The sequence below is a fragment of the Emydura macquarii genome, unplaced genomic scaffold, assembly GCF_026122565.2.
Source record: "Emydura macquarii macquarii isolate MOO-44397 ecotype Brisbane River unplaced genomic scaffold, CSIRO-AGI_Emac_v2 contig_480, whole genome shotgun sequence".
Classification (NCBI taxonomy): domain Eukaryota; kingdom Metazoa; phylum Chordata; order Testudines; family Chelidae; genus Emydura; species Emydura macquarii.
The window spans coordinates 1-130,938 of record NW_027130617.1 but is presented as its reverse complement, the minus strand read 5'-3'; the positions used below and the strand labels follow the sequence as shown (position 1 = coordinate 130,938).

At 43.7% G+C, this 130,938-nt stretch overlaps 3 protein-coding genes and 1 long non-coding RNA gene across 9 annotated transcripts; 3 read left to right on the top strand and 1 right to left on the bottom strand.

Moving 5' to 3' along the window:
• The first annotated feature begins 5,664 nt into the window (after window positions 1–5,664).
• ASPM (assembly factor for spindle microtubules) lies at window positions 5,665–50,418 on the top strand. The gene is made up of 28 exons (XM_067538286.1): window positions 5,665–6,056; window positions 6,827–6,970; window positions 8,607–9,993; window positions 12,493–12,582; window positions 13,946–14,092; window positions 14,652–14,897; window positions 15,035–15,102; window positions 15,784–15,925; window positions 16,021–16,151; window positions 16,974–17,149; window positions 17,249–17,394; window positions 17,480–17,565; window positions 19,030–19,245; window positions 20,791–20,995; window positions 21,099–21,244; window positions 21,341–21,469; window positions 22,798–22,992; window positions 24,001–28,620; window positions 30,650–30,816; window positions 31,565–31,724; window positions 33,056–33,265; window positions 33,680–33,829; window positions 46,089–46,280; window positions 46,704–46,896; window positions 47,371–47,525; window positions 48,644–48,820; window positions 49,846–50,018; window positions 50,096–50,418. Exons 1-28 carry the CDS (start codon window positions 5,754–5,756, stop codon window positions 50,199–50,201), a joined length of 10,260 nt encoding a protein of 3,419 aa, XP_067394387.1. The 5' UTR covers window positions 5,665–5,753; the 3' UTR covers window positions 50,202–50,418.
• Window positions 50,419–61,268: 10,850 nt separating this feature from the next.
• On the top strand, window positions 61,269–101,293 carry F13B (coagulation factor XIII B chain). 4 transcript variants are annotated; one of them, XM_067538282.1, is made up of 12 exons: window positions 61,269–61,399; window positions 64,770–64,970; window positions 66,129–66,314; window positions 67,924–68,100; window positions 73,592–73,768; window positions 87,635–87,814; window positions 88,247–88,432; window positions 96,781–96,963; window positions 98,104–98,310; window positions 98,664–98,846; window positions 99,335–99,431; window positions 101,110–101,293. In XM_067538282.1, exons 1-12 carry the CDS (start codon window positions 61,336–61,338, stop codon window positions 101,111–101,113), a joined length of 1,845 nt encoding a protein of 614 aa, XP_067394383.1. In that variant the 5' UTR covers window positions 61,269–61,335; the 3' UTR covers window positions 101,114–101,293. The 4 variants fall into 4 exon arrangements, with proteins under 4 accessions (XP_067394383.1, XP_067394382.1, XP_067394385.1 ...); XM_067538281.1 differs by having other exon boundaries at window positions 99,221–99,431; XM_067538284.1 differs by lacking the exon at window positions 98,664–98,846.
• Window positions 101,294–102,057: 764 nt separating this feature from the next.
• Window positions 102,058–118,296, bottom strand: LOC137146795 (complement factor H-related protein 2-like). 3 transcript variants are annotated; one of them, XM_067538279.1, is made up of 7 exons: window positions 118,105–118,296; window positions 116,580–116,732; window positions 112,779–112,931; window positions 111,109–111,285; window positions 110,188–110,376; window positions 108,601–108,783; window positions 102,058–106,527 (listed from the first exon to the last, which is right to left on the bottom strand). In XM_067538279.1, the coding sequence occupies exons 1-7, from the start codon at window positions 118,160–118,162 to the stop codon at window positions 106,334–106,336; spliced, it is 1,107 nt and encodes a 368-aa protein (XP_067394380.1). In that variant the 5' UTR covers window positions 118,163–118,296; the 3' UTR covers window positions 102,058–106,333. The 3 variants fall into 3 exon arrangements, 2 of the variants coding, with proteins under 2 accessions (XP_067394380.1, XP_067394381.1); XR_010918052.1 differs by lacking the exon at window positions 102,058–106,527 and adding an exon at window positions 109,732–109,876 and having other exon boundaries at window positions 106,537–108,783; XM_067538280.1 differs by lacking the exon at window positions 116,580–116,732.
• Window positions 116,799–125,443, top strand: LOC137146796 (uncharacterized). The gene is made up of 4 exons (XR_010918053.1): window positions 116,799–116,947; window positions 120,060–120,131; window positions 121,130–121,317; window positions 125,288–125,443. It is a non-coding gene; the product is annotated as an uncharacterized lncRNA (long non-coding RNA).
• The last annotated feature ends 5,495 nt before the right edge of the window (window positions 125,444–130,938 follow it).

The following is a 130,938-nucleotide window of genomic DNA, read 5'->3' as shown; positions in this document are numbered from 1 at the left end:
TAAAATGCTAATCACTTCCTGTGGGGTCTTGAGTGCTTGGCAGGATTGGGGCCAGAGCTGTGTGTTTTGGTCATGTATAGGATGAAAAGCTTCTAACTCATTCTCACCTAAGTGCACCAAAGATTTCTCTTAGCAGTTGAATAGTACTAGCATGCATAGAATTTAAATGTATCATTACTTAAATAAGGACTTGTCCAAAGAAGCACAACAGAAGTCCTAGACTTAAAGATCTTATCTTATAAAATTCAGCTCCTATAATAGGACTCAGTGTATTTAACTGTTTTGTGTTTTTTATATATATATATATCTATATATAAAGTAAAATTTGAGATAAATACTCTGGGAATGCTCATACTGAGATGCTGTAAATATGTCAGGTAAAAGGATGAGTACTAATTAACATTATACAACACTATTCAGGCCATTGAATGCCATCTTCTGAAAGGACACTGCTAAGTACTGTGCTTTCTGCTTGTTTTCTGCAAAAAATAAAATGATGACCACCATACTCACACTCCAGTGCTCAAAAATTATATTTAGTTTATGCTTTTCAAGTTGACAAGCACTGGAGTTTTTACCCCTCAGCATGCCCATACTATTTGTGGAACACAAACCCATGTGATTTCCAAAGTTTTTTCATAACATCAAAGATAAACACATCAGTGATGTCAGCGAAGTTCTGAAACTGTCATCCTAACTCTGCATTCTTTACTGACTTTCTTCCTCTGCTATGAGAATGGAGATGATTACGATTAAACAGTGGCGTTAAAATATTGGTAGTTCAGTTCTGTTTTTTTTTTTTAAATCGAATCAGTTGGGAAGCCACTTATTATTTAAATGATGAGGTTGAATTTGGGGCATACATTACTTAATAATCTTTTAAAGTCTGTCATGATAGTGCCTTTTTATACATTAAGTGTTCCATTCTAGTTTTTTTAATTATTAAAGAAAACATTAAAGCTAATATTTTCAAAAGTACCGAGTGACTTTGGATGGTCAACTTGATACTTTAGTGGGGCCTGACCTCCAGAAAGTGCTGAGCACCCACCATTTGAAAACCAGGCCCCTTTAAGGTATTTTAGTTGGGTAACCCAAATCACTCTCTCTTAAAATGTTGGCTTAATAGTTCTTCAGTGTAGTTTTACAGTTAGACTAGTTTGCATCTTTACCTGCTGGTCAGGCTCAGTCAGTGCCAGTTGACAGTGAAGGGGGGTGGGAAGAAGCTCATGTAGGAAAACTTACATAAAAGTGCTAGATCATAACATAGTTTATTTTTTTTATGTGATGGGGTTTCTTATGGGTATAGTGAATTTGCATGTGAGTCAAGTGAGTCTCCATGGACTGGTACTTCATTCTATAAGCATGAACAGTTGATCTTCAACCTGGTAGAGCGCTATTTCTGATGATATATCTGACCCATCTTGACAGCACAGATCAGAGCTCTGTGGCCATGGTACCTTCATAACAATAAACACATTATTTGTACTTATAGAACTAGAACATGTTCTATAAGCATTGAGAGAGTTTTCACAAGTAAGGCTGCTTTAATCTGATAGCATTGACTCAGCACTCCACTTAAAGTTGAAGGAGGAAGTGGGTCTCTCTTCAAAATGTCATTTTCTGATCAATGTCAAATGTTAAGAATTCCCCTCTCCCTCCTCTCCCCCCCCATAAAAAACTATGCTTTGGGAGGAAGAGTAGCGTCTATGCTCTTCTGTCTAAAAGGGTTTTTGTTCAATTTTCCTTAAATCTTAGGCTCTTACGTAGTTCTACACAATTTACTGCATTTATATTCTGTTTAAATATTGCATATACTTTTTTGAAAAACCTTAGATGGTACCTCGTCTTTGCTTGGTCACTGTCATTATTCCAGGATAGCATATCTTTGAATGGATTTTGTTTTTGTTTGTTTGTTTGTTTGTTTTTAAATCCCTCCTGAGCATTGCTACTTTTCTTACAGTAGTATCACTTTCCAAGGCTGTCCTTATTCTGAGCAACAGTAACAATAGTATTAGTGGTATAGCTTGGATTATATTGTGATGTACCTTGAAGATAAAATATTACTTTAATTTGGATCATTTTGTTTTTAAAGATTAATCATGTCACAAATACCCCTCAGAAACAAAAGACTTAAAGTGTAAAGAAAATTGAAACACTGTAGTCAACAATCCCCGTTGACAAACCTATTGAGAAAAGTAGTTTTTCCAGACAGGTCTTTCATTCCAGTATCCAAAAACATAATGCTTAGAGCAAGTCAATATAACCTCTTCATAATGTGTTTGACCAGGTGTAAAATTCATTATGTAGTGTAAAGCACGAAGGATTCTTTCTCCAATAATCAGGCAGCACAGACAATACTGAAGAGGTTTATTCACGATACAGGGAAGTCTGATAAATCAGCTTCCACTTAATGGTGTTACAGTGGTCAATTATATAGCTTTCTTATCAATTACATAGTACGTTTTAAATTCTTTATCTATTCTCTCACAAATACAGACATTGTCCCATCTGGAGAGAACTACAGTGATAATGGTCATTACATACATGCAGAGACACTTTAATCACTCTACTTACATCAAGGATCCTAGGGCTACATTCGGGGTAGGGTGGAGGAAGGGGGGCGGGGGGTCCTTATAGATAGATGGCATGTGAGACAGAAATTCTAAAAACAAATGTGCTATTCTCATTGGAATTAGAATTACTAAGAGGACATCTGGCTTCCTGAGCCATCGGATGTTTACACTAGCCATTGTCCTTGAGGCTCAGGTATGCTCGTTAGCCATTAAATGAGTTTCGACCTACAACTTGTTAGCTGAAAACAACCTCAAGCCTTACAGATGATAGGGAATAAATAACTTTTTTAAAGGTGGATCTTTCTTGTAATGCAGACATGAACTGTGAGAATATTGTTGCAGATCAGAGTTTAGTTTTTTTTTCTTGCAGTGGAGGGGAAAATCCATTCATGGATATCGGCATAAAAGCAACAAGCAATTCAAAATGAATTTCCATAAATTGATCTCACACTAATAATAACTTCAGGCTTCTGGAGTGAGTGAATGTGTGTGTGATTGCAGTTATAGAATCAGAATATTGTTATCCCATAACTTCCTTTCTCTATATTTTATTGTGACTGTTTTTGGTGTCAATTAAAGGTGACAATATCTTCAAATTATTTTAAGTCCCCCATAACTACCATTTTGTTCAATTCAAAATGTTCAACTTTTTATATAAAAACAAAATAAAAAAATATTTTGTCACTGTTATATGAAATACTGTTTAGTGTGGTCTGTATAGATTGATATTTTAGGTGGAAGTCCATTTTAAGTACAATTGTCTTTTAGGGAAAAATCTTTTTGCTATAAGGCATTGTAAATATAGAATAATTCAGTCCTCTGTATAATTGTTTGATATTTAAAATGTAAAGTTCCTTTGTCCTAATGTTGCTTGCATTTCAACATTTCTTGCAGGAATGGTTGTTGGTCTAAATTGAACTGATTTTAACAGAATGGAAATGCAGTATTCTGCATGTCTTTCTGTTTCAAAGACAGTGGAATATAAACTAGCAGGATCTTTTGGCAATTTGTTGCTGTCTTGTGACTTTACATTTTATTTTGTAAATTAAATGTAATTTAGGAAAAGACCTTGGTTTGGTCTGTTCATTCAATGTGGGAAGCCTTTTTAAATAATCTTAAGGTTTACCAGAACAATTGGTAGTTCATCTATCAAAGGAACTTCACTTACTGTGCAATTTAAGATAAAATGTCCAAAACTAAAACAGGAATAGATATTCATATGCCCAATTATGCCTGATCTCTTAAACCATGCTTCCATTGAAGTTATTGGCAATTTTGCTAATGTAGGATTGGACAAATAGTAATTAGTTGGCAAACCCATGTTGTCTCCCCTTGCATTAAAAACTAGGGATAAGTTGGATGGTTTGCTGTTTTAATGGTCATAGGTGAGAACCAGTACGTTAATGTCATGCAGACGCTGGCATCGATGAAGTTGACAATTACAAAAAATATATCCACTATCATAGTAAAAATTAGTATGTTCTGATGCATGGCTATATTTTCAAAATTGATCTTATTCATCAGCTCCTCAATCAAGTGGACAGATGTTTTAAATACTCAACAGCTCCTCCTGGTCTTACTAGTAACAGCTGAGTGCTTGTGGAAAGCTGGACATGTCATGTAGATGTTTTAAGAGGAGCTGAGCTTGTTTGAAAATCTGGCCTCAATTGTAGGTGGCAAATATTTCTGAAAACCTAGTCTGTACTGGAACATAATGGTCATACTGGGTTAGACTAATGGTCCATCTAGCCCAATATCATGTCTTCTGACCGTGGCCAATGCCAGGGGCTTCAGAGGGCATTAATAGAACAGGTAATCATCAAATGATCCATCCTGTCTGCTATTCTATAAGGAGAACTACACTATAGCTCTGCTTGCCAAAAATGCTTATTGTATTAGCACAGCCCAAATACACATATTGAAACTCAGCTATTTCTTTTATAAAATGGGTATCTGTGGCAGGTGCTTAGGTGAGATTGATATAAGTATTCTGAAGAGCTTGTGCTATCTTACTCAAGGACTGTCCATGGCAATGCATGTACAGACTGGCAATAGACGTTCCTTGTGTAGATGTAGAACTCTTGCAAGTATAAGACGAGCTACTGGGGAAGACAGCCTGTTGGCTACTAATCACGTGTATTATATTGCAAACTGTAGGGCAGAGATTGCACTGTGTTTATATTTTAACTTGTTCTAAGGGCTGCTATATAATAAATGTTCTGTAAATTCAGTAAGGTATAGTGTGCGATGGTATGCAGTGTTGTAGCCATGTTGGTCCTAGGAACCGGGGAGACAAAATAGGTGAGGTAATGGCGGTGGCTGGATTAACTGCTGTTGGTCAGCTTCTAAAGAGCTGCGTGTAGTTGAGAAAGCTCGTCTCCCTCACCACCAAGGGTGGGTCCATTTAAAGATATTGCCTCACGCACCTTGCCTCCGTAGTGTGCAACCGATTTGGAAATAAAGGGGAGCATACTAACAGTAGGGGACGTAGGTTTTGTCTTTTTGATCATTTTCCAACATGCTGTTTGTTAATGCATCAGTCGTACATGTTAAGGCCAGAAGGGAGCGTTTGACGGAGTCCGCCTTGCCCAGGAAACGCACGGCTCCGGCGGGGGAGCGTTCATGAGCGGTGGGGGCAACCTCTGGTCAATCAGCTTGTTGGGTGGTGGCAGCAGTGGCTTGCCTTGGGGGGCAGCTGTGCCAACTACAGACGTGTTGGGGGGCGGGGAGGGTGTGGCTCTATCCCTGACCACGTGCAGCATGTTTAGTGGGCGGAATTCTCCCAGTAACGTCTTCCCGGGGCTTCCCCCGAGCTGGGGCCTGCGGCCCAATGGGCGCCGCTTCCGCTCCACCCAGTGAGGAGCTCGCCGCCGGCCCGGGACTGTTTAAATAAAACGCCGCCTTCTGATTGGCGGAGGAACGCGAGGGTGAGACCCGTGCGCTGATTGGCATTCTGTAAAGACGCTGGGCTCTGGTTGGTGGACGGGTTGGGAGAGGGCTGCGTGGTGATTGGCAGGCCGTGAGCGCGCCTGGGGATTGGCGGTGGCGCTGGGTTTGAATGGTTGGCCCAGGCACTCAGGCGGGGAGGGGTCCGTTGTTGTTGTCCTCACCTTACCCTGCCGCCGCCGCCGGTTTTTGTCCGGCTGGCTCGTGCGGTTCTGCTGGGCTGCGCGGGGAGCCATGGCTGGACATCGGGGAGCCGCCGCTGCCTGGGAGCTGAGCCCGGCCGGGAGTGAGAGCCCCGGGCGGCGGAGGCGCCGCTGGGCGGAGGCGTCGAAGGAGGAGGAGGACCCGGCCGTGCTGACTCTCCGCCACTTCTCCCGGCCTCCCTTCCTTAGCTTCGGCAGCCTCCGGCCGGGCGCCTCCCGCACCCGCCTCCTGGCCGTAGACAACCCCAACCCGGAGGAGGCCGACGTGGCTATCGACCGTTTCCCGGCTCCCGCCACGGGCTTCAGCCTGGAGCGCCAGCGCTTCCTCATCCAGGTAGGGCTGGGGGCAGAGCCCGAGCCGCTGCTGCCTCGTGCTGCTCCGTGTCCCGCAGTGCCCGGCTCGCGGCTGGACTGCGCGGCTCGTGCGGGCGGTATCGGAGGCAGGGCAGAGCGGCTCCCTCTGCTGGGGTGCTGCCCTGCCTGGGCGACGGGTCTTTTCCCCGGGAATAACGGGCCGCCGCTGGTGGGCACCTTGTCCGCGCAGCCTCCTGGCACTCGTGCCTAATGCCCCCTCCTGTGGAGCGTTTGTTTCAAATTTTTACTTAAGTGCTGTTAATTATTCAGGGTATTTGACAGTGTTAACTCTTGTATGTCTGTAATTCACCTTCTTGCTTACAGTGCTCTATCAGATCCTCCTTTCCCCCAGCGTTACAAATGTATATGCCAAATGTGAACCTTAAGAGGATCAGTCCTGCAGCTAGCATTGCAATGAAATAGCTTTGCCAGGTTTTCCTGGCAGTGAATAATCACATTCTTGTCTTTCTTCCTACTTCTGTTCTGTCTTCTGACCTCTCTCTTGTAGATTTTTGTATTTTATCACCTGTTCTCCATTATGACAACTGTAAATTAATTTAAGAAGGCAACATTTTTTAAGTCGAGCGCTTAAATTTAGACACACAAATCCATATTTATGAACTCAGTAGCACTTTACTGTCTGCAAATGTTTTGAATTAACATTTTTTGCTCTGATTTTTCTCTTACAAATATTTTCATGTCCTTACAATGTTTTTGTTTTATGTTTTTGAATGCTTCATTCTCTCATAGTCTGGAGAAAGAATCTTTATTTCTATAACATGGACACCGTTAGAAGAAGGGAAAGTCCGAGAATTAGTAACTTTTATTGTTAATGGCATTGTAAAACATCAGGCTGTGTTGCTGGGTGTTGCTGAACAGCCTCCAAAGAAAAAGGTAAGAAGTATATTTTTAATTAACATTAACTATATTTGTCTTATTATTTGTTGTCTGCTTGCAAGTCAGAATTTTGCAATTATTTCTATTAGTGTAGACAAGGATGAATTGGGGGCTCACAGAAGATATTCAGTTCAACATTACCTTGGAATTTGTTCTCCTTTGACCTGAAATAGCCCAGTTCTGATGAACATCAGGGTACACTGCACAGTTGTTCTTTTCCCATTTGGAAATGGTGAATTATTGAAGTAGAAAAGTGTCTTTAGCTTATTATCCTGGTGTGTCTGATTATGGATTATCTTGCATTGTACTGCTATGCTTCAGCTATATTGGCATGGTTTTTTTTTTATGTGGGTTTTTTAAGTTTATAGTAAGTGCATAGAGCATGTAGCTATCCAAAATAACTCTGGAAAAAACCCATTCAAAATCAAAAGTGTGACCCATCCGTGCCTAGGTAACCACCTGAAAATGCCAAGGTCAGGGCAGGTTGTATAAAAGGAGAGCAGATTCTCCCAGCATTGGTGGATGACACTGAAGTCAGACTTCCCAACCAGCTACAAACAGTGCTTCTGATTCCCCACACTGGTTGTCAAGAAGCCAAAATAATACACAGCCCCCTTTACTGCATTTCAGTCTCTGGCTCCCAATCAGCCACTAGGTCCAGTAAAGAGATGAGTTATTTAAAACTCTATGCTCTTTACCAAAAAGGTTTCTCCTGATCCCAAAGGGTCAGCCACACAATATAAGTTTTGATCTTACCCAAAATACCATGGTGCCAGCCAATCCTTTAGTAACTAAAACTAAAGGTTTATTATAAAAGGAAAGAAACTGTAAGAGAAATGTTAAAGGATTAAAGCAATCAGACAAATACAATTGATGTGAAAGTCCATATATATCAGGTTTCTAATAGAATGGTGGAGTTTGCAGGTTTGTACAGTCCCTCTAGTGTACATCCAGTACCTGGATGGGTCTCAGTCCTTTTGTTTCATGGCATCAGTTTAGTTGTAGATGAGTTGATCCAGAGGTACGCAGAAGACAAAATGGATGTGGTGCAGCTGCCTTTTATGTCCTTTGGCCTTTGCCATGTTGCTTGTGGAAATTTACAGGAATAAGATGGGGTCCAGGGTCACATGAGTGACTGGTGACTCATCAGGTATGTCACTGGCTTCTCCCCCTGGCCCATTGTACCTGTGAGTTTCCTTAATGGGCCATTAAGCAGGCGCTTGTGCTGAAGCCATCCTGTCAGGGTGTTGCCCAGAAACACAGTACAATATGAAATATAGATACAAACATATCCATAACTTCCATTACACATATAACACATGAACAAAAACATTATCATCTTACTTAGCACATGACAGCCTTTCTAATGGTACCTGACGTGGCATATCTCACATGAATTACTATGATTTTGACATATTGATGTTAAACAACATAATAAATTGCCCCCCTACCTCGCCCTCAGTCCAGCCAGTATGACAAAAAGTATTAATGAATTAATTGATAGCTGACAGACAGACAGAAACAAAAACTATCAATGTGCAAAAATATGCATGTGTATTGTATATAAAAATAGTAAAGAGACTAGCTTGCTTGGGAGCCTTCTAATGATTTTTTTTTTGTGGTTGTTTTTCAGAAGAGTCTTTGGGATGCTATTAAAAAGAGAAACACTTCAGAAGGATCAATTTCTACAAGAGCTAAGAAGAGGCAGTCAAAAGTTAAAAATGTTAACAAAACCTTTCGTGTTTCCAAAAAAACAGATACAGTTAGAAGCCCACTCCAGTCCTGTGAAAATCTGGATGTGATAGGAGGTAGCATTTCCCCAAAAAACAGCTCGCTTATCACATTAGAAAACAAACTGCCTATATCTCCTATAAGTCCTGTATTGCAAGAACATCATGATACCATTTGTACACCTCTTTCAATGAGAAGATCTACTACATACTCAGTTCTCAGTACAGCGGTAAATGATGAATTATTGCAAGAAACACACACCTGTAACATCAAGAAATTTCATGATCCTAATGAGGAAATAAAATCCTCAAGTATACATAGGCGGTCTTCTGGATTAGTACAAGCACTCAGATCAAATACAAAAGATATAGTTATTAATTCTACGCATTCACCTACTCATACTCCGGAATGGACAGCAGCCTTTCATGCTTCTTTGAGTCAAAGGAGAATTTTAAGTCCAGATTCTTTTATAAATGACAGTTATCAGCTTAATGAAGAAGTTGTAGCAGAGCAAGTTGCTCCAATATTGTCACCCGATCAATTTGTAAAAGACAACTTTCCAGCCATAGAATCAGTGTCTCAAATCCATGTATCTGTTTCACCATCCTCTTTATCCTCCAGTGTGGAGGCTTGTGTCACAAAGAAGTCATCATCTTCAAAATGGAAAGAAAATGAAGAAATGCAGTTCATAACTGTATGTGTAGAAAATGAGTTTCCAAATGACGTCATTGATGAGACACACACAGTGAAATCTCAGTTACTTCGTTGTACCAAACCTGAACAAAATCATCTTAATTTTCCTCTTCTTGATGAGAATCTTCAGACTCTTTGTTGCTTCCAAAAGGAACAACCAAAAAAGCGTTCTGTGATTTCTGCTACTGTCATCAAAAATAAATCTGCTGCTGCTGAAAGAAAAGGAATGGAGACAACTAACCCAAAAGCTAGAAAATGTCTTAATAATGCGATAAGGGAAGGTGTAAGTATGGTTCCTAGACATTCAAAGGTAGAAATGCTTCAGTACCTTCCGATTATAGATCCAATCTCAGGTGAAACCAAATGTCACAAAGATGAAATGCGTTCATCTTCCACTGGATCTGCTTTATGCAGTCGCAAGAGAAAAAGTGAAGTATGCTTAGAAGATGTTAAGGCTACAGCTACAGAATTTGTGGAAGAAATGGAAAACAAAAGAACCTTTAGATCTTGTGTTAACAATAATAAACAAACTACTGTAAGACCGCCAGTCTCCAAGCACATAAGCAGAGAAAAAATAAATCACAGAAAGAAAGCAGGTGAGCATTTTTCATTTATGTATTCTCTAAGCAAAATAACTTTGTAAGTGTATCCATGTTTTGCCAAAAAATGTTATAAGGGGACCGCTAGAACTCCCAGCATTTCAATACCACTTTCTGCAGCAAGTATGAAGATGCTGTAGCAATTTCTGAAGTTGCCTGGCAGAGATAAAGCTATAGAAATCACTATCAGCATTCATTTAACAGAAGTCACTTAACTGGTATCTGCTAAAGAGTCTTGTAGTGTGCTAGAGGACATGCCTTAAGTTATTTAGCAACATTTGCTGGGTGAGGACTAGATTTGTCTCCTGTGGTTTTGTGGAGCAAAGCCCTGGTTCTAAGCAATTTATTTCAACGGGCAAGAAACAGGAGTAGAGGTGGTGGATGAAGGGGATTTTAAGATGGGGAGAGGAAGTGCTAGATAAGCTCTGGTAGAAAATCTAGCATGGAATGTGACATGCTGTCAAAAATACAAATATTTAGTATTCATGCATTTCAAAAAGTTTGCTTAAATGTCTCACCTGGTATTCTTTAAAAGCCTATTCACAATGTATGAATGCATTTCTGTGCCATATATTTCGGTATGTGGTTCTGTGCTCACTCTGCTTCTCGTGATTGGCTAATTTAGTAGTCTCACATTAGTATAACTCTTTGGTGTGCTATCACTTTATAAGTTGTTTAAAATATAGGTCTGCTCTGAAAAGTGACCCTTGTGATGCCGCTCCTTAAAAAAGGAGTCCAAGTTTTATCAGTCGTGTAAACTCACTCTGGGAGCTGAAACTTAGACCTTGTCTACACTTGAAAAATGTGTATAAATGATAGCGGTGGCTGATGTCCACACTGCTCTCCTTGGGTCAGTGGAGTGCATCCTCACCAGGAGCACTTCAACCCACCTAAGGGGCAGTGTGGTGGGGAGTTGAGATCCAGTGCAGCTGTAGGGACTTCTGTTCCCTGGTCATAGACGGGAGCCAGCTGCAGCCCCTGCATCCTGCCTGGTCCCTGAGTCCCAGGCTCGCAGCGGGGCAGCAACTGTCTGTATCCTGGGCGGCAACCGCCTTCATCCTGGGCTCGCAGGTAGGAGCCCCGCGGTTTACTCACAGCGGGGAGTGGGCTACCTCCCCACCCCCTTTGTCAATTTCACTGCTCTAGCAGAGCTGTGAAATTGACAAGCATGACTGCCCCTCCACCCTCTAAGGGTGACACTGCGTTGCCCTAGCTCTGCTGACAAAAGCCCTATGTGTCTCGTAGAGGTGGTTTTATTTTGTCGAAAAAGCAGGGCAGTTTTGTCGGCAGGGAGGTGTCTGTAGCATGTACACCGGCACTGTATTGTTGACAAAAGCTGACTTTTGTTGACAAAACTTTCTAGTGTAGCCAGGCCTTCGGATGGGTTTCCCTGCAGTTGTATAACGGCCTGTAAAGGTTCTTGCAGGTGGAAAGCTCCTCTATTATACATCTGTAATCTTGTCTTCAAAGTGTGTTCCCCATTATCTTCAATAGGATTATACAGATATAACAGCACACAGGTAGCATGAAGAGATAACTACAGTTTGCCCTAGCCCTAAATATAGTTACATTTCACTATTGAAATGTAACATTGAAACAATTACACCCAATTTAACTCAGTTGAGACCTAGCATTGATCTACTTGAGCAGTGTGTTCACTTATAAATGCTGAATGGTGCCTGGCTGCACAGGAGATCAAAATGAATTCATATCTTGCCTCCGTTAGTGATGAACACTAGATAAAATCTCATTTTATAATGGGGAACTGATACAGACACTAAAGGACTTGCCCAAAGTCACATAGGGAGTCTGTGTCAGAACAGGGAGTTGAACCCAGGAGGTCCTATGAACCTCAGGACACCCAGGTCTGGCCCAGGCTAGAACCATACCACCTGGACCATTCAGATAGATGCCAATGGCTTAGAATTTTGAACTTTGGAAATTAATGCCTTGTGCTGGGAATAGACTTTAAGTAGACTATTTAGGATGTGTATCTTCTGAGAACAATCACAGGTAATACTTCCTGGGGATGAAGCAAGGAATGCAGTTGTGCTTTTTTTTTTATTGATAGTTTACACTTGAATTTTTTCTTTCACTCTTTTTACAGTTGCCAAGCAAAACAATTGTCTGCATTTTTCTAGCATTCATTAGCCAGAAGACTTATGTATAATAGGCATATATAACATCATAGAGAATTTCTCCATCATAGATGACCTTGAAATATTGTTTTTTGACTTTTCCTAAAATACACTGAAGGATGGCAATTTAAAGATAAAAATAAAACCTCTAATCAACCTATGCCAGCTAGAGTTATAAAATTTTCTATAGCAGTGATCTTTCATATCCTGTTATATCCCTACCCATAACTGACAGGGTTGATAAATAATGGAGTAACAGCTATAATCCTTAATTATACCTTGCTTGTTAGTGGTAGTCTCGCCTTCAGTGATAAATGGTTTTTGTTGCTGATATCTGATATTTTATTACCATTTTTAGGTTCTTGGTCTAAAACGATCAACAAACCTACTAAACCCGTTGATGGCGTGGCACAGTCTCAGCTGACCTTTGTGAAACCATTAAAAACAGGTAAACAGGTTTTCGGTATCCATGAAGTCAGAATTTTTTTTTTTAATTGAATGTCAGAACTGAAATAGGCAAATAGTTTTTGTCAAAGTGCAATTCTCGTCAACCCAAAACTGTTTGCGAATTGATGTAGACTTTTCAAGATAGTTATGACTGAACCAAAAAATCAAAGTATTTGCTCAGATGAAAATGAAACCATTTGTTTCACCATTATTGAAATAGCTTTTTGTGTGGGGTGGGCACTGGAGCCACGAAATGAGATCGTCGTGGTGGGAGTGATTCCCTCCGTGTAACTTTTAGCCCAGTGGTTAGGGCACTGACTTGCGATGTGGGAGACTCAGGTTCAAATCCACATTCTGGAGTAGGGACTTGAACCTAGGTCTTCCATATATAAGGACAGAGCCCTGGCTATGGGGCATTTTGAAGTGGGTCTTTCTCAATCTCTCCTATTGAGGCTGTTTCACTTTGTATAAAGTATTAATAGAATCAGGGACTGGAACTTGACTCTCCCACATCCCAATGGAGTGTACTAATCACCAGACTACAGAGTCATTCTCACTTTCTGGCCCAATTAATAATGCAAAGTGGAACAGTTTGAGCAGGAGAGAGTGAGACCCACTCCAGAATACCCCCTAATCCAGTAATTAGGGCACACACCTGGCATATAGGGATCTGGATTCAAGTTCCTGTTCCAGAGTGGGAATTTGAACTTGAACCTGGGTCTCCCAGATACCAAGTGAGTGCCCTAACCACTGGGTATAACGGGGTGGTGCACCTTCATCTGTGCTATGTGAATGATGGCTAAGTCTCCATGAGACTGTAGCCTTTTATTTCCAGATTTCTTTTGCTTTTATTTAAAAATAAATAGTTAGATGCCTAAAATTTGTTGATCCCAAAATGACACTTTTTTTTAAACTGAAAGAAAACCGAAAAAAGAGTTTATTGTTCAGCTGTGCTAATAGCTTGTTTTTTGTAGACAGATGTGATTCTGAATATGCGTAAGGAGCAGATGTGTGGAATAAAATGGGTGCTGTTTTTAAGTAGGCAGAAATGTGATGATAAATCAAGCTTCAAACATTTTTCAATATACTTAAGCACTAGACTATTTAACATTACCACTAATATTGATAAAAACACTAGATAATAGCAAGAACTGTCATACAAATAACTATTGTCTTAAAGAACTTACTAGTTGAAGACAATAGCAAGTACAATAAAAGTGTCATGTGGTCTCTAAATACTTTCCTCATAATTAACTTTAGAGACTTGCACAAAAATGGAAAGTGAAGAACTGCTTATTCTACTTCATATTCTACTTTTATTTATGTAGACAAGGTTAAAAATATCTTTTTTTCCCCCCTTTAAGTCATTCCTAGGCATCCAATGCCTTTTGTTGCTAAAAACATGTTCTATGATGAGCGCTGGAAGGAAAAGCAGCAAAGAGGCTTTACCTGGTGGCTGAATTTTATACTTACCCCTGATGACTTCAGTGTAAAAACAGAGAGTTCACAAGGTAAAGTGGATAACTGGAAATAGTGCACTACTGCTAAATCATGGGAAAAGTCAATGTCAATATATAAAGCAAAACTTGCTCCAGGAAGTTTTTTAGTTAAACTCGGGTATGATGAACAAAACCACTTGCTAAAACTAGTATCACTTAAGCTTTCATTAATTTGCGGGGAGGAGAGAGGGAGTGTAACTTCAATAAGGGTAATTTTTATATTGAAAAATGGTTTGTTCTATCTTCGAGTGATTGCTCATATCCATTCTAGTATAGGTGTGTGCGCGCCCCGTGCACAGATCCCCGGAACTTTTTTCCCTTAGCTAGCCCCTAGTTTTATATATTTCTGTGTTTTTCCATGTTCTTTAACTGACAGTGTACTGTTTTGAGAAATTTGACTTTTTGGTGTGGAATCTTATTATACTAGATGTCCTCTGTGTATGCGTGTGCATTTAAACAAAAAAAAAAGTAAAATGATATAAAAATATTGAACTCTTATAAAACGGATGCTAATTGACCTCTGTTTCAGATTTATAGGCATATTTTTCTTTTTTGTTCTCTTTTCAATCAGTAAATGCAGCTGCCGTTATCTTGGGAGCAGAAAATAATCATAAAGCCAGTGTTCGTAAAGCACCAACGAAAGAAGAAATGTCCCTAAGAGCTTATACTGCTCGATGCAGGTTGAACAAACTACGACGTGCAGCTTGCCGTTTGTTTACCTCTGAAACAATGGTTAAAGCCATTAAGAGACTGGAGGTTGAGATTGAAACTAGGCGGTTGCTAGTTCGGAAAGATAGGCATCTCTGGAAAGATATTGGTAAGAATGTACAAATGTTAATTCTATTTTACCAAAAATATTAAAAATTGAGTTCACTTTTCTATCAAGTGGCTTTGAAACAATGAAAAATGTTTTAAAGGTGCTTGCTGAATTTAACATTTCACGATTCATTGCAGGAGAAAGACAGAAAGTCCTCAACTGGCTTTTATCTTACAACCCTTTGTGGCTGCGCATAGGTCTGGAAGTAAGCATATGCTTCTTATGAATACTCTATTCTTGCAGGGAGACAATACAATTCCCATAAAGCCAATGCCAAGAGTGGGTCTCAAGTTCAACTATAGCTGGCAGGCAGCTCTGATTTATTATCAGAACAGAAGAATTTCACATTTCCTTTTAATTCATGGTTGTCTTGTTACAAAAGAGAATATTTTGTCAGACTATGTAGACAATGTAGAAATGCCTTGCTGTGAGGAATACCCTGATGCTCCTTTGCTGTTGCTCAAGTAACTTTACCCCTCAGTAGTTGGTAGCAAATGGAGGCCTAGCACTATACCTCCACACTGCAGCCAGCTATTTCGGGACTTGTTAGGGAGCTCCTGATGGAAGCAGAGGATGCTTTGCAGACACTGAAGAGCCAGTAGATCACATAGATACTAACTTTCACTTTTTAGTTGGGTACTGCATTTGGGATACCTTCCGGAATAAAATTAGGAATTAAACTTTTACTGTTTTGCAGATTAATCTGTTTTTAAAGAAATGGGCTAGGTACTAGTTATTTTGGCTAATGAGAAACTCTAAAGTGCATTGCTATTTATTTTGAATAATACATCCTACTGAAATTCTAAAGAAGTAAATGATACAATTGTAAAAAAAAAAAAAAATTGAATTTTAAAGTTTCCTTTATTTTTTGTTTTTTTCTAATTAGACTGTTTATGGAGAACTGATTGCTTTGGAGAGTAATAGCGATGTTATGGGTTTGGCAATGTTTATTCTCAGTCGCCTGCTCTGGAACCCTGATATAGCAGCTGAATACAGACACCCCACTGTTCCTCACCTTTATCGGGATGGTAACTATTTCTTTTTAAAATAGACTTTTTTAGTATTTAACTTTGCATTCATAAATAATATCTTTATCTTTATCTTAATATTTTTGTACTTTTAGGTCATGAAGAAGCTTTGTCTAAATTTACACTGAAAAAATTGCTGCTGTTAGTTTGCTTTCTTGATCAGGCCAAACAGTCTAGAATCATTGACCACGACCCTTGCCTCTTTTGCAAGGATGCAGAGTTCAAGGTAAAGTATGATAAAATCATTTCTTTTAACAATGTTATTTGATGTTTGAACATATGACGGTAAGCTATATGCATATAAAGTTGCTTTTTTAATGTTAAGACTTTAGTACTATTCACTCTCAGCAAATCATCCATCAAGTCACTAGCTGTAAGACTTAGCATCAAGACTTCTGAAGTGTAAATAATCTGTAAGGAGGGCTCAAAAGACTTGCATTATAGAAGTGCTCTCCTTTTTTCTAAGACGAAATACTGCTCTGCTACAGCATTTGTCATCTGAAGTTAAACTTTCAAAATGCAAGATGATTATCTGAGGGCTGTCCTACAATATTTTGTTTCAAAACGCTAGGCTGCATGTCCCACCCCGTCTGTCATGCTAGATATTTGATTAGCTTAATTTATGTTGAACGGAAAACCATTTTTACTCTAGTCAATTGAAGTGATGTTATAAAAATCATATGCAGTCTATTACTTAGACTACAACACTGTTTAATGAGTTAAATGCATGCATAAAAAGAAAATATTATTCATGAACTTCCTGCTTCTCAGGTTGCAGAACAGGTATGATTAACCAGTATACAGCAACTTGATATTTTTTACTGTACACTTTGGAAGTTATCATTAGCCAGTTAGCTATCTGTGTTAGTGTTAGAATATAGTGGCCACACTTTAAATGTCAGGAAGACATATTTAAGTACTTGAATTTTAGTATTTTTGTATTTTGTGTGTAGTGCTAAACAGCAAATAACAAAGCTAAAGTCATTTGTGGGGGGAGGGATCAAAATTGTCTCTTGTTCTAAGTTTGTTGTTTTTTATTTCCCCTTAGAATAGTAAAGACATTCTACTGGCATTTTCACGAGACTTCCTGAGTGGTGAAGGTGACCTTTCCCGTCATCTTGGCTTCCTGGGATTACCTGTTAGTCATGTTCAGACTCCACTTGATGAATTTGACTTTGCTGTTACAAATCTAGCTGTAGATTTGCAATGTGGCATTCGTCTTGTGTAAGTTGATACAGAATGGTTTTATGACTGTCTGTATTCTTTGTCTAATCCTTCTGTAAGATGAACTAAGACACTTCAATATGAAATTTCCTTCGTTAGGAGAACAGTGGAACTTCTCACAAAAAACTGGGGTCTCTCAAAGAAACTAAGAGTTCCTGCAATAAGTCGTCTTCAGAAGATGCATAATGTTGATGTTGCCTTTCATGTCCTTAAAGAGCAAGGAATTCAGTTGAAAGATGAATGTGGTAAGAACTGAAAAGTAGATGTAGAATAACTCTGCATTTGAAAAACAGGAATGCATGTTTTTAATCACTTTCATTTAATTTTTAGGTGCTTCAGTCGAGTCTAGGGATATCGTGGATAGGCATAGAGAGAGAACTTTAGCACTGCTGTGGAAAATTGTCTTTGCTTTCCAGGTATTGCATAATTAAGTTGTGTGTAGTTGTAAAGAATTTTAAGAAATGTTATATACATGAGGAAGTGGGAATGCATTGCCTGCAACAAAGGATTTGTAGTCTTTCAAATCTTCAAGGAAACCCCAGTATGGATTGACCTGGTTGGATGACCCATGAGAATGATCTTTTGTGGATTCTATTGGTTAGACCTCATTGTGTCTTGTATGTTAAAAGTGCTTTACAACTATTAGCTACATTGACGAACTAGGCTCTAAAACATAAACATAATAAATTCAGAACTCCTTTTAATTAGGTTCTGTACACTTGTTCATAGAATTCCTTTGTTGTCATAGTATCTGACAGAGGTACAAAACGTAAAGCAAGTGATAACAATGGTCAGATAATTTGGCCACAGAAATTCATTTCTTGCTACTTGTTGAGGCGGTCTGTTAGAGTACTGAAAATAGTGTAAATAGATGGTTTGTATTTAACACAACTTCCAAACGCTTCACTTGAACATTCCCTTTGGTAGACAGTCGTAGGGAGTGAATTCCAGAGCTCTGGCTCTTCCATCTAACATATTCCATCACATGTCTCCAGGACCAAACAGGGAAAAACTGAAGAAATAAACATCTTTGGACTTAGTATGGAAGCTACTTAGTATACCTATAATTGAGTCAAGGAGTATGCATAGTCCTAAATGGAAGAAAGAAGCAGAGGGTCAGACAAAATTTAAGGTTTAAGAGGTTACTTGAACCAAATAAATCATCCTCTACTTCTTTCTTCCATTTAGGACTATGCATACTCCTTGACTCAATTATAGGTATACTATCCAGTTTAAGTGGATCCAGTAGGAAGGAACATACTTTATGGAAAGTAAAACACTAGGAGGGAATTTGGAAAAGCAAGTAGCCAGAGATATATAATAAAAAATGTAATATCTGATGCAAGAAATCTAAGAGCATACTGCTGCAAAACTACCAGAAAACTAAGAGCAATTGAAAGGTTAATAATATTGCAGAGAAAGTGAATTATTCATTTGCGTCAGTCAACAACAAGACGTTAGGGTACATACGGATTCTCTTTAATTAGTTACGTGGATGAAAACTCACAATTGCATTAGGTAGGTTTAAAAAAAGATACATAAGGGCTATAATACCTTATGTTTCAGAGTATAAATGAACCATTGTTGGGGTTAGGAAGGTAATTTCCCTATACGTTATTTTAGAAGTGTCCAAAAAAAGGATTTTTTGCGTCTTTCTCTGGAGCATATGGTACTGGGCACTATCATTGAAGATGCAGGATTGGATTAACAAATAATTTGATCCAGCATGGAAATTCTTGTATTACTAAATAGTGGGAACAGTCAATCTCTATCAATTCCTTAAGATGCTGTCTTGTAAACTATCCCCACTCCATTTAACCGCATCAAGATCACTGTAATGTTTTTTACATATCAAAGAAATCAATTTGTTTCCATTACAGGTGGATGTTTCCCTTAATGTGGAGCAGTTAGAAGAAGAAATTTCTTTTTTAAAGAATACACACAATATAAAGACACAAATGGCTTCTCTAATGTCCTGCTGTAATCAAAGTAAAGTGAGAAAAGACAGCAGTACTTACTTACCTGAAAGTTACAGCAAAAATGTGAAGCTGCTGATGGATTGGATCAATGCTGTTTGTTGGTTTTACAATACTAAGGTAAGCAGTCCTGTTTTGTGTATGTATTTTTCCAGGTTTTGTACAGGCTTCTGCAAATACATTTTTCTTGTAATGGGAAATGTTTATAATTCTTTAAATCTCTCAACACTAAATCTGTTCTATCAAATATATATTGATTGATACTGATCTGTCACAAGCATTGTAATGGATGAAGTTCTATCAGTTTTACTTGGATTGTCCTATGGGTGGGACATCAGAAACTCAGGATGTGTTTTCAGGGCCCAGCTGCATCTCTATCATTTTTAATAGATTCTCCTAGTAGAGAATTCTCACAGTGAATGTCTATACTACCTGCTTGTCTACATACCAGCCCAGGAAAATCCTCCCTCTGTTAGTGAGCAAGCAGAATAAACTCTCTAAAAGATTTCCTAGAAGGATCCCTTGGTGACTGATTCCAGTCTGCTGGAAAAGAGATGTTCTTAGTGATCCTCTTGGTCCAAAGTAAGTTGGACATATAGTAAGTTTTTCATAACCTGCAAGAACTTCAGGCACTAAGTTTGACATTAAAGCTAGTCATGCGAATATGTGTCTCTTCCTAAGTAGTTATATCATTCTTACAAGAGGTAGGGTGTTTCTTATGGACAGGGAGTAAGGAGTGAAACCCTGTTCAAGGAGACTTACTGCTCATCAGAGTGGCTGACACACCTGCACGCTTTAGGAAAGAGCAAATTCTAACTCAATTATTTAAGCTCTGGAGGCTTCAAATTCATTTCCCAGACAGTCCCATTTCTGAGTCCCTAATCAATGAATCCTTGCTGAACTTCATAAATGTCACTCTATCTCTATTTGTCTCAAGTTCATCCATGCCTACTTCTCTTTAATACTCCTGTTATGTGGAATATCATCCCTGATATTGTGTGTCACACAATCAGTCTCCATTTAAATACCTTTGGTCACAATCCCTCACGCAATCATCCTTTAACCACTATAAAGAAAAATCAAGAAACTAAGATTACAGATACTCCCAAGCAACTCCATAGCACATTGTGTATTCCTTTCTCTATCCTGCTTGTCTTGCTTTCCTAATATTGCTTCTCTACATATTCTTGCTTTCCACACTCCTTGACAGTGGTCTGTCAGTTAGTATGTTTAAGATTTTATTTTTTGGTGTGAGGTGCAACCTTATTCTGAAAATATTTAGCACATTTTTGAGACTGGATAAACATCAGTGACTTTTACTATGCTATAGAAGGTTCTTTCTGGGATCTTTCCATAGACTTCTGTGTCTGGTTTCTTTAACTATTGCTGTTCTATGGAATGCACTTTACTTTGGTAGACATCCCTTTATATTTCTAACTTTCAGTAATGGAGAGCCATAGAATGGACTCAGCAACTGAGCATTACTTTCAGATAACTTGAATTACATATATTTAATTTCCCTTTGTACACATTAAAAGAAATGTGCATAGTTGCATTCCTAACCAGTTACAGAATTCTGTTATGACAAATGGGGCATATTTATCATTTTGTATTAATTCATCAGTGTGAAAAATTTCAAGAGAATTTATATATTTTTTTAAGCAGGTAGAAAACTTCACAGTATCTTTCTCAGATGGCAGAGTATTGTGTTATTTAATTCACCACTACCATCCATGTTATGTGCCTTTGGAAGCTGTATCCCAACGTACCACTCAAACAGTAGAATGTACAAAAACTGGTACAGTAGCACTAAATTCTTCCTCTGAATCTGACACATCTCTAAATACGTTGGATGGAACCTTTGACCAAAGTGAGTCGTTCTTTAATATAAAGTTTTGAAACAGATTAAGTATTAAAAAAACCTCCTTAATCTGACTAACAAACATGATTATATTTTTCCTTCTGTTTCAAAGCTATAACTACCTCAGTCCTCTATAAGGAACTTCTGGACAATGAAAAGAAAAATTTTCAGTTGATTAATACTGCAGTTTCAGACCTAGGTGGAATACCAGCTATGATTCATCATTCAGATATGTCAAATACAATTCCTGATGAAAAGGTGAGAGAGTTTTTTTTATATTTCATATAAACTGTTATAATCTCCTGGACAGTCCTAATTTACTGTAGTGTTTTTTTTATATATATATTTCTTTAGGTTGTTATTACCTGTCTGTCGTTTCTGTGTTCACGGCTTCTAGAACTTCGAAAAGAGACTCGAGCTGCTCGGCTAATTCAGTCAACTTGGAGGAAATACAGACTGAAAGCAGAGCTAAAACTCATTCAGGTATTTTTATCAAGGACTTTCATTCTTTTGTGCAGTAGTAGCAATCGCTGTTTTTGGTTTGGGATACAAAATCAATAAAGTTGTGAATGGATAGTCTTCAGAGAATAATGCTAATATTTGTAACTACTTTTGAGGACTTCATATGTTATAACATGGTGACAAAATCTTGATTTACTAAAGCAAAATGCATCTTTTCATTCTCTCCAGAATGAGAAGTAGTCACTGTAAAGATTAGTGTTCTGCCAGGATTACATTTAATGTTAATAAGAGTGCTTCTTCCCTTTTGAGAGTCCTTGTCTCAAGTCAAGGCTAAGGTAACTTTACTGAACTTTATGAAGAATTCCACACTTACATTAAATTGTAAAAAGTAAAATTAATATGAAAAAGAATATCACTCTTGAGGTAGGCCTAGTGCCACTGTGCAACGTATAGGTTTTGACACAACTTCACCAAAGCATTTCAATTGGAATTTACAGTAATCTTGGTGTTCCATTTCTGGCTTTCTATAGGGAATTATGCTAAATTTTGTGTTTTTGTCTTGAAATCTACACGACTGTATTAAATTTGGCAAACATCTGGTCATCTGTGTCAAACTTTAACCCAGGTATTTAAAAGTGAAATGTAGCTGGGGTTCATTCAAGGCTGCAGGATTTCACCAGCCTTCATTACCAAGCATGTAGTGTAATGCGTCTTTTTTGGGGATCCTTAATATTGAAGTTAAAAGCTAGAACTACTGCTAATATCTGAAATTAGAATAGCTGAAGAAAGTGAATAAAGAGGCCAGATTGGCCAAGGGGAGAAGGCAAGAACATAGGAGGTACTAATTATAAGGATTTATCAATTGAAATCTATAAGATCTGTTTCAGAAAAGTTGCTTCCAGTAACAGGAAGAGACGAAATAACACATCTTCTCACCTAAGCTAAAGGAGTGAGGGAGGGACTGAAATATGACCACTACATATATTTTAACCAGCTTTTGTTGTTTGTGGGAAACGGTCAACCTTCGTCAAATTTCTGAAAATAACTATAAACAACACGGGAATTTTACTAATTAGCATTCATGTTTTAAAATTGGGATCATATTTTGATCCTGAAAAGCACATGAAGCTTAGTTGGAAATGTGTGTTTGAGGAAGAAATAAACATGGTTACTCAACCTAAGATACAGTCAAAAGTGTGTTCTTGTAAATATTTTTTTATTTTATTTTAATTTTAATTTACAACTGACACGCCTGTGACCACATTTTCCTTCAAGAAAGTATGGAGGCATAGCTTTTGAGTATCTACTCCTTTTTGACTAAACTTTCAATGGAAATTCACTCCTTGCAGGAAGAAGACAAAGCTTCTCGGATTATTCAATCAGCTGTAATAAATTTTCTGTCTCACCGACGCATCCAGAAAAAAATTAATGCAGCAATTTTCATTCAGAAACACTGGAGAAGATATTTAGCGGAGAGGAAAACTTTGAAATTAAAAAAGGCCAAACTGGAGGAAACTAAAAGTGAATCAGCTACAGTCATCCAGGTATGATTAGATTATCTGGAATTACCTCGCAATGAAGCCTTTTAAAAGGAGCTTCTCCCCTACTTTAAAGGTGAAGGAAAAAGCACATTCTAATGTCATAGGTTTTACTGGTGGCATCACAAAGGCTTAAAGCAGTATATTTTCTGCCTTCAGTAGCTGCGGACTTAACTACCCGGAATTCTAGATCTATTTCCTTTTAAAGAGCCAAATGTGACATTAGAAGCAATAGCAAATACCAGCATTATGTTTTCCATTGGTGCACCTAAGAGTTTAAAATAGTGGTTCCTAAATTTCTGATCACATGGTGCTGTTTCATTTCTTTTCCAGCTGCTAAATAGTACTGAACTTGAAAATTCATTAATTTCTTAATATTACTTCTTTATATAAGCAACTGCTGTAGATGCCACAGAGATGCTTCATTTTAGTGGGAGTGTAAGTAATTATCTACTTCCTCATTCCTGATTGTGCTAATACACAGGGCATTTTCTGTCTTAAGATGTGGTACATACTTTGAATAAGTATGAGAACCCTTTACTGTTGCTTTTAATTCAGAACTCTTTTATAAAAAATAATATATAAGTAAATAACCAACGATAACTTGTGGACTTCACCCCAAATGCTAGTTAAACTTTTTGTAAGAAAACTCTGGGACTTTGTGTTAATTCTCAGCTTATTGCTTAACAGTTTGAAAGGGAATCTTAACTACTTTCATAGACTCACCCTTTGGCACAGAATTGGTATGTAAAAAGAAATATCCTTAATGAATTTTGTATTTGTGCTAATGAAAAGAGTTCTGGGCCATCAGTCTGGGATAAGGTAGGAGTGAACAAATTGAAGCCCACAGACCAATAGTCCATAAACTGAGGATTAATATTGAAAGTGGCAAAGCTTTTTTTTTTTATAAATAGGAAAAGTAACTAGCTCTTGAGGTGAAACTTCTAGGCTAACTTGAATATTAATATAATCACAGTTTAATCCATAAATGTTTCACTCTGTTCTCTTCTGCAGACTTACTGGAGGAGATACTTGGCTAGAAAAAGATACCTGCAGCTAAGATACTATGCTATCCTTGTGCAATCGAGGATAAGAATGTTGATTGCTGTTGCTGCATATAAACGACTTCTTTGGGCTACTGTTACAATTCAGAGACATTTGCGTGCTTCTTTGGTGGCAAAACACGATCAGCAAAGATATGAAACTTTAAAGGCTTCGTCACTTGTCATTCAATGTGCATTTAGAAAATGGAGAAAATACAAAATTCAACAGAAAATTAAAGCTGCGGAAGTGTTGCAAACTGCTTTCCGAAAATGGCAAACCTCAAAGTTAGCTAAGAGAGAGAGAGCTGCTGTTATCATACAGTCTTGGTATAGGATGCATAAAGATTTGAAGCAGTATTTACATGTTAGACAAAGTGTTATCCAGATTCAATCCTGGTTTAGATGTGTTCAGACTAAACATGTTTATGAGGAAAAACGGGCATGCGCACTGATGATTCAAAAGTATTACAGAGCTTATAGGTTGAGAAAAATTCAAAGAGAAAACTATTTGCAAAGATGTGCAGCTGTTACAGTCCTGCAAGCTGCTTTTAGAGGCATGAAAGCTCATCTGTTATATAGACAAATAAAAGCAGTCTGTGTTGTTCAATCATTTTGGAGAATGAGACAAGAAAAGCGAAGATTTTTACTCATGAAGCAGTCTATTGTTATATTACAGTCACACGTGAGAAAATATCAACAACTAAAAAGATACAAAGAGATTAAAAATGCTGTTTGCATAATTCAAACTCGATACAGAGAATATATTGCTACTAAAAATGCTGTCACTTCTTTCCAGAAAATACGTCTGGCTGCTATCGTGCTGCAATCTGCTTACAGAAGAATGCGAGCTAGGAAAGAGGCCTGCATATTGAGATCTGTGGTGAAAATTCAGTCAAATTATCGTGCTTATGTTGCCCGGAAGAGATTTGAAAATTTAAAAGCTGCTGCAGTGAAGATTCAAGCTTTTATAAAAATGACACAAGCATGTAAACGTTATTGTGCTTTAAGGGAGGCAGCACTCTATGTTCAACGAAGATATCGTTCCCAAAAATACGTCCTTCAACTTAAAGAAGAATATAGGAAACTGAAGAGAGCTTGTGTCAGAGTTCAAGCTGTAATACGAGGATATCTGGTCAGAAAACAAGTACAAAGATGGAGAGAGGCTGCAACTTTGCTCCAGGCTTACTACAGAATGAAAAGGCATAGGCAACACTATTTAAGGGTGTATAATGCTACTGTTCTCATTCAAAATCATTATTGTGCATACCAAGAGCAAGTCTGTCAGAGGCAGAAGTTCTTGAAAGTCAAAAGGGCAGCTGTCTGTTTGCAAGCAGCCTACAGAGGTTATAGAGTACGGAAAATGCTTAAACTTCAGTATACTTCCACTGTTAAAATCCAGACAGCTTTTAGAGCTCACGCTGCAAGAATGAAATATAAAGCCATGATTCAAGCCTCTGCTGTGATTCAGAGGTGGTACAGAGCCTATAAAACCGGTTACAAAGTGAGACTGAGCTTCTTAAAAACAAGATCAGCTGTGCTTTCTCTTCAAGCAGCATTTCGTGGCTGGCAAGTACGAAAACAGGTTCAAAGGCAACGTGCTGCTGCAGTTACAGTACAGACTGCCTTTAGAAAGTTCATGGCTCAAAAATTCAGGCTTTTAAACAATGCTGCGCTAATTATCCAGCAGCATTATAGAGCCAGTATTGTAGGTAGAAAACAGCGGCAAGAATATATGGAACTGCATAATTGCATTGTACAGCTCCAGGCAGTTTGGAGAGGAAGAACTGTGAGAAAACAAATTCAAAGGAAGCATCAATCTGCAGTAATCATACAATCCTATTACAGAATGCATGTAAATCAATCAGAGTTCAAAACTTTGAGACAAGCTGTCTTAGTGATTCAGAAACACTACAGAGCCTACTGTATGAAAAAGGAACAACGTACTCTTTATCTAAAAACAAAAGCAGCTGCCTTAGTCTTGCAAGCTGCTTTTCGTGGGATGAGAGTGAGGAAACAATTATGGGACCTAAACAAGGCTGCTACTATTATACAAGCAAGCTACAAATCCTATGTAGTAAAAACAAAATACACAGCACTTAAAGCTGCGACTATCATACTTCAAAAACGGTATCGTGCAATTGTTCAAGCTAACGATCAAAAGCAGAAATATCTGTCTTTAAAGAATGCAGTTGTTAAAATTCAAGCTGTTTATAGAGGCATAAAAGTAAGACAACAAATTCACCGCATGCATCAGGCAGCTATTTCTATTCAAGCCATGTTTAAGATGCATCGTATAAACATTAGATATCGTGCAGTGAAACTAGCAGCAATTGTAATTCAAATTCGATATAGAGCAGTTTGTCAAGGGAGAGTGGAATGTAAAAAATACCTTGAGCTACGGAGATCATCCCTTATCCTTCAGGCTGCCTACAGAGGCATGAAAGTTCGAAGAAAGGTAAGAATTATGCATCAGTCTGCAACAATAATACAGTCATATTATCGAATGCACAGACAACAAAAGGATTTCAAAAAGTTATGCATGGTAACTAAACAGATACAGCAGTTGTATCGTGCTTGCAAAGAACGAAATGTTCAAGTACACAAATACAGGATTATGAAGAAGGCCGTAATACGTATCCAGGCTGTGTCTCGTGGTATGCAAACAAGGAGACATTTGAAAACTATGCATGTAGCTGCAGCCCTTCTTCAAAGGAGATTTAGATCCTTTCTTAAGAGGAAAAAATATATTTCTCTTAGGGCTGCTACTGTTACAATTCAGAGAAAATATAGAGCAACGACACTTGCAAAGCAACAGCACCAAGAATATCTTCATCTCCGGAAGGCTGTTGTTACCATACAGTCTGCTTATAGAGGTTTTGTGGTAAGGAAAAAGATGCAGCAGATACACAGGGCTGCTACAGTTATCCAAGCAACTTTAAGAATGCATAGAATGTATATTTCCTATCAATCTGTCAAACTTGCTTCAGTAACTATACAACAACATTACCGAGCTTACAGGGAGGGAAAACGTGTGAGAGAAATGTACTTAAAACAGTACAACTCTGCTTTAGTTCTTCAGGCTGCCTATAGAGGAATGAAAACAAGACAGCTTATAAAGAAAAAACATAATGCTGCAACCATAATTCAAAGCAGTTATCGAATATACAAGCAAAGGTGTTACTACAAAAAAGTACAGTGGGCAACCCAAATAATACAGAGAAAATACAGGGCCAGAAAGCTGAGAGGAATTGCAGTACAGCAGTACTCTTCAATGAAGAAAGCAGCAACTTGCATTCAGAAAGCTTTTCGAGAGATGAGGGCAAGAAAAAAACATCAAGAAATGTGCCAAGCTGCTGCTGTTCTTCAGAGGCGTTTTAAAACATTTAAACAACGACAAAGGTATCTTTCCCTTAAAGCTGCTGCTGTTGTCCTTCAGAGAAGATACAGAGCTTTAATTTTTGGAAGACAGCACACTCAGGAATACCTTTCTCTCCGTAGAGCAGTTATTCGTATACAGTCTCTGTACAGGGGTATTCAAGTACGAAGAAACATTCAGCAAATGCATTTGGCTGCCAGCACGATCCAGTCAGCTTTTAGAATGCATAAGATTAAAATTTCCTACCACAGAATGAGAATTGCAGCTATCGTCATACAGAATTATTACAGATTCTATGTTAAAGGAAAAGCTCAAAGGAAGATATATCTGACAATTCAGAAATCTGTGCTGGTCCTTCAGGCTGCTTATAGAGGCATGAAAGCACGACAAGAACTGAAAATCATGCATGCATCAGCAACTGTTATACAGTCTCTTTATCGTATGCACATACAGCATAATTATTATAAACAGTTATGTTGGGCAGTCAGAGTTGTACAGCAAAGGTTCAGAGCTAACAGGGTAAGAGAAGCTGAGAGAAAAAACTATATAAAAATTAAAAAGGCAGCCCTTTGTCTTCAGTCTGCTTTTCGTGCCAAAAAAGCTAGGCAGTTAGCTACAGCCATACTAGCTGCACAGCACATTCAGTCAGTCTTCCAGATGTACTTAGAAAGGAGACGTTTTCTTAAGAAGACCGCAGCAGTAGCAATTCAATCTGCATTCCAATGCCATAGAACAAGGACTCGCTATAAAGCAATTCAGGATTCAACAGTTGTGATTCAGCAGTGGTACAGAGCCTGTCGAATGGCTCATTTACAGAAAGCTGAATACACCACCCAAAGGCAAGCCATAATAATTATTCAGTCTGCCTATCGTGGAACAGTAGCAAGAAAAATAGCAAAGCAAAAACGTGCTGCAAGAAAGATTCAGTCTTTTCTTCACATGGCTGTGCATCGTAGAAAATTTGTTCGACTCAGAGGAGCAGCTGTTACGTTGCAGACTTACTATTTGATGAATAAAACCAGATTACAGTACACGACATACAGAAAAGCAGTATTTGTATTACAGCAGCACTACAGATCTCATTTAGCTATGAAACACCAACGAGGAGCTTACTTAAAAACCCGGAAGAGCATAATCATTATACAGTCTAGAATCAGAAGATTCATTGAGCAGAGGAGATTTCAGAAAATTAAACAAAGCACAATAACAATTCAGGTACATGTGAAAGTACAATATGTGTTGTGTTGTGTGTATACCTGATTAACACTAACATCTGATGACACACACTGTAATATAATTTATTGTATTTAAAAACAAGACCAGAAGTATAGTACTGGATGCCAGTATGTGCTAGGGTGTCTGAAGCATGACTGATGCAACTGCTATAACAATCAGCAACAGTCTGAAAGGTGACTTTAAAAATGGCATTGTTGTTTCTCATCCAAAATGCTCCTTTACAAGTAGTAATTTTTCCTAAATTCTAGCCCTACAAACTCAACCTTTAGGCTGTGAAAGTCAAGTCTGTGTTTTTCCTGCTTGTGCAGGCGACAAAGATTCTGCAGGTTAAACTGCCCTCGCCTTCAGCTGGTTTGCACAGATGTGACTAATGTAACTTAAGTTTTTTACTGATTTGAGAGGGAATAGAAGCCAGCTCATTTACTTAAATGTGTGGGCTCTGGAGTGGAAGTAGAGTAAAAGTAGGAACTTATTTTGTCAAAGTGAGAAGCTATGACAATATACATAGAACAAAAATGAGAAGATGCCATTGTCTCTCTCAGCCCTCTTTAAAGGCTCTCTTAGGGTGAGGGTGAGTAAATGGCTGATCTTGGTCCCTTTTAAAAAACTTATTAACTTTAGATGTTAGCGGGCCCTGACTGGTTTTTTTTTCTTTTTTAATGGAGAAGTCCCACCCGCTCTTCAGATTGACTTATACATCAAGGGGGTGGGGAGCAGCTGAACATCAAAGGGGAAGAAGGTTTGGTCCATGAATCCAGAGAGAGACCCAAGGATGGGAGGAAAAACACTCAGAATCCCAGTCTTCCCTCTGTCAGTGACTGGTCAAAGGGCTGCTGGGAGAGAGTAGAGAATGCTGCTCTTGGCTCCACAGACAACAGTGGGAAACTAAGTACCTAATTTGGGTTAATAGTAACTGATGTCGGAGCTCCCTTGTGGTTCCCCCCCCCCCCCCCTTTTTTTTTTTTTTTGGTTGGGTATGTGTGTCTCTACCTCTAGGCTGCTTGTTTGTGGAAAGAGCTGCAAGTGATTTTTTTTCCTAGTCCTCATAGCTGTCTTTATTTTTTGGGGGTGGGGATGCTCCTAGAACTGCCTTAGCTTCCTGGAGTGGGGGATGCTAAGATGCTCTTTCCCTTTCTACATTTCTTTCCTCTTCACCCCTCAAAAAGGGGAGTAGGAATTTGAGTTTCTCATAATGCTCTAGATTTTTGCTTGGGAGAAGAGGGGGAAACCCTCCCATTTATTTTTCAGTTGCTGCAGATCCTAAGAGAGTTTCTGCTGCCTTATCTAACCCCACCTACTGATGTGCAAGTCTACCTAGACAGGTGGCTGGGCTTTTGTTTTAAAAAAAGATAGTGTGTCAGGTGAGAGATCCTAAGCATTCCAAATTCCCATAATATATATGCAGAAATATTTGCTGATTGGCCACTTATGAAAAATGAAATTGATGAGTAGAGCCACAGTTTATGGTAACAGCAGATGGAAAAATTAGATACGAACTATGAAATATACCATGGATTTAGTCTGAACAGTACCTTCAACACAAGTTTCCAACTCTGTAGATAGCAGTGCTACAGAGCCTATCACCTTTAAAATATTGAACAGCAAAATGCCTTCTGATGAAAACAGCTGCAGTTAGGTTTCAGGTTGTTCCAGGATTATCTTTAAAATCTATAACTTTTATCTTTAATTCATAGTGGGATTTTTTTTCTCTCGCTGAAATTTACATTGGTGGAGATATGTGTAATATTTCCCAGCTTATACTTTCTCTCTTGCTGTGTGAAGGAAGAACTGATTATACACAAAGTGCTGTCAAAGGCTGAAAGTAAAGAAATTGATGAGATTTTTTTCCTTCTGTGTAGTAGTCTTGTGTGCAACTTGTAATAAGATTTAAAAAAGATATTCAGGCAGAAGTGACTAGTTTTATGGGGGGGAGGGAGGGTGGGGGGGGGGAGGTTTCTATTTTGTCCCGTTAAATACAAAATTAATTGATTGTTTCTATGTTTGGTAGGCTTTATTTAGGGATTTTAAAGCCAGACAGTTGGCTGATAAAATGAGAGCTGCACAAACAATTCAAGCTTGGTTCAGAAGATACAGAGCACGAAAAGAATATATAACTGTGGTAAAAGCTACATGTGTCATTCAAGGTTATTTCAAAACCAAACAGCAGAGGACCTGGTAATGTACTATGGTTGTATGACCCACATAATCTTTTCATGGTCTTTAGCCATTTATTGTTTTATGACTTAGTACTGCTTTGCATGCTGGCAAATCTCTGGATTCTTGGGCCCGGATTCTGCAAAGATTTATGTATGTGAGTAATCCATTGGCTCCTTGGGTCTAATGTGCATAAAGTTACTCACATGTTTAGGTCTTTGATGGCTGGGGTTTAATTTTTGTATTTGGTGTGACTTCTGTGTTTGTTAATCTTGGGAAGACGGAAAGGGAGAGTGGGCTGCTGGTAATTGACCTGCTTTTATTTTCATATGTGAAGTCTAATTTTACTACAGTGTTTTCTTCTCAAGAGTTAAGTTTGAGTTTTGAAAATGCCAGAATGAGAAACATTTTTTTCTGTTTTTTAATTAAAGACATAATATTCTTCTCCAAAGTCAAACTTATTTTCCTGTTCTACTTATTTGTCTTGAGACAAGATGTAAAAATTTTCAGGTCACTTTTCACTGTTTTACTCCAGTGTTTCATGTTTCCATTGATTTTAACTAGTCCTGAGCCTTAAGAGCTGGGCCAGTGTTTTATTTACACACTGTGCGTGTAAACTAAAATTTCCGTGGATTTGATAACTTTCCAGTGAATGCCACTTTACTTGCTTATCTTCTGCTGCTCGCAAGAAATAAATGCAAATAAAAATTTCTCATTTTTAAAACTCATATTGAGTTTTTAGAAAAACTAAAATGTTAATTTGCATTAGGTTTCTGAAGATGAAGGCCTCTACAGTTACCATTCAAAGGAGATGGAGAGAAACCCTTACTGCAAGAACAATTCTGCAACAGTTCCTAGCAACGAAGGAAGCTGCAGTTAAGATTCAATCATCTTACAGAAGATACAACAGTAAGAAACTGATTAAAAAGGTATTTCACTCTTAAATTCACTAAGACATAGATGGTGTTGAAGATTAAATATTTTCCACATGCGTAGTAAACTTTGTGTAATGTACGCAGCCAATAATTTAGCTTTCTTTCTACAAAAGCGAGCCTGTTCATCACCTTTAATACATAACTATTTTTTACTCAAGTTAACTTTTCCTAAAGAAATTCTTGGTTGGTGTCCAGTTTAAAACTATACTATATTCATAAAGAAAATTACTTTAAAAATGTTAGTTAAAAAGAGAAGTACTTAAGTCAGAAAATGCCAAGGTGAAGTCCCCTATGAGGAAAGCCTTAAGAAAGTGCTTAACTTTTGACATTGTGAATAGTCCCATTGAAGTCAACAATGGAACATGGTCAACCTTCACTGTAGTGGCTGCTGTCTACCTTACTTATAGTACTTTCTGCTATTTTAAAAAAAGATTTGTCACCAAAACATTGTGAAGTATGGAATGGGAAAAGAGAAATAAAACCTGAACTAAGATTTGATAGAGTTGGGAATGACACATAAGAAATGTATCACAGATTTTTTTCCTTTTGAAGTCTTCCATTTGCCTAATGGTCCAGCTTTCCTTTACTTTGAGAGCTAACAAGATCCAAGTCACTCAAACTATGCCAAATATTGCATTTGCCTAATCTTCGCTTATAAAAGTAAGAGCTGTGCTTTAAATACAGTAGAACCTCAGTTATGAACACCTCTGGAATAGAAGTTGTTCGTAACTCTGAAATGTTCGTAACTCTGAACAAAATGTTATGGTGGTTCTTTCAAAAGTTCACAATTGAACATTGACTTAATACAAATTTAAAACTTTTTACTATGCAGAAAAAAAATGCTGCTTTCCCTTAATTTTTTTTTGTAGTTTACATTTAACACAGTACTGTACTGTATTTGTTTTGTGTGTGTGTGTGTGTGTGTGTGTGTGTGTCTGCTGCTGCCTGATTGTGTACTTCCAGTTCCAAATTAAGTGTGTGGTCAGTTCGTAATTCTGAGGTTCTACTGTAAATGTAATAAATTGTCTATTGCCATCATGGGCAAATTGCTTAAAATAAAATCCATTGCCAACATTTTTAAGTCCTTTAAGGATGGAAAATAACTCTGTTGTGAATACTCCTACTGCTATGAATTAATTCTATTTATAACATGCTGAGGTGAATTTAAGTAAGAACTTTATAGACTCCTTAATTTTATTTTTGATCCTTGGCCACTTCTTTCCATCTTAGAATAGATGGTAACATGATAAACATGAAAATCTAATGTACTTTCACTCTGACAAGAAAAAGCACACTTGATTATCAACTCGCAATTCATCTTCTAGAAGCAGCAAGCTGCATGTTTGATTCAGGCAGCTTACCGAGGCTTCAAAGAAAGATGCAAGTTTCTTCAACAAAAAGCTGCTGCTTTGGTCATCCAAAAACATATACGAGCTAGGAAAGAAGGAAGACTTGAATGCATAAAATATGTCAAAATTAGAAAAGCTGCTATTAAACTGCAAGCATTTATCCGGGCATGGTTAGTAAGAAAAAAGGTAAGTGTATTTTTAAGTGCTATAACTATGTGGACATGATGCATAAATTCCTAAATTTCATATTCTTCATTATTAAAACAGGAATTTTTGATGTTTTTAAGAGCATAATGGTCTACCAGGATATGAGGTTTCCTTGTCTCCAGTTGAGGTGATAGTGTCTTATACTGCTTACATTGTAGGGTCACAGACACTTTCTGAAATATTATCCAATCCTGGACATAAAGTTTGATTAGGCATTAGGCTACTCAGTTAATTATGTTTATAGTGAAAAAACTGGTTTCAGAGATTACACTAACCCCACCTATTTTTATTCCATTTCTGAGTTTTAGTTAGCATAGATTATGATTATACTGTAGCAAACACTAACTCTGGATTTGATTATTAATGCTACTTCCTGACTGTTTCTTTCTACAGATTTTAGACCAGAAACAGAAGAAGCGGCTGCTTTGTTTTTCAGCTGCTGCATATCATCATCTCTCTGCTATTAAAATTCAGAGAGCATTCAGAATTCACCTTGTATTGAAACATGCAGAAACGCAGATCTCTTCTGTCATATATATTCAGGTTAGCATTATTGGCGGGGAGGAGCTGTTGCACGCTACTTATTCTCTTCGATGCACTTTATTTCTCTTTTTACTTTAAAATGCTATATCAGTAGAAAGCTATTTTCGTTGTGGACATAAACAATGAGTCAAGCCCGGTTAAATGCAGAGGCCACAATTTTATTTTAAAACTATTGCCTAACTGGAGTAATCACCAAACTACCCTGCAGGGTTGTTGTTGTTGTACTGTCATCAACCATCATTAATGGCCACATTATGGGTATGAAGGCCATGTCCTCTCTACACTCAGGTTTGCCAGGAGCCCCTGACTGGAAACCAGAGTCCTGACCCACTTCTCTCTCCTACCTCCAGCGCTGAGTAGTGGAGATGAAATGGAGTCACAAGCTGCGTGAGACATGAAGTTATACCCCCTAAACATGCAAGAGCATGCTCAGGACCATATGCAAGCAGCTCCAACTAAGTTACAGGGACCTCTTTCGGACACTTTCTAACACAGGGATAATCAATTCTTCTTCTTCGAGTGCTTGCTCATGTCCATTCCACAGTAGGTGCGTGTGCGCCCCGTGCGTGGTTATTGGAAAATTTTTACCCTTAGCAGATCCCATAAGGCTGGCTCTGGTGCCCCCGGAGCCCCACGCACATGTCACGGTATATGATGTGCTGCCCGCCCTACATCCCATCAGTTCCTTATTTCCACCACTGACGCTTACTGGAACTGCATTCTTGCTTGCTTTGGTGAGTGCCTCTTAGCTGTAGCCTTTGTTTTATAAGTACTTGTTAAGTAGTTGTTTAGATAGTTCTTAGTTGTTGTTGTAGTTGATAAGGTAGTCCCATTAGGGATGTTCACCGGGCGTTGGGTTATGCCCTGATTTCTGGGCTTTAAGCCTTGTAAATCCCGTGGGAAAGCCTTCTCAATTAGCGACCCTCACAAAGACTGCTTAAAGTGCCTCAGGAAGTCTCATTGAAAGGACAAATGCTGCATCTGCAAGGTGTTCAGACCGAGGACTCAAAAGGAGTGAGAGATCCATCTGAAGGCCTTGTTAACGGAGGCAGCACTGAGATCGGCATCAGAACTGTCCCACTGCCTTTCGGCACCGAGCACTGGGTCAGTGCAGAGTGCTCTGCTGGCACCAACTTCATCGTGGCACCAGACTTCCTCTTCACCAAGGAAGAGCTCTAGAAAACAATGTCCGGCAGATGATCGCTCCCCCATGCAGAAGAGATCTAAGGACATGGGTCGAGCTCTGGGGCATCTCAGAGCCAGTGCATCAATCAACCTCTGCAGGGGCAGGTTTTGCCTGGGACTGTGAGCCCTTCTGCAGAGCATCCCTCGTCTCCAGACTGCGGAAGGGGACCGCTACATCTTGTGCTGGAGGCGCTTCAGGCAGCAGCTGACTAGTTGGCCCTGCCTGTCCCATGCACCCCCTTGGCCCAGACGGAAAGGGCGACAGGTAGAACTCCTGCATCAAGGGTAAAACCCCCAGTGGGGCCCCCCAGTGACTGCACACTTCACTGGACCCCCGAGGTACCTCTCTGCAAAACGGGTCACCATGGAGGAGATTGATCCCACCGAGATGCCGATCCCCTGGGGTGCGTTCTCCAGCACTGGGGTCGTCTCCTGGGGCAGATCACTAGTACCGCAGGAGTCCAGACAGCCCAAATTGTCACTCACGATTGCCGGCACCGAGGGCAGTGGCATTGATGAGTCGATGCAGATCCCACTCGGTATCAAGCAGGTCTTTCCCATCTGGGGCCAGGCATCATTCTAGGTCACTGTCACCAATGAGTTTGCCCATGCATGGATGGTGCAGAACCCAGTCGCTGGCATCGTGGCACTCACCTAGAGAAGACCCCCACCAACAGTGGGCTTCAGTATCAAGAGGCTCCCAGTCGCCCAGATGCTGCTTCCGCTCTTACAGAGGATGTTCCTCCTCACCGAGTTGGTCCAGGCAGCATCCTCACCGGTCTCCAGACTCGTACTCCCTGTTACCAAGACGTTGGTCAAGGGAGCGCTGGGATAAGAGGCGCAGATACCACTCCCTCTCCCCTTGGTACCATGGTATGAGGAGACGGTCAAGCTCTGGACGATGCTAGTCTCTGGCAGGAGGGTCCGGTGATTCCAGGAAGGGAAAGGACCCAGTGGCTCCCCTAAGCAGCCTTCCCGACCCGAAGGACAAGGGCAAGGTCCCTGCCTGCACCCTCTAGTGTGCCTCAGGGCTAATGGCTACCCCAATGGCACTACTGGAACCCCTGTGGGTTACAGATACCCTCAGGTCCCTACTCCCTGGTCTCCTCAGGGAAGCAATCAGGGCCCCGAGCACTGCCGGTGGAGGCTCATGACTCCGAGTCAGGGGAGGAGTCAGACCTTACGGAGGCTACATCTGCAGGGCCTCCCACACACTTAACAAGTGCCAGCTCCTCTGCTCCCGCTCCCCTCCCCCTGGCACCGGGTCAGTCATCTTCTTCCTCTCCAGACGAGACACTGGTGGCAGGCCCATTGGCTCCTCTGGATGACTTCTGAGTGCACCAGGAGGTCCTAAAAAGGGTGGCCTCCAACCGTGGGCTGAAGGTGGAATTGCTGCAGGAATAGATGGACCTGTTTAATGTAGTGGCGGCAGCAGCACTGTCCCAGTTCGCACTGCTGATGCACGAAGGGGTCTGGCAAACTCCATCATCTTTGCACCCGACCTCGAAGAGGGTGGAGAGAAAGTATTACGTTCCTGTGAAAGGGTTTTAATACTTGTTCACCCACCCTGCACTGAGCTCCCTAGTGGTGGAGAAGGCAAATGAGAGAGACAGGTAGGGTCACCCTGGCTCAACGACCAAAAACAAAGACAGCAAGAAACTAGACTTGTTTGGGCATGCATTTTGATGATGCGCACAAGGACAACATTCCAGCCTCGCACCTGGATCCTGCATCCCCACCTTTCCTGAACCATCTCACTCCTTTCCTCCTGGCCTAGGCCCATATAGCATCGGACTGCTGGGTCCTGGGCACCTTTAGAACGGGCTGTACCCTCTAATTTTCCTCTCCTCCTTCCCGCACCTTCTTGTCCCCATCCCTCTTCAGGGACCCCTCTTATGAGCAACTCCTCTTACAGGTGCTGCGCAATTTTCTCACACTGGGAGCCGTAGAGGAGGTCCTGCTGGATATGAGAGGATGAGGTTCTTCTTCGAGTGATTGCTTATGTACATTCCACTATAGGTGAGTGCATGCCACCATGCACGGTTCCAGAACTTTTTCTCCTTAGCAGATCCCGTAGGGCCAGCTCTGTTGTCCCCTGGAGTCCCGCATGCATGCCACGGTATATGAGGCACTGCCGGCCCTACGCCCCCTCAGTTCCTTCTTTCCGCCCGTGACGGTTGCTGGAACTAGCCTTGCTCTTCGCAAGTACCATTCCCCGTTGTTTGAACTTTGTTACTTTTAATACCTTAGTTAAGTAGTTGTTAGTCTAGATAGATTAGAAGCTCTGAAGGGCTTAGGGTGCCTGGGCCATGCCTGGGTCACCTAGCTTTATGCCATATGCCTTCTGTGGGAAGGCTTTCCCGCTCAGCAACCCCCACGACCGTTGCCTTAAGTGTTTTGGGGGAAGAGCACAGAAGAGAAAAATGTAAGGTCTGCAGGGCTTTTAAACTGAGGACCCAAAAGGACCGAGATATTTGGTTGAAAGCCACGCTAATGGAGGCAGCGCTCCGTCTGGCCTCCGAGCCGCCCCGATCCACCTCAGGGCCGAGCGTGCGCACCCCTGGCACCGACATCAACTCAGCGCCGAGAGGCATCCCCGGCACCGAGGAAGAAGAAGCGCAGTGCACGGAGCGCGAACACTCCCCTGCGCCGCCGGTAAGGGCAGGGTCGACTGCGGAGATGCACCAGCCACAGCTCGTCGAATCCTCTCTGGTGCCTGCATCTCCGAGCAGGGAGCCTCCTGTGACTCCTGGGAGTGGGAGAGTGCTCCTGCCGACGCCGTCGACACTGGAGGCTTTTCAAGTGGCAAGAGCCCTGCTGGCCTTGCCTACGCCACGTCCGCGCGCCGCCCCGCCCCCCGCCAAGGGAGAAGGGGCTGGTGTCCTGGGGCACACCTGCACTGGGTCCTCAAAAGGGTGGTGGAGACCCCCGACAGGGGTGGAAAGGTCTCCTGCCAGACGGCTATCGGGGGTAGAGCGAGGACGCTCCCCTAACAGTTGCTCCAAGTATACCTCATTGAGCTGATCCCCGACACCGGAGGCAGCGCAGACAAGGCGGCACTGCTTGAGGCCTGCCGTGCGGCATGGGGACAGTTCTAATTCTCAATCCCCGGTACCAAGGAGGTCGCCCACAACGAGGCGGCACAGAACCCGGTCGTTGTCGGGGAGCCTGGCATCGAGCAGTTCACCCGCACCAATACGGCGCAGTACCTGGTCACCAGTGTCTGGTTCGTCACTGCGAAGCTCCCAGTGGCACCGCTCTCGTTCCCCTACAGACAAACGGCACTGAAACTCGTCGGTGCCGAGAGGGCGTTCGATGACATCGAGCTCTTTGGAGCGTGCCTCCACTCGCCGGCACTGATCGCGGAGACGGAGGCAGTCCTCGTTGTCCTCCACATTGGAGGTGTCAAGAGGATGGTCCCTGGCACGGAGCAGCACCAAGGGCCAGATGCGGGCTCGGCACCACCGCTCCAGTGGCTCGGGGTCCCGAAAGGGGGGCAGCCGTGGGGACACTCGTAAGGCCAGCCGACGCCCCTATGAGACACCTCAGCTGGTGCTGCAGCCAGCTCCTGGTTGGCCATAGGGTCAATGGCTGCAGCAATGGCTTTATTGGGGACCATGGGGCGTCCAGATGGGACCGGGGCTGCAGTCTGTCGTATCATCGGGGGTTCAGTCTGCGCCTCCCGCGCTGGACAAAGTCCATAAAGACGATTCCTCGGACGAAGAATTGGACCCAGGGGAGGAACCCTCCAAGGGTGCACCCGGTCGTCGGGGGGAGGGAACAGCCACAGGTCACACCTTGGCAGTCGTCCTCCTCCTCCCTAGAGGAAGCAGCCTCCAGGGACCACATGGCGCCACTGAGCGATTTCAGAGCACACTAGGAGCTGTTTAAGAGGGTGGCCTCTAACTTACGGCTGGAGGTCAATGAGTTAGTGGAGGACGAAGATACCCTCTTCAATGTGCTGGGGGCAGAGGCCCCAGCAAGGGTGGCTCTGCCCGTCCATGACAGGGTCCTTAAAATCGCCAAGGCTCTATGGCAAACCCCTGCCTCGGTCGGCCCTACATCGAAAGGGGCCGAGAAAAAGTATTATGTCACGGCCGAGGAGTTCGAGTTTCTATTCACCCACCCGGCCCCGGAAGCCCTGGTAGTAGACGTGGCCAACCAGCGGGACAGACAAGGTCATCCGAGGTCCATTCCCAGAAACAAGGACAAGAAGAAACTGGACTTGTTCGGGAGGAAGGTTTATTCAACGGCATCCCTGCAGTTGAGGATTGCCAACCACCAGGCCCTACCGGGCAGGTACAATTCTAACTTGTGGGACTCCCTCAGACGGTTCGCTGAGGCCCTGCCCCAAGACCAGGCCACAGACTTAGCCACTGTCCTGGACGAAGGAATCGGGCTAGGGCAGCACTACAGATGTCCAGTGATGCTGCAGACTCGGCGCATAGGGCAATGGCCTTCGCCATCGCCATGAAACACTGTTCTTGGCTGCAGTCCTCGGGGCTGTTGCAGAAGGTGCAGCAGTACAGTCAGGACCTCCCCTTTGATTGGTCAGGCCTGTTTTTGTATCGGACCAATGCGAAGCTGCACGGTCTTAAAGATTCTAGGGCCACACTTCACTACCTGGGCCTGTACACACCCCAGGAGTCCAGGTGGCAATCACGGCCCCAGGTGCAGCAGCAACCAAGGCCCCCGCCTAGGCCCTTCCAGCCCTACAGGGACAGAAATAGGGGGTTTAGAAGGCGAAATCAGCCCCCTAGCTCATCCTCAGCTTCCCACTGCCTCCCTGTATCCACCCCTCCCTTCCTAGACAGATTAATGCCCTTCTACGCAGAATGGGCAAGCATCATGTACTGTTGGGTCCTCGGGATAGTCCTTTTGGGGCTACTCCCTACAATTTATATCTACCCCCCCCTACAACTCCCGTCCCTCTTCAGGGACCCCTCTCACAAGCAACTCCTCTTGGAGGAGGTGGATGCCCTCCTTAACCTAGGAACAATGGAAATGGTCCTTCAAGGCAGAAAGGGGTAGGGGTTCTATTTGAGGTACTTCCTCATCCCCAAGGCGAAGTGGGGGTCTGAGACCCATATTAGACCTGTGTCGTCTAAACAAATATATCAGACAACTCAGGTTTCGCATGTTCTCCCTAGCTTCCATCATACCTTCCCTGGATCCAGGAGACTGCCCTCTACCTCAAAGACGCATACTTCCATTTGTCTATCCTCCCCAGCCACAGGCGTTTCCTCTGTTTCCTGGTGGCTGGCTCCCACTACCAATTTACAGCCCTACCCTTTGGCCAATCTTCAGCTCCAAGGGTGTTCACCAAATGCATGGTAGTAGTGGCTGCCCACTTGAAATGAAAGGGGGTGCAAATTTTTCCTTACCTGGACGACCGGTTGATCAGGGGCAGGTCCAGGTCCCATGTGCAGGACAGCATGACCCTCACTTGCTTGAAGTACAGCAGGCTGGGACTGCTCAAAGTCCACACCAACCGTGGTGCAGCACATAGAATTCATTGGGGCCACCCTGGACGCTTCCCGGGCCAGAGCCTTCCTCCCCCAACCACGTTTCGAGGCGATGGCCTCTATCATCTCCCAGCTGCACCGGTGCCATATGAAAACAGCAAAGCACTGCCTACAGCTGTTAGGCCACATGGTGGCCTGCATGTACATAGTGAGGCTAGCTCGCCTGAGGCTCAGGCTGCTTCAGGCATAGTTGGCCTGGGCATATGTCTCGAGCAGATACACTTTGGATTGGGTGGTCACAGTTCCCCTTGCTGTCCTAACCTCCCTAAACTGGTGGCAGACTCCCAGGGCGGTGATGAAGGGCGTCCCGTTCAGGGAACTGATCCCGTTGGTCACTCTAATCTCCGATGCCTCAGATGTGGGATGGGGAGCCCACATCAGCGCCAGCCTAGGCACTCAGGGGCTCTGGGCAGGGGAGGAGAGGCGCCTGCACATCAATGTGAAGGAGCTCAGGGACATTCGCCTAGCGTGGAAGGTGTTCCTCCGATTCCTGGTGGGCAGCGTGGTACAGGTGCTGACGGACAACACTGCAGCCATGTTTTATATAAACAGGTAGGGGGGAGCGTGCTCCTCGGCCCCCCGCCAGGAAGCCATCCACCTGTGGGACTTCGCTGTGAGGCACAACTTCCATTTCTCACCTCCCAGGTGTGAGGAACGATGAAGCGGATCGCCTCAGCAGTTCGTTTCTATCCCACCATGACTGGTCGTTGCTCCCGAAGGTCATGACTACGATTTTCCAGAAGTGGGGTGTTCCCGTTCCAGGCTGACGCGAATAGGTCCAGTTAGGGAAGTGCCCGAGGTTCTGTTTGCTCCAGGGTCTTGAAACTGGATTGATATCCGACGCGTTCCTCATTGACTGGACGGGAGCCCTCATGTACGCGTTTCCATACATTCCGCTGCTGCCTAAGGTTGTGTTTAAAATCAAGAGGGACAGGGCGTATGTCATACTCATTGTTCCAGCCTGGCCGAGACAGCATTGGTTCAGCATGCTGCTGGAACTTTCGATTGCCCCACTCCTGGAGCTCCAGAGATGGCACAACCTTCTCTCCCAGGACCATGGTTGCCTGTAGCACCCGGACCTGGACTCCCTGCACCTCATGGCCTGGAGGCTCTGTGGCTGACGGACCTGCGCTGAGCAGGCTCTCTCTCCCTCCCTCCAACAAGTCCTGCTGGGCAGCAGGAAACCTTCAACACAGGTCGTGTATTGGGCAAAGTGGGGGCAGTTTACTTGTTGGGTGGAGTCCCGGGGTATTCTGCCAAGTCAGGTGATCCTGGAGTACCTGCTCCAGCTAAAGCTCCAGGGTCTGGCGCTGGCCTCCATGAGGGTTCATCTGGCAGCCATTTCAGCCTTCCATCATCCGCTAGAGGGGAGATCCCTGGTCTCCCATCCCATGTCAGTCAGGTTCCTCAAGGGGGTGGAGAGGCTTTATCTTCAGATCCGTGGCCCGGTGCCTCCCTAAGATCTCAACCTGGTCCTCTCGAGACTCACAGGGGCCCCCCTTTGAACCCATGACTTCATGCCCTCTGCTCATGCTTTCATGGAAGGTAGTCTTCCTGGTGGCTATTACCTCAGCTAGGAGGTCTCTGAGATTAGGGCCTTGACCTTGGAGCCCCCTTATACAGTATTCTATAAGGATAAGGTGCAGTTGAGGCTGCATCCAGCCTTCCTGCCCAAGGTGGTTTCCCAGTTTCATTGTAACCAAGATATTTTTCTCCCTGTGTTCTTTCCCAAACCGCACAGTTCTGAGGAGGGGAGGGGAGGAGATGGCATACGCTGGACGTGAGATGAGCCCTGGCCTACTACATCGAAAGGACAAAACTGTTCCGAAAATCGACATAGTGGTTCGTCGTAGTGGCGGACCGGATGAAAGGCTCACCGGTCTCCAACCTGTGCATCGCCTCTTGGATCACATCTTACATTAAGCTCTGCTACAAGCAGGCGAAGGTGTCGCTTCTGGATACCATCACAGCTCTCTCTACCAGAGCTCAAGCCGTGTCTACATCCTTCCTAGAGAGAGTGCCCCTGCAGGACATCTGCAAAGCTGCCACCTGGTCGTCAGTGCATATCTTTGTGGCCCACTATGCCATGGTCCAGCAGGCAAGAGAAGATGCTGGATTTGGCACAGCCGTATTGAGGGCAGCTCACCGGTAACTCTGGCCCACCACCAAAGGTATGGCTTGTTAATTACTTATAGTGGAATGAACATGAGCAATCACTCGAAGAAAACAAATTTACTTACCAATAACTGATGTTCTTCGAGATGTGTTGCTCATGTCCATTCCACAACCTTCCCCCCGTCCCCACTACCGGAGTTGGCAGAAAGAAGGGACTGAGGGAGCATAGGGCCGGCAGTGCCTCCTATACCGCAGCATGTGCGCGGGACTCCAGGCATGGCAACAGAGCCAGCCCTACGGGATCTGCTAAGTGGAAAAAAGTTCCGGGAACTGTGCACGGTGGCATGCACTCACCTATAGTGGAATGGACATGAGCAACACATCTCTAAGAACATCAGTTACTGGTAAGTAACCTTGGTTTTCTACTTCCGATATTTCCGAAGACTCAGACCTATCCTGGATCTGCGGGGCCTAAACAGGTACATCAGAAAGCAAAAATTCTGCATGGTTTCCCTGGCCTCTATTATCCCCTTCCTGGATCCAGGAGACTGGCATGCAACCCTCGATTTGAAGGACACACATTTTCACATCGATCTTTCCAGGTTATAGAAGGTTTCTCAGGTTTGTGGTGGGGGTTTCACACTACCAGTTTACAGCACTCCCATTTGGACTATCGTCAGCCCCGAGGATGTTCACAAAGTGCATGGCAGTGGTGGCTGCGTATCTCAGACGTCGAGAGGTACAGATCTACCCATATCTGGACGACTGGTTAATCAAAGGTAGGTTATATCAACAGACAGGGCGGGGCTCTTTCCCCAGCCCTCTCTCTGGAGTCATTAGGTCTCTGGAATCTGGCGATAGGCCACGATTTTCATCTGGTGGCCTCTCACCTCCTTGGTATCAAGAACACCACAGCGGAACAGCTCAGCGGGTCCTTTGTACCTTCTCACAATTGGTCTCTCCACCCATCAGTTGCTCACATGATCTTTCAGAGGTGGGGTTTTCCTAAAGTGGATCTTTTCGCCTCCATGGTCAACAAGAAGTGCAGCCAGTTTTGCTCCTTTGAGGGGCGGGATGAGGGGGCCATGTCAGATGCCTTCCTCATTCCCTGGTCGGGCGGGCTGCTGTATGCCATCTCTCCCATTCCGTTAATACACAAGGTCCTATTAAAGACCAAGAAAGACAAGGCGAGGGTCATTCTTATTGCACCCGCATAGCCTAGGCAGCACTGGTTCACGACGTTCCTGGAGCTGTCGATCGCCCCTCCCCTGGAGCTACTGTGGTGGCACGACCTACTCTTCCAGGACCAGGGGTGCCTTCTGCACCCAGACCTGGAGTCCCTCCTCCTGACAGTGTGGAGGCTGAATGGCTGAGTTTGGAAGAACAAGCTTGCTCATCTCAGGTGCAGACTGTGCTGATGAGTAGCAGAAAGCCCTCCACGAGGGCATCGTATTTGACCAAGTGGAAGAGGTTTACTTGCTGGGCGGTAGAGCGGCAAGTTAGGTCCCACCAGGCGTCGATCCAGGTGGTTCTAGACTACCTGTTGAACCTCAAGCTTCAGGGTCTAACTACTGCTTCGCTAAAGGTGCATCTGGCTGCCATCTCAGCCTTCCATCGCTTCATTCACAGGAGATCAGTTTTGTCTCATGGTATGGGATCCCATACCACCCTAGAACGTGTATTTGGTCCTCTCTAGGCTCACTGGGGCGCCATTTGAGCCCATGGCAACGTGCCCACTTCTGCTATTGTCATGGATGGTAGCCGCCTTAGTAGCTATCACATCAGCTAGGAGGATGTCTGAAATCAGGGCACTCACCTTGGGGCCGCCCTATACGATTTTTTATAAGGATAAGGTCCAGCTGAGGCCTTACCCGGCCTTTCTGCCCAAGGTGGTATCACAATTCCACACCAGCCAGGACATTTTCCTGACTGTGTTTTTCCCGAAGCCACATGCTTCCAAAGAGAAAAAGAAATGGTATACACTGGATGTACGCAGAGCCCTGGCTTTCTACTTGGAGAGGACAAAGCCATTTTGTAAGTCCACACAGTTGTTCACTGCGGTGGCTGAAAGGATTAAAGGCTTACCTGTCTCGTCACAATTAATCTCCTCCTGGATAACCGCCTGCATACACTTCTGCTACGAGCAGGCAAAGGTGGTTCTTCCGGCGCTCACTCCACCAGAGTATAGGTGTCTTCTGCAGCATTTTTGGCGCTGGTGCATATGCAGGACATATGCAAAGCTGCTACATGGTCGTCGATTCATACCATTACGTCCCACTGTGCCATTGTGCAACAGGCTGGGGTGATGCCAGATTCGGTAGGGCGGTGTTGCAGTCAACTAATCTATGAACTCTGAACCTGCCTCCAAGGTACTGCTTACAAATCACCTACTATGGAATGGATATGAGCAAGCAATTGAAGAAGAAAAGACTGTTACTTACATTGTAACTGTTGTTTTTTGAGTTGTGTTGCTCATGTCAGTTTCATGACCCGCCCCTCGTTCCCACTGTTGGAGTTGATGGCAAGAAGGAACTGAGGGGGCGTAGGGCTGCCAGTGCCTCATATACCACGGCATGTGTGCGGGGCTGTAGGGGTTGCCGGAATTGGCCCTACTGGACCTGCTAAGGGGAAAAACGGACACACGGAGCACGCACACACTTACTTACTATGGAATGGATATGAGCAACACATCTCGAAGAACAAGTTACAACATAAGTAACAGTCTTTTTTGTCAAGGTCCAGACTCCAGAGAAAATACAAAAATAATAATGATGATGATAATAAGTAAATAAAAAGATTTCACAGTCCATTCAAAAACATCTGGCAGTTTGGATCTGACTACCCCTGTTCTAACCCAACCAACTACATTGGGACCTCCCTAAATTGTGACAATTGTAATTTAACCCCCATAAAACAAGACTTGGGATGCTGAATGGAAGGTGGTAAAATCCATATGGCAAAACAGGCAAATTTACTATATAAGAAAAATCCTTTCTAGACTCTAAAACTGGTGATCAACTTAGCCCCCAGCATTTGAAGGATACCCTGTAACTAGATTAAGGTTGGGGCTAAAACAGGGATTCTAAAATGGCTACTTGGCTATGTTGCAAACTAGCAACCTCTCCCCATCCAGCTGTTCCAAGTGAGAGCTAATCATGCAGCCCTATTACTACCATCACAGTCCAGTAGCATTCCTCCCCCTCACCAAGGGTTTCTTCAGGTGCTCCCAGCCCCATTGAAGTCGCACCCTTGCTAGCATTGTGTTAAAGTCCTGATTTTGCATCAATTAAATCCAGGATAAATTCAGATTTTAATCTTTACTCTATCAGTCTTTGAAGTTACAAGAAGCATGTGCATGCATGCTTGCACAGTGGTGTCAGGAAAAGAAAGCAAGCTTAATTTGTCTTTTTTTAACGCCCATCTATCTTAAACAGAGGTGGTTTCGAGCAAGACTACAGCAAAAAAAAAGTCTAAAAGAGCATCAGAAAATCATTAAAATACAGCGAATGGTTCGAAGGTGGCTGAAACAGAGAAATGAGGCTGCAACCATAATCCAAAGAACTGTACGAAAGTTCCTCCTCTACAAACACAGAAGACAACTGAAGAATGGTATCATTAAATTTCAGGTATGTGAATTCTCATAATAAGAACTCCAGCTTGCACGTGTCTGCTATTTTAAAGATTTTGGAAAAGTCTACTTCTGTGTTTATCACCAATCAAAGGAGTTTCTTTAGGGGTACAGATTAATTTTTTTAGATGAATACTAGATTGGAAAACTAAATACCAACAAGCCATTAAGTAATATTAAAAGACATTGTTTCTGATTGATGTATTTTTGAACTGGGAATCTAGTATTCAGAGGACTAAATACTAAATTTGATCATGGACTTACAACTTTGAATTCTACAACTGAAGTATTTTGAGTAAAAAATTTTATTAAACTCATGTAAGTTTGATTTGAGATTCTAATGAAAATTCTATCCTATAGCCACTCTTATTTGTATGTCTTTTCCTCATTTATGAAATCTTTCTGCTATGTTTTCTCTCAGGCATTGTGGAGAGGACATTCTTGGAGGAAGAATAATGACACAGCAAAAACTAAAGCTTTACGACACAGCTTGGAAATGGCTAATAAAGAGAGTAAAGAAGAAAACAAACTGTGTAACAGAACTGCAGTTGCCATTGATTATCTTCTAAAATACAAACATCTTTCTTACATTCTTGCAGCATTAAAACATCTAGGTTAGTAGATCCTTTTTAGAATTAAAAATTGGGCACTCCTAAGACAACAGTGGGCTCCCAAATTTCCAAGAAAGGGGAGCATCTGATATTCAAGCTTGCTGTACAATTGGGAAAAGTGAAGGAGTTAGAGGATACAACAGTATGCAAAGCCATTTCTTTCTGAATAGAATATGGCACTGATTACAAGCGGTCTTAAAGAACTACATGGGACTATAGAAATGAAGGTATTCCTGGCCTCCACATACCCAGTAGTACTACTTCCTTTATGGAGTGAGTCCTACTTATTTTTAATTTCACCTGATATGCAGTATCACATACAGTGGATGTTTTGCCAGAATGTTCAAAATCCTAGTTTTAAAAACACTACTTGAAATTGATTTTATTTCTGTTCTAATGTGTTTGCCAAGCCTCAGAAAAAATGTACAGTTTGAAAATAAGTTGATTAGCATTTACAAATGAACCCTTCTATTTTAGAGGTTGTTACCAGGCTGTCTCCACTCTGTTGTGAAAATATGGCCCAGAGCAGAGCAATCTTCACAATTTTTATTCTGATCCGGAGTTGCAATCGTAGTATCCCTTGTATGGATGTTATCAAATATTCAGTTCAAGTCCTGCTTAATGTTTCAAAGGTATTTCAGCATTTTGCTTTTGAAGTTTTATAAATCATGGGTTTTCTAATTTGCATATGTTTATCCTGAGAGATTAGCATGAATTTATCCAATGTAATAACTGCTTGTTTTGCACACACAACAAAAAAAATCTTTAAATCAGATTATTACAAATTATTTTGAACTAGATGATCCAATTATTTTTCTTAATGTAAACAATTATTACATCCTATAAAGGAGTCTTGTAATTTTAATAATAGCTTTTAATGAATTTAACATATTCAAACAAAAATCTTAATGGTGGCAGAGGGTGCATGGTTGAAAAAGTACCAGTCTTTTTACATTATGGAATTGCTAAGCAGTTTTGTATAGAAAAGAAAATCATCACTGGAAAGATATTGCATACTGAATTTGTAGGCATGATTTGGAATTAAAATATTACAGAAAACACACTGGCATAGGATGCTTTTTCAAATTTTCACTTTTTCATACCTATAGATGTGATAAACAGTTCTATAAAAAATATTATTTAAAGCTAGCTCAATACAACTTTGGGTTGGAGATGGATTAGTTCTATTTACAGATCTAGTTTGGATGGAAATGTTTGCAAAGCCAGCAAACTTTAGACATACTGACTTGAGTGTGGGCTGTACAATACAAACTTGTATAGATTTATCAAACGTCATTCATCTGCAATGCACTGAAATGAGTTAAATGTTTAGCATTCAAATCTAGTAAATTTTCCTACGTGAATAATTATCTATTTCAGAGAGAAAACATCCATTTCATTACAAAACTTAGTATATTTTAATCAGTCAAACTTATTTTTTAATATTTTTGTAGGTTTGCATTTTTAAAAAGAAAAAAGTATACATTGCTGAAAAGTTTGAAAGGAGCTGCATTGTAGCTTGCTAAGTAATCTGAGAGCACAATATGTACCTCCACTGTCCCAGCTTCTTAGAAAAACTTATTGTAGGGCAACTTGGCACTGTAATGTAATGTAATTTAATGCCCAGAAATGCCCATATCATAATAATATCATCCAGTTGGCCAGAATGAGAATAGTCTGTATCATCATATAACTTGAAAGGGGTTTATTTGAGATCTGTTTTCATCAGCTTTTTTGTCTTCCTTTTAAGTATGAAAGAACTACTCAAGCAGTTTATGAAGTGGAAAATTCTGTAGATACATTACTGGACCTACTGCAGATGTACAGAGAAAAAGCTGGTGATAAAACTTCAGAGAAAGGTGGAAGCATTTTCACAAAAACATGCTGTTTATTGGCCATTCTTTTAAAGGATTCAAAGAGAGCTTCTGTAAGTTTTAGTACTTCATTTTTAGTGGTTTCTTACAGCTTCTTCTAGCTGGTCGCTTATAAATTATTCAGGCTTCCTGTTGAATTATTTGCATCTATTTGTAGCAGTATCATCACACCTGTAATAGTACCTGTTGCTATAATAATGTATTATGGTGTGTAGTTCACCTTGAGCTTGGTGCATAATCTTTGAGTTGCGTAACAGGGTCTTTCCACCCTTTTTATATTTAGAAACATTGACAATTACCCAGAACTCTCATACAGTTCTTTCTGATAACCCAGTTGTACTTTCTTTTTCTTGATGACACTGTAAATATTGTCTTTGTCCTTGATCTCCATTCCAATCCAGTAAGACTTCTCATTGTTCTCAAATTCGACTGGCTGAATAATGTTGTCATGCACCATTGTTTCCTGGCTCATGGCAGAGAAATAAACTGTATGTACACTAGCTATATTTCTAAAACGAATTCTATCAGTGCAGCTCTATTGGTGGCAGCAACACTGGAAGCGTTAGTGTAGGTAAGGCTCCATAATATAAATAGCCACCAGCTGTTTATCCGCCATGTCATTTTAAACCTCTTAAGAGCAGATCTACGTTACTCAGTGGTAATATTGCTGGTCACCTGAGGCCTTGTCTAATTTCGCATCATCACTGGTGCAGCTATAAATGAATTAGTTAATATTTGCTGTATCTGCAGAACCATCATTAGACTAAACTGCATTCAAGGCATAAAATTACTTTCTGGAGATAGATATTTCCAATTAAACCAATTATAAAGCTACTTGTGGATCTTCCACTGTCACTGTCCAAACGTCTAATGCCATCAGGATGTTGAAATGCCAACTGAAATTAAAAATCTATTGCTTTCAAATACATTTCAGTGTGTGTTCATTGAGAGAGACAGGTGCTGCATAGTCTATGAAAATTTAGACTGCATTGAGCAAATTGAGGAGTTTTTCATTATCTATTAACTTACTATTAAATTGCCTTTTGATTACTGATTGTGTGAAATTTGCATTTCTTAGGAGATCCGAAGCAAATCTAGAGCTGTTTCTTGCATTCATAGTTTATATAAACTTACAGCTCGTAAACACAAAATGGATGCTGAAAGAACTCTTTCCAAACACAAGACGCACACATCCATGAGTGGGAGTTTCTTTGTTCCAGTAACTCCTGTACGAACAAAAGTAGTTTCAAGGTAAGAATTTTAAAATTATTCTGCTTTTTTCCTGTGAAAATATATTTATCTAATTTCAAGCTATTCTTTTTCTGCAGAATTAAACCAGACTGGGTTTTAAGGAAAGATAACATGCAAGAAATTGTAGATCCTCTGCAAGCTATTCGAATGGTGATGGATACGCTTGGTATTGCCTACCACTAAAATGAAAATACTGTCTTTGAAAATGTGTGTGTATTCAAAATGATTTAAATGCTTTTGAGAGGGAAAACAAATTAGTGTCAAAAATGATTTCTTAAAGACGCAAACTTATAAAATAAAATGCCAATTTTAGAATATTTTGTATTGTGTACAGTTTTTATACTCTGCTTTGTACTAATGCCTAAAGCAATTGTACAATAAAATACTGAACTGCTTTGAAGCTCTTGGATTTTTTTTTGTTTTACTATTTCAAATGTACTGTTTTTACACAGCTGTAATCTTATAAACGAGAAGGCAGCGATTTAACATGCAGCTACTCAAAAAGGCTGAATGTTTTGAATGTCCGTTTACCAATGAGGACCAACTGTTAGTGTGCAAGTCAGCCTGCAGAGATGGCATATATGAGAGGAAAGATGGTCCAGTGATTAGAGGACTACCTTGAACTATGAGACACCCAAGTTTCAGTTCTCATTCCATCACAGATACCCTAGGCAAATCACTTATGTTCTTCAGTTCCCTATCTGTAAAATAAGGATAATGTACAGGGAGTGTTGTGTGGACAGACACACAAATTTCAGAATCCTTATCTGCAATTAGTCCCTTCCCGGGAGTTATTGTCGACTCTTCCTGTTGAACCAGAAATGAACATGGGTACATCGCTCCAACAGCATCGCCTTTTAATGTGTCTTTCCTGACTCTTCCTACCCACATCTTTCTGAAACAGAAATCCAAGGAACAGCCCAGGAAGCATTAAAAAGAAATAAACAAAAAACTGCATGGAGATCCTCTTTGGAGGATGGAAAACTTGTGGCTGGAGAAATGTTCTTCCTCAGAATCATTCGGTTGAGGGCTGGCTTTCTGAAACCAGTTTTCCATAGTCTTATTGACAAGGTCCAAAACCCCCTCTTTTAAGTTATAAGGAAGACCTAGGTGCAGCTCAAAATAGAAGCTGCAGGGAGACCATACTTTTTCTGCTTCCTGAATCATTGGGCAAAGTTGAACTTCAAGTGGCCATGCTTCAGACACATTCAATCCACTGGCCAAGTTTTAAAATAAAGTTCTGAAGGTCAAGCATTCAATGTTTTCCAGTCTCCAGACCTCTAATTACAAGATTAAAAAGCTTGCAAACTTCTAAAAAGCAATCACTTTTAAAATGTGCCCAATTTTTAGTGACCTTTTTATTGCTAGCTGACTCCTGTTATATGTCTAAAATTATTGGATGCTAGCAAATAACCCATTCATCTCTCAGATAATCTTATATGGGGCTAGTCTTGCTAAAGGAAGCAGCTAACAGTGGAGTTTCTGTGGGAGTATGCCCTGAGAGGTTAGTGGTGATTTTGCATTCTGAAAGTGGTCTGGATTTGTGAGTGACTTGTTTCAGGTATGTGGCATAACTGAGTGCTTGCTGAGTATCTGTTAACATGAGGATGATGCTGACCTAGTTTGGCTAGGTTTAAAAGCCAATCTCACACATTGGAGCAGTGAACAGCTGATAGAATTTCGCTGGAAGGAGGGGGTGGGGACAGGAGGATTCTTTCCCTAGGAATAGGGTTTGGGAAGACAATGGCTGCTGTGTTAGCACTAAAATGACCTGAGGAGGAGAGGAGACAAAAGAACCTGGTTGGATGCAGAAACTTTGGGATATATGTTAGGAAGGAATTTTCCCCCAGGTCAGATCTGCAGTAATCTTGATGGGTTTTTCATTCTGCAGCATGTGCATGTAGGTCTCTTCCCAGGATTATGGAGGTATATCAGTCATTTCCCTGCCATTGCAGAAGCCTCAGGTATTGGTGCACATTGGTCCCTCCTATTCTCTCCCTGTGACACAAATAGTCTAGTCTTCTGCAGGCTCTAATATTTTGGTCTAATTTTGATTGCTAGGTTTAGAGTGCTGAGTGGTGTTGATGGCCTGTGAAATACGAGAGATCAGACTAGATGGTCTGATGGTGTCTTTGGGCCTTAAATTCTCTTACTCTAACTTTGTGGTTCTCAAGCTTATTTGATTGCACCCCCCCCCTTTTTTGGGTCTGTAGTAGTTTATGCCTCCCACTCCTGCCACACAAGCACATATACTGATATGTGTAGCAGCAGTGCTTCACTTGAATCAGTTTTGTCTTTGTTTTTCATTTGAGGGTTTTTTTTTCTGTTGTATGAATGAGCCAAAGATGCATTATAATAAAAGCAAAAGCAAAACTGTGATTGTGGTCCATGCTTATAATTAAATGAATACATTGCTTCGTAGCTAACGGCTTTGTATAATGTCATGCAAGCTTACCAGAAATCTGTCAAAATGCATATGACTGGAGGACTTAATTTTGCTAATTATTCATTGCTGTGGGTAAAATGTGCACAGTAAGTTTTGGTTTTTTTTTCTCTCCCCCCCCCCCCCCCAACCCCCAAATCTTCTTATGCCCCCTCTGACTACATTCCATGCCTCTGAGGGGCCCACCCGTAGTTTGAGAACCTCTGCTCTAACTTGTTAAAAGCCCAAATGTCAACATTTCACAGAGTTACCCAGTTCCCGCCCAACTTTAGCAATTCCATACCAATTTACCTGAAACCTTACATGCTACAATCTTGAAAATATAGGGGAAAACAGAGAGTGTTCAATATGGATCTAACGTTCTTTGATTTGGTCATCTTTGTTAAATCCTGTTTTCCAAATTGCAGAAGCCTGCTGTAACAAAGATAAAGGAAACTCCTTCTGTACTTCCTGTTTACAGTTATACAGGACTGAACACATAAGTTGCACTCTCAGATCAAACACTGTATTTTTAGTACACTTACATAACCCATCATAGGTATATAAAAAAAAATATAGGCTCTGGGCCTTGTGCCCCAGGAGGCTTCCTCCTTATGCAGTGTGTTCTTGTGTATGGTGCAAATCTCGACACCGTGGCACCGAGGGTAGTCGAGAGGTTCACACAAGAGGTGACACCGTTACAGTTCTGCCTCCCGTGTGGGTCGCAGTTCCAGCTCTAGCACCCCAGCACCAAGTCCAGCACGGCACCGGTCCAGATCCCCGGCGCGGATCCCGGCACCCAATGAGTCCCAACGCGCTTGGCACTGGTCCAGATCCTCGGCACCGACGGGGATTCCGGCACCTGAACAGGCACAATGGCACTGGTCCCGATCCTCGGACCGCAGTCCATCGAGGATCCTGGTGCCGAAGGACATGGTGCTGGGGTGCTAGAGCTGGAAGTGCAACTCCCATGGGAGGTGGAACTATAACGGCACCACACCGCTGATCACGGTCTTTGGAGCCTGAAGCCCCCAAGGAGGAAGCGCCATCGCAAGACCTCGGCACGGAGGCGGTGGTCATCTTCCAGCTCCTCTAGCCGCTTGCAGGCGTTGGCACCGATGTTCCTCCTCGTCATCGTCTCGGGATCGGTCGTCAACCAGGATGGGCGAAAGCCAAAAATATAAGCATCGATCCAGCGGCTCGGGGTCCCATGCCCATCATCGGGAGGCATCACAGTCGGCACCGATGCCGGCACCGGCGTGGCCACAAGGTCCTTGGCAGTGGCCATACTGGGGGCCTTGGTGGACCTAGGTGGGCCAGGATACGGTGTCGGTCCACTCCTCAGTGGCCCAACCAGCACCCCTCCTCCCCCTCCAGCAGGACAAGGGCCATTCCTTGGATGAGGAATCGGACCCTGGGGAGGGTCCCTCCACGGGGCCTCTCTCTCAATCCTCCTCCTCCTTCCCCTGATGATGCGGCCTCTAGGGACCATAGGGCACCCCTGCCAGACTTCCGGGCACACCAGGATCTGCTGAGGAGGGTGGCCAGTAATTTACAGCTGGAACTCAAGGAGCTATCTGAGGAGAAGGACCCCCTCTTCGGTGTGTTGGGGTCAGCAGGGGTCAGCCAGAGGGCTGTCATGCCAGTACGAGAGGGTCTTGAAGCTGACCAAGACCCTTCAGCAAACCCCTGCCTCAGTTGCCCCTACGTCCAAGGGCGCCGAGAAAAAATGCTGTGTCCACGGAGGGATTAGTGTATTTGTACACCCACCTTGCTCTGGGAACTCTCGTGGATGCCACCAACCAACGAGAGAGGCAGGGGTCCCAGGGCAATACACCCAAGAATAAGGATTATAAAAAATTAGACCTTTTTGGCCGCAAAGTCTATTCTACGGGGGCCTTGCAGCTGATGATCACCAATCATCAGGTGCTCCTCAGCCTGAACCTCTGGTCCTCCTTGCAGAGGTTCGCGCAGAGATTGCCACAGGACCAGGTAGTGGACTTAGCTACGGTTATTGAGGAAGGCGCTGCAGTGGCAGGGGCGGCCTTACATTTGGCCAGTGATGTGGCCGACACTGCCAGCAGAGCCATGACTTTGGCCATTGTGATGCGACGGTGCTCCTGGCTCCTGTCATCGGGTCTGGCCCGAGAGGTCCAGCATTCCATCCAGGACCTGCCTTTCGATGGTGCTGGCCTCTTTTCTAAAAAAACTAATGACAAACTGCATGCCCTAAAAGATTCCAGGTCTACATTGAAATCTCTAGGGCTTTACACCCCTCAGCCCTCGAGGCGTCAGTCTCGGCTGCAGGCCCAATGCCAACCCCAACTTGCCCCTAGACCACCTCCCAGACCCCCTCAACCTAGGAGGGGTCGGGACAGGTATAGGCAACCTAACCGGCAGGACCGCCAAGGATCCTCGACGGACTCCCAACAAGGCCCGTCCAAGCGGTGTAACAACAAGCGCCAATTTTGATGGGGCGCCCGAGGGTGGCACTCTTGCCGTCCCATTGGATCCAACCCCGTTCGCCCACAGACTCAGGCCTTACTACACCAAGTGGCAGAACATCACCTCAGTCCGCTGGGTCCTTGGTGTTGGCCGCAGGGGCTACGCCCTTCAACTCACAGCCTTCCCCCCAGACTCTCCCCCTACCCCGTCTCTCTTCAGGGACCTCTCTCACAAGCAACTCCTCATACAGGAGGTGAACTTGCTCCTCCTCCTAAGGCCTGTGGAAGAGGTTCCCCCACAGGAAAGGGGAAAGGGGTTCTACTCTCAATATTTCCTTATTCCCAAGGCGAAGGGGAACCTGAGGCCCATTTTAGACCTCTGCTGTCTGAACAAATTCATCAGACGCCTCAGGTTCCCTATGGTTTCCCTAGCCTCCATCATTCCCACTTTGGATCCAGGGGACTGCTACGCTGCCCTTGACTTAAAGGATGCATATTTTCACATTTCCATCCTTCCTGGTCACAGACGTTTCCTCCGGTTTGTAGTAGCTGGCTGCCACTACCAGTTTTTGGCCCTACCCTTTGGCCTCTTATCCACCCCCAGAGTGTTCACGAAGTGTATGGCAGTGGTGGCGGCCCACCTGTGCCACAAGGGGGTTCAGATCTTCCCCTACCTGGACGACTGGCTGATCCGGGGCAGGTGCAGGGCCCACGTGAGGAGCAGCCTGGAACTCACCTGCGCGACATGCACCAGATTGGGGCTGTTCATCAACGAGCAGAAGTCCACTCTCACCCCGGTGCAGCGCATAGACTGCATCGGGGCCACCCTGGATGCCACCCAGGCCAGAGCCTTCCTCCCGCAGCCTTGCTTCGAAGCTATGGCTGCCATAATAGACAACCTCCAAGGTCCCCTATGATGTCAGCCAGGCATTGCCTTCAGCTGTTGGGGGACATGCCAGCCTGTACGTACGTGGTGAGGCTGGCTCGCCTCAAGCTCAGGCTTCTCCAGGGGTGGTTAGCCTCGGTGTACGCACCAGCCAGGCATTCACTGAACAGAGTGGTCATGATTCCCACCCAGGTACTGACCTCCCTGGATTGGTGGAGGGACCCAGGGGAGGTACTGACAGGTGTTCCCTTCAGAGACTTGGCACCATCAATAACTTTGATCATGTATGCCTCGGATGTGGGGTCGGGGGCCCACATCAGCAGCAACCTCAGCACCCAGGGCCTCTGGTCAGCACAGAAGTGTCTCCATATCAACGTCCGGGAGCTCAGGGCAGTCCATTTGGCCTGCAAGGTGTTCCTCAGATTCCTGAGGGGCAGGATGGTGCAGGTCATCACGGACAACACGACGGCCATATTCTATATGAACAGGCCAGAGGGGAGCACGCTCCTCGGCCCTTTGCCAACAGGCCATTCGTCTTAGGGACTTTGCAGTGACGCACGACTTCCACGTATCTGCCTCTGACTTCCCGGGGGTCAGGAACGACAAGGCGGACCACCTCAGCAGGTCGTTTCTACCCCAATACGACTGGTCGCTACACCCGGAAGTGGGGTGTTCCCCAACTGGACCTGTTCACGTCATCCTGGAACAGGAAGTGCCTGAGGTTTTGCTCGCTCCGGGGTCACGAGCCAGGCTCCATCTCCGACGCGTTCTTCATAGACTGGAATGGGACCCTCATGTACACGTTTCCCCCCATTCCGCTGTTGCCTAAAGTCCTCTTGAAGATCAAGAGGCACAGAGCGGATATCATCCTGATCACCCCAGCCTCGCCGAGACAGCACTGGTTCAGCATGTTGCTGGACCTGTCCATTGCCACGCTGATACCGCTCCCGGGGCGTCACAACCTGCTCTCCCAGGACCAGGGTCACCTGCTGCACCCGCACCTGGACTCCCTCCACTTGACGTTATGGAGACTCTGTGGCTGATGGAGGGAGAGAGAACCTGCTCAGTGCAGGTCCAACAGGTTCTGCTGGGTAGCAGAAAACCTTCCACTCAGGTGTGTACCGGGCCAAGTGGGAGCGCTTTACCTGATGGGTGGAGTCCCGGGATATCCCACTGAGCTGTTCGCCCATACAGGCGATTTTGGAGTACTTGCTCCACCTGGAACTCCAGGGACTAGCACTGGCCTTCCTGAAGGTGCACCTGGCATCCATCTCAGCCTTCCACCAGCCGATGGAGGGGAGGTTGTTATTCTTGCACCCAATGTTACTCAGGTTCCTTAAAGGGGTGGAGAGGCTACATCCGCAGGTCTGCAACCCGGTGCCTCCCTGGGATTTGAACCTCATCCTCGCTGCTCTGAAAGGACCCCCTTTCGAGCCCTTGGCTACATGCCCGCTGCTTGTCCTCTCTTGGAAGGTAGCCTTCCTGGTGGCCATTACATCGGCTAGGAGGGTCTCCGAGATAAGAGCTTTGACCTCGGAGCCCCCATACACCGTCCTTTTATAAAGATAAGGTGTGGCTGAGACCTCACCCGGCCTTCCTGTCTAAGGTGGTGTCCCAGTTTCATTATAACCAGGATATCTTCCTCCCCGGGTTCTTTCCCAAACCACACGGTTCAGAGGAGGAGCGGAGATGGCACTCGCTGGACGTGAGACGAGCCTTGGCCTACTATATCGAGTGGACAAGGCCATTCCGGAAATCTACGCAGCTGTTCGTGGCAGTGGCAGACTGGATGAAGGGCTCACCTGTCTCCACTCAGCGCATCTCCACCTGGGATCACCGCCTGCATCAGGACCTACTACGAGTGGGCGAAGGTGCCGCTTCCAGGAGCTGTGTCAAAGCACTCAACCAGAGCCCAGGCCTCATCAGCGGCCTTCCTGGAAAGGGTGCCCCTACAGGACATCTGCAGAGCAGCGACCTGGTCGTCGATCCACACCTCTACGTCCCACTATGCCATCATGCAGGAGGCCAGAGAGGACGCGGGCTTCGACAGAGCTGTGCTGATGAGAGTAGCTAGACGCTGACTCCTACCCACCTCCAAGGTATGGCTATTTAATCACCCGTATTGGAATGGATATGAGCAATCACTCAAAGTAGAAAACAGCGTTACTTAGCAGTAACTGTTCTTTGAGATGTGTTGCTCATATCCATTCCACACCCATCCTCCGTCCCCTCTGTCGGAGTCGGCAGAAAGAAGGTACTGGGGGCCCATAGGGTCAGCGGTGCCCAATGTACTGCGGCATGAGTGCAGCACTCCAGGGGGCGCGTAAGCCGACCCTCCGGGACCTGCTGAGGGGAAAAAGTTCCGGGAACCAGTGCACGGGGCGCGCACTCACCTATATTGGAATGGATATGAGCAACACATCTCGAAGAACAACAGTTACTGGTAAGTAACCCTGTTTTTCATCTTAACCAAGTTATCCACTTTCCTGTTTTCTACCCTAAACTTCACTCTTGCAACAGGACAGAATCCTACACTCACTCGATGTTAGATGGGTACTAGCCTTTTACCTTCAGCTCACTCGTCCCTATAGCGGATCACTGCAAAGGACATGTGCTCTCTTCCCGGTTTATCTCCTGCTGGATTGTCCATTGCATCATGGAGTGCTACTCCCTTTCTAACATTCAACTCCCACCAAGTAGCAGGGTACAGTTCACAAGGGCACAGGTGGCTACGACAGCTTCTTTGCGGACGTCTCTTGGCAGGACTTTTGCAAAGCAGTAGCATGGACTTCCATGCATACGTTCATGGTTCACTATGCGTTGACTAACATTACATCCATTGATGCAACTGTCGGAATTGCGGTCCTGAAAACTTTAGCTTCTACAGCAGGGGTGGGGAACCTCCGGCCCGCGGGCCGTATAAGTCCCGCGAAATTATTTGGTCCGGCCCGCGGGACATATAATAAGGCCTGCGAAATCATTTGGTCTGGCGGTGGGGGGGAATTCGGCGGGATTTCGGCGGCGGGGGGGAGTTCGGCGTGATTTCGGCAGCGGGGGGTGGAGTCGGTGGCGGCGCGGTTTCACGGCGGCGGGGGGTTCCGTGGGGGGGGGGGCAGTGCCCGCCGCCGAAACCCTGCTGCCGTTTGCCCCTTTTCGGCGGTGGGGGCGGGGGGGGGGGGAATTCGGCAGCGGAATCGGCGGCATGGCCCGTGAATGAAGGCCGAAATATCAAAATGGCCCTTGGCAGGAAAAAGGTTCCCCACCCCTGTTCTACAGAGTCCTAGCCCCACCTCCATTCTAATTGCTTGCTACACTTCCCACGGTGGAATCCACATAGGGACCATCACTCAAAGAAAAAGGGGAGGTTACTCACTGTAACTGATGGTTCTTCTAGATGTATGATCCCTATCTGGATTCTAATCCCATCTCCCCTCCCCAATCCCCTCTGCTTAGGGCTCGATGCTTAGGAGTAAGAGGAAACTCAGGGAGCGTCAACCCGTGTGGGACATATAAGACCTTGCATGTACCATGCGGGCAATGTGAGGTGTGCATGTGTGTCGACAGACACTGCTTTCAACAGTTGTGGCTCAGGCGCATGGTGTACATGAGCACCCATTATGGAATCCAGATAGGGACCACACATCTCAAAGAACCATCAGTAAGTAACCCCCCTTTTCAAACAAAAAGAGAAAGTGGCAGAGGAAGGGGGAGAGAGAGAGAAAAAAAAAAAAGCAGCAGAGAATGATTTAGGAAGAAGGAAAACCTAAGCCAAGAAAAGTACAGACAACAACAACAACAAATCTGGATATGAGGCTCCTTGGGCCAGAGTATCTGGAAATTCACACTCCCAGCCCCTATCGTGGCTGAAGGACAGTGGTTCTGGTGCTTTAATAGTCACCACTCTGTGTGCAGCTGCAACCACGCTAGGGACTCCCAATCTGTACCACAGTACCTAGTTAACTAAATTAACAACAGCTAGGATCCCAAAGTCCATCTTTCCTATCAGGGGTCTTATGCTCCATTCTGCTGCTATTACAGAAGCTACTTGGAGTGTAGTGAATCCAGTCTTCTGCTTAATAAAACACTTGCGACGGCTATGATTAGCAGGGGCTCTATCTTGTTCTAAGGTTAGATTTTTGAACTCAGGCTAGTGTTTGTTGTGTTTCCTGACCCTGTTTAAGGGTGTTTTTGAATTGCCTTCTCTTAAACATGTTTTTTGAATTAATTTACTGCAAACCCTTATATTCTTTAGAGTTTGCTAGAGAAGCAGTATTGTTAAAACTCCTATATCCTTCAGCGTTTTAACAGAGAGAGTATTGGATCCATTTCTAAATACTCTGCTTATTACAGCCAATGATGTGCATACCAAATTTACAACCAGCGTGGTATACTGCCAGTGTCCTCTCCCCCCCTTGCTTCGCAATTCTCCACAAAAATGTTATATTTATAAAATAAAAGACTAGTGGGATTTTATTTAGGAGATAAGGCAATACACTGTGTTTATTGAAATTACAAATGCATTTGAGATTTTGGTTGGTAGAGTTATCAGTCCTTAGCATTGCTTGTGCTGGCTAACTGGAGCACGAGACAGGAGACAGGCCTCTGTCAGAGGCGTTTGATGCTCCCAATGCTGTTGTATGGAGACATTACCCAAAGCTTTGTTTCTTTTGTTTATTTTTTATAGTGATTAGTTTTTATGAAAATTTATGGGACATGCTGTGTCATGCTGCCCCCAGATTCTGTGTGATTATTAGTTACCAGCTTCTGACAAGCATGACTTTTTTATTTTGCTGCTTTGTTTTTGTCCTAAGGCAGGATGCCTTCTTGGTGTTGGGTTTGTTTATTTACATTTTCTGGTCTTCAGCTGGACAGGATGAGACTGGCATTGGCGTCTTTTTTTTATTTTTAGGACAGGATGAAGCAAACATTTGTTTTTAAACAAACAAACTATGCATACCTTATTCATTAAATTATTTAGCAAAATTAGCAAAAAGCCACACCACACAAAAATAAAAATGGAATATACTTATTCTAACCATTATATAAACTTATTCTAAAATTTACAAAAAATTACATTCACTTGAGTGTTGTCCAACAAATGGTCTCTTTGAACCTACCTGCTTGCAGAGCAAATAAACTAGTAGAATGCAGCCAGTTAGAGATGGAAATAGAAGAGAAATCCAGACAAGCTATCAACCAAAGTAAATAAACTGATAGCAAAATGTCCTTTAAACCATAGGGCCTGGAAGGTCCCAGAATTTAAAGTTACTAGTTTCCCATTAATCTATTTTACAAGTTGCCAAAGTTAATTATTTTATAGTGAAAGCAGCTGCTATTGTTAGTTTTCTCATTATGCATCACTATTATTGAGCTTCTTAATTGAAATAGAGGTCATTTCAGGAATAACAATCAGTAAGTGCTCTCAGTGTAATACCTTGTTTTTGTGGTGTTACAAAGCATACTCCCAATATCTTTGTAAATAATTAACTGAGTTTTCAAAAGAAATACTGTTAGCCACTAGTGTTCACAGATGGTGAAAACTATTGTTAGAGACCAGCACTGAATATGGGATTTAAAAGCTGGATTTTTCTCATAATTTTGGTTGATTCTGGAGAAACCTTTGCAGAAGGTAAAAGTACTGAGGCATTTTATTTATAAAAGAATATGATAATCTAGAATATATAGTTTACATATTGCTCTTAGGAAAGTGCTTTATGCAGTCACTTTAATTTGAGAAATGGTTTTATTCTTAACGAGATATATTTTTGCTAGTGGGGTTTGTATTTCTAATATTCTTGATTGAACATTTGCTATGAAGAATGAACTGTTGCTATGTTGACACAGAATAGCACCTCTTGGCAAAGACTCAGACACACATGAACATCCCATTTTATTATTTCTGGAACCCCTTCCTTTGAACTCATTCTTCAGCAGTTACGGAATAGACTTTAGTTCCACTTTATCTGTAGACAAATCATATAAATTGCAATGGTTGAAGGTACACTGACTGATTTATAAAAGTAAAAGAGAGCTAGGGAATCAAATGTCAGGCTACAGCTAATAGCCTAAGATGATGCTCTGCACCTCATGTTCCTGGTCTGTACAAAATGGGACACTGATCCCTTCACCCCTATTATCTAGAAGCCAAACTTTTTTTCTTTTAACTATCCCCATAACTAGATAAGATGGCAAGCCACTGCTATCCAGTCTCCCTTATCCTTTTTTCTGCAGGCTGGGTCACTTCTAACTCGACTAGTCTACTCTTGTTTATGTCTTTAGTTTTTCTACTGTAAGAAAAGTACATGCTATCAGTCTCCAAATTCTTGCCATATGGCTTCCAGAGTGCAGACCAGTTTACAGAGTGCTGTCTAGATAGGATCTCCTTGAATTAAAGTGCCCCCTCTTACCTTCCCCTTTTACTCCTCTTTAAAGGAATTACGAATGCAAGAATTTCAAGTTTGTTTAGTACAGCAATATGTTAATTCAATAAGTCATTAATCGAGCTTGATGATGTCACTAATGGTTACCAGTAAGAAGTAGTTACTTTCCTTTGTTCTAACAAAAAGAAATGCAGGATGCCAAACTAATTTGGGGCAGAAGGCCTCATTCCATGTTAAATGATAATCCAGGATCTGGGACATAATTTAGTACTCAGTTCTCTAGTCCCCAGGAACCTCCCACTTACGTTACCCTTAGGTTTGCAACCAGAGCATGGAGAGTATTTGGCCTAAACATTAGTATCTAAATATTTAGGTGTTTCTTTTTTATTATTTATTATCTTGTCATGATCAACACTGCTCTGTGGGAAAACATGCTCCTTTTAACAGCCACTGCTGTTTCAGTCCTTTCTTTCACTTCTTTTCTCCAACCTCTTTTTTTCTCTTACATTCTCCCTTGTGCATTTCTTTCTTTGCAGCAACTCTCAATTCTTCTTTGAGTGCTTGCTTATGTTGATTCCTTTCTAAGTGTGTGTGAGTCTTTGTGCATGGTTACTGGAATTTTTTTCCCTTCACCAGTACCTGTAGGGCCAGCTCCAGCGCCCCCTGGAGTCTCGTGCATGTGTCACGGTATATGAGATGCTGCCAGCCCTATGCCCCCTCAGTTCCTTCTTGCCGCTTGTGACATTTGCTGGAGCTGCTTGCTTGCTTCGCAAGTGCTTCTTAACAGTTCCTTCAGTAGTTAGTTAATCGTTGTTTGTTTTGGTTTTTATTAGTTAAGTAGTTGTTAATAGTTGGTAGTTAGATTAGGAATAGTTCCGACTGGTACTCTTGCCTGGGAGCGGGGCATGCCCTGGTCTCCATGCTTCAAGCCCTGTGTCTCCTATGGTAAGCTCTTCCCTCTTAGCTACCTTCCTGTTACTGTTGCTCTCTTGGAAGGTATCCTTCCTGGTGGTGATTACCTCAGCAAGAAGGGCCTCTGAGATTAGGGCACTTACCTCAAAGCCACCATACACAACCTTCTGGTCCAGTTGTGGCTTCATCCCGCTTTTCTGCCTAAGGTAGTTCACAATTTCATTGTAACCAAGATATATTTTCCCAGTTTTTTTCCCCAAGCTGCATGGCTCGGAGGAAGAATGGAGGTGGCACATGCTGGACATTAGGAGAATGTTAGCGTTATACATTGAACACACTAAGTCGTTCTGGAAGACTACACAACTCTTTGTCACACTGGCAGATAGGATGAAAGGTTTACTGTCTCCACCCAGCGCATTTCCTCCTGGATAACTTCGTGCATCAAATTTTGTTACGAGCAGGCAAGAGTGCCTCTGCCAGGTATTGTTATAGCCCACTCCATCAGAGCTCAAGCGTCTTCAGTGGCCTTTCTGGCGCAGGTGCCGGTGCAGGACATCTGTAGTCCTACCACATAGTCTACCACATAGTCATCGGTGCACATCTTCACAGCCCACTATGTCATTGTTCAGCAGGCATCAGATGATGCCAGCTTTGGCAGAATGGTACTGCAGGCAGCTCATCTGTAACTCTGGGCCCACCTCCAAGGTATTGTTTGTGAGTCACCTAGAATAGAATCGTCATGAGCAAGCACCGAAGAAGAAAAGACCATTACTCACCTCGTAACTGTTGTTCCTCGAGAGGTGTTGCTCATGTCCATTCTATGACCCACTCCCCGTCCCCACTGTTGGAGTTGATGACAAGGAGGAATTGACGGGGGTGTAGGGCCAGCGGTGATTCATATACCATGGCATGTGCATGGGACTGAAGGGAGCACTGGAGCCGGCCCTATGGGTACTGCCGAAGGGAAAAAAAATTCCGGTAACTGTGCATGAAGACGCACACACACCTAGAATGTAATGAACTTGAGCAACACATCTCAAAGAACAACAGTTGCAAGGTGAGTAACCACCTTTTCCCACATTGCTGTGGGCTTCATTGCCACAGCTTTCCTAAAACTATCAGCAATGAAATAATTAATGTTGACACTAAAATGTTGTTGGATTTTAGGGCTAACATTCCAGAGTCCACATTTTTTAGTCATTGTTTCAGGCAAATGTCACCATTGATTATGCTCAGTGTACATTTGGAAGCTTTTCTTTGCAATCATGAGGCCTAGAAACTCTTGTTTAGATGAAAACTGGGGTTCTAGACCATCTGAATATGCCTGGCATGCACCATAAATAGATCAAGTGGGCTGAATCCATCCCTAAGGCCATAAGTTTGACACCCCCTCTTCTAAATATGCCTTTTTATTTCACTGAGTCTCCCCATATCCTGGTAGTACAGGAAAAGATGAAAAGGAATGTCTTTGGTTTTCACTATAATTACTCACTAAGAGCCAGGTAAGTCAAGTTTAAGTTGAAAGGGACTACTCATGAGCCTGAACACAATACCTGGTAAGTGGTTGCAGAATTGGACCTCATGTCTGAACCCTAGGTACCTATACAGCATTCAGCCAAGCCAATTAATTTTAAATTCATCCAGAGAACACTGTTATATACATGGAGAGATTTGTAATGAACAAAACCTAATTACAATTTTTTTTAGATAAGCCTTGTGATTTGCCACTCATAGAAAATGGGAAGATTGCTCAGTATTATTATAGTTTTAAGAGTTATTATTTTCCAATGAGTAAAGAGAAAAAGCTTTCCTATACCTGCTTGATTGGGTATACAACTGAATCTGGGAGTCAAGATGCAAGGATAACCTGCACAGCAAAAGGATGGTCACCAGCACCCAAGTGTTATAGTAAGTCCATTTTATTTGCCATATTTTTGTTTCTTGTGGAGGTTTTAGTGGATTTCACCCAGAGAGTGTAGGAATGAAACCACAAGCTAGGGAAAAGCTAGGAAGTGGAACTGGAAATTGATACTTAGCATCCCTCTCTCTCTGAAAATCAGTATAAAACCCAGGAATATTGCCATTCTGTGAAATCAGAACATCCCTATTTTATATTTTGAGCCTTGTATTTTCATTATTGTCTTTTATTCAAGTGGTACCGGACTCCCCTTCCATCCTCTATGATGAGCAAATGACCAATTGTAAGATTTAAACTCACTTTGCCTCTCCCCATCTTTAGTAATTTTGCCTTTTACAGGTGGAAGCCCCATCCCCTAATCCAGAAATTTTTGGCTAATCAGCAGGGGTTAAACAAAGTGAAAGCTGCACCCTGGCATCGGCAGGAATTTCCTGTAGGTGACTGGTGACTGCTTCCTCAGATAGCAGTAGCAGCCCAGAGAATATTCGGGGAGTGGGGAGAACATCTGTGCCTCTTAAAATATATTTTTTTAAAATAGAGGGCACGTCTGGACAGTAGACAGTGAAGTCACCAAAACACTGAACTCTCTCATGCGCCCCTTGTGGAGACCATATCATCTGCTTATGATCTGCTGCTGATCATCTGTTCCCTTCCTGGTGACCTTTAATTGCTGCTGGGAGAGAACTGTCACTTTGTCTTCCCCAGCCATCCTATTTTACCCACTGGGGGAAGTCTTAGCCTCAAACTTGGATAATTTCTTCAGCTCTCAAGACTACCTCCATCACTATAGGACTCACTATGTGCACTGCAGCTGTAATAGTGATATGGAAGATAGAATAGAGAGAATAGTTAAGGCTAGCAAGAAAGAAGAGTGTATGAACCCCACCACTGTCTAGATTCCCCAAACTAGATGACTTTTTTTTATTATCTTCCTGATTTCAACATTTACAATACTTATTTGATATTGGGTTTTTTGTTACTATGTCAGGAGGGCAGGCAGATAGAAAAAAACCTTTGGGCTCATCATCTCTTTATTTCAGGCACATATAGGGAACAGACAAAACTCCATTTAAATATATATTAAAGCTACAGAGAAGCATAATACTGTCAGTTGCCTCCTTCTAATCAAGCTACTTATTTTCATATAGAAAAATGTAGCAAACCAATCTTTGAAAATGGCTTCTTCTCTGATATGAAAGTTTCCTACCAAATATGGGAACAACTGAAATACAGATGTGCTTCTGGCTATCAAACTCCAGGAGGTAATGCTGAAGAAACAGTGCAATGTCTTCCAGAAGGATGGTCTTCTCACCCAAGCTGTGCTAAAAAGTTTGGTATGAGCTTACATTCCTCTTCATAACTAACTTCCTTTCTATCTTTGCTGCTATTTGAGACCTTTAGGGCTAGATTGTCCCTGTGTTAAGGCAGTTTTTCAACTCAGGGCAGATTTTTCGGATGGTTGAAATCAATGTAGCTACATCAATTTACACCAGTTGATGATAGTCCCCATTGGGACTACTCCGATCATATGCATAAAGTTATGCATTCATGTAAAGGCATACAGGATCATGGGCCAAGTGGATAGATAATTGTTTAAATGATTGAAACATTTTCTAACAAGGTTAGGGGTAATATGAATATTGTTTTACATTTAATGCTTGTATCTTTCCACAGTTGGAATATTAACTTCCCAATGGGGCTACTATACAAACCGGATAGAATTCACTAGCAGAAGGCATTGCAGTGTTGCCTTATTGCAAGTGGGACCTAGTGCATGATAGTGGATGATGATCTCTATTGATGTCACATCGCTGCACTTTTACATTTTAAGTTTAGTATTAGTGAATAATCATTAAACTTAAATGTTGACAATTGAGTACATTTCAATTTTAAAAGAAAATGTGGTAGAATTTCATTCATTTCCATCTTGTGCACATCAATGCAGATATTGGCTCACTGTGCCAAATATGAAAACTTCTGTATTGAGGCTACTCGTATTTTTGCTGTGGCTTGTAAGTTTTTAGAAGATAGTCCAATTGCAAAATACAGTAAAGTATAATTAGAAGTAGTAGAAGCTAAACACTAGAGCTGGCTGAGCAATATTTGGTGAGTAGTACATTTGAAACTTTTGCTTTGCAAATCAACAATCTATTTGCAATTCAGAAATACTCCCTGAATGGTAAAAATACAGGGAAGCCCATCAGTTATTTGTAAGGTGTATCTATGGAGTGGTATTCGTAGTTCAAAATATATTTTTCTCTATTCACTGGCTGACTGTCCTACCCCATAGAAACATCAGGCATGCCTTAAGATAACTCTTTGGTTCTCTCTGGTAAAGGGTGGACTCAGAAGGGAAGGTCCCATTTCTCTTGTTTCAATTTTGAACAGTGCAGGATTTTTATGACCATCCCACTAGTATAATCTAAATCTTGTTGTCATATACTGTACACTTACTGCCAGGTGTGAACATTGGTTTATATCTCTGAGTTAGTTATAATCTCTGCCTGTTAGCTTCTTCCTATAGCACCCTGCCTAACTGCTACACTCTCCCGCAGTGCAGTGAGAGACTGTGTAAATGTATATAAAGTTGGGAGGTTGCAGAGTCTGCACCACTGGAATAAACACGTGCATGTGTTTGAATGTACTTATTTAAATCAGTGCAGTCAAACATGGCTGTGCATCTGTTGCAAATCAATCCATTTCCCTCCAAAATTTGTTGTTAAATGTAAATCAGGGGACTTGTATAACTGGTGTCCCTGCTATTTACAAATTAATTGCAAAGCTTTGTCTTAGATTTGAATAGATTTGAATACTAAAAACATTTGAGACTTTAACAAGGATCTAGGGAGAAACGTGACATAGTAGGAATTAACTTTAAATGAACTAAGCAGCAAAATTTATGTGGTGTATGGTTTTTTAATTAATTAATTTATTTTGTTTAAGAGAGCTGCTTAGTACCAGTATTACATCATGGCCACTACTCCTCAACCCAGCAGGTCCTCAAACTGAATGAAACACTGATGTATGAATGTGATGAAGGATACTACACCACTGGAGAAAACACTACTGAAAAGGCAGTGTGTCACACATATGGATGGTCCCTTACTCCGAGCTGCACTAGTATGTTGTTATCTTTACAATAACTTCACCTGAATCTTCAGAAGTCTGATATTTTTTAACCCAACAGTGTGACGTTCCCCTAGTGCAATCTGGACTGGTGAATGGCTGAGTCACCCCAATCCCTGAGTCTTGGAACCCCTTTTACCCTGCTTTGCTGTGAGACCCCCCTCACTCCTGGGTTGTTCACACACAGCCGCCAGCAAGCAAGCTGATCCCAACTAAGGCAGTGAGTGCTTCTAGCCAGCCACTCCTTGGATGATACAACAGAATGACCCCAGTAATATCCCCAGTCCCAGATGCAGCCCTAGGAACCTCCATCATACAATGTTCAGTGATGCCTACTGAACAGTGTAAACTCATACAGGTTCGTCAATTTAACAAAGAAATTGATATGCACCAGCCTTGCCACTCCAAGCGGAGTCTCCAACACACTTCAAATCAGATGCACTGCTTTAGGTAAAACAAACAAATGTATTAACTGTGAAAGGATTTTAAGTGATTATAAGTCAAAGGATAACAAATCTGACTTGGTCAAGAGAAAATAAAAGCAAAATGCATTCTAAGCTCTGCAGACTTTCAGCAAACTTAGGTGTTTCACACCACAGGCTGGCTGATTTCCCTTCAGCCAGTCTTTCCCCTTTGGTCAGCACTTCAGTTGCTTGGTGGTGTTCATAGATGGAGGTGGAAGAGAGAGAGCATGGCAAATATCTCCTCTTTTAAAAAAATTCCTTCTCTCTTCAGGGGCTTTGCCCCCACCCCTCCAGGTCAGGTGATAAACAATGTCCTTGTATGGCATGTCCTGAATCAATGAGCATTACCTCATCATGGTTCCAAGCTGGCCTAGGGAAGGGAGGTAACTCATTCGAGAGTCCAATTGATTCTTTGTTGATGTCTAAGCCAGTCCTTTGTTCCTGGAAAGCTCACCTGGGTTGGTCCTATACAACCTTGATGAGGTGTGAACTGCCACTCCGCTCCTGGAGGGTTTTGCCTGGATATGTTTTAAGCCATGAGGACACATCTTTGGGAATATTACATAGCGAAGCCTCATAACCATACAGATGACATTGCAACAAACATACTACCAGAACGATAATGCTCAGTACATCATGAGCATTCCAAAAACATCTTGTACGACATATTTTGCATTAAACAGTACACCATTACACTAAGTGTGACCATGGGGGTGCAGGGTGTCACAAACAGCCTTTGTTTCTTTTATGGGCGAAAAGCTACCAAACATTTAATGGATTTTTCTACTTTGAGTAATTGCTCATATCCTTTCTCATATAGGTGAGTGCGTGCCCCGTGCACTGGTTCCCGGAACTTTTTACCCCTTAGCAAGCCCCGTAGGGTCGGCTCAGGCACACCCTGGAGTGCTGCGCTCATGCCGTGGCATATGAGGCGCTGCCGGCCCTGTGGGCCCTCAGTTCCTTCTTTCCGCCCGTTGATGGTTGCTGGCTCGTCTGCTTCTTGTTCTGCAAGTAGCTTCCCTGTTGTTTCTACCATTGTTTATTAGTTAAATAGTTGTTAAATATAGTAGTTAAGTTTGAATAGTGTTAAGTGTTAGATAGTTGGATTAGATAGATGGCCCAACCTTAAGCCCCTAAGGGCTATGCCTGGCTTAACTGATTTCAAGTCCTGTGCCACTTGCGGCAAGGCATTTCCACTGAGCGACCCTCACGACTGCTGCCTCCGTTGTCTCGGGGAGCAGCACCGCAAGGACAAATGCAGGATCTGCAAGGCCTTCAAGCCCCGTATGCAGAAGCAGAGAGACGCGCGCTTGAAGGACATCCTGATGGAGTCCGTGCTCCGGCCGGGCTCCGAACCAGCATGATCCCCTACGGCACCGAGCATCTCCTTGGTGCAGAGTGCCCCACCAGCACCGGAGTCAACACAACCTTCGGTGCCGAAAAAGAAGAAGTGGCAGGACGCCGCCCACAAGGACTCCTCCACACTGCCTATCCGGCCAGGGGTCAGTCAGGAGATGCCCCAGCCACGTGCCATGGAGAGTACTCTGGCACTGGCATCTCCCCGCAGGGATCCTCCCCCGACTCCTGGGGGTGGGGGAGCATCCCTGCAAGGGCCATCGACGCCAGAGGCATTTGCTGCGGCACGCACCCTCATGGGCATGCCCATGCCTCCGTCCCCCCCTCATCGAAGGGCGCAGGGACTGGTGTTTCAGGGTAAACCCACGATGGGTTGCCTCAGTGGGTGGTTGAGGCAGGAGTCCAGGTCTCCCCCCAGACGGTTGTGGAGGGTAGAGAGTGCGGGCTCCCCTCCCAGCTCCGACTCTGAGTCGTCGAGCTCCTTGACACCGCGGTGCCGAGGGCGGTCTAGAGGTCCACGCAAGAGGCGATGTCGCTACAGTTCTGCCTCGTGAGGTGGTTGCAGTGCGGGATCTTGTACCCCAGCACCAATTTCAGTGCGGCACCGATCCCAATCCCCAGCACGCAGCCCAGTGCGGATCCCGGTGCCTGACGAGACCAGACGTGCTCGGCACCGGTCCAGATCCCCGGCATGCAGCCCGCTGCGGATCCTGGTGCCAGATGAGATGACCAAGTGCCGCTGCTTCAGATCCCAGGCATGTAGCGCGATGCGACTCCCGGCACCAGCAGAGATTCAACGGCACCAGTCCCGATCCCAGGGCCGTAGTCTGGTGCGGATCCCAGTGTCGAAAGACTTGGCACCGCACCGCAGATCAAGGTCCTTGGAGTTGGAGCCAGCACAGAGATGTCACGGCCGGCACTAAGGTTCAGATCTTCCCCTACCTGGACAACTGGCTGATCCGGGGCGAGTCCAGGGCCCACGTGCGGAACAGCCTGGAACTCACCTGCGCAACATGCACCAGACTGGGGCTGCTCATCAACGAGCAGAAGTCCACTCTCACTCCGGTGCAGCGCATAGACTTTATCGGGGCCACCCTGGACGCCCCTCAGGCCAGAGCCTTCCTCCCACAGCCTCGCTTCGAGGCGATGGCTGCCATAATTGACAAACTCCACAGGTCCCCCACGACAACAGCCAGGCACTGCCTTCAGCTGTTGGGGCACATGGCCGCTTGTACGTACATGGTGAGGCTGGCTCGTCTCAAGCTCAGGTCTCTCTAGGCATGGTTAGCCTTGGTGTATGCACCAGCCAGGCACTCTTTGAACAGAGTAGTCACGGTTCCCACTCAGGTACTGATCTCCCTAGACTGGTGGAGGGACCCAGAGGAGTTACTGAGGGGAGTCCCCTTCAGAAACTTGGCACCATCAGTAACCCTCATCATGGATGCCTCGGATGTGGGCTGGGGGGCCCACATCGGCAGCGACCTCAGCACCCAGGGGCTCTGGTTGACAGAGGAGAGGGGTCTCCACATCAACGTTAGGTCGCTCAGGTCAGTCCGTTTGGCCTGCAAGGTGTTCCTCAGATTCCTGAGGGGCGGGATGGTGCAGGTCCCCATGGACAACACGGCGTCCATGTTCTATATGAACGGACGGGGGAGCGCGCTCCTCAGCTTTTTGCCGGGAGGCCATTCGACTTTGGGACTTTGCGGTGAGGCATGACTTCCACATATCTGCCTCTCACCTCCAGGGGGTCAGGAATGATGAGGCGGACCACCTCAGCAACTCGCTACACCTGGAGGTGATAGCTTTTCTCTTTCGCAAGTGGGGTGTTCCCCAACTGGACCTGTTCGCGTCGTCTTGGAACAGGAAGTGCCCAAGGTTTTGCTTGCTCCGGGGTCGCGAGCCAGGCTCCATCTCTGACACGTTCCTCATAGACCTGATGGGGACCCTCATGTATGCGTTTCCCCCTGTTCCGCTGCTGCCGAAAGTCCTCGTGAAGATCAAGAGGGACAAAGCAAACATCATTCTGCTCGCCTCAGCCTGGCCAAGAGAGCATTGGTTCAGCATGTTGTTGGACCTGTCCATTGCCACGCCTCTGCTGCTCCCGAAGCGATACGACTTGCTCTCCCAGGACCAAGGTCTCCTACTGCATCCGGACTTGGACTCCCTCCACCTGACGTTATGGAGACTCTGTGGCTGACGGAGGGAGAGAGAGCCTGCTTGGTGCAGGACCAACAGGTTCTGCTGGGTAGCAGAAAACCTTCCACTCAGGCAGTGTACCAGGCCAAGTGGAAGCACTTTACCTGTTGTGTGGAGTCCCGGGGTATCCCACTGAGCTGTCCACCTATACAGGCGATTTTGGAGTACCTGCTCCATCTTAAGCTCCAGGGTCTAGCACTGGCCTCCCTGAAGGTGCACCTGGTGGCCATCTCTCCTTCCACCAGCCGATGGAAGGGAGGTCATTATTCTCACGCTCCATGTCAGTCACGTTCCTTAAAAGGGTGGAGAGGCTATACCCGCAGGTCCATGACCCGGTGCCTCCCTGGGACTTGAAGCTGGTCCTTGCCGCATTGATGGGACCCCCCTTTGAGCCCATGGCTACATGCCCGCTGCTTGTTCTATCATGGAAGGTAGCCTTCCTGGTGGCCATTACATTGGCTAGTAGGGTCTCTAAGATAAGAGCCTTGACCTCGGCGCCCTCCTACACCGTCTTTTATAAGGATAAGGTGCGGCTGAGACCCCACCCGGCCTTCCTGCCTAAGGTGGTGTCCCAGTTCCATTATAACCAGGATATCTTCCTCCTCGTGTTCTTTCCTAAACCACATGGTTCAGAGGAGGAGCGGAAATGGCACTTGCTGGACGTGAGATGAGCCCTGGCCTACTACATCGAGTGGACATGGCCGTTCCGGAAGTCGACGCAGCTGTTCTTGGCAGTGGCGGACGGGATGAAGGGCTCACCTGTCTCCACCCAACGCATCTCTGCCTGGATCACCGTCTGCATCAGGACCTGCTACGAGCAGGCGAAGGTGCTGCTTCCAGGAGCTGTGTCAGCGCACTCAACCAGAGCCCAGGCCTCGGCGGCCTTCCTGGAAAGAGTGCCCCTGCAAGGACATCTGCAAGGCAGCAACCTGGTCATCGGTCCACACCTTCACGTCCCACTATGCCATCATGCAGGAGGCCAGAGAGGACGCGGGCTTCGGCAGGGCCGTGCTGATGAGAGTAGTTCGATGCGGACTCCTATCCACCTCCAAGATATGGATATTTAATCACCTATATTAGAATGGATATGAGTAATCACTCGAAGTAGAAAACAGGGTTACTTACCAGTAACTGTTGTTCTTTGAGATGTGTTGCTCATATCTATTCCACATCCACCCTCCGTCCCCGCTGTCGGAGTTGGCAGAAAGAAGGGACTGAGGGCCCGCAGGGCCAACGGTGCCTCATATACTGTGGCATGAGCGCAGCACTCCAGGGGGCGCCTGAGCCAGCCCTACGGGGCTTGCTAAGGGGAAAAAAGTTCCGGGAACCAGTGCACGGCGCGCACACTCACCTATATTGGAATGGATATGAGCAACACATCTCGAAGAACAACAGTTACTGGTAAGTAACCCTGTTTTTTCTGGTAAAATTGTTTTAAATCTGTTTCCCAATGTGTTTTTCTTTTCTAGAAGTAATATGTTCCTTGGTAAGTGAGATAGAACATGGGAATTTCTATCCCATGAAGAAAAGCTATGAAGAGGGAGATGTGGTTCAGTTTTTGTGTCAGAAAAATTACTCTTTGAATGGATCTGATTTAATTCAATGTTACTACTTTGGATGGTATCCAGAGCCTCCAATATGTGAAGGTAACTCTCTCTCTCTCTGTGTCTTCCTGCCACTGCTCCACTCTTATTATTACATTTAAAAGTACCTTAAAAGAATGTTAAAGTTGCAAAGTCAAACAGTTTCCTCAAAAGTTAGGAAATGCCAAATTTAAGAGTGCCTGGGCAACCTTAATTCAGCCCCCTTGTGCATATGCATTGTGTGAGTTAGCAAGGGCAGAGGGCAGTAGGAGAGTGCTTCTATTTGCGCCCTCCCACTGCTAACGTGCCCTTCTCCAGCCTAAGGGGAGGAGCTACTGAGATCGGAATACAGCTAATTACTGGGGACAACTAATGAAAAAAACAGGAAGGGGAATGGGGGTCACAGGGTTAAACGAAGAGAACCAGAACGCCGAGCAGAGAACCCCAACAGCGTCCACTGTTCCTGGAAGGTGTCAAGGGAGCCAGTGGACGCCGCCCAGAGGAACTCTGCCTGGATGAGTGAGTGCACAAGGGAACGGAAGTAGGCCCCACAGTTGCAGACTCCCTCTCCTTCCTCTCCCCCCCCTCCCCCGCCAACCTCCTATCCCTGTTCTTGTAGCTAGCCATTTTGGCCAGGGCCAGGAAGAGGTTGACCAGGAGGTCCCGCGACTTTGTGGGGCCATGGATGGAGTGTGCATAAATGAACAGGTGCGGGGAGAAGTGCAGCCAGAACCTCAGCAGGAGGTTCTGGAGGAGCCGGAACAGGGGCTGCAACCTGGCACACTCAAGGTAGATGTGCACCAGGGTCCTCCTCATGCTGCAAGAGGGGTAGGTGTTGGGGTGAGGGGTGAACCGCGCCAAATACACGCCCGTGCTTATGGCTCCATGAAAGAGCTGCCAACTGATGTCCCCAGCGGGCCATGGGGGCAGGGTGGAGTACAGACTGGTTCTCCGGGGGTCCTCGACCTCCGCAGTTGGTAGCAGGGCCTGCCAGTTGGTGTCAGGGCGGGACACGAGGGCAAGGAAGTGAAGGGTGTGCAGCACGAGCGTGTAGAGATGGTCCCTCAGCGCGTTTCGAAAGAGGACTGGTTGCAGGTCATGCAGCCGGCTCGGAGCATGGGGAGAGGGAGGCTGGAGGGGCTCGCGAGGCCGGGGCCCGATTGGAAAGAACCGGAGGGCTGGGACCAAGGAGGGCACGCGGAGTGCCCTCTCCCAAGAACTGCTCGAGATAAGCCTGAGCAGTGGGGGGTAAGGCTGCCCTCACCTCCTGGAGTACACGCCGGGGGGTTTGAAGGGTGGAGAGCCCCATGCGCTGAGCCAGCGCCTGGGGGTTCACTCAGTCCCCCTGGTCGTAGTCCAGGAGATCTCCGATCTTGGTGACTCCCACCAGGACCTACCGCTGTTGCACCAAGAGGGTCTTCACCATCTGAACATGGAGCTGGGGGTTGTGTAGTAAGGGCTCCACAAGGAGATCCTCCCCCTTGGTGACCATAAGGGGCCTGGAGGCCGAGACCAGTCTCCAGGCCCAGAGGAGGTCCTGGTAGAAGACCTGCAGCTTGGAGAGGTCTCGTGGAAGACCCCTTGGATGGAGAAAAAAGAGCTGCCAGTTGTATCGGAGGCGGCGGAGGAAGGTGTGTGCCATGTGGCTCCACGCCGGACTACCTGCACCATAAAGGAGCCTCTGCAGGGCCTGGAGGCGGAAGGCGTGGACCTGGCTGCAGATGCAGCACAGGCCCTGCCCGCCCTCCTCCAGGGGGAGACTCAGGGTCCCTGCAGAGACCCAGTGCAGTCCTGGCCAAAAGAACTCCAGAACCGTCTTCTGGAGGTAGGTCAGGAAGCTCGGGGTCGGGACCAGAGTGTTGAGCCGGTGCCAGAGCATGGACAGGACCAGCTGGTTGAGCACCAGCGCCCTCGCCTGAAGGGAGAGGCACCGGAGCAGTCCTGTCCATCTCCAGAGCCGCCCAAACATCCTGTTCTCCAAATCCTGCCAGTTCTCTGCCAGGGAGGGATGGGTGGCAGAACGGTAAACGCCCAGATAGAGCAGCAGACTTGCACTCCACCGGATGGCTTGAAGCACGGGTGGGAGGGAGCTCACCCGCCACCCGGCCCCTACCGTCAGGCCAGAGCTCTTGGCCCGGTTGATCCGGGCAGAGGAGGCCGCCGAGTAGATGGCCAGGCAGGCCTCCAGCCGCACCATGTCGCCCGGGTCCTGGAGCACGTTGTTGGTGTACGCTGACAGGACTTTCCTCAGCACTGGCTAACGGAGCACCAACCCTGTCAGCCTCCGGCGGAGGAGACAGAGGAAGGGCTCGATGGCTAGGGCATACAGCTGGCCTGACAGCAGGCAGCCTTGGTGCACTCCTCGTCCAAAGCTGACTGGTGTGGTCAGGGTCCAGTTGAGCTTGACCAGGCACTCCGCGGAGGCATACAGCACCCCGAGAAAACCCATGAAGCGGGGCCTGAAGCCAAATGCCTGCAGGGTGCCCAGGAGATATCCGTGGTCCATCCTGCTGAACGCCTTCTCCTGGTCCAGGGACAGGAGGGCAAACAACAGGCCATCCCTACACCCAAGCTCCAGGAGGTCCCGGGCCAGATAGAGGTTGTCGAAGATGGTGCATTCCAGGACGGTGTAGGTCTGGTCAGGATGGACCACGTCCTGCAGCATGGACCCCAGCCGCAGCGAGAGGACCTTGGCCACGATTTTATAGTCCGTGCCGAGGAGCAAGAGGGGCCGCCAGTTCCGAAGGTCGTGGAGGTCCCCCTTCTTGGGCAGCAAGGCAAGCACGGCTCGCCTGCACGAGAGAAGGAGCTCTCCGCTGGCCTCGGACTCGGCCCAGACGGTGGCGAGGTCCAGGCTGAGGATGTCCCAGAACACATTGTAGAACTCCATAGTCAACCCGTCCATGCCCAAGGATTTGTTCATGGGCATGAGGCGGAGAGCTCCCAAGAACTCGGCCAGAGTGAGAGGTAGATCCAGCCGGTCCCAGTCGCCAACTCCGACCATGGGAAGTTCGTTCCAGAGCACCTGGCAGGCAGTGGCTTCGGTCGGATCCTGGGAGAAGAGGCTAGCATAGAAGGCCCTGGCCCTTCTGCGCATCTCCGCTAGGTCTGTGAGGGGGACACTGTCCTCTGCCAGAAGGCAGGTGATTTGCTTCCGGGCCCCACTCCTTTTTCTCCAGGGCATAGAAGAAGTGGGAGCCGCAATCCATCTCCTGAAGGAGACGGAGGCGGGATCGAACAAAGGCACCCTGAGCCCAAAGGTTTTTGATGGCCCAGAGCTCCTCCCGCTTCTTCCAGAGGGATGGATCCTCGGGGCTGGTGGCCAGATGCCTTTCCAGTACTAGGACCTCCAGATCCAGCTGCTCTATCCCGCATCCCTCTACCGGCTGGCCCCCCTGAGTGTAGTCGTGGCAGAAGATCCGGGCGCGCACCTTCCCCACGTCCCGCCAGGCCAGCCAGAACTCCTGGAAGGATGCCATGAAGCCCACATCCTCCAGCAGGCGGCTGTTAAAGTGCCAGTAAGCCGGCCCTGGCCTCTCTGCAGTGAGACAGGCCGTCGTGCTCACCAAGTGGTGCTCCAAGAATGGGGCCAGCCGTATGCTGGAGAAGTGGGCGCGCGAGAGATGGTGATGGGAAAGGTAGATGCTGTCCAACTGGGAGCGGCTCAACTGGTCTTCCCCACCCGGACAAAGGTGAAGGTGACGATGTCGTCCGGTTGTTGGTCATGCCAGACGTCCAGCAGGGAATGATGGTTTGTAATCTCCTGGAGGATGTCCTCGATGGCCTGGCACTGCTCAGTCCCCGTGCGGTCTTGTTCCCCGAGAGTAGTGTTAAAGTCCCCGCCCAGGACCAGGCATTCACGAGGATCCAGGGTGCTGAGGAAGGCAGACGCCTGCTGGAAAAACTGCACCCACTCCGGGCCTGCAGTTGGGGCGTAGACGTTGACAAGATTCAACCGGAGGTGCAGCAGTTGGCCCAGCACGACCTCGGTGACCCCCAGCACCTCAGGCTGCAGGTCGTGAGAGAAGAAGGTGGCCACTCTGCCCACATGGGCGGAGAGGTGACTAAGGTACACCCCGTCCCCCACTCCAGCAGCCAGCTGGTCTCGGCAGCTGGGTCCATATGGGTCTCCTGCAGGAACACCACAGAGTACCTCCCCTCCTGAAGGAAGGAGAGCACTTGGCTCCTGCGGCGACCCATCCTACAGCTCCTGGTGTTTAAGGTGGCAAAGGTGACAGGCATTATGAGGAGGGCTGGAGGTGATCCTCGTGGGCAGGAGCGCTAGCAGTCCTCGTTGGGCTCTGCAGCAACCTGTGGCCAGTCCCGAAGGCCATCAGGGCATCGCGGAAGCTGCGGGCCCCCTGGTAGGCCGCAGCGTCATGCTGCCTGGTCCCTTTCCTCTCCTTCATTGTGGCCCTCACAGCCCGGAGGACGCGGTGGAAATCCCCCCAGCACTGCAGGGCGAGCTGCTCCCGGTTCCGGGCACCACGTGTGTCCCAGAGAAAGGCATGCAGCTCATCGCGCAGCACCTCTGGGGGGGTCGTCCTCTATCTTGGCCCCTGTGGCCTGTTGGGACGGGGGTTAAGGGCGGCGGCAGAGGGAAGACAGCAGCCCCAAGTGGGCTGGAAGAGGTGAAAATAAAGGACGCCTCCTGGGAGCTTTCAAGGGGAAAAGAGACGACTCCAGGGGCGGCAGAGGTACAGGTGGCGAGGGGAGGAGAGGAAGGGTTGGGGACGGGGGTGGGAGCTGGAAGGGGATCGGGAGCAGGTAGGGAGGCAGGATCCAGGGCAGGGGAAGGGTCAGTGCAAGGAGCAGGGGAGGGCTCAGGGCCAGAATTGGGGGTGCGGTCCGTGGCCTTGGCGACCGGGCCAGCAGGGTGCAGTGCCTCCTGATCAGGGCCGGGAGCTAGAGAGGTGGGCAGGGTGGGGGTGTCCTCCATGGGGCTGGGCTTGGGAGTCTCAGTGCCCATGGCTCCGGGCCCCTGTGAAGAGATAGCTAGGCTGGCACCCTCACGGGGGAGGAGGGGCAGCCGTCCCACAGTAGGGGATGCAGCGGCTCGGGACCCAGCCACTCGGCCCTGGCCTTTTCTTCAAGGGCTGCGGTGGCTTCAATCGGGGCACCACCGTTGGTCGGCCGGGCAGAGGGGCCCTGGGGATAGGAGCAGGGGCAGCAGCCTGGGAGGGGAGGTGGCTGTCCCCAGAAAGGCCCTCCATGGGGGGGGAGGGTCGTCCACCCCCTGGCAGGCTGGGGTCGGACCCAGGGCATCGATCTCCTCGAGCAGGGATAAGAAGTCCCCCCCGCCCTGCCACCACAAGGTCCTCCCCGGTGGCAGCCAAGGAAGCAGTAGCTGCAGCACCAGCAGGGGGTTCGAATGACAAGGGGCTGGGGGGACTGCCAGCCAGGGACCCCTTGAGGAGGGACTCCAGGAGGGAGATGGTACGGCCCACATCCGCCACCACGGCTTTCTCAGCCGGTGCCACCCACTGGGCTCCAGCAGGGGGCGTGGCAGAAGGCCCGGCTCCTGCACCCCTACCCTGGTTTTACATGGGCTCCTGCACCCCTTGCTGACAAGGTGGAGAGGGTGCTGCGCTCTGGCCTTGCGCTTGCCCTGCATTTTCACCCAGCCCTTGGAGGCAGAGGGCTGGGCAGCGGGGGCAGGACCAGGGGGCAAGAGTGCAGGGATTGGGGCTTGGGAAAGTGGGGGAGGGGCAGCGGGGGAAGGAGAGGTCTCCCCCTGGGTCAAGCCCCCTCCGATGCCCAACAGTGGCGGCCCTGGCTCCGTCTCCTCCACAGGCCCTGCTGGACTGCTCCGGGCATAGGTGGGGCCCACCCGCTTGCCTGGGCACCCTGGGGAGGGCATCCCCGGGGCCTGAGTGGAGGGGACAGCCGGTGCGGAGGGAGAGGGGCAGCCACGGGGACTGAATGGCTAGAGGTGCCACCGCTGGTCTGGCTGGCACCCCGTGGGGTCCCAAGCCTCCCTCCATGCTAGGTCGGGGGCAGTTCCTTCAGACGTGCCCCATAGCCTGGCAGAGGTAGCACCGGGCCTCCCCCGTTGAATAATGGGCCCGGTACCGGGCCTCCCCCGTTGAATAATGGAGCATCAGAAACAACCCCTCGAGAGCCTCTTCACCACGCGCCGCTGGCAGCAGCTGCAGCTGCACCTGCCGGTGGGACAAGAGGATGTGGTGGAGGGTGGGGTCCTTGCAGCCGAGGGGAGAGAGCTGATGGTGGAGAGGAACTTCCCCAGGGTGGAGAGGAGAGGCAGAAGGGCAGCGTTGGGGAGGAATGTTGGGATGGAGGTGAAGACCACCCATATGCCCAGGTCCTCTAGGGGTTCCACAGGGACATGGATGCCTCCCACTGCCAGGCCTGTCTCCACCACCTCCTCGGTGGCAGCCTTGGATGCCAGGAAGAAAACCACCTTTGCATACGTCTTCATGGCCGCCACCACAGCTGTGGTGCCATTGCCTGCACGTAGGTTTCCACTTGGGGTGAGGCGGGCACCAGGAGGTACTGGACCTTGTGCTTCCTGGTGAGGGTGGGAAAGGGGCTCTGGCCCCCAGGGATACTGCTGGAGGTGGTGGTCAGGGTAGGTGACGAGGCAGCGAGCGGGGGGCCCGTGGCCACCTGGGCATATGCCCTGGGAGCGGTGCTGCTCCCAGAGCTGGTGGAGGGGACAGCGGGGGAGAAGGGAAGGGGGTCCCGCCATGGGAGGCAGCGCCGTCCGGACAGAGCTCTTGCTGTTCTCCCCCCCGGCCCTTCCCAGCTGAGGGTGCACCCCCTGGAGCAGGGCACGACAGGTAGCCGAGACGGTGGCAGAGTTCCTCGAGTCTCCTCTCAAGTTGTCTACCGCCGGTGCCTCGGGATCGATGCCTGGTGGCCCAGCAGGGGCAGCGAGGTCAGTTGCCACGGGCAGGGACGGAGTGTCGGGGCGAGGGGGAGGGGCAGGAGCATCCAGGGAGCAGGTCCCGGCCCCAGGGACACTCACCATACTGGGAAGGGGTAGGAGCGAGTTCGGTTGGGGGGGGGGGGTAAGGGACAGAGAAGGAAGGGGGGAGTGGGGAGGCAAGGGAAGGGGAAGTGGCCACTCCTCTCCACTAGGCTGCAGGCAGGGGAGGAGGGCACCAGTGCAGTGGAGAAAAAGTGGGGGGGATTCCAACCAGGTAGGGATCCAGGGGAGATGTACTCACCAGCTCCAGATGGAAACCCGGCTCCTCTGGCTGCACAGGGGGAGAGGGGGCAGGGGCTAAACTAACGTAGGGGAGTGTAGTGTGCGGGGGGTGTCAACAAAGATGAGGGGGAGGCCATTAAAGGAGGCCATGAGCACTCCTAGGGCCAGGGCAGGGGGGTCTGAAGCAGCGCTCAGCAGCAAACCACTGAAGCCAGATGGGGCAGGGAACAAACTAAGGGAGCATCTGGGGCAGGGCAAACAAACAAACAAATAGCAAGGGCAGTAGGCAAGTGCTCCAAAGGAGGTATGTAAGCCCCGGAATGCTCAGGGCTCTGTTCCCTGCAGACTAGCTAGGAGTCATGAGGGGGGGCAATTAGGAGCAGCTGAGGCCAATTAAGGCCCAGCCAGGTGCTGGATTAAAAACCCTCTGCTCCAGACAGATTGGGCACAAGATGGAGGATTTGCTGTGCTGTGGAGCAGACAGGAGTGCAGTGTTGTGTGGAAGAGTGCTGAGAGGTACTGATCCCAGGAGAGGGGTAACCTGCCTCTGGATGGACTGAGATACTCTCCCAGGCACAGGGGCCTGGGTCAGGAAGCCCAGTCCAGGCAGCAAGGAGGCAAGGCCTGAGAGGCCAGAAGGACCGAGGGGGGAGAATTAGCCCTGGGGAAAAAGACTGCAGCTGCGAGTACGGTGCCCTGGGCTGGGACCTGGAGGAGCGAGCAGGCCCGGGTCCCTACCCCCCTCTCTGGGGAGACGGGGTAACGAGTGACACCCTGGCCCACCACAAGAGGCAAAAATGTGAGACCCACTAGGGTGAAGCTGGCCATTTGCCACAACTGATAGTCTTTGATCACATACTATTCCGCCCTTCCCCACCAAGATCCAGTCCCTGTATCTGCCTCCTTCCATTTCCCTCTCAACTCCCCCTCCCAGTTCTTTATGCGTCTGTATTTCAGTCAGGCTTCTGCCTCCTCCACACTGCCTAGGTTCCAGCAGAAGGAGTCTCTTCTTCTTCGCGTGCTTGCTCAAGTTGATTCCATGTTTGGTGTGTGCGCGTCCACAAGCTTGGTTATTGGAGATTTTTTGCCTTAACAGTATCCATAGGTGCCCTGCGCTCATGTCATGGTAGATGAGGCACTGCTGGCCCTCTGCCCCCTCAGTTCTTTCTTTCTGCCAGTGATGGTTGCAGGAGTTGCTTTCTCCCTTGCAATAGCAAAAGCCTTAATTCATAGTCTGTCTTTGTTTGTTGTATATAGTTCTAATTAGTTTTGTTAGTGAAGTAAGTTAGAATTAATGGTCTCCCTAGGGACGTCCACCCCAGGCAGATTATGCCCCTTTCCCCAGGCTTCAAACCATGTTCCGTGTGTCATAAACCCTTTCCACTAAACGACCCTCACAAGAGTTGCCTGAAGTGTTTAGGGGAGAGACACGTCAGGGACCACTGTAAAATTTGTAAGGGCTTTTGACCACAAACCAAAAAGGACAGGGATATCCGCCTTAAAATCCTGTGATGGAGGCAGCACTCAGACCGGCCTCCAAACCATCCTGCTTGGAATCGGTGCGGAGCACATCTGTGTCTGCACAGCACCCCACTGGCACCCAACTCTGCGGTGCCATTCACCTTTGCTGGTGCTGAAGAAGTGGCAAAAGAAGAGAGTGAACCATGGGCACTCTCCTGTACTGAAGAAAGATAAAAAAGTGGGGTCAGGCAAAGGACCCATGTTGGGCTAATTCCCTGCAGAGGAGTGGCTGAAGACAATTTCTCCCAGGGTTGAGAGCCCATTGAGGGAACCCTTCTTGACTCCAGGGAGCGGAAGGGAGTCCCTCTGCCTCCTGGTGCCATCTACTCTGGAGGCATTTTAAGTGTCTAGGGACCTTATGGCCCTCCCAGTGCCACCCACCCTGAGTACTCTGGTCGGAGTGACTGAGCCAGTAAAGGCACCTGCCTCTCAGGGGAAACTGGCATTGGGGCTGCCACAATGGCCAATCGACCAGCGCCATTCTATGGAACCTTGGCACAGGTCTACAGCACCTTGGCCTTGGTCACCTGCACCGAGAAGACAGTCTCCACCTGCCTGGCCTCTGCCCCTGGCTCCAAGGTCCCGGTATCCAGTGCTGAGGCAGGAGTCACCTGTCATGTACTGTTGCTTCAGATCACCCCAGTACCAATCATTGTCATTATGGCACTTCTCACTGGAGGCATGGCACCGGTTGCCAGATACCTGAAACCACTCCCCGACACTGCACCTCTCGCTGCCACCTTGGCACCAGTCCCCGCCTACGTAGCACCGCTCTTTCACTATACAGCACTGCTCTCCAGGTGCATGCCGATCTTCACCTCCACGGCACTGCTCCAAGGATGCCCACCAGTGGTCACCCTCCCCATGGTACTGCTTCCTGTTGCCCCATTGCAGGAGACAGGAAGAGGCACTATCTGCACTAACATGGTCCCTGAGGAAGAAATCCTCCTCGGATTCCCAAAAGCACAGCTCATCGGGCACACTGATGTTGGGTGCTGCCTTGCAGCGGATTTCTGGCTGTGAGGCCAATGCCGACTCAGTGTTTATATTGGAATCTGAGGGGGATCCTAATGATGCTGGGGCCTTTTTCCTACCAGTCATCTGTGGTTGTGTCCAAGAAGTGTCCCATGACACCATCAGCCCCAACACAGGATTCAGACTTGGAATCAGAGGCCGGTACTGACACCATGGACACAATGTCAGAGGCAGTTCCAGTGGAAGAAAAGGAGGTACCCCTCCCTCCCTCGGTTGCACAAGTAGTTCTCATCATCACTGGATGAGGATGTCACCAGCCCAACCCCTCCCCAGTGCCACCGGATTATTTCTGAGCCCATCTGGAGCTCCTTAAAAGCCTCTAACTTGGGCCTGGAGTTTGAGGAGCTCTCGGAGCCTATGGACAACCTACTTGATATTTTGGCTGCCACCGCACCAGCTAGAATAGTGCTCCTTGTTCATGATTAGGTGCTAAAGGTGGTCAAGGCCTTGTGGCAGACCTATCTTCCCTGCCACCAACTTCAAGACGGGCTGAAAAGAAATATTATGTCCTGGCTAAGGGCTCTGAGTACTTGTTCTGGGAGTGGGTGTGAGAACTCCTGGTGGTGGCTGCAGTGAACGAAAGGGACAGGCAAGGCCAAACTGGCTCAACTCTGAAAAAGAAGGATGCAAAGGAACTGCTCTTGTTTGGAAGGAAGAAAGATATATTCCACAGCCAGTTTACAACTGAGGATCTCCAACCAGAGGCATTTCTGGGGAGATACAATTGCAATATCTCAGACTTAGTTATTAAATTCAAGGACTCCGTGCCTCAGAAAATCTGGCAGGAGTTTGCATCCATTGTAGAGGAGAGGAAGGTGGTAGCTAGAGACTCTCTCCGGTCATCACTGGATGCCATTGATTCAGTAGCCAGGTCAATGGCCTCTGCAGTGTCGATGTGGTGGTGCTCCCATTTGCAGTCCTCGGGCTTGTCCCAGGAAGTGCGATAGTCGGTGCAGGACCTTTCCGCTCTATTTTCAGAGTAAACAGATGCCAGGCTTCATGGCCTGAAAGACTTTCTGGCCACATTGTGATCACTGGGGTTGTATGCCCCCTAGTCTTCCCAGAGGCAGTTCCATTCCTTCCAACCTTTGCCCAGTTTCTTGGGCAAGTCGAGACGAGGGTCCTATAACAGGAGAGACAAGAACAAATGGTTTGAGCACCGTTGCACAAACCTTCCCTCCTCCATGACCCACGCGTCATCAGGGTGGCCTGCACTGTTCATTTTGAGAGTACGCCTGCGGTTGGCGACCTGGTCAGACTGCAGGATCCAATTTCTCACCTATTTCTCAACCCTGTTTCCCTTCTGTGCTGCATGGGCCCGGATAACATTGGACCGTATATACCCTGCAGTTTTTCTCAGTACCCCCCTCCTACCACCTTCCCTGCTCCTCTTAAGGGATCCTTCTCACGAGCAACTTCTCATTCAGGAGGGTGGATACCCTTCTGCAAGTTGGGGTGGTGGGAAGAAATCCCTCAAGATATGAGGTGAAAGGGGTTCTATTCCTGATATCTCCTTATGCCGAAGGCCAAAGGAGGCCTCAGGCCTATCCTAGACCTGCGTTACCTCAACAAGTATCTCAAGGAGTTGAAGTTCTGCATGGTCTCCCTGGTCTCCAGCTTCCCCTTGTTGGATCCAGGTGACTGGTATGCCACCCTCAACTAAAAAGATGCTTATTTTCACATTTCAATTTTCAATGGACACAGGAGGCTCCCCTGTTTTGTTATGGGCAAATGCCATTATCAGTTTATGGCACTACTGTTTGGCCCTTATCTGCCCCAAGGGACTTCACAAAGTGCATGGTGATAGTGGCTGCTTACCTGTGGCATCAAGGGGTACATATCTATCCTTATCTCGATGACTGACTCATCAACTGCAAGTCCCAAGCCCAGGTCCAGTATAGCCTCAATATGTTATGAGCCACTTGCCAAGATCTGGGACTACTAATAAATGAGCCAAAAATCAATTCTGTCCCCTGTCCATGGATAGAATAGATAGCAGTCCTGCAGTCCACACAGGTCAAAGCTTTTCTTCTGTAGTCCCGGTTTTGAGTCATGACAGATCTCATCTCATATGTGCAAGCGCACCCCTCACAACCGTCCAGACATGTCTCAAGCTTGTAGCCCACATGACAGCTTGTACTTAGGTGGTCCACCACGTGTGTCTCTGCCTCAGACCCCTGAAATCGTGGTTGGTGTTAATATATGCCCCGAGCAGGCACAGTTTGGATGTCGTGGTCACAATTCCCTGAAACGTTCTGTTGTCCCTTACCTGGTGGACAAACCCTCACTCAGTGTTGAGAGGGATGCCCTTAGAAGAAAGGGGAAAGAACTCACCTTAATGTAAAATGTATAAACTCTTGTATATAAATAAAAATGAACAAGGAGAGCTATAAATTAAAAACTATTTGCTGTGCTGTACAAAACCCACTCTATTTACTATCTGCTGTCGTACGCAGAAACTGAGATACCAGCACTCTGTTGGTCTCTGCCAATTGTAAAAAGCAGTCAGGCAGCTGAGGCTAGGCCTCAAACAGTGGTCAGGCAACTCAGGCCAAGCTAGGCCTCCAACAATCCCCTCCTTAGTGGCTGTTGTGCTATTAAGATAGGCCACCACAGTGTTGTTGTTTTTTTTTAATACATATTTTTGGCTTTGGCTTAAGGCACTTTATTAGCGGTCCAAGCATTTATAGTTTTTTCACCAGGAAGGCATATTACAGAGCATTCTGCTACTTGTATTAGGTGATTAGGCTTTTGAGTTGTGCTAAGGACCTTTTAGTTGACTAAAAGAGTCCCACTGCAGCCACTATGGAGACTATATGCAATACACATAAATTACAATGGGATGTAATGCCAAATTTAAAATTTCTTTTGCAATAGGGGACCATTTTAATAAGGTTTTTTATTAGCTACGGCTTGTAGGAGCCTTTGTCACATTTAGGACTTTAATACCATTGAATCTTATTATATTTATCATTTCTAATTTTTTTGAATGTGTTAATAGGGTTATTATTTTTGGATTGCATAAGTACACAAACACAACTTTGTTTAATATACACAATGATAGAATTAATATTGTTGTTAGTTAACAAGGTATATTGACCATTTTAAATGCCAGACCTATTTTTGTTACAATGGTGTTCAAATTTTATTAATGTTTTTTTTTTTATAAATAATCTTAATACTGAGTAATAAGTAACGCTTTAAATTTTTTGTCACTTTTTTGATTTTTGTGTTTTTGTGGATTTGTGTGATGGCTGTGTATCTATAAAAATAAAACAGAAAACAAAAGGTTGGGATCTATTAATTCCAATAGTATTGCTGCTTTATATATACAGTATTTACATATATATATATTTTTGTTTACTTTTGTGTAAACTATTGAAGTGTTTAAGTTTTTGTTTATATTTTTGTATTAATTGTTGTATATTTACTTCTTCGAGTGATTGATTGCTCATGTCCATTCCACTATAGATGAATGCAGGCCACCGTGCACGGTTCCCGGAACTTTTTTCCCCTTAGCAGATTCCGTAGGTGCCCCCTGGAGTCCTATGCACATGCCTCAGTATATGAGGCACTCCGACCCTACGCCCCCTCAGTTCCTTCTTTCTGCCAGTGACGGTTGCTGGAACTAGCCTTACTCTCTGCAATACTACTCCCCGTGTTTGAACTGTTGTTATTCTAAGTAGTTTAGTTAGTTTTAAGTAGTTGTTAAGTGTAGTTAGATAAGTAAGTCGCTGCAGGGACTTAGAGCAGCTGGGCTATGCCCCGGTCACCAGGATTTAAGCCGTGTGCCTCCTGTGGGAAGGCTTTCCCGCTCAGCGACCCCCACGATCGGTGCCTTAAGTGGTTGGGGGAAGAGCACAGAAAAGACAAGTGCAAGATCTGCAGGGCTTTTAAACAGCGGACTCAGAAAGACCGAGAGATGTGTTTCAAAATTAAGTTCAATACTTTTAAAAATTGACTGTTACCTTTACCTGTGTGCTTAAGATTTTAGTTTTCACTGGAAGGAGAAAACTACATCCAATCTTAAAATGGCATTGGGATGAAAATTGCATTTCAATTATCAATAAACAGGATTGTTAAAATCACTTGGTCAAATCCAGTGTGTGTGTATGTAAACCTTAGGAAACAAGTTTGCTTTCTTCATAGAGATGATCTGATAAAGCCTTCATTACGTATCCAAATATATGTTTTCTTTCTAGATAGAAGAAATAAATGCCCTCCTCCACCTCAACCTCCCAATGCCAATATACTCTCAGATTTAAGAACATATCATAATGGAGACAAAGTACATTTGGCATGTCAGCTTAATTTTACAATGAGAGGATCAAAAGAAATCCAGTGTGAGAATGGAAAATGGACTTCACCTCCAAGTTGCATTGGTTAGTAGTGACTTTACAAATGCTGGGACCCGAAGTAAAACCCCAGTTCAAAACATGTCTTAATCTTCATGTCTGTGCCTCAATTTCCCCATCTTTAAAATTGGGTTGACTATACTTATCTTCTTTGTGAAGTGCTTTGAAACCTATGCATGAGAAGTGCTATGTAAGAACTAAGTATTGATAGTTTTGGGACAGGATGAGGAAGAGCCAGGATCTGAAGGTGTATTTAAATCTGAATCCAAATTTTATGTCTGTCCCTAATACTGGTCCCAAATGCCTCACCAGATCCCTGATTGATTAGCCACTTGGACACTCTATAAGACCAATTTTTTTTTCTTGGGCATTTGGATGTGGTGTCTGGTGGGGAGTAAATAGTTTGTGAGTATGAATGATTTGAAGGAGGTGTTTCCAGTTACTTTGTTGTGGTTTTAGAAGCCAGAGAAGAAATACCATGTGAGCAGCCACCACCTATTGAGAAGGGTACATCAATAACTGAGGACAAGTTATATTACACTGGAGATGTTGTTAGATACAGTTGTGATCGTGGCTACAGTATAAATGGATCAAATGAAATAACCTGTAACCTCGGAAAATGGACATCACTTCCTGAATGTATTGGTAAGTACTCTGCTTGCGTATTATAACTCCTCATCTTTGGGAGGTGCTCCCATACTATAGAGAGTGTTGATGATAGAACAACCTGGATGGATAGATTAATGGTCATTATTATTTGTCATTAATGAAATTATATACTGTATTTGCAATTATATTTCAGTTAATTACTGGTGCTGGCACTAGTATTCAAACATATTTTATTACTGTTTTCTTGTCCATGCTTCTTCATATATTTTGAAATATTTAAACTCTGAGACTTCATCAGCTGTTTTTTTGTCTTAATGGCTTCTCTGATATACAGTCTTCCATCCAGAAGTGGCGACTCGCATCTTCCAAAAATGGGGCACTCCGCAAGTGGATCTCTTCGCCAATGAGCCAACAGAAAGTGCCACTGATTCTGTTCCCATTAGGGGTTCAGTGTAGGCTCCATCACTGACACCTTTCTCCTCTCTTGGTTGGGCGGCCTCATGTATACCTTCCTGCCAATACCTTTGATTCACAAGGTACTTCTGAAGGTGAAAAGAGACAAGGCGTAGGTCATCCTAGTAGCACTGGCGTGGCCCCGACAGCATTGATTCAGGATGCTTCCAGAGCTGGCGGGGCCCAGGCAGTGGATTCTTCTGCTGTGAATGGACCTCCTTTCCCAAGATCAAGGTCATCTGCTCCAGCTGGAGCTGGCCTCCCTACATCTGATGGCATGGATGCTCCATGGCTGACTCTGGAAAAGCGGGTCTGCTCAACCCAAGTCCAGCGCATGATCTTAGAGAGCAGAAAGCCATCCACCTATCGGACTAAGTGGAAATGCTTCACCTACTGGATGGCCGAGCATGGTGTTCCCCTGCTGGAGGCATCAATCCCTCTGATCTTGGAGTGCCTGCTCCACTTGAAATAAGGGGGACTGGTCTTCTTGTCCATTAAAGTTCATGTAGCAGCCATATCTGCTTTCCACCCTTTGGTGGAATGTAAAACAGTTTTCTCACACAAGATGATGGCCAGGTTTCTTAAGCGATTAGAAGGGCTTTTCCCACCCATAAGGGACCCTTCTCCTCAGTGGGATTTGAACCTGGTTCTCTCCAGACTCACCAGGCCCCCCCTCCAAACCCCTAGCTTTGTGCATCCTTACGTACCTGTCCTGGAAGATTGCTTTCCTGGTAGCTATTACGTCTGCAAGATGGGTTTTGGAGGTCATGGCATTAACATCGGAGCCCCTCTACACAATGTTTTATAAGGACAAGGGTCCAACTATGCCCGCACCTGGACTTTTTGCCTAAGGTAGTCTTTCATCTTCACCTTAAACAGGATATTTTCCTGCCAGGCTTTTGTCCCAAACCTCACAGCTCCAGTGAAGAGAGACATCAAGAGTATGCAGATGCAAGACGAGCTCTGGCATTTTACATGGACAGAACCAAACCTTTTTGCCATTCAACACAACTCTTTGTGGTATTTGCGGACTGAATGAAGGGACTTCGAGATTCACTGCGCAGAAACCAGAAGTGGATCACTGCCTGTATCTGAGCCTGTTATGAGCAGGCCGGAGTCATGGCTCTGATATCCTTAACAGCGCACTCAATGAGAGCACAGGCATCATCTGCAGCTTTCCAAGTGCATGTCCCCATCCAGAACTTCTGCAGAGCAGCTACTTGGTCATCGGTACATACTTTAATGTCCCACTATGCCTTGATTCAGCAAGCTTGGGATGATGTTGGCTTTGGTAGAACGGTGCTTCAAGTGTCACGTCCATGAGCTCCTGCCCATCACCGGAGACACAGCTGGTGAGTTGCCTAAATTGGGAATGGACATGAGCAAGCACTCAAAGAAGAGAGAATGGTTACTCGCCTCCTAAATGTTGTTCTTTGAGATGTGTTACTCATGTCCATTCCATATCTACCCTCTTTTCCCAGTCAGAATTCCAGCAAGAAGGAACTGAGAGGGAGGAGGAGCCAGCAGCACCTATATGTGGGCATATGTGTGCACCACTGCAGAGGGCGCTAGAGCTGGCTTGTACAGGAACCACTAAAAGTTTTCCGGCACTGGTGCATGTGGTATGCACGCACACCTAAATTGGGAATGGACACACGGAACACATCTCGAAGAATAACAGTTACGAGGTAAGTAATCGTTCTTTTGTTTGCCCTGTTGAGGCTAGGTCCCCTATCATCTTCAGAGAACCTGTAGAACTCCTTAAGATAGAGTTTGGGGTTGTCTTCCCACTAGTTGTCAGATAGGCATCAGAGACCCCCCTTGGATTACCATCGATATTGAGATCAGCATCCGTCCTGTTGTTGGGACAAGGGCTCTTGGCCTGGCCTACTGGCAGCCAATGCCTTATTCTTAGGCGCAGTGGGATGCTCCTTGGCCCCTGAGATCCCAATCCTCAACCTGCTCTAGAGTGAGATCACCAGTCCTCCCACTTCCAAACCATCTCAGTTGAAAGCAACCACGGAGCCTGTTCCGCATGGACCTCCAATGATGAACTGGATCTTGTAGTTCAAGAACAGGACCCATCATTGGTTCAGCAAACTGCTTCCTCGTCCTCCTTAGAAGACAACTCCATGCTGGAATCAATCTTTCCCTTGGTGCCCAAGGACTTTAGAAAATATTAGAACCTTCTGAGGTATGCGGCTGCTACCTTGAGTATCCAGGTAGAATTCCTGGAGGAGAATCTGCTTAAGATGCTGGATGTTCGCTAATCATTAGTTCCAGGAAGAGTATCCCTCGTGATAAGTAAGTCTCTTTTGGAGCCTACAAAGGCCCTCTGAAGTATTCTAGCTTTGGTGAAGCATTTGGAGAAGTGATGCTTGATTCCCATGCAGGATTTTAAGGGTTTCTACTCCCACTTGCCCCTTAACTCTCTCTGGTGGTAATGGCAACAAATGACGACACGGCAGGGAAGTTAAAAAATCATCCCCTAAGGACAAAGAGTCCAAAAGGAAGGTAATAGGTAGGAAGATTTATACCTCCTTTTCCCTTCAAATGTGCATTGCAAACCAGCAGACATTGCTCTCTAAATATGACTTTATCAATTGGGTGGCCATGTCTAAGTTCATGGACAAGTTTCCAGAACCCTCTCGGGAAGAGTTTGACAGTCATTGTAGATGTCTGTATGGAGGCCAACACCTCATTGCAGTTAATGTGGTGGATACCACGGCCAGAATTATGCATTGGCTATAACCCTGAGGAGGTCCTCATGGCTCCAGAATTTGGGCATTGCATCTAATGTGCAGCAGACCATTGAGGACTTACCGTTTTGATAGCCGGGTTTTGTTTTCAGGAAAGAACCACAAAATCGTACACCCTCTTAAAGACTCACAAGCTATTTTGCATTCTTTGGGAATATATTCTCTGTCTGTGAAGAGATGCCACTATAGTGGTCAGCAGCAACAGCAAAAGCAGTTCCTCCTGAAGCATTTCTTTGACTAACCTCCCTTCATGTAAGGCAGTAGAACTGCTCTCAAAAGAGCCACAGATCCCAGTGGAGAAGGTACTCTGCCTTCCCCACTCCTGGCATCCAGCAAGTGCCCATTTTGACTCATGTATCCAGGACAGAGATCCAGTGGTGACCTCTCCTTCTTAGTCCCTTCTGTTTGGGGACTGGCTGACTCATTTTTATGTATTTGAGACTTGATTACTATGGACAACTAGGTCCTGAGCCCTTGAAGATAGTTATGCCATATAGTTCTTCTCCCCACCTCCCTGTGCCATCCCTCTTCAGGGACTCCTCTTATGAGACATCGCTCCATGAGCAAGTTCAGTCTCTGTTGATTCTGGGAGATGCAGATCCCTCTGCAACATTGTAGACTGGGATTTTACTCTTGGTATTTCCTGCCCCCCTCCCCCCGCCCCAAAGGGATGAGACCTGTCCTCGACCTCTGTGATGTCAACAAATACATCAGATATGACATATTCTGCATGGTCACCCTAGCAGTTATCCTCCCCATCTTAAGTCACAATGACTGGTTTGCTACCCTGAACCTTCAGGTTGCTTATTTCCATGTAATAATCCTTCTGATCCATAGGAGGTTTCTCAGATTTGTTGTGCTACCTTTTGGCCTGACTTCTGCTTCTTGGGTTTTTGCCAAATGCATAATTATGGTAACAGTGTACCTCAGTAAGAAGGCAATTCATATCTTCCCATATCTGCAGGACTGGTTACTGAAGGGCAAGTCCAGAGAGGAAGTCTTCTGTCATGTCCACTTTGTGCTATGCCTACTCAGTCATATAGGTCTCATCCTAAACAGCAGCAAATCAACATTGGTTCCAACTCAAAGAATTGAGTTCATTGGGGCCCTGATAAACTCTACAAGTTTGAGAGCAGTTCCGCCAACCAAGTGATTCCAGGTGATCTGCCACCTTTGTCTGGAGCTGCAGTCTTAACTCTCACCCACAGTCCAAGCATGTCTGAGGTTGCTAGGTCGTATGGCTGCATGCACACAGGTAGTCCAAAATGCCAGGCTGTGCCTACATTCTTTTCAGATGTGGCTGAAGTCCATCTATCATCTGAACCATCATCCCTTGGACGGACTATTCAGGGCACTGTGTGCCAGGATGTTGCCTTTGCTCAGCCCCTCTGACCAATACTATTGTCACAGATGCCCCCTTAATAGGTTGGGGAGCACATCTGGGTAGTAGCTGGTGGTTGGAAAAGAAACCTTGCCAGCATGTCAGTGTCCTGGAGCTTTGTGCCATCTCCGATGTGCGTCAGGTCCTTCAAGACTGTATCAGGGACTTGGCAGAGCACATCCTTACAACAATACCAGCGCAATGTATTATATGAACAGATGGGAGAAGCACATTCCAAAATCTGTGTCAAGAAGTGATCAGGCTCTGGCAGTTTTGCATTGGGGAAAACATTGCCCTTGTGGCCCATCGTTTACCTGGGAACCAAAACCAACTGGCAGACCACTTCAGCAGAAATTTCTCCCTGAATCACAAATAGTGCCTGAAGCCCAGCATCCTGCCATCTATCTTTGCTGTTTGGAGCATCCCAACAATCAAGCTGTTGGTCATGAGAGATGACAAAAAATGCTGGCTGTTTTGCTCCTGAGGGGGTGTCAGTCCAGGCTCCCTGACCGATGCTTTTCACCTGAGCTGGGGATCGATACTCTTGTATACTTTTCCTCCGATTCCAATCATCCTGCAAGTCATTCTCAAGCTGAAATTAGACCAGGCCAAGCTTATTCTCATTGCGGTGGCGTGGCCAAGGTAATGTTTGTTCTCTGACTGCCTCGTGTTATTGACAACTATGTCAATGCTGACCTCCTATTTTTCTTCCTCTTCACCCTGATCTCCTGACTCAGAATCATGGTGGATGCTGCATGGTTAGATGAGGAGAAAGAATGATGTTTAGAGGCAGTCTGGAAAGTCCTGCTCAATAGTAGGAAGTTCTCTACCAGAATGACCTATTCAGCAAAGTGGAAGCAATTCTCAATATGGGTGTTTAGCCCGGAGACTTCAACAAAAGCTGGCTTGTATCCAGCACATCTTGGAGTACCTGTTAAACCTTCAGTCTTCTGATCTAGCACTTAGTTCATTGTTAGTCCACCCGGCAGTGGTTTCAGAGTTTCTCCGCCCATCCATGGGAAGTTGGTGTTTTCAAACCCCATGGCAGTGAGGTTCTTGAAAGGAGTCCCTCATCTCCACTTGCCACTTAAAGGGCAGATACCTTAATATTGTTTTAACTGCTCTTCTGGGGTCTCTGTTTGAGTTTGTGGCAACTTTTCTCCCTTCTGCGTTAGAAAATGGACTTCCTTGTGACAATGTCTGCAAGGAGAGTGGGTGAGTTGCACGTTTTGATGGCAGAAACCCTTTGCATGCAGTTTTCTAAAGGCAAAGGCTGTACCCTAAGTTTTTATCCAAAGTGTTTCCCAATTTCCTTGAACCAAGCTACATATTTACCGATGTTTTTCTCTAAGCTGCATTCAACCCCAAGAGAATAACATCTTCACGCACTGGATATCAGCGATGTTTAGCTTTTTATTAGATAGGACCAAACCTTTCCGTTCCTCATCTTGTTTTTGTCTCATATTCAGATCAAATGAAGTGTCAAGTGGTCTCTTCACAGATGATATCCACATGGATAACTTCCTGTATCAGGACAGCATACACCATAGCCCAGGCTACATGTCCTTGCGAACTCATTCCATGAGCACTCAGGCAATTTTGACATCATTTGTAAGTGATGTTCCTATATTGGACATTTGCAGGGCTGCCAAACCACTAGGCCACTACTGCTGTTTCCCGATCAGACGCAAATTGTGACGCAAACCTTCAGCCAAACCAGGGCTGCTCGCTCAGCTACCTCTCCAATAGAGCGCTGGCGAGTGGCCAGTCAGGCATGTGACAACAACTCAGCTGCACTAACTTACTATTCCCACAGAGCCTGCAGTCACTCAGCCTTCAGGCATGCAGCGGCATCCTATCCTGGAGTAGGTCCTGGCTGAGATGCCCCTCAGGCTCAAGTATTTCCGCAGCCCTGCCAGAACTGCAGATCAGTCTGTTCAACAGCACTACTCAGCCAGGAACCCTCCTGCAGCATTGCAGTGTACTAGACTCCCAACCTGCTTCTGATCCAGTTCCTGTCCCAGCCTTTCCCAAGCCCTCTCCAGTCTTGTCCTTGCCCTATCCTGACCTTGCTCCAAACCTGCTACTGATCTGCTCCAGCCTTGCCTCCGCCTGCTGATCGTCTTGAACTCTGACTACCCAGATTTGGCCTTTGACCTATATCTGGACTACAGCTACGGTATGGATTTTGGCTTGTCTACGGACTCTGATCTCGGTTCTGAACCCGGCCTATTCCCAGATCTCCATTCTAGCACCATCCTTGGCCCAGTCCCAGTCCTACCTCCGGCTTTGACCTCCGTCCCAATCACTAGTCCTTACTATCAGGATGCGGTGCCTGACACAAACTTTGGGAGGACAATCCCTCAGTCCTTGTTTAAATAGAGTCCAAGCCCCACCTCCTACAAGTACTGTTTGTGAGTCACCTAAATAGAATACACAGATGCATCTATTTGAAGAAGAAAAAATGGTTACCTACCTGTAGCGGTTGTTCCTTGCGATGTGATGCAGATATGTTCTTCACAACTCACCATCCAATACCTCTACATAAGACTCTGTACTCTGATGTTCAGTGCTAAGGAACTGAGGGGGTTGGGATGGATCTGTGCTTATGTGGCCTGGGGAGGAGCTTGGGCTGTGGGGCATGAGCTCCGCCCCATGGGTGCTGCTGGAAAAGTTATTTGGTTCCAGAACACTAGGTGTGCACACACCTAAGTTGAAAACATGTCTGCATCACATCTTGAAGAACAACAGCTAGAGCTAGGTGACTTTTTTGTCTTTCCTTCCTCATAGGTCTACCCTGTTCTTGGTCTTCCTCTTAAGTCTCATGTATTTGTTTGTTTATATTTTTTTACTCTTTTTGTCACTTACTAGTTTATTTTACAGTATCAGGTACTGAACAATAGCATAGGAGTTTCTGGGGGAAGCTTTGTAGGATTGTGGGGAATACAGAGCTGACAGTTTAATCTCAATTTCTGACTTGGCCTTTTTAATTTTGTCCCTACATGCTTGTCAGGTTTTTTTGTTGTTTTTTTTTTATTCCTTTGTAGTTTGACCTAGTTTCTACTTCTTATATGACTCTCTCTTTTTTGAGTTTCAGGTTATTGAAGATCTCCTGGTTAAGCCAAGGTGATCTCTTACCATAATTCCTACCTTTCCTTTGCTCTTGTGCCCTTAATAATGTCTCTTTAAAAAACTGCCAACCCTCCTGAACTGTTTTTCCCTTAGACTTGCTTCCACAGGAGTTTACCTACCAATTCTCTGTGTTTGCTAAAGTCTGCCTTTTTGTCTTTATTCTGCTGTTTTCCCTCCTACCATTTCTTAGAATCCTGACCTCTAATTATTTCATGATAGAGTTCATATCATTTCATCTCTTTGTTTTTTCAAGCAGTCAGAAATATGCTAAGCACCTCAGAAAACTAGTAAAGATACTCCCTTCCCAAACAAAGATACAATCTAAATTCAGCATGACCCAAGAAGTGAGAGTCATAAACAAAGGGGATTGGGATGGGGAAAAGTGCAGGTAGGATAAGTGTGGCAATGAGACTTCATGGTGATTCAGTAAGACATGTACATGTTTTGGTGCTTCTGTTCCTTTTTGTAACCCTTTATATTTTAAATAAGAGAGCAGCTAAATTGTTGAAAGAGGTTGCAAATTTTGCTTTTGCTACCAGAGTTTATATTTATTCTATAGCTTTAATTTCCTTCTCAGAAATCTAGCTACATTGATTCTGTACTCATTTGAGATAATTGTTGTGCAGAGAAACCGATTACAGCTAGAGTTCTTCTCTTAGAAACTAGGGAAACCTGCCCCTCTCCACCTGCAATTAAAAATGGTGCTAGTTTTGGACCGTTATTGACAAACTACACAGCCGGTTCCTCAGTGAAATACAGATGCCATCGGTACCACACATTGGAGGGTCCTGAAACTGTTCATTGTGTACATGGAAACTGGACAGTTCAGCCAACTTGCATAGGTAAGTCTTGTAATAAAACTAGATGTTATATTATATTCATGATTAATAAGACAACCCCCCCCCCTCCCCCCCCCCAATATAGGTCTATGGGAAATACTGTGGTCTCAGTTAAATTCCAGGTGGACAATGCCTGCATCACACAAACTATGGCATCTTTCTTGGCAGACTCGCTGAGACAAGTACTTGATTGCTGAAAGAATGAATCCTTCTCCTGCCTCTTAAGTTATTACCCTTTGCTCGGTTTTGAGGCATAGTGGTGGGCAGTTTGCATGATAATTTCTCAGGCTGTAGCTGTTCTCTGGTTAATCAGAGACTTTATTCTCCTGTGCCGTTTCTCAACATCTTTCATGAGACCTAAATTGACATATAAAAATGAATATACAAACAGAGAGGGCTATAGTGGTAGAGCAGATCCGTAGTAGACCCAGTTTTTCTTTAAAATGTAATTATTAGAAAGCTTATAGTAAAGCACAAACAGGAGACTAATACAATTATATGTACTTGTTTATCTTTTAATTTAATAAAATGTACATATCTATCAGTATAAAAACAAGCAAATAAAACAGACCTAAAGTAACAACAATTTAACTCAAAAGAATATCAAGAAAAAGCAAACACTCCAAACAATTAAAAAATATCACTTCCTCAGTCAGACATCTAGTTAAATTTCCCATATGTTGGCTACCCTTGTCCTGGAATGGCTGATAAAATCTGGTATCTTTAATACTGCTTTCAGTTCTGGTAGATGACTTTTTTCCTCTTAAAAAGATGTTTCCAGTTAGGGTAACTAAGTAAGGATTATCTCTGTTATCAGTAGAAGTGAGTTATTTACCATTAGTAAACACAGCCTGAGATACCACATTCATCATTGGTAGGAATTAGCCTGATTTCCTGTAAGCTCCTGTCAAAAGGAGTTTGTCCCCTGTGATGGGGCAGTTTCCCTCCCTCTGCTTACCTTTAATTTTGCCTATTTTAATTGTGATTTATGGTGAGTAAAGATCTAAAGAAGTTGTAGCATTTCATGTAAACTTCAAATCAGTTTGCAGGAACATTGAGTAATAGGCCTCTTTTGGCTAAGAACTTTTAAATTTTGAGAAGTGTTATGAAATACATGTATAAACATAGGTGTTTGTCTTCCAGAACCATGCACTCTTAATGCAGATGATCTGAGCAATAACAACATAGAGATGAAATGGAGACTGGAAGGAGAGTTATTTTTCCTGCATGGTGACACTATAGATTTTGTATGTAAACAGGGACATTATTTGTCAGCCTCCAGTGGACAGTCTCAGCTAACAGTACAGTGTACCCGTGGAAAACTGAAATATCCAACATGCATAATGAAAGGTAAAACAATAACTCACCCCTTTCAGACACACTGGGATATCTTTGCTTGAACAGTAGAGGCGTAAACTCTGCTATTAATAGCAATAGAAATGTAGGGTTATTGTCCCTTCCAAAGCAAAGATGTGTTTTAAAATGATATGAACTCAGCAGAACTTTGGGGTTGAGGTGCCTGCAGTATGAGACTTGTCTTTCTAAACACTTGGAGCCGAAGGATCTGCTGGAATCTTGGCTCAAGAATTTAAATGTATACAAAGTAAAAAGTTCTGTTGCCAAAGATAAATGGGTGCCAAATTCTGCTCTTAGACACCCTGCATGTCTTTGTTAAAGTTTTTTATACTATTTATTTTATGTAGATCCTAAAGAAAAATGTGACTCTCCCCCTATTATTAAGAATGGAGATATTATTGGCCCACGACTGACAGAATATGACAGTGATTCTTCAGTTGAATATAGTTGTTTTGATCATCATTTCTTGGAAGGGTCCAGTAGAGTCTATTGTTCCAAGGGACAATGGACTACCCCACCAGTTTGCATAGGTAGGTAAGACATGCTTTTGTTAAACAAATGACAAGATGAAGAAAAGTTGATTCAACTTTGTTTAAGGTTTTTAATATTAATTCCCAGTATTCAAATTAAGTTATCAATCTGAGCGATTTTGGTACATGTGAAGCCCCTCTGGGCAAACCTGCAGTTGTTTATCCTGTTTTCCTAAACCTATATGAATTGGAGTACTCATGCAACATCCAAAAGTACTATAATTTGATGTCTGTCTAATACAGTAGAAGGGAGAAAGGTTTGTGTCTAATTTTAATATGCTAGCTATGGCCAAATAATGCAGTTTCATAAATTAGTATTAACGTGTCTATTAAATTATAGAGGAGATTAACCATGCATCTTTTTTGTGTTTAAGAACCATGTACTTTATCGAGGGATGTAATGGACAAAAATAACTTAATACTGAGATGGAGTTTTGATGATAAACCTTATTTTTTCCATGGGGACTACATTGAATTTCTATGTAAAGAGAACCATTATGGAGCACAATCAACTTCAGTGTTTGATTTTAGAGTACAGTGTAGTAGAGGACAGCTGACATATCCAAGATGTGTTGAGAGAGAAAGGTAAGGCTAAGGCAGTATTTAATTTGAAATGTGTACATGCATAGGCATAATATTTTAATCTCCATTTATGGGCTACAGTTTCCAAGACAATTAACTAGCACTAACATTGATTCTCAAGCAAACTGTGGCTCTGATATATTTGAATGTGGCTAATATATTTATGTGCATTTCACATAATGGCATCTATAAGTCAGATAGTTTTGTGGTTGGTCCCTCTTTTGGGGTTGGGGAGGGAGCAAAAGGAATAATTGTTACAGAATCTCTGAAAAGAATTAAGTGTCTTCCTGTGTGAAGTGAGTTGAGACTGTTTGGGCTAGTGGTTACAACCAAAGGCCTAGTAACCAAAAAGATCTTGGCTGTAGTTGCTGATGGCTGAATCAAAAGTATTCTATGGCAGGGGTTCACATACTAGTGGCTGCAACCTCCAGATGGGTGGCATGGGTTTGGTTCAAAAGTTGTAGTGAAACTATAAGACCACAATAGCCATTGGGACCCACAGGGAACAAACAAAGGAGAAGCTCTCTTCCCTTCCCTCCCACATGCCTGCACCATGATGTGTTCTGGGAAACCTCTGCTTACACATAGTTGGGAGCCAGTTGCCTTGGCCCCAATTACATGTAGCCCAGCAGCACATTAATGATCTCTTTCCGTAGTCGTGTGGCTGTAGGGAGGAACAAGCAGCTCCAATCCCAATTCAGTAGTCCCTGCTACCACATCCAACAACCCCTGCCCCATAAAACAGTCCTACACCAACTCCTGCTGCCAAAACCAGCATCGGTTTCTTACCATGACTCAAAGGATTGTGGGACTGGGGCCATGACAAGATGTCCTGCGTGGAGCAAATTTGAGAATGCCTGATCTAAGTAATGGATACCTTCAAATGACTATGTTTTTGCTAGCCTATTTTTGGATATCTTGCTGATTCTGATCCTTACTGAGCCACTGACTTAGTGACCTTGGGCAAGTCAGTTGATCACCTTCTTTGTGTGTAACAATGCTCACTCAAAGATCCTGCGCAATGGAGACCTTCTGTCCAGCAAAGTATAGCTGCAGATGATCCTCTCCCCTTTTCCACTGGAGTGGGAACATCAGGAAGCAAAGTGAAGTGCCTTCTCACACAACAATCCTTCAATTTTTAGGACTGAATGCATTGCTTCGGCAGCCATCCCAGATTGGTCAGTGACACCCCGTCTATACATAAACTCCTTAAGTTGCAACACTAGACAATTGGGCAGGTCAAGCAGAACTTTCATGAAAACTGGAGGTGGCATCTGATGTGAGCTATGCTGCAGGATATAGATATTACTTATTAGGATTATTTCAGTGGTGGATCTCAAATTACTGCTTCTCTCCCTGCAGATTTTTTCATGCACTATGGAGCATTGTCTATAACTTCATCAGTTAGAATGGAAATAAAACAATCACATAGGATTTATGGTAAAACCATTCCCAATAGAACCCTAGATAAAGAATAAATCAAACCATATGTGATATAGGATCACATTATTTAAAATTAGGTATACAAGAACTGACATTCATGTCAGATGTCATTTTGATGAACCTTTGCTTTGCCACTGTGGATACTGTTTTCTCCATCTTCAACAGATCTGTGCTCAAAAGCTAAAGATTTATGAACTTCATGTTGTAAAGAATAACATCCACTATTTTGCTTTTATAGATAAGAAGTCTACAGTGTAAATGATGCTTCAAGGGAGGTGAAAGAAGCCACATTTTATTTAGAAACCCAATAAAATGTTATTACGCTATGTTTAAAGACAAATGGTTTGACCTTCTAGCCCACTTAAGAAATGTGTATTTGCACTGGATATTTTCTTGGTTTATGAACCTTAAATAAAAAGTCATGCACAAATCTTTGTTTTGTCTGTAGATCTCTTTTTGGTAACTCAGACCATTTTCAGTTCCCTAAAACTCATTAATAAAATGCATAGCCCATATACTTTTAATGCAATATTTCTTGTAACATTTGAACATTGGACTGTCTCCTGAACTGTGCATGGAGGTCATGTATCTGGTATTTGAACCTAACACTTATGATTTGGGGAAAATCTGAAGAAAATAGAATTTTGCCCCAGATTCATTAAGTATATTGCAATAAAGATGTTTAAAAATACTTTATAGAAGCGCCTGTGGTCTTCCCTCCATTATTTTATCCTTCCAAAAATCCCAGCTTTCTGCAGTTGTGGCTGAGATGTTTCCATAAGTGATCTCCTTAATAAGAACTGTCCATTATTGCAGCACCACTTTTCTGAGTACTATATTTATAAAGGAAAGCATAGCGTATCAAAACAGATTAAGGCATCTTAAGCATGGAGTTGGTTGGAAAATAGGGGGCAAGAGGTGGGTTTCTCTGGGAAAATTTCAACTATGTCGAAAACAGGTTTTCAGACACCCCCCCCTCAAAAAAAAAAAAAAGTCAGTTTTCTAAAGAAAAAACTGTTTTAGGGAAAATATATATTTTCTATGAAAAAATTTGATAAGAAAATTTACAACCAGCCCTATTCTAGTAACCTTTTTTTTTTTTAGGTGAGATCAAGCCATTGCTTTGTAAAATGAGAAATGTTAATGAAGGAAATACAGCAGGTATAGAGAAAATCATTTAATTGAATGTAATGGATTTGGAGTTGTCCTCAAACGAATCATATTCCAGTCTTCCCTCTACCCCATATTGCATTGGTTATTTACAGAGGATTATATTAATGAACACTGATCATAATATATGTATCCTACTATTGTTTCCCATGTGTATGTATATCACGTTGGAAACAATAGTAGGCTCTGAATAAAACAGGATTACAAAGAGGTGACAGCAGTTTCTAGTCTGAGTTTGTGACTTATCAAGTACTGTACACTTCATAGTTGTGATGTGAATTTGCTGTACATCCTGTAACTGTTGTGCTTTCAGTAGAGATTAGCCCAAGCCATAAACCTTAGATCCAGACTCCAGGGACATTTAGCCCTGGAGTCTGAATCTATACTTCTCAGCTACCTTGATCTTTACAAAGGGTCCAACCAAAACCTCTGACTCTGCTTTCCTGGAACTTGAGCATTTTGGATCCAGACAGTGGGCTAGATCTTTGATAAATGTAAATTGATGTGGTCAATGGAATTTTGCCAATTTACATCTGCTGAGGATCTGGCCTTCCTCAATAAAGCTGTAATACTGCATTTCTCCAATTTAAAAAAGAGAGCCGTATTTAGTATATTCTGAACCCCTAAGCTTTTACTTATTAATACTGTAATTTGGGGAACACTGAACATATATTATAAAGTAACGAAGTTAAAGTTAATTCAATATGAAATTAAGTATGGTACGATAGCAGCCACAACCATGTAATTCCAAAATAATTTATTGTGTCTGCGGGTAATATGTAACTGGGCCTTCCTTTTCTTGATAATACATTAGTGAAAACACCCTTTAGTAGTATTACCAACCCCAAACTCCCGAAATCATGACATTTGGCTTAAAATCATGATTTTACAAAGATAATGAATGGGGTTCTTTAATGTTTGCCTTCCAGCTTTTGCGTCTTTAGGAAACACTCAGGTCATGTTTTCTCTGCAACTATGAGAGCTAAAAGTTACTTTTTTTAAATGAAGGTTGAGATTCTCCTCTATCACTTGAGCTGGGGCTTTAAGAACATAAAATGTCACGAGAGTGGCAACACAGCTTTAGTAGTGTCTGCAAGGTGTGCCCTTTAGTTATTGTTCACTAAGTTAAAGCTCTACTCTTAGAGAGAAGAACCAACTTTCTGAACCAATAGGCACTACAGTATAGGTATGATAAGACAATTTTGGTTCATTTGTGCCTCTTGAATGGGAAGAAGTAGGGGAAGTGTATATTGTATATTTCCCAGGTAAGATACTCTGACCATTTGGACATCGGCTTGATGAATTTGCTCATGTAAATTTTGTTTGCTTGCTTGCTTGCTTGCCCGGTTTGATGTAAGTAGCATATGCAGCCTGTAGTGGATGAGGCAGTGGCAGTAGGAATGGGTTTTATATATTTCTGGTGAAATGAACTCAGGAAGTGTGAGAGATTTTAGCATCTGCCTCAGGCAACAGAAGTAGGTAATGTTTGAAAAAATTGGAGGAGGGTCCACAGTGGCCACATTTCACAGTGGCTGTCACTCCTCCTGAGGAATATGGGAGCTCACTGTTTGAAGCTAAGCAGGATTCACAAGATACCAGTGAATGTATGAGAGGACAGAAAGCATGTTCTTTAAAGGTGACCTGCAATTTTAAAAAAATTAGCATAATGCCACCTTTTTGTTTCTTTATAAAGTAGCAAAAAGGCCTGAAAGGAGTAAAGGACTCTTCTTTTTAACCACATTTTTAATTGCTTATTTTCTACCTTAGAAATATCAGGCATGTGGTCTTCCCTGATTTTGCTGGAGGACCACTGAGAGGTTTCAAAGCATGTTTATTGTACACTTTAACACCCTTAACTGTAGGGGCAAGAGTGTTGTATATTTAACAGAGACATCCTTTATTCAAAACCTTGGTAACTGAAGTTAAACCAGGAGTTTTCCAACTGTTTTTGCCGGGGCCCCCTTTGCAAATATTTCAGGCTGTGGTGACCCCTCCTTCCTCCCAAAAAGTGATGACTTCCTCCAGGCCAAGCCACCCTTACGTGCAGGCATGGGGGCTGATATCTCACGACCCCAGCCCAGAATAACCTCACAACCCCCTGAGGGGTCATGACCCACAGTTTGAGAACCCCTGAGTTAAACAGTTAACAAAAATAAAACACACAGAATTTCAATTTGACTAAAAATCACATTGTCTCGTTTGCTTAATTTTCACTCCTAGTTCTTGTGATGTCACCGTTACACTAATTCTCCTGTTATCTTCATCTTCCAGCCTAAACGAGGTCTGAATTTCTAGTGCAATACTTAAAAAAAAAAAAAAAAACCCCAAACCCACAACTTAGGCAGCCATTGGACATCATAAAGAAGCAAGAAAGAGCATAACCTCCAATTCTTCAAGTGCTTGCTCATGTCCATTCCATTGTAGATGCGAGGCAGTAGCTAGGTCCTGAAGCTTGAGGTGCAACAGGTAGTCTAGGACCACCTGGATTGGCGCCTGGTGGGGCATAATCTGCTGCACTGCGGCCCAGGAAATGAACCTCTTCCACTTGGCCAAATACGATGACTTCATGGAGGGCTTCCTGCTACTCATCAGTACAGTTTGCATCTAGACAAGCAAGCTTGTTCCTCGAAACTCAGCCATTCAGCCTCCATGCTCTCAGGTGGAGGGGGTCCAGGTGCAGAAGACGCCCCTGGTCCTGGGAAAGTAGGTTGTGCCACCTTGGTAGATTCAGGGAGAGGCGACCGACAGCTCCCGCAGTGTCGTGAAATAGTGCTGCCTGAACCACGCGAGTGCAATAAGAATGATCCTCGCCTTGTCTTTCTTGGTCTTTAATAGGGACTTGTGTATTAACGGAATGGGAAGGAAGGCATACAGCAGCCCCTCTGACCAGGGAATGAGGAAACCGTCTGACCTGGCCCCTTCGTTCCACCCTTGAAAGGAGCAAAACTGGCTGCATTTCTTGTTGACCTTGGAGGCGAAGATATCCACTTGGGGAAACCTCCACCTCTGGAAGATCATGTTGGCGACTGACGGGTGGAGAGACCACCCCCATGAGAAAGTGCAAAGGACCTGCTGAGCCCATCCGCTGTGGCATTCATTATACCAGGGAAGTGAGAGGCCACCAGGTGAAAATCATGGCCTATTACCAGATTCTAGAGACCCACTACCTCCAAACAGAGGGCTGAGGAATGAGCCCCGCCCTGTCTATTGATATAATACATTGCAGCGGTGTTGTCCATTAGGATCTTATCCTTCAAGAAGGGAAGGAACATCACACATGCTAGCCGGATCTCTCTGGGCTCCCTGACATTTATGTGGAGCCCCTGGTCTTCTTCCGAACAGGTCCCCTGGGTATTGTGACCAGAGCTGATGTGTGTCCCCCACCCCAGGTTCGAAGCATCTGACACTAGAGTCATTGTAGGGCCCCTGTCTGCCCACGCTGGGCCTGATCCAGAGGTATGGCCTCCCCAAAACGCTTGAGGGAGTCCCACAAGTTATAATTATACCTCCCTAGCAACACCCATTGGTTGGTGATGCGGAACTGGAGGCTGGCAGTAGAATACATTTTTCTCCCAAACAAGTCTAGTTTCTTGCTGTTCTTGTTTTTGGGAGTTGAGCCAGGCTGACCCTGCCTGTCTCTCTCTAAACAACTACTTAACAAGTATTTATAAAAACAAGAGGCTACAGCTAAAAGGCACTCACCGAAGCAAGCAAGAACACAATTCCAGTAACCGTCAGTGGTGGAAAAAAGGAACTGAAAGCGCTAGGGCTGGCAGCGCCTCATATACCACATCATGCATGTGGGACTCCAGGGGGCATCGCAGCCAGCCCTATGGGATCTGCTAAGGGGAAAAGTTTTCTGGTAACCATGCAGAGGGTGCTCATGCACCTGCAATGGAATGGACATGAGCAACACATCTCGAAGAACAACAGTTACAAGGTAAGTAACCGTCTTTTTTGTTTTCTTTGCAGGTCATTTTAAAGAGCCTCTTGAGTTTTATATTCTTTCATTTGATCTATTTGAGGATTGCATATGCTGGCCACCATGGCTGTGATTATTTCTGGAGACGTTGCTCCTAAAAAGCTGCACACCAAAAAGTGACACAATAGCATTAGTTAACATGAATGAGTTGTTGCTATTATACCATTCCAGGAGCGACTGCTATCTGATGATAGTTCCTGTTTTGAATGATAAAACTCTGGGGATCTATTTCAGTGTGGCCACTGATAAGCATAATAATAAAGGGTACTTGCCATTCGCATGTGGTGAGGTCTCCTACATTCACCCATCTCTAAGTGCATTGTGGATAAGGTATTTGGCCTGCATTGCACTGCACTCTATAATTATTTGAAGAGCCTAGAAAGAACCTGAATCTACACTTAAACTCTACAAAATCTCCATGTGACACGTAGAGTTTTTTATCCGAAGCCCACATGAGTTCTATGTTGTGTGATCTCATATCTTCTTTTGTGACTACACAGGGCTCTGCAACAACAACAGAAATATTATTAGAATGTTGTAGAAATCCAAATAGAAAAATCCTACAGTGAAATTGAAGGGGATCCCATGATAAAATAATTAAGAGACATTGTGTCCTGTGTGACTCTTGTTGAAGCACATTGGCTTCAATAGGTGATGTAAATGATTCCAAGTAGGGAACTTCAGTCCTAGGAGAAAGCAAGCTGTTTTTTCCATTTTCTGAAAGTCGTTTATTAGAAATGGTCAGTGTAACTTGAATCTGAAATCAATGGGTACTGTCACTGTTTTTAGTCTATTTGCAAGAAGAGTGTAGCATTGTTTTTAGTGATGAAGCAGTAAGACAATAAAAGCATGAAACTAATAAAATGTTTTCTATCTATAATTAATAGATAATTAATGCCTTTATTTAGCATAAAATAGAAATTAGGAACAATACAGAATAACATTTGTTGGTGAAGTTATTAAAACGTTTTCAAAACTCTGAGGTAAAAAAGTTTATTCAAGGCCATTGAGTGTCCTGTGACATGTCAAACCTATTCAGCTGGCTTGCAGCTGCCTGTCCACAAGTGCTCTTCCCAGGTAATGGGTGATGCTGTGATGCCTAATTAGAGGTAACTTAGGTGGCCTCTCTGTTGGACAGGGCCATGTGGAATCTCCAGGGAGGCAGAGGGGTGGTGACAGCGGTTAGGGAGGGGCAGAGGAGGGCCGGGCAAAATGAGGGAAGCTGCCAGTTTTACAAAAATGCATGTAACCCCAAAACATGGTTTTTCTTCTTTTCTCCTGTATATGGTGGCAATGAGAAGGCAAGAGAAGTGATTAAGGAATTGCACTGTTCCAAGGTGAAGGGCTTGCTATATTGCAGAGATTCCTTTATATCCTCAATCACCTTTTCCCCCTCCCTACTACCTCCCAGCTCCTACCATCCTCTCCTCTGCTGGGCTAGGTTTCCCCACCCATACCCCCACTTCCACCACTAATCCCTCTTTCAGTCTCCTTTCCATAGCACCCCCGCCCTGCACTAGCCCCTGACTCTCACCAATACCCTTGTCGCTACTGGCTCCAGTAGCATGCCAGCTAACTCAGGTATCCCCAGACCCTCTTGCTTCTCTGCTTTATGGTAAGTTCTTACCTCCCCTTTCCTGCTCCCGCTATGGAGAGAAATCAACAATTTTTTTCTCACTGGTGAGTAGTGTCACATATGGAGCTACTGAAAACTTAGTTTATTCCGTCTGCAGCACTGTGATTGTAGTGATGACTCTGGATATAGAGGCAGCATGCAAACACAGAAATAGCCCATTCCTTGATGATAACCTGACCCTTACTAACTCTACTAGTACAAATTTGGCCTCAGATAGGAATTTTTTCCCCAACATACTGCTTTGGGGGCTGTCCTTTAAATTTGGCATAACCACATAGTTGTACCTCTAAAGTGGCCATTTTGTAATTGGCTGCTTCTTGCTACTTCCTTTCTTCCAGTTGGTAAATGTTTTTACCTCCTTTCACTTTTTCCCACCCTTATTCCTGAGGGAATGGCACATTCTCACAAGGCTATTTAAAAATAAAATGTTACTTTCTTAAGCTTGGTTCATCATGCTGCAGGAACCCTCACATCAACCTCCAGAATCAAATTTATACTCTGATGTGAATGTTAGGCTGGTTACAGGCAGCCTGCCTCCTTGATTCTGGATACTTGGTATATAATATTCTGGCACTTTGAGTAGGTAGGAGCAAATAACTGGATCAAAACCATAACTTCACTCCGTCCTTTCCTTTTTAGCTCGTTTGTTAATTCTATAGATGGTTTGAAAATTACCATTAAAACATTTTAAATGAAAAACGGAAGAAGTTTGTAGACACTTTCATAGAAATATTTCCCTTACTTTGCTCAGCTCTAATTAATTATGCTACTAAATCTACATCAGTCATTTATTATGGTAAAAAAAAAGTCACTGCAGTGACAGCTTTTCACATAAATCTCAGCTTCATGAAAATGACAAAATAGTAGCAGGACACTATGGTTTATAAAATTAATATAGTTATAAATTGAAAATTTCTTTTACTAGTGAATATTTTTCTTACCTATACAAACTGGTGCCTTTGTCCAGTTTCCATTGTAACAATGTGATTTATGTTCTCCTTCTATTACATAATAATGCTGGCATCTGTATTCTACAGAAGAACCAAATGCATACTCTTTTTGAGATAAAGTTGTTATGTCTCCGTTCTCAATAGTAGGTGGACGGCCACACTTTTCCCCTGTTCCTAAATGAAAATATTGGTAGTTATGATTTTGTACAGATACAAATGCTTTGGACTTTTGTTCCATATGTAGCATGCTAATAGCACCACTATTCAGCTGTCACAATGCTCTGAATGTTATGACTTTTCAGATCTAATCAAGCTCTCACTAAAATCAGTAGTTTAGCCATGGGGCAAGATTATACTGGTATACATTTAAGCAAGATCCTAAGTGCTACTCTAGCACACATTTATACAACATATATGGTCATAAGTTCCTTTATTTTGGAAATCATGGAATAAGATGCATTGAATTTGTCATTAATAAACATAATCTGCACTCTTGATCTTTTCATTTTTGCGCACATAATCTACATGACCGGTCTAGTTTGCTGATTTAACTGATTCAGGATATCAGACCATTCAGTCACGCCTTGCAGTTTCCTCAGCTGCCAGTTTTACAAAACTGCATGTAACCACAAACATTTTTTTCTTCTTTTTTTTCTCCTGTATATGGTGGCCTTAAGCAGGCAAGAAAAGTGTTTAAGGCACTACACTGCTCCAGGGCGCAGGGCTTTCTATACTCAGTCCTAGACAAGTCATTCCCATTTAGGCTGATCCTGGGCTCTAATCCCATCTGAACTCTTGTGTGGCCTTGGGTGGATCACATATAAAACCTCTTTATACATGGAGACTTTGGGCAAAAAATCAGGATCTCACTGGAAGTCAAATGTTGAATCTGAGCTAAATTATCCATAGTAAACAAAATGTATTATATGAGTCTGAGCCCTGTTGTTCTGATACCGAACTAGTGCGAGAAATGGGGCACCATGCAGCTGAGCCTGACCTCTGACAGGTAGCTTAAGATCTTCAGGCTCTGGGATACTAAATCCCTGGCTACTTCCAAATATGGCAAAATCCTACCACCCTTCAAATGAAAGTATTGCAAGGAAAGTCTAGCTCGAAACTCGCCTTTAAGTAGGTTGCTCCCAGGTAGAGCAGACCAAGCATTTTCTATGTGTTCCAGACCTGGATCATTGAATTAGTGTCAAAATGTCTTCACTCCCTTCCTGAAAATAACCAGCTACTTCTGTCTGTTAGGTAAAGCTTTTTGTCTCTGTAAAAACAAACATGCATGTTTTTGAAAGAAGTGGGCTTGCTGCCCATATTTACCTTTTGTCAATATTTCACTGGGCTAGCTTGGCTGGTGGCAGAGTTTTTAAAGCTATCTGCTTAATTAAATAGAAACATAAATAGGATGATTTTTCTCAGGAAGTCCTGAATTACCAAGTCCCAAATAAATCTAAAAGAAAAATTAATTTGCTTATCTCTGCCTGGAACCAATGTTAACCCACTACGCATACACCCCCCTTCTTATTGCTCAAACATAGTTGAGGAAAATAACAGATACAAAACTAAATACATTACCAGATATACAAGTTGGTAAATCCATGTGTCCATCTACGCACTTGATGAGGTAGGGGATCTTAAGCTCAGAATGTTCGCCACAAATAAATTCCGTTGTCTGGTCACTCTGGATCAATACAGTACGCTTTCGGCCATTGGACAGAAGCAATTTTTTTGTTTCCAATTGTTGCCTTGTGATAATACATGGTGCTTTTAAAGAAAAAAAAAAAAAAAGAGCAACCCACAAAAAAGTAGTTTAAATGTTTCCCACATTAATACTGTATTGCAGATTCCATACTTTTAGAACCATCTTTAGAAGTATGTTTACCATATACAAAATGAATGATGCTTGAAAAAAGAAAAAATGGGCACTTTCAAATGTGATTTGTATTAGTTGTTAGATAAGGGAACTGGAAAGCAGAACTCCTATGTTCTATTCCACTTTTGTCATTAACGTGTTGTGTGGTCTTGGCAATTTCCTTAATTTCTTTGCCCCTGCTTTTCCAGATTTGTAATGGGGACAGTAACTCTCATCATTATTGAAGAATGTATGAACAGTATTATAATATATAATATAAAGTATTGTTAAGCAAAGCCAATAGGATACTTATATTATCTACACTATCCATACCAGATAATCTGCTATTTACTGTCTATCAACTAGATAATCCTGTACACTGATCATTATTCAGCTCTACCTTAAATCAGATAGTGTATGATGCGCCAGCAAGTCTCGTTTTGAACTTGATCCTTTGATACCAGTGAAGTCAATGGGAATTTTGCCATTGAATTGTATTGGAGCAGGAATGAGAAACTATGGGAATATTGGAAACATTGAAAAGTAGCCTCCCATAGAATAGTATCCATCATTAAATAATACTGAGGGATGTTATACCCCACTTACTTAAGTCCAGACAATGAAGAACAAAAACTTTACCCTACCTAAGCACTTTGGGGGAGGTGTCCATTCTTCTCCACTGCATGTTATCCTTTCAGGTCCTGAAAGAGTGTATCCAGGGTAGCACCTGTATTGTACAACATCACCCCCCCTATATTCTGCTTTCTCCCCACTGACAATTTCTGCCAAATCGATGTCAGGTGGATGTTGACAGACTTGAACTGCAACACAGACACATTAACTTATTAGTGATGGTAGTAGAAGGGAACAGAATTGAGGAAGCAACAGTGTTACATCAGTTTTTTAGGTGATAAGTTTTTTGGGGTAAAAATTGTCTCTTATATTGTGTTAGATACTGTAGAAATACAATGAGGCCCCAATCTTGACTGGGGTCTTTCAGGCTAGAACAAAACAAATAAGAAATTGAGGGGATATTTCCATCATCAAAACTGGAAAAAAAAATAGAGGTCTGGCACGTGAAAGCTTCATGAATGTTTGATGGGACTTGAAGAAACATGGCTCCTCTCATTCTTTTTTTGTGCTAGAACGATATTTTCATTGATGTACACCATAAGAACAGTTCCAGTGAATTGACACCAGAAAAGAAGTAATATTGTCTGTTTCTGTTTTCTAATTACAGGGTCTTGACCCTAAAGTTGATACATCATTAAGTGATAAGAATAGGTCTAAGTGGATCTGAATAAAAGTTTAAGCTAGGGTCTGATTATCTAATTTACACCGCCTTACAGCATTATCTTGGAATTTGGGTCATATTCCTCAGAAGCTTTCCACATCACCACATTTTCTTATATTTTTAAGATCCTGATCCGATACCATTAAAGTCAGTAAGAGCTTTGCCACTGACTTCAGTAAAAATGAGAGTTCTGTAGCAGTTCAGTAAGTACAGGATCAATCCTAAATTAATAGCAGCTATATTTTAAGGTAGGAAGAATGCCTTTCTGCCTATGTTTGGGATATTTGCTAAGGGAGGTAAGTACTCCTCAGCACTCATATCAATCCAGAACAACATTCTAGCATTGTTTTGTGGGGCCAAAATAGCATTCCAGTACTTCTGATAATTGTAAAGTAAATGAATGATTATTTATGCTAAAATACTGGAATTTTCATTAGAGTGCTTTTTCAAAAATCCTGCATCACACCCCTGCTAATTCTAGCCTCTTCCCAGCCTCCATTTATCAAAAAAGCAATCGTAAAACTATTAGTCTACTTCATAAGTATGTATTAATGTCGGCAAAAGGGTGCCAACGTGTGTGATAGCCTGGCTTGGCCATACGTGAAGAAGTAGCTTGCAGAGCAGCAGATGACACGAAATCTTGGAAATGGATACCTAAAAAAGGTGTCACAAGCAGCAAACTAATATAATCATATTTGGGTAGACAATGAAGAATATGATACACATAGCATCTTTCAGGTGTGTAATGAAAGGTACATTATTATTATTAGACATTCTTGCTGTTGAAATTGAGTGTTGTGGCACGTCTTTTTTTAGGATTTGAGCTCTGGTCCTTCATTTTAGGTACTGTGAAAAATTTTACCTAGTTTCATATTTCCAAACTGGAGAGATTGGCATCTGTTTTAAGAACACATTACATTCCACATTATTTATAAAACTGATGTATTATTAAAAACTTAATGGTTTTTCAAATAAACACAATGTGTCTGAAAAAAAAATCTTAAATGAAATCTTTCTTACCAATACATTTAGGTACTGGAGACCAGCCTTCAGAGGTACAGGTAGTTTCATAAATTCCATTTTCAGATGTATATCCACTCTTACATTGAAAGGTTGTTGTTTGTTCAACTTCATTCACTATTTCCCCATTTTCTATTCTTCCACATTGTGTTGCTGAACAAAAAGAACAACAAAACCAAAAAGACGATTGCAGATTACATACAGGAATACATGGTACTGTATATAATATATTGCATTACAATAATAGCTAGCACTGCATCATTAGTAGAGATGGTCAATTTGGAATTTTTTTTTTGACATTTAGTTGCTCAAAGCACAGAAAATATTTTAAAATTTGCAATTTTATGACAAATTTATTTGAAATTTTTTGAAATGTTGATGATATTTTACACCAAAAAATGCAAAAAATTTTTGAAAACTTTCGGCATTTTTGACTAAGGGTAAATTTTTTTTTAAAGAACATAGGCTTTCTAAAATGACTTAAGCCTGCAGGGCTCAGAGTCCCATTGGCTTTCTGTGGAAGTTAGGGTTGGAGGTGTCGAACCCTTTGAAATTGGGACTTAGGCTTTAACTTACCTAGGTGTTTTTGAAAATATTACCCACGTACTCTAGATCTAATTAAATCTCTGACAGCAAATCTAAGTTAATTATAGCTTGGATGCAAATACTAGAAACATGAGCTGACTAAAATTATGATTCTAAAAATACAACTATTGTCAGGGTCCTTGATTAAAACATGGTTGTTCCCTAAACTGTGTACAAACATGGTTGCAATTTAGAGCATAACTGGACATTATCCGTGTTTTGTAAATGTAGCTTGATTGCTAGAGGTCTAGTCTATGCTACAAATTGGAACCATATTTGTAACTGAACTATGATTTAACTAGGTTCTGTGGCATGGTTATAATTTTAGAGGAACAGCACCTAAAAAAACAAAAACATAAAAAGAGATATAGTGCTAGTAAGTGAAGCCTAAGGGAAAACCATCACTAATAAACAAATTCCCTTTTAAAACAGGAAGAATGTCTAAATATATTCAATATATAAATTAGCATTTATGCTATGCTCTTTGAGACTTTTAACACATTTGTACAGTATCCAGCATAACAGAACCCAGATCTTGTGTGGGGCTATTACAATACAAATAATAATATTGATTTAAGTGAAGAGAAGGAGCACTCTTCTCTAAAATTATTGCTTGTTTTCTTCAATATATTTTTGAATGATTAGGACTGAAACTTTTCACTAACGCTGGATATGAGAATGCTACACATTACCTATAGTACTTAAAGTTAAACACTTAAGAAAGTTACTGACATGGTATGTTTGTTTTTTCATTTAAAATCTATGGATGAGATTTTTCAAATCTAGAGCTCGGTTTTAGCCATAAATTAATGAGAATTATGTCATTAAATCCCCTCCTTGGCTTTGAAAATTTTGTTCTATATTTTGTTTGTTTAAACCCTATCTACAATATCTTGCTGTCAACCTAATCACCAGGATATAGGTATTAAATGAGATGTGTATGGTATGCCATATTAGTTTTATTTTTATCATACCAATATTTTGTCTAATTTTGTACGTCTTTGGTTAATTTTTGTGTAGTCCAAATTTTTGTTTTATGTTGTATTTGTGATTATATTAGTGTACACATATTGCATTATTCCTAAAAGATAACAAAATTGGCCAAGAGAGCTGTTTATCACATTACAGTGCAAATGCAATGTTAAAGTCATGCAAAATGACGTGTAATGGTATTCAAAGAGTCACCCAGGTACCCAGTGAGTATAATTTTCTGCTATAATCAGTTTTAGTGCACTCTGCAGTAAGTACTGTGACAATCTGGAGAAGCTGGCTGGATAACTTATGATTTCTAGTTGATGCTTTGAAGTTATTATGAAATTGCTGTATCAGGGAATGCTTCCATGTGGATGTGGAATCCACCCTTTGCTGACAAGGCTGTAAGCAGTTCTCTCCCAGACCAATTACAATGGTGGATCACTAGAGCTTAATGGTGGTCTTTTCAAATGGAAGCACCTTGGGACAATGGGTTAGCTTGTGAGCTAATCCTAAGTAAACAAGCTCAGCCCAAGAGAACCAGTTTTCTCCTACGTCTCTGCAGTGGGCTGATTTGTGGAGCAGTGGTAAATCGCCCATTGCAGAACAAAGTAACCAAGGTGTTGATGTTCTAGTCTTTAAAAACTGCAGGGGTTGGGTGGGTCACAAAAGGATTCTCACAGTCATATGGGAATCTTTGGGTAGAAGAGGGAAAGAGAGAGGCAAGCTTTTACAACAGGCATAGGTCCTTTTTAATGGCACAGCAGTTGAGGTCAGAGAGGGCTGGCTGGGCTAGAGAAGGGTCTCTGTTTTGGAAGACAAAAGTCATGCAGCTGTAGAGGAAGGACTAGGTGTCCCAGAGGACAATGTCCAAGCCCAAAGAAGGAGGAAATGGAGGCAGGGAAATGCAAATAGTATTTTAATTATTAATTTAGTATTAATTATTTTGTCTGGATCTGTGTATCATTCCTGCTGTAAAGAGCAATTGTGTTTTAGAACCCTGTGCAAAAGCTGTCTGTTTGCACTGTGGCATGTCCCTTATGAGGTAAACTGTAAACCCAGAGTGCCCACATGCATACCTCCCAACAGTCCTGTGTCTAATGTGACTGTGCTTCCTTGAATCCCAAAACACCCTGTCCTGGCTGTAGTGGAACATTTTGCACATTCATGGCTGCCCAGTTTGGGGAGGAGGGCAGGAAAGGAGCAATTTGCTCCATGGCTCCCATTTTCAGAGGTCCCCTCAAAATCAAACAGCATTGCAACCTGTCACCCAGGCCACAGTGCCTCTCAGGTTTGGCACTCTGTAGTTGGAGTCTGAGGGTGGATGTGTCAAACCTGAGTGCTGCTGTGACCCCCGCCCTGCTTTAACCACTTGAAATGTTGAGAAGTATGCCACATTGTTGGAGTTCTGGAAGAGGATGTGCTTAAACTACAGGGGAGCCTGAGAGTCGGCATTGGTCTCAGAAGGTAGGCAGTGGAACCATGGGAGTTTTGCCTCTCAGACGGGGGTACTAGACTTTCTCTATCAGCTTCAGTGCACTGTACTGTGAGTAATTTTTGGTATTGAAGTATAAATGCAGCAGTCTCATGAAAGAAATCCTCAGCACATCATGGAACATCAATCTGAAGACAGTGTGAGAGCTTTTCCTTTCAGCTTCCTTGGAAGAGCCTGCAAGTCTTTTGGAAATCCCATCTCCCTGTCAGTAAGTACATTCTGGGACCCTGATCGACTGAGTCACCAATCCCTGTATAGTATATTGTAAGTATTCCTTTCTAGTCACTGCTGAGGGGGAGTGGGCAGGAAATACATGAGATGGTACTAGCAAACATTGTCTTCCACGTTATTGTTCTTGGCCTGCGAGCAATGTGCAGTCTTTGAGGAAACTATACTGTTCTTAGGTTTTTTTATACAGATTCTTTGGTGAGGGAGCTGTGGAAAACAGTAAGAGAGTTTGCCTTCTACCTTAATCTATGTAATTACAACTGATTCATGTTGTGGACTTGCTTCCTGGGAACTTGGCATATGTGTTTTGCTGAGAGTTCTGAAAAAGAGGGTTGATTTGAGTGCCTTTTGTGACTGCTTTGTTCCAGAACTGGTGTATATCGTGTAAGTAAATAAGCAGCATACAACCCATGTAAGTGGGTAAGTACTTCAGTACATTTAGCCTACTATAAAAACTGCAATTTATCTCTCTCTTTGAAGGACAATATAGAGGAAGTTAGCCTTATTTAAAGCTCACTTACGAATGCATCTGGGTACAGGAGACCATCCTGAATTAGTACACTCAATTTTGTTGTCATTTTCTGGTATATACCCGGCATTACATTCATATCTTCTTTTGCGGGTGAAAAAAGAAGGTTTTATCCTTCCGTTTTCTATTTTACCACATGAAATAGCTGAAAGCAAAGTAAATACGTAAACTCAGACATACCGCATGTAATCTCTGATTGTATATTCTACTACTACTATTTAGCACAGCATAATACATTGAAAGAGAATGAAAGAGGATTAAAACTTGGTTGGAGCCATTTGGAAAAGCTGAGGAACATCTTCTGGGTGAAACGAAATGAAAAATCTCCTAGTAAAGGTTTAAAATGAAAACAATGCCATGGTAACTAGCACTGAAATTACTAATGAAAGTTAATTAAGACATAAAAATAGGCAAAACAGTTTATATAACATGAAGGTTGTTTTAACTGAGCTGTGACCATGCTTGCTGATTTTTCCCAAATGCACTAATGCTAATATGGTTAGGTAGCATGGGACATATGGTCAAGCACACACATTTGTGGTAGTAGAGAAATTGTGGTATGAATATGGATTTTTCCGCTTGCTGACAAAAAAATTGGGAAAAAAAAGGGTTTTGGATTGAGCCAAAAATGCCATGTTGTGTGTTTGGTCACCCCCCCCCCCCCCATGCAAATAAGACTCAAAATATTGTTTTGGGTTGAACAAAATGTTTCATTTCAGTTTTGAGCATTTTGCAACACACTTCATTTTTAAAATAAAATTTAAGTAAATTTTTAAACAAGATTTTTTTTTTTTTATGAATAAAAAATTGTAAAAATAAAAAAAAAAAAAAAAAAAAAAAGTCAAAAGGAAATGTTTTGATTTTTTGAGAATTTTTAAAGGGCTTTTTACTGAAACAATTTGACAACATTTGGTGAAATGTTTGAGTTGCTGAATCTGCATTTTTTTCACTGAAAACAATTTTGATTGAATAATTTCACCCAGCTCTAATGAACAGAACTCCCCTGTGGTTAGTGAAACTGGATCAGATGAGCATACAAAGACCATGTCACGAATAACATGGTGGTTCTCAATCTATGTGAAATACTATGCAAAACAGGCAGCAATGATGCAAAGAACTGTGCATTTCTGGCGTAGTCAACTGGTATACACTAGCTAGCTGCTGAATTTGGGGAGGAAGAATTTTATATGTAGCTTTACACATACAAAATGACAGTTACCCCATTAGCATCTTCAGAATGGGTTCTGCCCTTGAAGCAGTGTCAGTCACTGCTTTACCTTGCCCCTCCGTTGCACTACCACCATCACATCAGCTTTTCCAACCCCAATAGTTCCCTGACGTTTGTTGGAGCTCTAGGTGCTAGTGAAATACAAGTAATAATAATGGTGGTACTTTATTGTCTTGCAGGAAATAACTAGGCCTAGGTGGTGGCATGTGCTATCATTCTTTTCCTTATCTCTATAACTGTACATGGTCTTTTTACAAGTATACATTTTGTTTGTAGCTTATTATCTTACCTAATGCAGTGGAGCACGTCCATAATACCACAATGGCAATATATCCAAGCTGGGTCATCTCTGCGCCTCAAAAGCTAGGCCCACAGTTTTAAAGTGCTGGTGTAGTATAGTGCTATGCTCCAGGCTCTCTCCTTACCAATATCTTTTAAAGGCTGACCTTTTGTTCATAATCGGTTCACTGCTGTCCCCACACTCAGTCAATATCACAGCACACAATGATATGCAAATTTTAATTTAAAAGGCAGTCCTCTTTGTTCAAAAAGATCAATTTCTTCCAGTAATTCCCCTCCCACATGTTTCCTTGAACAACAAGTGAGCCAACTGACTCCCATCCAGCTGTATGAGCTCCAGGTCAGTGACATTCCTATGAGCTAGGGCAGGTTTTAAATCTAAGTATGATATTCGAACAAAACTGATGTCAACTAGGATGACTACAATGACAGCGCCCACTGCCCCAGATCTAATGCCTGTTGAGGTCAATGGGAGGTTTTCTGTTGATTTTAATGGGCTTTGGATCACAACAACTAAATGGAAAGAAATGTAATGTAATGCAAGAGAAGCCCTAGAAATAATTTGGATTGTATTCTTTGTAAAGCTCACTTAAATTCTCTCTCGATATTTAAGGAGAGGTGGTGGAGGAAATTAATACACAGTCACCAAAAGAATTTGTTGAGAGCAAAATCCAGAGCCAAATGCAACCGTTCATTAACCTTCAAAAGTCCTTGGTTTACCTTGTGGAGCACTGAAATGCTATTGCCGAGCTATATTGTCATTCATGTACCCTAGGTTCTCTATACCATACACTAAAAATGGCTAATATATTAAAGGGACTCTAGCTATATGTAGTGAAACCTGTATTTACTAGGCAATTTCCTGTCTTAAGACCACCCTGAAGTATCTCCAGACATGGAGAGTGCAATCATCTTATTCCTTCGTTAGGAGATCAATCCCTGTTGAGCAACCAATAGTCCAACTAGTGTAAAATACTGTTTTTGAGAGAGCTCAGTGCTTCAGAGAGAAGATTTAAGAAATCCTATATGAGGCAATTACAGAATATAAGAGAAAAAGAACAGGGAGACCCTGGGGTGTATTGGGTTGGCGGTTACCCTTTATTGCCTGCTCGTTCCTCCTCAACACAGTGAGTGGGTGACGAGGGAGTTACTTTACAATCCTTTTATACATAACAGTATGTAAATGTATACATTTCCAGCAACTCCGCATAGACCCTTATTTGGTTACACTAACAACTATAAAATGAATATTAACAACTATATGATGAATACAATTATACCCACCTCTGTTTGTTGTTTACAGAATTATCTTACAGAGGGCAGGCACATTACCTTAAAACCTATTATCTTTACACTAACATTATTTAAACTAAACAGTATGCAAGGGAGGGAAAGAAGATAATGCCCTCTTCCCACCAAAGATCTTGAGCAGGAGGGTAGCTAGTTATTTTGTTAGCCTTATTCCCTGCGCAGATGGCCAGGAAGGGAGAAAAAGGAAAGAGATAACACAACTCTAACTAGAATCCATACCAATTACCAGAAACAAAGTTTGTCTGTGCCATGACCGTGTTCCCTGCAGCTTAGGCCTGACCATTTGTCCAGCTTTAACTCTTTACTCTTCTACACAGAATAACTTGTGTCTAGTGGAAATACTTCCTAACCCCCAATAGTTGGATTTATGCCCTGAAGCATGTAGGTTTGTATGTGCCCAATCTAATGTTCTTTGAAGACAATGCAAAGACTCCTTTTGACTTCAGTGGACATTGGAATAAGTGTTGTTCTAGCTAATGTAACTGTGGATGCTCTCATTATTAGGGAGGTGCTGGTCATGGCTCCATAGTTAAAGTGGTGGTGAAATTTGTATTGAAAGCAGGACTAAACCCCCTTTGTTATATAATCTAAATAGTTATTTTGCATTACATTTGGCTCAATTTTTCTTCATAGGCTAATTGAAATTTCTACATCATTTCCTTGGTGACAGACGTCTTCAGATTTATATTTAAAAATAATAGCAAGGTATTTATTTCAAAGTTTGCATAATGCATCTGTGCAGGTAGAAAGAGACTATGAAGTGTTGCGAGAGGTTTAGAGGAAGTGGTTACTGAAGTCAGGGAAATAAAATCTTTAAAAGGTCAGCCCCAGGAAGTGTTTGTGAGTGAATGTAAAGTGTGTGTAGCTTAGAGCAACAGAAGACACCAGCTACCATTGTAAATGTGTCTGGTATGCTTCTGAGGCATTGAGATGATATTGCTGGGCTACACTGTTCTGCTACTACATGTAGCTGCACAAAAAAGTAAATTGTTAAAATGAAAGACATGTTCTTAAGTGACAGTTAGCAAATGTCTTGTAAAACTTATTGCAACAATATTTGACGAAGTATAGAGAAAAGTTTGATATAAATTATTTCCGAAGTACAGAGTCAGACCTAATTAAAAGTCCATCTTGTATTTTATGCAATAATTTATAGGATTTGTGATTTCAACTCTGTCTTTTACCACCTTCTGCATGCTGCCCAATGCTTTCTAAAAGCAGTGGTGGCTTTTTGGCTTTTCATAGAAACTAGCACCAAAAAGTCAGTTAACATTTGTCAGCTTTTGATGTATTCATCTGTCTGTTGAAAACCAACATCTAATTATTGTCAATACATATAAAACATTGGTAAGAAAGACATAAGGCAAAAAAGTTAGGTCCAGATCAATTTAATTTTCTCTTTTAGAAAAAGTTATATGGCACTTCACAGATGCAGGGATTGTGTTTATATTCATTTGAATAAGTCAAAATTCAAGAAAATTATTTACTTTATTGACAGGAATAGGCAGTCCCACAGCATCTGCATATAATAAAACATCCATTCTTTTTGGACAAAACTGTGTAATGTTTAAAATCAATTAGCAGCCCTTCTTATATGCTCACAAATCATTTCAGAAGTACACATTCCTTTTCCTTTTGTTAAAATTAGTTGGGGCACATAGCATCTACTTTAAAATAATTATTCTTATTTACTCAATTTTTAGATTGTGAAATCTCACCGCCTAGAAGAACTAAGGAAAATAGTTTATAGGCATCTGGGACAAGACATCCTATCTTCATGACATCCTCGCAATTTACAACTGTCAACCTGGGCATATAAAACTCGGTCGTGTTATATTTCGGTGTAGTAACGGAGTATGGCAACAAGTCTTCCCATATGTGGAATGTTGAAGTAAGTATCTTTGTAAAGTGTGTGCAAATATTCAATTTACATACTTTCAGTCATTTTTCCTTTGCTCTTGATGTCAACATTTAGGGTGACATTACAAAGGCTTCATTTAGGCAAAACTCTCATTAATGTTCTTTGGAGTTTTGTCTCTAATGAGTGTGAGATTTGGCCCCTGAATTGTAGTTAGGAAGAAAATTTAAATTCCATTAAAAAGTATCTTATTACAACAGAGCATTAAAGGCACAAGCAGGTTATTTTAGAAGCTGTTACATTCTTTTTTTAACTGTTGTTCAGGGTTGTCACCAGTTACTTCATAGTAACAAATAATTACATCTGATTAAGTTCTTTAAAAATCAAATATATTTTAAGGTACCATAAATTCTTTCAGGACTGCAGTTGCAGATCTAGTCTAAGAATCATTTTGCAAGAGAGAATATTTGTGAAACACATTGAAGATGTGAAGTGCCCCAAACGAAACCTAGCACTTACAAGGTCATTTAGGCAATTTCTTTTCCCCAGCTAAATGCAGCCAATAGTTTCTGCAGGGGGAACCACAACTTCTCTCCTTTTTGACCTAGTGCTCAGCTCTGCTGATTACCTCTCTCTCCTCATCTGGTCTTTCTGGAGTCAGTTTTTTCCCCTCAGAGGCATTCAACTGTGCTGCTTCCCAGACAGCCTATATAACCAGTTACATAAATACTAGAACTACTCTAGCAAAGTTTATTTAGTATGGAACTAAAAATAGAGAGAACCATAACAGTCAAGTTAAGCCAGAATACCATAACTAGTGTAAACACAAAAGTTTACATAACTACAGTAAACACAACCAGGGGGACAAAACATGATCCCTGCATCTAAAACCATAAGAGTGACGTTAAGTAGAATAACATAACTAGAGTAAACACAAACACAAAGGTTTACATAACTAGAGTAAACACAGCCACAAGGACAAAACATGATCACTGCATCCATCTTGTGGCTCTGCATTTTGTGGTTTGAAACTATGTCTAATCTCTAGTAGTTTCTATTAATAAGATTTTTGCAGCTAATCTGAGAGTTACAAACAGCATGAAATGCTGAATTACAGAACAAACCCTGCATGCCAAACTCTGAATTAAGTGGGTCTGTTTTATACTCTTGTAATAAAGTTTCTAGATTTAATTTTTACAATGAGACAGAATTTTCTTCATTTGAATAAATTCCATGAAACAAATGTTTGTTACAAATAACCCCAATAGTGTGTATATTGACATTGAATGCTGGAGGCTGGAGGTCATTGAATACTGGAGGTTAAAAATAACTGTAACAAGGAATGTGAAAGGGAAATGGCATTGTATCTTCATAAGAAGGGGAAAGAGCTGCAGAATTAGGGGCTGTGATTTCTGATTGATGATTTCTTATGGGTCAGTGTCCCCTGCAGGACTGCATCTTGACAGGGGGACTGGCCCATCATTTATTATATACCTTTTCATTGCTTTCATTCCTGCATAGCAATAAAAAAACTAGTGATTGGGAGGCTCTGCTATCTAGATATGCATACATACAACTGGGAATGACAAATGCTGGTCATGCAGCAAGATACAAACAGCAGTCGAGGGGCATAAAGAGGTGGGATATATAATGTATCTGCAAAGATGCACATAATCACCACTGTGTTGTTTTGTTTTTTGTTACTTATCCAATACTCTAATTAGCAAAGAACTGGTTTAAAATTATAAAATGGCACTACGAAGTCGTATATTTTATAGAACCACTAATGATTGTTTTTAGAGTTATGTTGTGGATTATATTTTTAATATAATTCAGAAAACTAATTAGTTTTCACCCTTGTCCCTTGCCAGGCACTGTAATATGAACTAGAATGAACACAGGTCCCAGTACATAGCGTCATTTAATGTTGCTTTTGGTTTTCTGCTGGAGATTAAATTGAAAGCCTTATGGTGTGTCGGAGCATATATCAATAGCACTGTAGGCAATATGAAAATGGAAAGGAACATACAAGTTTTTCACCTTATTCACTAGATTTTGAATGGGTGGGGTGTGTCCTGGTGCCATCTTAACTGTAACTAAATGTAGATTTTGTTTGCCAATTAATTTTCTGGATTTATTATTCTTCCTTTAAATCTGCACTTGCCATGTCCATGAGTGCACATATATTCTGTTAAATGATTTAGGTTGTTACAATTTTTTATTTATTTTTGAGGGTATTTTAATGCCTCTTTTCATGTCACTTGCCTGATGCACTTGCTACTAGTGCAGGAGAGTGGAAAATGAAAGACTTGCCATCAATCAATGGCTAATTCAGTAAGTCTTGGAGAATACGATCTACAGTATGGAGAAATAAATAGCTTTCCTTAGAGAGATGGGCCCCGACTTGTTCTCATTGACTTCAAACAGGAACAGGAGTAGGTCCTATATCCAGACTTGAGGTCCACTCCTGCAACTTTTACTCACACACGTGTTCCTAATACGAGTAGCCTCAGCGGGATTTCCTGCATGTGTAAAATCTGCAGGAGCAAGTCCTTTGTCTTCATTTATCATATGTGCAGGGCAGACTTGGCCAATCAACATACAATGTCAATTTTCCCTCTTTAGTGGGTAGTCAGTTTTATGGGCTCTTTCTTTTTCATTTGCAATATGATAATTATGCCTATCTGTCACTCTATTGTTGAATGAATGATTATGAGCTATTAGATTTGAATTAGGGTAAATTCTTAGGTTGTTACAGATACACATGAAATCTATAAATGCCTCTCTCTTAATATGTGGATAAATATATATCTTAACCTCGATTCTATAATCAAATTAATGATCTATTTAGTAGTTGAAATAATACACCCGTAACAAAAAGTCTACTTTCATATGTGAAGTGTGTGTGTATAAAATAAAATCAATCATTTTCCTAGTTATCTTCGTGAATTTTACAGCTGCATTTATAAATATTATTTAACCTAGACTTGAATTAAGATATTAGGTCTGATTCTCCAGTGCCGTGCAGCTTACATAGTACTTTACGCCCTGCAGAGTGAGTACAAAGCAGAACTGTTTTACATCCTTTGTGCAGAGGTAAATGGCTGCAGAAGATGCAAGGCATTTGGAGAAACAGGTCCTATTATTATTATTATTATTATTTTGGTTATGTTTTTATTTAGCACCTTGTAGAGTCACAAAACAGCTGCCGGAGGCCAAAAAATTGTGTCTGTCCAATGGCCAAAGACATGCACAGTTGATTCAAAGTGACCACACACTGGAATTTACATGTGGTGAAGGATATACCCTCACAAACAATTCAGTCAGGAAGTGTGTTAATAGGCACATGGCCTTTCATATATCTCTGGTAAATCTGATAATTTCAGTTTCTCTGTTGTATTTGATCTCTCGTGTACAGTCGTTTAAATGTGTATGTAGCCTGTATTGCACTATGAGTGTACTGGACAGTGGTACCTAGTCCTTCCATTAAAGATAGAAAGTTAGAAGTTACGGTGCATGTTCAGTGTGATGCCATCTTTATTTACGTTACCATATACTGTATGGAATATGTGGTGTATGTGCCCCTGCCTCATTCAGGGAGAAATTCATTGCCATGCAGCAGGTCCTGCACAGAGTAGAGCTTAAGCAATACATAGACCTTATCCAGCTTCTCTGCACCACACTTCTCTGCACTTGATGAGCAGATTAGAAGTGAATGAGAATAGATTGTGTAGTAAATGAGCGCAGGGATACATTAGGCCATTGTAACTGTAGTAGATGAATGATGTTAATGAGCAAAGCGGGGACCAATCTCAGCCTTAGCATTTAGGTCATTGTGCCTAATTCCAACATATACACGTACACAGCATATGTGGTATCTGTAAATGGTTTCAGTAACACTAGAGAAGGAGGCCTGAGAAGTTTTCATATGTCATACAAAAGCAAAAAATTAATCATTTTTACCTAAGATTATCATAATTGCCATTTTTTTCTTTGGAAACAGGAAAAATTGTAGCCATCCGCCTATTACTGAGAATGGAGATGTAATTGCTTTATCCAAAAAAGAATACATATCTGGCTTCTCTGTGGAATTCAAATGGCAAAAATTTTACGCACTGGAAGGACAGAACAGATCTTTCTGTGACAATGGAATCTGGACAAAAGCACCAATGTGTTTAGGTAAAACTTCATAATGTTTTCTTAGGCCTTCAGACTTTTTTAGTGTTTCACTAAATTCAATTCATCCCTTGTGTAAATCATAACTTCAGTGCACTTACCTGGGGTTTACCAAGACAACTATTCTCTTTTGCTTATATAACATGCTATTTAAATTCCTCATTTTCTGCAGTACATTATTTTGCAAGATTCTGTGGTGTAGTAGTATAGACATGTAAGCAGCAGTATGTAACAATATTTTTCTTTTTCTTATTTTAGAGCCACCTGCTTAGTGAAAGAAATGGAAAACCGGATGGCAGAGTTGAATGAGATATCAAATAAGAACATATTACCACATGTTTACCTAGAATGTGGTGATTTTCTTGAGCTTAGCTGCAAAGCAGGATAGACAATTGCAGCTAATTTATTTCAATCTACTTTTATGGTGCAGTGCAATAGAAATCCAACTGTCTATCTGGAATGCAAAAATAGGTAGAGAGAGGCTGTAGTGGGCATGCCAAATATCCTGCTTTCAGCAGAAGACACTCTGCAATGATAGGAATAAATGAACCTAAACAAGCTGCTTCTTTGTTTTCATCACTACGGTGTAAAGGGCAAAGCCTTCCAGATAGGGCCTCGGTCCAGCTAATTAGATTGCAGGGACTAATGGACGCAGAGACAGATTGTCCCTGTTCCACTCTGACTCCATGAACAAAATTGTACATGATAATTTAGTATTTTTAGAAAGGTCAAATGAGGCAAACCCTGTGCACTTGTGGGGTACATCCAGGTAAGCAAATAATGGATAAGGCAACGTTACATCGCCACAGCTTGCCCTCTTTTTTCACATATTTCCAGCATAGATTTTAGGGTCCCATTGAACCTCTCCACTAAACAATTATTTTGAGGGTGTTGTGTGGCAGATTTCAGTTGCTTTACCACACACATCTTCCATAATTCACTAACTAGCTGGCACAAGAAATTTGATCCATAATCTTGACAGGAGCTCCTTTGAAAACCTACTCAGTTAAATATAGTGCATAGAGTCCTAACCACTGTTTTGGTTTTCCCATTAATCAGGAACAGCTGCCTCTGGGTACCTGGTGGTGAAGTCTATTGCGACCAATATAAATTTCTTTCCCCTCTGGGTTGGATGGGGAATGACCCAATGATATCTGTGGCCATTCTGAAAAATGTTTCCTTAATTACTGGTAATGGATACAAGGGAGCCTTGCAAGACATAAATCCTGCAGTATACCTTACCTTCATTTTGAATAATAGGCCAAAATACATTTTCGTTCATCTTTTCATATGTCCTCTTTGTTCCCAAGTGACCTGAAAAGGGCAGTCGTGGGCTAGTAACATCAACTCTGCAGAATGCCTAGTGGGCACGATCAAATGTTTATAGGGCTTTCCAGCACCACAGCCCACCAGGGCTTCTCTGTATATCCTTCCCTCTTCTGTAAAGAACATTCCCTTCTTGCCTCTGGGGTGTTACCAAGGACTGCCATTTGAATGCTTCTTGGAGGTTGAAGGATGGTTGATATCCTGTTCTGCAGTGAAATCCATTTGTCTTGTAAGGAGAGCTGTCACAAGGGGGGTAGGGGAGAGAGAGACTCTCCTTCCCCTGCCATTGCTATTCTCTGCTGATAAGGGGACAGAGGTTTTCTCTCACCCTCCAGCTGCCTTTACCTTCTCAAAGTTTACTCCAGGGAACTCAGGCTACATTTACACTACATATCACCTTCAGTGTCATGTAGGGTACATGTAGCTACATGCCACAGTGAAAACAGGCTGTGTCCACAAGTGTGTAGCTACACATGTCAGTGAAAGATTCTGAGGTAAGGCGGTGGGGAAAGAATGAGGGAAAGCTTCAGCAGCTTCCTGCTGCCAGAGCCTTTCACTGAGGTGAGGCTTTCACTGCAGCTGGGAGACAGCTGGTACATACCCACATCCTTCAGGCGTATCTGTATTCTACTTTCCAAAGCCATGCCTCTCCAATCTACACAGCTACCAAAACCAAAACTAAGGGAGCTACTTGAGTATGTACTCTACATGCTGCTGAAAGAAGCATGCCCTGTAGATATTGCCTCAGAGACATTTCCTTTTACTCTGGGTCACAATATTAACAGCTTTGGGCAGTGATAGGTCATTACCAACCAACACTTCAGCCGGTAAATTCTTAGGAACTCCCACTTTCAAAGTATGCCTTAAACCTTCCCTCTCCAATCTGATGCAGGCTAAAGATACCATTGTCTTAAACTGTCCTAAATCCTCTAGTAGTGTTACCTCCTTTCCTGGAAGCATGTCTCTCTCCTGAATCACATCTCTCCTGACCAGGGAAATCTGAGCACCAATGTCTCATCACCCCAGCACACTTTTTATTTATTTTGGTCTTTTAAATGAACTCTGTCTACCTCCAGGAGGTCTGGTTAACCTGACAAAGTTAACCAGAACTCTCTTTGCTATTATTGAAGTCTCCGAACAAGGGAAGCTGTGTTAACCTGAACAAAATTGGGGAGTGAATTGGAACCCCTATACTTAGGGCACTACTACTCATGTGAACATGGGACCTTCATGAGTAACACTTTCTTGGGCCTCTTCTTGAGCTGAGGTCTGGTAGTTAGGGTTATTAGCAAGAGTCTGGTACTGAGGTGGTGTGGACTTCATTCCCTCTTCCCAGAGATAAACCAGGAACCTCCTTTTATTCCAGGTTTTTGCCCTTCCTTTTTGGGCTTGTGCTCACTGTATAGTCTCATTTGTATATACCAAGGCAGCTATTTTGGCTATATCTGCTTCCACTGATGCTGGAGTTTTCTCCCACAAAGTGATTTAAGACCTCCTCAAAGTAGACCTCATAGGACTGCCCCTGAGCAATCAGATCTACCAGCTAGCCCACAGTGTCTGCCCCTTTATTCTTTTATCCATTTTCTCAAATAATCCACTATTTTATGCTCATATTCCCTGTGATGTAATTTATCAACTTTTTTGAGGTTTCTGAATGTGAGGCGATATGCCTCTGGTGTAATTTGAAACTGTTTTAATAATATCATACCTCATAGCTTCATTTATGTCCATATTTTAAACATTTGCAAAGCTTTGCCAGTCATTTTGGAAAGCAAAACAGTCATTCTCTGGTCATCAGAGATGCTATGTACACTGCAGATCCTTTTGAAGAAGGTTAAATATTCTTCAGTGAAATCCATCTCCCTGTAACTAGTGCACAATGTATCCCATCTATAGGATCTCTAGAGAGGAGAAGTACCTGGCTGAAGCCATCTGTCCTTGTTTTTCCAGTATGCTCAGGGCATACAGCCTCTCCTCTTTCTTGCCTCTTCTTCTTTACTCAAGTTTCTGCTTCTCAGGCTTCCCATCTTTTGTCTTCTGGCTCCAATGCTCACTGGTGGGCTGCTGTGTCTGCTGCCCATTTCTGCTTCTCTGTTCCCAGCTTTTAATTTTACCTTCCATTTCCAGTCTTTTGGTCTGCTTTGCTATCTGCCTTCTGGAGCTCTATTTTAACCAGATTGATATATATGGCTACTTCATTGAGAACCATGTCACGTTGGTCCTATAAGCCTGTTCCACCCTTGTGCTCAGTCCCTTTGGATGGATCAGTCTGAACTCTTTGCTTTCAACTTATACTTTCTTCTTTTTTTATCTCTCTTTATACCACATCAACAAACAGAAAATAACATACCCTAGCCTCTTCTTTATTTGCTTCCATCCTTTTTCTTTTGAATCTCTTAGTCACTGGTTTATAGGTGTTGAAAACAAGGTTTAAAGTTTGTTAGCACACAGTGTACTGGTCCTGCCAACTAGACCACTGTGACACTTCATGGGCCGCCTTGGGCCTGTGAGGTGCCTTGTTACCACCTGCCTCCAGTGTAAGGGAGTCTTGCCTTTACTAGCTGGATATTAACTTCCTACCACTCCCCTCTGGGCTTCACCAGCCCTGTCTTTGCCTTGCAGGTTGACAACAGGTGCACCCCAACCCCTGAGTCTCTTCAAAGTATCCACACATGGTACCCAGCCCCTGATCACTGGATACCCACAGAAATCCTAGATCCTGTTTCCAAAGTAACAGTGTACCCCAGTTTACCAATTTCACCTTCACCCACTGCTCCCATATTATGCACACTGCTTGGGTTCAACTGTAAAACAAAAGGAAATTTATTTAAGAAACAATACAAATTCAAATAAAAACCAGTGTGAGAGGTTACATATATGGCATCATCAAAATATGCTTTGTGGCGACTAAACCTAACTAACAAGGCATTCCCCTATCTCCTGCAAGAAAGCTTACCCCAAGTTCTTTCCCCAGTGTTTTCAATCAGTTTGGTTCAAAGACCCCTTCTCATAAGATTAAGCCTGTTGCCACTGTGTCCTCAAACACTGAAGGAATGCCAGGTCATTCTGCACCTCAGAAAAGGCCTTTTATATTCACTTCAAAATAGGCTCCCCTGCAACTGCTTATCTCTTCCTGTTAATTTCCTTCAGAAGTCTCCTCCAGCTCTTCATTAGCAGTTGACTTAAAATGCTAATAGACTCAGACTGTGTGACATACAATCACAATGGTCCACGCTGGAGATGAGTGTCTCCAACCTCCTGTCTGGAGGAGTTTGTCTGAAGAACTTTGAGTGACCTACTTTTAGTGACTGTCATAGCAAACATAATTATTAGTGTATATATATAACTCCTCACATATTTTCCATACATATATCTTGCAATGGTTTAGTTGTCTGGAGTGACACAGGCTCTCGTTAGAGACCTTACATGACATTCTTTTGGTGAACTCAGAGGATCCATGTACCCCAATAGATCCCAGTGCTCTCTGCCAGTTGGCTTCTAGAGGATCTTGGGTCACACATGTCCCTTTCCTGCAACTGCTGCTATCCTTCCACTCTCAATGCAAATGAGTTCATTAGGAGCACCATCTCAGTAATTCTGCATTCTCTAAATTGTGTGCAATGGAAATTTCACTCTTAATATTGTATTAATTTACTTTTCTTTTCTTTTGCAGTCAATTGTATTATTTTCTGTTCATTCTATTAACTGAATACATATTTGGGGGTTTGAATCAATATGCTTAGACTCTTTGGTTTATCTAAAAGTTTCCACATAAATAGTCATGAAGATGTTTCACTGAAGAACAGAGTTACTGGGTCAGTTCTGGCAGACATTCTGCAGAGGTGTCCATCAGAAACACTGTAGTCAACAGTCAGATTCTTTAGGTGGAAGTTGGTTGGCTTTATTGTAGCTGGAAGAGTGGGTGACTCCACTCAAAACCCCAGGATAAGTCACCTCAGAGGCATCCATGATGCCAATTTTTTCTCTCTAGTCTTCAAAACATGATTTACCACATTTAGTGCTGCTTCATGCCAGAATTCAAAGTGGCTCTTTGGTCAATGAACTTCTGATCAACGTTAGATAAACACTTGTGCTTGCACAATGCAAGCCTCCCCTGGTGAAATGTTGTCTCTCAGGGCTTGGCTTCACTAG

What these genes read in the sequence shown, in the direction of transcription:
- ASPM (XM_067538286.1), top strand. Translation starts at nt 5,754, where the DNA reads ATGGCTGGACATCGGGGAGCCGCCGCTGCCTGGGAGCTGAGCCCGGCC. An exon ending in GCAAGGATGCAGAGTTCAAG is followed by an intron (nt 16,152 to 16,973) that starts GTAAAGTATGAT and finishes ATTTCCCCTTAG; the next exon opens with AATAGTAAAGACATTCTACT. An exon ending in AAAGCACAATAACAATTCAG is followed by an intron (nt 28,621 to 30,649) that starts GTACATGTGAAA and finishes TATGTTTGGTAG; the next exon opens with GCTTTATTTAGGGATTTTAA.
- F13B (XM_067538281.1), top strand. Translation starts at nt 61,336, where the DNA reads ATGGGATTTAAAAGCTGGATTTTTCTCATAATTTTGGTTGATTCTGGA. An exon ending in AGTTCAGCCAACTTGCATAG is followed by an intron (nt 96,964 to 98,103) that starts GTAAGTCTTGTA and finishes TTTGTCTTCCAG; the next exon opens with AACCATGCACTCTTAATGCA. An exon ending in TACCCCACCAGTTTGCATAG is followed by an intron (nt 98,847 to 99,220) that starts GTAGGTAAGACA and finishes TTTGTGTTTAAG; the next exon opens with AACCATGTACTTTATCGAGG.
- LOC137146795 (XM_067538279.1), bottom strand. Translation starts at nt 118,162, where the DNA reads ATGACCCAGCTTGGATATATTGCCATTGTGGTATTATGGACGTGCTCC. An exon ending in TCCTGTACCCAGATGCATTC is followed by an intron (nt 112,932 to 116,579) that starts GTAAGTGAGCTT and finishes CTTTTTGTTCAG; the next exon opens with CAACACAATGTGGAAGAATA. An exon ending in AAAGGCACCAGTTTGTATAG is followed by an intron (nt 106,528 to 108,600) that starts GTAAGAAAAATA and finishes TTGTTGTTGCAG; the next exon opens with AGCCCTGTGTAGTCACAAAA.